The 144179-nt window shown below is 35.3% G+C and overlaps 8 protein-coding genes, 1 long non-coding RNA gene, 1 other non-coding gene and 1 pseudogene across 15 annotated transcripts; 8 read left to right on the top strand and 3 right to left on the bottom strand.

The window, feature by feature from the left end:
- Positions 1–26013: 26013 nt before the first annotated feature.
- On the top strand, positions 26014–28861 carry LOC113701536 (loganic acid O-methyltransferase-like). The gene is made up of 3 exons (XM_027222247.2): positions 26014–26240; positions 26340–27008; positions 28298–28861. The coding sequence occupies exons 1-3, from the start codon at positions 26172–26174 to the stop codon at positions 28643–28645; spliced, it is 1086 nt and encodes a 361-aa protein (XP_027078048.1). The 5' UTR covers positions 26014–26171; the 3' UTR covers positions 28646–28861.
- Positions 28862–33615: 4754 nt separating this feature from the next.
- On the top strand, positions 33616–36965 carry LOC113700660 (loganic acid O-methyltransferase-like; annotated as a pseudogene).
- A 7472-nt stretch (positions 36966–44437) lies between these two features.
- On the bottom strand, positions 44438–46605 carry LOC113700659 (uncharacterized). Its single transcript, XM_027221123.1, has 2 exons — positions 46239–46605; positions 44438–45135 (listed from the first exon to the last, which is right to left on the bottom strand). Exons 1-2 carry the CDS (start codon positions 46603–46605, stop codon positions 44438–44440), a joined length of 1065 nt encoding a protein of 354 aa, XP_027076924.1.
- A 1147-nt stretch (positions 46606–47752) lies between these two features.
- On the top strand, positions 47753–68209 carry LOC113701942 (uncharacterized). Its single transcript, XM_027222856.2, has 10 exons — positions 47753–47853; positions 47941–48155; positions 56554–56662; positions 56836–57193; positions 57412–57481; positions 57619–57686; positions 58078–58193; positions 58274–58380; positions 66705–66841; positions 67835–68209. Exons 1-10 carry the CDS (start codon positions 47773–47775, stop codon positions 68071–68073), a joined length of 1500 nt encoding a protein of 499 aa, XP_027078657.1. The 5' UTR covers positions 47753–47772; the 3' UTR covers positions 68074–68209.
- A 2090-nt stretch (positions 68210–70299) lies between these two features.
- Positions 70300–72873, top strand: LOC113701940 (pentatricopeptide repeat-containing protein At2g17210-like). Its single transcript, XM_027222854.2, has one exon. It carries the CDS (start codon positions 70315–70317, stop codon positions 72616–72618), a length of 2304 nt encoding a protein of 767 aa, XP_027078655.1. The 5' UTR covers positions 70300–70314; the 3' UTR covers positions 72619–72873.
- Positions 72874–79989: 7116 nt separating this feature from the next.
- LOC113697973 (uncharacterized) lies at positions 79990–86968 on the top strand. 3 transcript variants are annotated; one of them, XM_072060505.1, is made up of 11 exons: positions 79990–80236; positions 80329–80531; positions 81428–81536; positions 81707–81772; positions 81896–82064; positions 82281–82350; positions 82488–82555; positions 82954–83069; positions 83150–83256; positions 84924–85060; positions 86055–86968. In XM_072060505.1, exons 1-11 carry the CDS (start codon positions 80156–80158, stop codon positions 86291–86293), a joined length of 1365 nt encoding a protein of 454 aa, XP_071916606.1. In that variant the 5' UTR covers positions 79990–80155; the 3' UTR covers positions 86294–86968. The 3 variants fall into 3 exon arrangements, with proteins under 3 accessions (XP_071916606.1, XP_027073414.1, XP_027073413.1); XM_027217613.2 differs by having other exon boundaries at positions 79991–80236; positions 80336–80531; positions 81707–82064; XM_027217612.2 differs by having other exon boundaries at positions 79991–80236; positions 81707–82064.
- Positions 86969–87389: 421 nt separating this feature from the next.
- Positions 87390–91154, top strand: LOC113701068 (pentatricopeptide repeat-containing protein At2g17210). Of its 3 annotated transcripts, none has more exons than XM_027221543.2 (2): positions 87390–87679; positions 88415–91154. In XM_027221543.2, exon 2 carries the CDS (start codon positions 88587–88589, stop codon positions 90897–90899), a length of 2313 nt encoding a protein of 770 aa, XP_027077344.1. In that variant the 5' UTR covers positions 87390–87679; positions 88415–88586; the 3' UTR covers positions 90900–91154. The 3 variants fall into 3 exon arrangements, with proteins under 3 accessions (XP_027077344.1, XP_027077341.1, XP_027077340.1); XM_027221540.2 differs by having other exon boundaries at positions 88361–91154; XM_027221539.2 differs by having other exon boundaries at positions 88356–91154.
- A 7867-nt stretch (positions 91155–99021) lies between these two features.
- LOC140011275 (uncharacterized) lies at positions 99022–103134 on the bottom strand. The gene has a single exon (XM_072060051.1). The coding sequence runs from the start codon at positions 103132–103134 to the stop codon at positions 99022–99024; it is 4113 nt and encodes a 1370-aa protein (XP_071916152.1).
- A 31384-nt stretch (positions 103135–134518) lies between these two features.
- Positions 134519–136849, top strand: LOC113698511 (NAC domain-containing protein 104). Of its 2 annotated transcripts, none has more exons than XM_072058580.1 (3): positions 134519–134906; positions 135065–135278; positions 136571–136849. In XM_072058580.1, the coding sequence occupies exons 1-3, from the start codon at positions 134893–134895 to the stop codon at positions 136739–136741; spliced, it is 399 nt and encodes a 132-aa protein (XP_071914681.1). In that variant the 5' UTR covers positions 134519–134892; the 3' UTR covers positions 136742–136849. The 2 variants fall into 2 exon arrangements, with proteins under 2 accessions (XP_071914681.1, XP_027074157.1); XM_027218356.2 differs by having other exon boundaries at positions 134528–134906; positions 135025–135278.
- Positions 136850–138143: 1294 nt separating this feature from the next.
- LOC140011478 (uncharacterized) lies at positions 138144–139188 on the top strand. Its single transcript, XR_011818653.1, has 2 exons — positions 138144–138839; positions 139033–139188. It is a non-coding gene; the product is annotated as an uncharacterized lncRNA (long non-coding RNA).
- A 2274-nt stretch (positions 139189–141462) lies between these two features.
- On the bottom strand, positions 141463–141569 carry LOC140012361 (small nucleolar RNA R71). The gene has a single exon (XR_011819543.1). It is a non-coding gene; the product is annotated as a small nucleolar RNA R71 (small nucleolar RNA).
- Between the last annotated feature and the right edge of the window lie 2610 nt (positions 141570–144179).

Below are 144179 nucleotides of genomic sequence, written 5' to 3'. Positions count from 1 at the left end.
TCCAATTATCATCCCAAATTCTAGTTCCTTTCCTATTGTCAATTTTCCTCCTAATTCCTTCTTGCATTTCCTTTCTAACCCCTGATAAACTCTGCCAGATCCAAGATGCATTCTGAGGCACCTTGCAATTGAAAATTGATTGCTTGGGGTAGTACTTCTCTTTTAAAACTTTACTGACTAACAAGTTTGGTTGCGTGATCAGCTTCCAAACTTGTTTAGCCAGTAGAGCTTTGTTAAACAACTGCAAATCCTTAAAACCCATCCCCCCTTGCTTCTCTTCTCTGTCATCTTCTTCCAACTTATCCAGTGTATCTTTTTCTTCCCATCAGTGTCACCCCACTAGTAGTCTGCCATTTTCGAGCTCATTTCTCTGCACAACTTTGAGTGTAATCTGAAGCATGACATTGTGTAGGTAGGCATGGCCATAGCAACAACTTTGAGCATGATCTCTTTCCCTGCCTGGCTTAGTAATTTATTTTTCCATCCTTGCAATTTCTTATCTATAGAGTTCCTTATAAATCCAAATACCTGGCTTTTGGATTTTGTTATAATCATGGGAAGTCCAAGGTATTTGCCTTGCTTTACATGTTTAATTGGCCCCAACTCCTGACAGACTTCACTCCTCACAGCTGGCATTGTATTTTTACTAAAGAATACTGATGACTTTTCCATGTTGATAAGCTGCCCTGTTGCCTCTTCATACACTTTGAGTATCTTGGTCAGTTTCTCAGCTTCTTGTTTGTTAGCATTACAGAACACCAAGGAGTCATCAGCAAAGAACAAATGGGTAATGGCAGGCGCCTTTCTGCTGATTTTAACTCCAATTAACTCCTTTCCCAACTTAGCTTTCTGAAGTAAATTTGATGGCCCTTCTGAACATAACAAAAACAAGTAGGGAGATAGTGGATCTCCTTGCCTGATACCTCTTGAAGGGGTAACAAACTCCTTGTGTTCTCCATTAATGTTGAATGAATAAGTAACTGAACTGATGCATGAAATGATCCAGCTTATCCAAGTGGAGCAGAATCCCATTTTCTCCATTATTGCCTTTAAGAATCTCCATCCCACCCTGTCGTAGGCCTTTGACATATCCAGTTTCACAGCCATAGATCCCACTCTACCATGCCTTTTATTTTTGAGAAAATGCATCAACTCATGAGACAGTATGACATTATCTAAGATTTGCCTACCTGGAACGAATGCATATTGACTTTTGCCGATACACCTACTAAGAAAAGGCTTTAGCCTGTTAACAAGGATTTTTGCTAGAGCTTTATAGACCACTTGGCAAAGACTAATAGGCCTATACTGACTAATCCCTGTGGGACATTCAACTTTTGGGATCAAAGAGATAACAGTATGATTTATGACTTTAAGAATGACACCATGATGGAAGAAACCTTGGATTGCATTTACCAGGTCCTTCTTAATAAGACTCCAGAATTTTTGAAAAAAGAGGGGAGGCATACCATCACTCCCAGGAGCCTTATGAGGATCCATAGAGAAGAATGCATTCTTTATTTCATTTTCATCCACTTTTTTAGTCAATTCCTTGTTCATTTGTTCAGTTATAGTAGCAGGAATCCCATCTAAGATCTCCTCAAGCTCCCCAGCTGCTGTGGATTTAAACAACTCATCATAGTAATTAGCTACTTCTTTACCCAACTCATCTTTATTTGCTGTCCATTCACCACACGCCTTTCTCAGTTTCTGCATTCTATTTCTTTTTCTCCTTCCCTTAACTGTTGCATGGAAAAACTGAGTATTTTTATCCCCCTCCTTCAGCCACCTCAGTCTAGATTTCTGGTTCCAGTAAGCTTCTTCCTCATTATATGCCACTTTCAATTATCTTTTCATTTCCTGTACTTGCTGTTTTTTATTCTCAGCTGATGATGCCTTGATGTCCTCAATCTGGTTTTTGCACCATTTAATCTTTTCAAGAGAATTTCCTTTCTTACAGCTGCTCCACTTTAATAACTCAATTTTGCAATTTTTGATCTTTTCCTTCACCTTAAACCATTTTGTTCCATCACAGGGAATATTCCATGCCTTCTGGACCACTTCCTCTATCTCATCTTGTTGGAGCCACCTTTTATCAAACTAGAATCTTTTTTTCCTTTTCTTCCTTTCCTTTTGAGTTTCCAGTATCAACATGGTATGATCTAAAGCATGGGATTCGATGTGTGTGCAGTAGGCTTCATCATAACATTGTGACCATTCTACAGTGCATAAACCCCTATCTATTCTTTCTTTAACTTCCCCACTCCCATACCAGTTGTTGCTCCATGTCCATGGCTTCCCTTCATAACCCACATCTAACAGCTGGTTATCATTAATTAATTTCCTAAAATCATGAAAGCTTCTATTATCCCTCATCCTACCACCCATTTTTCTTCATTTGAGGTAATATCATTGAAGTCTCCCATGATAATCCATTTTGCCCCCCAACCTGCTTTCCTTCTGTTTATTACTTCCCACTGCCCCCTTCTTATATGACTATCACAACTGGCATAAATTCCAATGAACCACCAGCTTTCCTTCTTCTCCTCATCTTCCACTTTTGCCTCAATAGTGAAAGCAGTTTCTAGTACTTCAGAGATCTTCACATCATTGTTCCAGAAAAGGGCCATACTGCCAGTTTTGTTCATAGCTTCAACTATAAAGCTGTTTTCAAAATTCAAAATGTTTTATACTTGGAAATGCCATTTGAGTCGAAAGTACAAGGAAAACATGTTTCGAGCAATCATTAGTTTATTTCTCAAGGGTACAAGTTCGGCTAGATTCTAACGTATAACCCTCGATAACCAAAGTAGTAAAAGTTCTAGATGGTTCAAGTGATATTCATTTATCAATTTTACCTAAGTCGCAAGTGTATTTCTCTAGTTCTCGAGCGTAAATTTGGGCAGCATGCCCTTTGTATTTTTCTATTTCCAGTCATTTATGGCTTCATTATTTCCCTCAAACAAAACCAAGTTTATACACAACACAAATTCATTTCAATAGCCGTTCCATAGACTCAAGACAATACAAGGACAAAAATCAAACTAATAACAAGTGCGGAAATGAAATTTAACAAAAGATAGATTTGATGGGTTTTTGCGGAATGGACACATCCGAGACTACACTTATCGGATTGGGTTACAACTTCCACCGTTTCGAAGCTAAGACGAAGGCCTACAACTTTCATGAAGATCACTTAGTCAAATTTTCAGTGTAATCCAGTCAAATTCCCAATTTACAGAACCAACTTCCAACTAACCGGCTAGTTAACCGTACTACATTTAAATTGTCATATTTCAGGCTACCAAGTACGTTTAAGGCGTTCTTAGAGGTGTTGAAAATTAAGACAGAGTACAAAAACTTTGATATTTTGGCCAATGGCTAAAACAGCACGGATCATAGTGATTAGACACAGTCAACTAGATGAACTGTCTAAAACAGATCACTGGAAACATCCTAGGGCAGCGAGGGTATTTTAGTCTTTTCATAGGCTACGTTACTTAGATTGAGCTGAAATTTTGTAGACATTTATAAAATATCATTCTCTACAACTTTCATGTTTTATGCTAAGCCTAAATCGGCCTCTAACATCACGAACTAGAACCGGACAGAACTGAAGTCAAATTTTCCAGAAATATGAAATTTTTCATTTTCAAAGGAAACTTTCTTCATTTCTTGCTTTAATCACTACCACAATCACTTATATAAACTTGGATACAACATATATCATCCATATAGTAAGTATAGGCAGAAATCATCAAACCCTAACTTACATATATCACCTTAAAAATCATCACAACAACTTGTATCACAACCAATCTAACCAAAACATGAATTATATAACATCTTAATCAAAAATAAAAGAACCAAAGTTATGGGTTAGACCTTATACCTCAACAAAAGAAGCTTGCAAGAGTAATACTTCACCTCCTCTTGAAATTTTTGGTTCCCTTAGCTTCCCAAGTTCACAACTCAAACTTTAATCGGTTTAGAATTTTAGTTCCTCACTTGGATGGTGCAAATCAAGATGAAATGGTGAAACTCTTGCTCTCTCTTTCCCCCTCTCTTGTCTCGGCCAACTAGCAGAAAAATGCAGTGAAAATGAAGGCAACAAAATGATAAGAAGGTTGGACTTGGCTTGGTCAAGGAGCCATAGGGGTGTGACACTTGTCACCACCAAATCCAACAAAAATTTCTTTTTCTTTCCTTGCATTTTTAGTCCTAAATTTCGGTCAAAACCAGCTGGAAATAAGGAGATATTTTGCTCAAATATTAATGAACTTATATGGTAAGAAAGTGGTGGTCAAGCGGTGTGTTCAATCGGTAGTGCACGGTACACGTCGGTTCGCACCGTTTTTCCTTAAATCACACGTACTAGGGTTTTTACTTCCTATTCACTAACTTTTTATCATTTCTTCTAATCACATATTATTTCTCACCCAAAGTCACTCTTAAACACCAAATTTGATCCTCGCTCCGTACCGGATAATTACACGACGGAAAAAAGTGAAAAACCTAACTCGCTCCAACTTGAAAACGAAAAGTGAAACCCTTTACTTTCATGTTCATTTGCACTTATTGTGAGGTGATTGGGTGGTAGGGTTATTATAAAATCATAATTTTCAATTAAAAGTACATTTTCGAGAAAACGTGAGGGGTTTTACAATTCCAGTGATTAAAATTAGGGTTTCGGTTGAAATATGAGAAATTTGAGAAAATGGTCAGTTACAAATGAAACTAGGGTTTTGATTAGACTTTATTTCTAGAATTTAGGGTTTCTAGTCTGTAAAACAAAACAATAAAATAAAGAAACCGTAATATTCTCTTTGAGGCTAAACAACAATAGTATCCTAAAAGTTGGGGTATCACAATCTCCCCTACTTAAAAGAATTTCGTCCTCGGAATTCATCCATGCGCTCCTAAATAACGTAGGGTATTTTCTTGTATATCCATTTCTAGCTCTCAGGTCTCACTATAGCCAAAACTTAGTTAAACAATAGAAATCACGAATCGTACCTTCTACTATCTCCGATGGTTCAGGTAATGCCTGTTAGTCCAAGGCGTACACTCTAACTGGCACTCTTGGCTTAGTCCCTCCTACATTTGCTTGTTCAGGGTTTAGGTGTGACCTACGGGGACAAGTTGCAAGCTGGTGCTCGGCACTATCACACCATAAATATTTTCCTGCCTTTCGCCAACAATCATTCTCCGTATGATTGGCCTTCCCACAGTACCCACAAGATACTCGAGTTTAACCTCCTTGTGAGGCACCTCTTACTTGCTCCCGGCCACGCAAGGCTCCTCCTGGAGTAATTTTCTTAGATGTCCCTGAAATTTTCTCACCATCATCTTCTCGATCCATCTTAGAGGGTGGCATGTCTAAATCACCTTGTCCTTGCCCTTGACTTCCACCAGGCGCACCTCTCCTTTTTGCATGAAAAGCTCTCACTTGTGCCCTAGCAATTTCTATTCGTTGGGCCTTCTCCAAGACCTCTGTAAATGTATTAATTTGGGCCGCTGCTAAGGCCTCTTGTATCTCCACATTGAGCCCTTGCACAAACCTCCGAACTCTTCTTTGCTCCGTAACTATCAGTTCAGGAGCAAATTTGGACAATTTCGTAAATTGGGTTTCATACTCAGCTATACTCAAAGTTCCCTGTCGAAACTTAATAAAATCATCTTCTCTTTTCTCTTGAACAATAGGTGGGAGGTATTTTTCGTTAAACTCTCGCACGAAATTCACCTACGTCCATGCGGTCCCCTCTCTCTCCCACTTAGCTTGAACCACATTCCACCAAGCCCTGACCGGACCTTCAAATTGAAAAACGGCAAAGTGCACTTGTCTATCCTCCGTATAGTTCAAAGCGGCAAAGATATTGATCATGGCCTCTAGCCATCTCTCGGCTCCCTCCGGGTCTGGTCCTCCCAAGAACTTAGGTGGAGAGAACTTCTGGAATCTCTCAAGAGCCCGATCTTGCCCCATATCGGGGTCCCTAGGTTGATTTACAGGGGTTTGACCCTGTTGTTCCACTAGACGGGCCAAAATGTTAATCATTTGTTGGATTGCGGTTGCCACTTGATCTCCCCCTACAGCCTGGGTTTAACCAACTATAAACATGTAAACAAGGTAAGGTATGGCTCATATAGCACATTTCAAAAGGATAAACAGAGGCAATAAAATGCATAATAAACAGGTTCTTTATATACATAGCAAACAAGTCACATAACCTATAGAACATTAACCCTAGGTATTGCTCAGGCACTACACTTAATCAAAACTCGAAACACGGGAATAATAAGGATCCCAAATCTCATGAATATCTTCAATATATTTCAAGTCCAGACTATTCGCATTCCCCGTGGCTTTGCTTTCGCCATTCAAACTTATCCTAATATTACGCGAGATCTCAACTTATCGTAAAGATATCACTCTTTGGTACTCGGGGACAAGAATCCGAAAATATGATAATTCACCACACAAGCTGGCCAGGCTCAAGAGCAAATCACCCGTATTAGAGATTCCTACCCAACATACATATCTAAGGTCCCTAATAATAGACAATCATTCCACACTTAACAAGTCAATCCCCACAGTCCGATAACCCTCTCCCGGCACGGGCTCAATAGGAGCTCTGATACCACCTGTGACGGCCACACCTCCTCCTAGGGCGAACCAAAGGGTTCGGTGGACCGCCTGCCCAACTCTCGTCATGACTCACTCACTCGCATCAATTAAAATAAGGTTCAATTTCAATAATAAATGAAATAACGGTCCCCAAGTTTGGAACATATGAATACATTCATTTCTATCCCAATCATCCATACAGTCCCAAATACATCAAAAGAGTTAAATTCTCAGTACATTCAATCCTAATCGAGTGACTAGTGCGAGTACAATTACAAAATTCAAAATAACTAGACTACGCTAGTCTGTACACGTCTCACGCCTCGCTCGTACCCCTGTAAGGAAAATAAATGGCGTGGTATAAGCTAAAAATCCAGTGAGATTTCGAATAGTAAATTGACCATTATTTATAAGTACAAGTTTTTGATATAACAAAGTAACGAGTATGAAGAGTTCATAAAAGTGAGCAATAACACATCAAATAGCAATCTCAAAATGAGCGACTGTAAAAGTTTTTCAGAATAAACAATAATCCAATAAGCAAGAATCAATCCAAAGCATAAGGATACGGAAGGCTTTCAAGAGCCAACTTCCATTCATCATCAGGAGCTTGATCACGTAATAGTTGACACTCCGTCAACTTTCAAGTAAAGGAACCAATCCAATAGAGCACCACTTACGCTACTCTCCGTCCACCATTCAAACCCTCTATTGGGCCCAAAATCCTCAAGCAACACGAGTGATAATACTCGAGTATACCGATTAGTCGAGAAGATATCACTCCACTCGACAATCAAGAGACCCAGGGTTTGTTACCCAATCAACCAAACCCCTACCGGCTCGACTCGAGTAATTTGCCACGGGATTTCTGAAATTTCAGGAAGTGCGCACAATATGAACAAGTATATCAATTCAATTTCAACAATAAACAAGTATATATCAAATAAGGGCAAGTGCGATAAAGTATACTCTTACCCGATCAAACCAATCATATATCATTTAATCATATTGATCAAGTATTGGAAACAAGTGTCCAGTTCAATCAAGTATTTGGAAGCACTCACCAAAATGAAGTGCCCCTAGTAATCACGTCTGGGTTATACTCCGGGTTCGGAGTTCAAATCTGCGATAAAACTTTGTTTCAGAACTTTAAAAATTGACTAAGATTCGAAACTTAGACGTTTCGTTCAATAAGAATCAAGAAATGGAAATTCACTTGGAGAATATTCGTTAAACACTCACTCGCTTTTCAAACTGTATAACTTTGTAACATTTATATTTGAAAATACCATTTGAATCAAAAGTACAAGGAAAACATGCTCCGAGCAATCATTATTTTATTTCTCAAGGGTACAAGTTCGGCTAGATTCTAACGTATAACCCTCGATAACCAAAGTAGTAAAAGTTCTAGATGGTTCAAGTGATATTCATTTATCAATTTTACCCAAGTCGCAAGTGTATTTCTCTAGTCCTCGAGCGTAAATTTGGGTAGCATGCCCTTTGTATTTTCCTATTTCCAGCCATTTATGGCTTCATTATTTCCCTCAAACAAACCCAAGTTTATACACAACACAAATTCATTTCAATAGCCGTTCCATAGACTCAAGACAATACAAGGACAAAAATCAAACTAATAACAAGTGCGGAAATGAAATTTAACAAAAGATAGATTTGACGGATTTTTACGGAATGGACACATCCGAGACTACACTTATCGGATTGGACTGCAACTTATACCGTTTCGAAACTAAGTCGAAGGCCTACAACTTTCATGAAGATCACTTAGTCAAATTTCCAGTGTAACCCAGTCAAATTCCCAATTCACAGAACCAACTTCCAACTAACCGGCTAGTTAACCGTACTACATTTAAATGGTCATATCTCAGGCTACTAAAATCCGTTTAAGGCGTTCTTAGAGGCGTTGAAAAGTAAGACAGAATACTAAAACTTTGATGTTTTGGCCAATGGCTAAAACAGCACGGATCATAGTGATTAGACACAGTCAACTAGATGAACTGTCTAAAACAGATCACTGGAAACATCCTAGGACAGCGAGGATATTTTGATCTTTTCACAGGCTACGTTGCTCCGATTGAGTTGAAAATTTGTAGGCATTTATAAAATATCATTCTCTACAACTTTCATGTTTTATGCTAAGCTTAAATCGGCCTCTAACATCACGAACTAGAATCGGACAGAACTGAAGTCAAATTTTCCAGAAATCTGAAATTTTTCATTTTCAAAGGAAACTTTCTTCATTTCTTGCTTCAATCACTACCACAATTACTTATATAAACTTGGATACAACATATATCATCCATATAGCAAATATAGGCAGAAATCATCAAACCCTAACTTACATATATTACCTTAAAAATCATCACAACAACTTGTGTCACAACTAATCTAACCAAAACATGAATTATATAACATCTTAATCAAAAATAAAAGAACCAAAGTTATGGGTTAGACCTTATACCTCAACAAAAGAAGTTTGCAAGAGTAATACTTCACCTCCTCTTGGAATTTTTGGTTCCCTTAGCTTCCCAAATTCACAACTCAAACTTTAATCGGTTTAGAATTTTGGTTCCTCACTTGGATGGTGCAAATCAAGATGAAATGGTGAAACTCTTGCTCTCTCTTTCCCCCTCTCTTGTCTCGGCCAACTAGCAGAAAAATGCAGTGAAAATGAAGCCAACAAAATGATAAGAAGGTTGGACTTGGCTTGGTCAAGGAGCCATAGGGGTGTGACACTTGTCACCACCAAATCCAACAAAAATTTCTTTTTCTTTCCTTGCATTTTTAGCCCTAAATTTCGGTCAAAATTAGCTGAAAATAAGGAGATATTTTGCTCAAATATTAATGAGCTTATATGGTAAGAAAGTGGTGGTCAAGCGGTGTGTCCAATCGGTAGTGCACGGTACACGTCGGTTCACACCGTTTTTTCTTAAATCACACGTACTAGGGTTTTTATTTCCTATTCACTAACTTTTTATCATTTTTTCTAATCACATATTATTTCTCACCCAAAGTCACTCTTAAACACCAAATTTGATCCTCGCTCCATACCGGATAATTACACGACGGAAAAACGTGAAAAATCTAACTCGCTCCAACTTGAAAATGAAAAGTGAAACCCTTTACTTTCATGTTCATTTGCACTTATTGTGAGGTGATTGGGTGGTAGGGTTATTATAAAATCATAATTTTCAATTAAAAGTACATTTTCGAGAAAACGTGAGGGGTTTTACAATTCCAGTGATTAAAATTAGGGTTTCGGTTGAAATATGAGAAATTTGAGAAAATGGTCAGTCACAAATGAAACTAGGGTTTTGATTAGACTTTATTTCTAGAATTTAGGGTTTCTAGTCTGTAAAACAAAACAATAAAATAAAGAAACCGTAATATTCTCTTTGAGACTAAACAACAATAGTATATCCATTCTACCTTCTACTATCTCCGATGGTTCAGGCAATGCCTGTTGGTCCAAGGCGTACACTCTAGCTGGCACTCTTGGCTTATTCCCTCCTACATTTGCTTGTTCAGGATTTAGGTGTGACCTACGGGGACAAGTTACAAGCTGGTGCTCGGCACTACCACACCATAAATATTTTCCTGCCTTTCGCCAACAATCATTCTCCGTATAATTGGCCTTCCCACAGTACCCACAAGATACTCGAGTTTAACCTTCTTGTGAGGCACCTCTTACTTGCTCCCGGCCACGCGAGGCTCCTCCTGGAGTAATTTCCTTAGATGTCCCTGAAATTTTCTCACCACCATCTCCTCGACCCATCTTAGAGGGAGACATGTCTAAATCACCTTGTTCTTGCCCTTGACTTCCACCAGGCACACCTATCCTTTTTGCATGAAAAGCTCTCACTTGTGCCCTAACAATTTCTATTCGTTGGGCCTTCTCCAAGACCTCTGTAAATGTATTAATTTGGGCCACCGCTAAGGCCTCTTGTATCTCCACATTGAGCCCTTGCACAAACCTCCGAACTCTTCTTTGCTCTGTAGCTAGCAGTTCAGGAGCAAATTTAGACAAATTCGTAAATTGGGTTTCATACTCAACTATACTCAAAGTTCCCTGCCGAACCTTAATAAAATCATCTTCTCTTTTCTACTCCCACTGCATAGTCACTCGCGTCACATATTATTTCGAATGGGAGACTCCAGTCTGGGGGTTGAATGACAGGCGGTGATGTCAATGACCCATTCAATTTATCAAAGGCTACTTTGCACTCATTGGTGAAGTCAAATGTTATGTCCTTTTGCAACAATTTGAATAAGGGGGCTCCAATCTTTGAAAAGTTTTTGATGAATCTCCCATAGAACCCTGCATGACCTAAAAAGGAACGCACTTTTCGTACACTCACGGAGTAAGGTAGAGCAGAAATAAGGTCGACTTTTGCTTTATCTACTTCTATTTCCCTAACCGAAACTACATATCCTAAAACAATATCATACTCCCCCACGAAGTGACATTTTTTTCAATTAAGAACTAAATTTGTCTCTATGCACCGTTTCAAAATTAAAACTAAATTATTAAGGCATTTCTCAAAACTATCCCCATATACACTAAAATCATCCATAAACATCTCAATAATCTTTTCTACATATTCGAAAAAGATACTTACCATGCACCTTTGAAAAGTCATCGGAGCATTGCAGAGGCCGAAAGACATCCTCTAGTAGGTAAATGTACCAAATGGGTAGGTGAATGTAGTTTTCTTCTGATCCTCCGATGCTATCGCGATCTAGAAGTACCCTGAAAAATTATCAAGAAAATAATAATAATTACGACCAGCCAATCTTTCTATCATCTGATCAACAAACGGAAGAGGGAAGTGATCCTCTTTCGTCACGGCATTCAGTCACTGGTAGTCGATGCACTGGCGCCATCCTGTGGGTTTCCTTACTGGGACCATCTCGTCCTCCTGATTCTCTTTAACAGTCACTTTCGCCTTTTTCTGAACTACTTGAACGGGATTTACACACGGGCTGTCTGAGATGGCGAAGATGATTCCTACTTCCAGGAGTTTGAGTATCTCCTTCTTTACTACCTCCATCATCAGTGGGTTTAATTTTCGTTGCACCTGTCTTACCGGCTTTGCATTTTTCTCAAGCCGTATCCAGTGCATGCATAAGGACGAACTGATTCCTTTAATGTCTGTTATGCTCCATCCAATTGCCTCATTATAATCTCGAAGAAAATGAATCAGGTTATCTTCTTACTTCGGTGACAGGTGTGCAGAAATGATGACCGATAGTGTTTCCTTGTCCCCAAGAAATGCATACTTCAAGTGTTTTGGGAGAGGTTTAAGCTCCAACTCAGGTGCCTACACAATAGAAGGCAACAATTTCGTCTGAGTTTCTAGTGCAAAGAGGGAAGTAAACTCATACCTCGGAGAAATTGGCGGGAGTGAATACAGAGTTTCAACCGCAACGTACAACTCATCACTTATTTCTGCATCAAGAGTTACTCCCAACTCAAGATGTTTGATCAAAGCCACTTCCACTGCATCTTTCCCATCCAATTCAAATGTTTCCTGTACAAGAAACTCAATAACACTTAAAGCAAAAACAGAGTTAGCCTCCTCCGGGTATTTCATCGCATCAAAAATATTAAAATTTACAATTTCACCATCAAACTCTATTGGTAAAATACCCTCATTCACATCTATTTTTGTCCTAGCAGTGTTTAAAAATGACCTACCTAGCAACATAAGTGACGGATTTAATGACCTTTCATCCCCTATATCTAGAATATAAAAATTTGATCAAAACATCTTTAACTCACCCCTCTGCATAAACATTGGTACGGTCCGTCAGTTGGACTATAATACTTGTGCCTTTTAATGGCTCAAGATTTACAGAGACATAAATAGTTTTGGGTATAACATTAATTGACGCTCCTAAATCCAACATCGCTTTTCTAATTGGGGTATCCCCTATTTTACATGTAATGGTGAACATACCTGAGTCTCCACACTTGGGAGAGAGTTTCATTTGAAATATAGCCAACACATTTTCTCCCACCGTCACTCTTTTTTCACCCCTTAGTTTTCTTTTGTGGGTGCACAAATTTTTTAAAAATTTGGCGTGCTTCGATATCTACTTGATTGCATCTAACAAGGGGATATTGATCTCCACTTTTCTGAACACATCCAAAAGTTCTTTTTCCTTCTCTACCTTCTTTGTCTTTTCCAACCTGTAAGGAAAAAGAGATAAGTTAGATTTAATAGGGGGTGAAGGAGTGAATGTTACCTTAGGGTCTTCGCGAATGCGTCCTTCCTTTTCAATCTCTTTTTCTATCTCCTCCTCACTTTTGCTTTTCGGATATTTCACTTTAGGTCCCTTCACTTCCTAACCACTCCTCAATGTCATGGCACTTACATTCTTGAGATTTGTCTCGGGTTGCGAAGACAATTTTTCATAAACGTGGGATTCCACGCGATTAATGACAGTTGCCATTTGACTCATTCGAGTCTCCATGTCTTTCATGCCTGCTCTGGTATCCTGCTGGAACTGAGTAGTGTTCGTGACCAAGGATCCAGTCTCTTACTGGAGTTGAGCAGTAATCGTAACCAAGAATCTAGTTTCTTGTTGGAGTTGAGTGGTAGTCGTGACCAGACTCTTGACAATATCCTCCAAAGAGCTTCCTGAATTGGAGGATGAAGGTTGAGACTTTGGTTGCCATGGTTGCTGAAACCCTGGTGGACGATTAGAGAATGAATTTTGTGGCCTGTTCCCATAGCTGAAATTGGGATGGTCTCTCCAACCGGGGTTATACGTGTTGGAGTATGGGCCATACTGCCTACGGGGCGCTGGCACGTCTCCGGTCATATTTACCTGTTCCGCCCCAACCTCTTGCAAAAGGGGACATGTGTCAGTACAGTGGTCCATACTTGTACAGATTCCACAAACCTTCGCTCGCTGCGTATTCTCCATGGTTAATTGCCTAACAACAGATGTCAGCTCTGACAATTGCTGCTGAATAGATGACGTCTCTACCTCGTTGACCCTACAGGTAGGGTTGCTCTCACAGAAGCCAAATTGCTGAAAGTTTTCTGTCATGGCTTCAATAAGCTCCCACGCTTCCTTCGATGTCTTGTTTGCCAGTGCTCCTCTACTCACAGCGTTAATGATACTTCTGTCAGTTAACTGGAGCCCTTTATAGAAGTACTGGATTAATAGTTGTTCACTAATTTGATGCTGCGGACATCTAGTACACAATTTATTGAACCTTTCCCAATAGTCATACAAGGACTTCTCGGGATACTATTTAATGATGCATATCTCCTTCCTCAGACTCATAGCTCGGGATGCAGGGAAGAATTTTTTCTAAAAATTTCTTTTCAACTGTACCCATGTGGTAATACTACCTACGGGTAGGTAGTATAGCCAATCTTTAACTACATCCTTGAGAGAGAAGAAAAGCTCTTAATTTAATTTGCTCTTCAGTGTCCCCAGGAGGTTTCATGTTAGAGCTAACCATTTCGAACTCCTTGACGTGTTTGTGGAGTTCTTCACCAGAGAAACCATGGAATGAGGGTAAGAAGTGAATCAACCCCGACTTCAACTCGAAGGCGATATTCTCAGCCAAAGTTGGGAATGTAATGCACAAGGGCTGGTGAGTCAATTCCGGGGCAGTCAACTCCCATAGTGTTTGGTTGTTTGCCATGCTATAATCGTCCTCTACTGACTCGTTAGTAATAGATGATTGCTCTTCTTTTCGTCTCCTGGTCTTTTGTCTTTACCTATGCGCTGCCTTCTCAATCTCAGGGTCGTATATCAATTCATTTGTGCGAGAAGAACGAGGCATAAACTAACAAAAATACTAAAAAAAACTGAATTAAAAAAGAAATAAATAATTCGAACGCCAGTTCCCCGACAACGGCGCCAAAAAATTACAGGTGTCGAACCTGTGCAATAATAGTAAATAAAAACCTAACTACTACCAAAAGTAGTCAATAATTAATTTTAGATACTGGAGTAGGGATTCTAGGTATGCAATGGGTTACTTGATTTACCCTATTCCCGAAGAGTTTGCTGAATTTAATATACTCGAATTAATTATTTGACTAAAATTCACTAACTAATAGACAGTGGCAAGTAGGATCGTCTCCTCAGGGAATGGGGAGAAATTTATTTCCTTTCGAGTCAGGATAAATAGGGGCTTTGAGATTATATGCTAATGAATTAAATAAATCAAATATAGAAATTAATTAATTAAAAGAAATAATTAGGAAAACTCTAACCAAAGGTACACTTCAAAAATGGTTCATACACTGATCATCGATTCACAGATAATTTCATATTTATTAATAGATTGGTTATAGTTGTCTTGCACGCGATAAACAACCAACATTTCCTTAATTTCTCGATAGTTAAAGTACTACCGTTAACTATTTCTCTAACCCGAAAATAGTTTTAGTTACGGCCGTAGGATTTAATTTCTAGATTGTATTAATAATTAGAAAAATCCAATTCTAACCAACAAACACGCTATGAGAGTTTGTTTAAATTAGATTGTATGATTCTCTGACATAAATCCAATTACGCCAGTTATTACTGAGATGGAATCGAACATTACGGATTCAATTACCCCTAATTAACAAAATAGCCTATATAAATAATTAATTATTACGCACTAATCAATCATACACAAGAGTTATAACAATTAATAGTAGGAAACATATAAATACCAATAAATGAAAAAAAATAATCAAAAGCGATTTAGATCTCACTGTAATTGGCGAACCAAATCGTCAGTTGCCCCCTTGACTAGAATTAGGGATTTAGTTCTCCATAATTAGAGAGCGGCCCATGCGAATATATGTGACAGGAGCCATCAATTCTTGTTTCTCGAATCATTCATGTAAAACCCACGATTTTTGGACACCTATTTTTGTTATTTTATTTTATTTTTTCAATTAATTAAAAAGATAAAATTACTAGATAAAATAAAATAAAATAAAATAACTATAGGATAGGATAAGGGTTTCTAATAAACTAAAACTCTTATCGAAACCGCCAACTAGTAGCTAGAGCTAGGTTTAGGATTTTAGTGAAACCCTAGATAGAAAAATAACACCACTCTCACCGTTCTTTCGTCTGCCTCCCTAGAGCAAGAGTCGTCGGAGAGTAGAGAAGAAGAAGCAAACGCCATCAATCGATCAGATAACTAGGCATCTGAACCTGTAAGTCCCGAGTTCACGCAAAACTTTTCTTTTAAATTTTAATAGTTGCATTAATTGCCCTAAGGATTTTACAGATATATATTGTTGCTGTATATGTGTAAATAAATACGTTTTTAGGAAGATTCATATCCGGATTAATAGAAATAGGGTGTTAGATTTTAATCTTGGGATTATAGGATGATTGAATCTGTGAAAAAAAAAAAAGGGAAAAAAATGGAGAAGCCGCTGCTCTGTTTTGGCCAAAAAAAAAAAAAAGAAGAAGGGTGAGGGCCGCCATCTCTGGCGGCAGAGAAAGAATTTGCAAAGGTTGGTCTTTCGGCCAACCTAAGGCCAAAAAAAAAAAAAGAGAGATGATGATGATGTCGCCAGCAAGTGCTGGTGACAACGAACAAGATTATGGTTGGCCTTTTCGGCCAACCAATTGAGGAATTGTTCGCCAGAGAGTCTGGCGACCATGGTCAGACATGGTTGGCCAAACCATGGGTCCCACTCGAGGAAAAATAATTAAAAATAATAATAATAAAAAGGAAAATAAAAATAAATAAAAAGGGAGGCAATTTAAATTTGGACCAAACTATAATATAAAATTTAGGAGATGTTTAATAAATAAATTTTAAATACAACTAGTCCATTTTTATGATTTATTGTGGGTATTAAAATTTAGGACTCAATCTAAAATAGTCGTTAGAATTGAAGGGTTAGTTATTTGAAATCTTATTTAATTGATCAAGTCTAAAGTACCTAAATAGAAAATTAAAACATCTTAATTTAGCCGTATGAGGTTAATTTAGACTATGTAAGATAAATTCTAAGTTGTTAAACGAGACGCTTAAAATAATAACAATAATAATAATAATAATAATAATAATAATAATAATAATAATAATAATAACGATAACACCAACGGTAATAATAATAATAATAATAATGGTAATAATAATAACAATATAGATATAGATAAAATAAATTAGAGATATAAATGAAAATTAAATTAAAAGATAAATAAAAATGGAATAAACTAAGACGATAATTATAATAATAATAAATCAATATTTATATAAATAATATAACACCTACACATACACAACAAAAGTGAAAGTAAAGCAAAAGATAATAGTAACTAATATACAAATATATATATATATAAATGGTAATAAAATAAAGTAGCGATGACAAGGACGATAATAATGAAAATGAATAATTATAAATTATAAATATGTATATTAAGATAATAGTCAAGATAATAAACATGATTAGGAATAATTATTTTCTTTTAAATTATAAAACTTTACAAAAAGGGTGAACTTTCCAAATTAAGAAAATTTCTAAAAATAGAAACTTTCAAATTATGAAACTTTCCAAAAATGGAAATCGTCCAATTTAGGGGAAATGCTGTAAGGGTTCATACAGTGATCTAGACATGAATCTTCGACTTACTCAGAATTTGTATATCATGTATCTATAGGAAATATCAACTAATTAGGAAACCTATACATTTGATAGGTACGGTACCAGTTTAAAAGATCTAACGTAGTTCCACTCGAGCAACCAAACGAAGGTAGGTGGTACTTACCCTTCTGAGATTTCAAAGGTGCAAAAATGAAATTTTTGTTTTCAATCTTATTTTGTTGTATTGACTCGAAAAATATTTGATTAAATGCTTTACTTGGATATTTATGAAAGTTATATTTTTATTAGACAAAAATGGACCATGTGACTTATTTGAAATGTTTTGATATGTTATTATATACCAAATGAGTTGAATCTTTTATGAAATCAAAGATTTATGTATGTGATGTGTGAAATGAATTTTTGACAAGTAAAGTTCAAAATAGTCATGGAATAGACGGTAGAGGCTATAGTCCTATCTAATCGTCATGGTAACTTGGTATAAAGTCCGGCCGATTGGCAAGGTCATGGTAGTCTGGTATAGAGTCCGGCCGATTGACAAAGTCATGATAGCCTGGTATAAAGTCCGGCCAATTGGCAAGGTCATGGTAGCCTGGTATAAAGTCCGGCCGATTGACCCATGTATGAAATGAGACCAATCGGTAGTCATGAAACCTATTGGTCGTCCACCTAGAAGGGGCTTAATCTCAAGGTTGAGTACTCAGTAGCCGGTCATCACCTGTACTTGTTATGAGCTGATACGAAATGATTTATGAACTGATCTGAAATAAGACTTGTGAACTGATTTATGAATTTATTTATGAATGGATATGAAGAGACTTGTGAATTAAGATGAGATGATTTATGGCTTTATGATTTTTCGTGTACATGTGTCAATAAGATACTTTTAAATTGCTTGCCACCCATTACTACTGATTGTTTTATAAATGACGTTACTTTCAAGATTATGGATGTGATCGATGCGCAAATGATTTGATTGGTATCTATATATGTATCTATAAAGTTACGAGTATATGGTCCAACAGAGGTGTAGATATTACCTATTGAGCGATTTGTCGCTCAACCCACTTTTTACCATCTTTGCAGATTCTGAAGAGTACGAATTGATTTACGTAGAAGACTCTGAGGACGACTTTTATTAGTTTTTAAGTGAACTAGCTACTTCTAGTTGTTAATTTTATCAACCCTGTTTCCGCTGTTTCGATCAGAGAATAAATGTACGAATTTATTGGATATTTGTAGACTATCTTTTATATGATATTTGTACCGCACTTTATGTAGTTATATTATTTAATACTTTTAAAGTTTAGTATAGTTAAATGATGCCTTGTATTCTTGAGCGGGATTTGAGAATACGGCCGATGCCATGTGACGGGCACGTGCGGGTTCGGGGCGTGATATTTTTAGTGGTATCAGAGCTTAGGTTATATGGTCCGAAAGTATGTGAAATGATTTTTGAGGTATTAGGGGTTTTGAGAATTGAAATGAGATGAAAAGGAAAAGATGATTAAAGGAAATAAGAGATTCATGTGATTTTTAATGTTATCAAAGTTTAGGTTATGCGATCTAGATGTATGTTGAATGATATTTGTAATATTAGTGATTTTAGAAAATGGGAATGAGGTTGGATAGAAGATTGTGAAATAAGAGATTTTTATAATATTTAGTAATAACAAAGCATGAGGTACGATTTACTCTTTAGATGAAGTATACCCTAGGAAATGATCAATTGTGACTAAATAAATAGGTTTGAAAATTTGCATGTATGAATAGTTGAAATGGTACGATTGGTGTTTATGATGTCCTTTTATTGGATGTAATTTTGGTAGTACACTATACGTTTAAGATGTCGGACGTGTAGGAAATATTATGTGTATTTGAAGTATTGTCTGTTGTAAATTGAAAGGAGATGGAAAAATAGATCAAAAGAAGTAAGAGATTGCTGTGATTTTTTTGTAGTATCAAAGCTCAAGTTGTGATAATTGGAAGTAGGTGTAAAGCTACTGAAGATATTTGTGATTTTGAGAATTGGAATGAAATGGATAAGGGATTAAAAGAAAATAAGTGACTCCATAACATTTAATGGTATTAGAATTTTAGATTACGAATTTACTGGAATGACCTCAGGTATTGAGATGATGATTACTTTTAGTAAGTAAGTGGTGACTATATGTATATGTTAAGTTGAAAAGGTAACCAAGCTCACCTGTCAGATATGATTGATACTTACAAAAAAAAAAGGGGTATTTATGGTGTTCTTTTTGTCAGTTTTGATTTCTATAGTACATTTCTAAGTTTATCATTTAAGATGTCAGATTTATAGATAATCTAATGTCTAGTTGAAGTCTAGTATAGAGACAACTGAAAATGTTGAGGAAATTAGAGTGCACAACGAAAGTATGAATGATCAACAATATGATGTCATCGAACGCAAGCAATACACGTTGGATCTTGGAATTTTGTTGACTTATTTTGAGGTTTATAATAATTAGATCTAATGCTCAAGATATTTATTAAATTAGTGGATATTATTAGTTCTGGAATTATTACGTCATGATCAGGCAATACATATTTCATAAATTTCTTACAATATATAATTTTACATACTTTTTACTTAAAAGTGAATAAACGGTGAAACCAAAATTTTAATTGCACAAATAGTTTTTAATCAGAATTTTTTTAATATGTACCTTACCTCACAGTTGCTTGGTAAATATAGTTTCTAAATATATATATGTATATAACTATAAAAAAAAAAGAATAAATACATTGAATAATTATATCCTACAATCTTGTGCAAAATATTTTTTTTTATACTCATCCAATCTCAAAAAAAGAGCTTTAGATAAAAGTATTCTACAAAAAAAAATATTTTCTCTTATCGTATAGAAAAATCTAACAATAATTCTTGATAAATTCTCTTTGTACTCTAAATTCTAATGCTGTAAGAAGTATAGTTAGTTGGCTTATGTATTTCAAACACTAGTATGTTTCTAAACTTTACTGAGTTTGAAATTTTACACATAGATAAATACTTTACCAAAGTTATGATAAAGTTGTTATATTCCAATATGAAAATTTGGTGATAATTTTTTGAAAAAATTTTCTATATTTTTGTATGATCAAGAAGTTTGTGAAATGATATTTGAGATATTAATGTTTTCGGAAATTGAATTGAGCTAGGTTAGAAAAAAAATGATAATAAGTAAGATTCCCATGACATTTAGTGGTATAATAACTCAGGTTATAGGATCTGAAATTAGGTGTGATGCTATTTTAGATTTGAGATTTGAGAGAAATAAGAGATTTCCGTTACCAATTACAAACACATTGGGTAGGAACTCATATATTGAGATAATGATTACTTTTTGTGATAGTAGATAAGTATGTTGTGATAGAATGTGTGACAAAAGAAGAAATGGTACTATTAGTGTTTATGGCATCCTTCTTATAGGTTGATCTCTATGGAGTATTCTAAACCGATATTTAGAACGCCGGATTTGTGAGAGAGATTATGTTCATTTGAGTTATAAAAATATGAACATGGAAGGTATTAAGAAAAATAAGAGTGTGCAGCAGAAGTCTGATAGAATTAAATGGGAAAATCTAATTTGGACATTGGAAATTTTGTCAACTTATCTTGATGTTTATGTCTTTTAGATTTCGAGGATGAAACCTTTAAAAGGGGAGAGAATGTGATATCTAGTTTAAAAATGAATTGCGAAAGTAGTGTCGGACCGGGATCCTAGATTCACGTCTAGATTTTGGTCGCCCTACCAACAGATTATAGGGATTGATACCTAAGATCAAATACCGCCTTCCACCCCCAAATGAATGGATAGTTAGAAAGAATTGTACAGACATTGGAGGACATGCTAAGAGCTTGTGTTCTAGACTTCTCGGATAGTTGGGATAGGATGGTGAAACTAATGGAGTTTTTGTACACTAATAACTATCATACCAGGATAGGTATGGCACCATTTGAAAAGCTGTATGGGCGAAAGGGTAGATCTCACTTATATTGGGACGAAGTAGGTGAGAAACTGATCACTGGCCTCGATTTGGTGGAAGGAACTTTAGAGAAAATTAAAATTATTCAAGGAAAATTAAAAGTAACTCAGGATCGAAACAAGAGTTGGACGGATTCAAAGAGGAGGCCTTTAGCATTTCAACAGGAAGAAAAGGGTATATTTGAAAGTATCCCCCACCAAGGGAGTGATGAGATATGGAAGGAGTGGTAAGTTAAGTTCAAGACATATAGGACCTTACGAAATACTAGAGAGAGTGGAACCTTTAGCATGTCGACTGACCTTTTCACTTGTGCTATCGAGGATACATAATGTTTTTCATGTCTCTTAACAGAAGAAGTATGTATCTGACCCAAACCATATTTTGGAGGACAACCCATCGAGGTGAGGGAGAACTTATCAGTGGAGGAAGTTCCTTTGAGAATCGTGGATCATAAGAATCAAGTCCTAAGGAAAACAACTATACCCTACGTGAAAGTGCAATGGACGAACCATACACCACGAGAGGTAATGTAGGAGTTAGAAGAAGACATGCGGAATAGACATCGCTATCTTTTTATCAAGGTACGTAAGTTTCGAGAACGAAACTCTTTGTAAGGAGGGTAGAATGTAAAACCCACGATTTTTGGGCACCTATTTTTGTTATTTTATTTTATTTTTTCAATTAATTAAAAAGATAAAATTACTAGATAAAATAAAATAAAATAACTATAGGATGGGATAAGGGTTCCTAATAAACTAAAACTTTTATCCAAACCACCTACTAGTAGCTAGAGCTAGGTTTAGAATTTTAGTGAAACCCTAGACAGAAAAATAACACCACTCTCACCCTTCTTTCGTCTGCCTCCCTAGAGCAAGAGTCGTCGGAGAGTAGAGAAGGAGAAGCAGGCGACGCTGTCAATCGATCAGATAACTAGGTATCTGAACTTGTAAGTCCTGAGTTCACGCAAAACTTTTCTTTTAAGTTTTAATAGTTGCATTAATTGCCCTAGGAATTTTACAGATATGTATTGTTGCTGCATATGTGTAGATAAATACGTTTTTAGGAAGATTCATATCCGGATTAATAGATAGGGTGTTAGATTTTAATTTTGGGATTATAGGATGATTGAATCTGTGGAAAAAAAAAGGAAAAAAAATGGAGAAGAGTAGTGGCGGCTACCGCTGCTCTATTTTGGCTAGGCGTTGCTTCTGCAACGCCACACACCAAAAAAAAAAAAAAAAAGAAGGGTGGGGGCCGCCATCTCTAGCGGCAGAGAAAGAATTTGCAAATGTTGGTCTTTTGGCCAACCTAAGGCCAAAAAAAAAAAAAGAGATGATGATAATGATGTCGCCAGCAAGTGCTGGCGACAATGAACAAGATTATGGTTGGCCTTTTCGGTCAACCAATTGAGGAATTGGGTCGCCAGAGAGTCTGGCGACCATGGTCAGACATGGTTGGCCAAACCACGGGTCCTACTCGAGGAAAAATAAAAAATAATAATAATAATAAGGAAAATAATAATAAATAAAAAGGGAGGCAATTTAAATTTGGACCAAACTATAGTATAAAATTTAGTAGATGTTTAAGAAATAAATTTTAAATATAACTAGTCCATTTTTATGGTTTATTGTGGGTATTAAAATTTAGGACCCAATCTAAAGTAGTCGTTAGAATTGAAGGGTTAATTATTTGAAATCTTATTTAATTGATCAAGTCTAAAGTACCTAAATAGAAATTTAAAACATCTTAATTTAGCCATATGAGGTTAATTTAGACTATGTAAAATAAATTCTAAGTTGTTAAACGAGACGCTTAAAATAATAACAATAATAATAATAATAATACTAACGATAACACCAACGGTAATAATAATAATAATAATAATAATAATAATAATAATGGTAATAATAGTAACAATATAGATATAGATAAAATAAATTAGAGATATAAATGAAAATTAAATTAAAAGATAAATAAAAATGGAATAAACTAAGACGATAATTATAATAATAATAAATCAATATTTATATAAATAATATAACACCTACACATACACAACAAAAGTGAAAGTAAAGCAAAAGATAATAGTAACTAATATACAAATATATATATATATGGTAATAAAATAAAGTAGCGACGACAAGGACGATAATAATGATAATGAATAATTATAAATTATAAATATGTATAATAAGATAATAGTCAAGATAATAACCATAATTAGGAATAATTATTTTCTTTTAAATTATAAAACTTTACAAAAAGGGTGAACTTTCCAAATTAAGAAAATTTCTAAAAATAGAAACTTTTCAAATTAGGAAACTTTCCAAAAATGGAAATCGTCCAATTTAGGGGAAATGCTGTTAGGGTTCATACAGTGGTCTAGACATGAATTTTCGACTTACTCAGAGTTTGTATATCATGTATCTATAGGAAATATCAACTAATTAGGAAACCTATACATTTGATAGGTACGGTACCAATTTAAAAGATCTAACGTAGTTCTACTCGAGCAACCAAACGAAGATAGCTGGTACTTACCCTTCTGAGATTTCAAAGGTGCAAAAATGAAATTTTTGTTTTCAATCTTATTTTGTTGTGTTGACTCGAAATATATTTGATTAAATGCTTTACTTGGATATTTATGAAAGTTATATTTTTACTAGACAAAAATGGACCATGTGACTTATTTGAAATGTTTTGAAATGTTATTATATACCAAACGAGTTGAATCTTTTATGAAATCAAAGATTTATGTATGTGATGTGTGAAATGAATTTTTGACAAGTAAAGTTCAAAACAGTCATGGAATAGACGGTAGGGGCTATAGTCCTGTCTAATCGTCATGGTAACCTGGTATAAAGTCCGGCCGATTGGCAAGGTCATGGTAGTCTGGCATAGAGTCCTGCCGATTGACAAAGCCATGGTAGTCTGGTATAAATTCCAACCGATTGGCAAGGTCATGGTAACCTGGTATAAAGTCCGGCCAATTGATCCATGTATGAAATGAGACCAATCGGTAGTCATGAAACTTATTGGTCACCTACTTAGAAGGAGTTTAATCTCTAGGTTGAGTACTCAGTAGCCAGTCATCACCTGTACTTGTTATGAGTTGATACGAAATGATTTATGAACTGATCTGAAATGAAACTTGTGAACTAATTTATGAATTTATTTATGAATGGATATGAAGAGACTTGTGAATTGAGACGAGATGATTTATGGCTTTATGATTTTTCATGTACATGTATTAATAAGATACTTTTAAATTGCTTGCCACCCATTACTACTGATTGTTTTATAAACGACGTTACTTTCAAGATTATGGATGTGATCGATGCACAAATGATTTGATTGGTATCTATATATGTATCTATAAAGTTACAAGTATATGGTCCAACAGAGGGGTAGATATTACCTACTGAACGATTTGTCGCTCAACCCACTTTTTACCATCTTTGCAGATTCTGAAGAGTACGAATTAATTTACGTAGAAGACTCTGAGGATGACTTTTATTAGTTTTTAAGTGAACTAACTGCTTCTAGTTGTTAATTTTATCTACCCTGTTTCCGCTGTTTCGATCAGAGAATAAATGTATGAATTTATTGAATATTTGTAGACTACCTTTTATATGATATTTGTACCACAATTTATGTAGTTATATTATTTAATATTTTTAAAGTTTAGTATAGTTAAATGATGCCTTGTATTCTTGAGCGAGATTTGAGAATACGACGGATGCCACGTGACAGACTCGTGCGAGCTTGGGGCGTGACAAGTCAACCCAGGAAAGGAAAGAACAAGGAATTTCGTGCTCTCAATTTGTTCCCCAAAGCAAGCGTACGAGAGAGTCTGGCTTTTCCTTCAATTTTTGTCAACCAAAAATAAAAATCAAGAACCAATAGTCAACAATGGCAGCTCAATTGTTGCTTTTCTCCTAATTGGTTTGCAAAAACATACGAGAGAACCTTAGTCAACAATGGCGGCTGAATTGTTGCTTTTCTCCTAATTGGTTTGCAAAAACATACGAGAGAACCTTTCTCTTGTTCATTCAATTCGGTCAACCCAAGACAGGAAAAGCAATTCAAAAAGTCAACAATGAAGGAACCTTCTTCTAGAAACCAGAATGTCTTATTTCAACTGCCAATGAACGTTGCGGAGCGGGTTTGTGAACAAGTGGCGAGTGTTTTTACCTTAAGCAAAGCCTCTAGATGTTTGGAAGAAGTCTAACTAAGATAAGTATCAACTAGATGTCAATGCTTCCATTTCATTGGGCCTTTCTCTGTTTTTTCCTCAATTGTCTTTCAAAGCAAAAACCAAAAAACGAATCATGTCCAAGGCCAAAACCTACTCATAGTACAAAATCCCCTTTTTCGTTGGTAGCCGCCGAAAATGAAGGAATTGATTTCCTTGTTATCGGCCGGTCCCACCAGAGAGGAAAACAAAACGGTTCCCCCAAGTCTAGTTTTTACTCCTTTTCAAAAATTGGTATTTAAATACCAACACTCCCTAAATAAAAGGAAACCTATTACAATTTAATTTCTTCAATTTTTTTAAGCGAATCCACTGCTTGAAGTACCCCATGTGTGACGAACCACGGAGATCCGGCTCTGAGGGCTGGAGTTAGACGTGGGCACGCCTACTCATCAGGAAGTCCTTCTAAATGTGATTTTAAGCATTTTTCAGCATCAATCCCTGTAATTAATACCAAACACCACATCTGAGTAAAATCCATCCAATTAGTGCAATATTTAGTCAAACAATTACGTAATATTATCCAAAATATGCCACTAAAATGCACCCTATCACGTGTAAAGGGCTAAAAGACAACACTTAATCCTAAGCTTCTGCCTAGTATAAATTAAACCATCCAGGCAGAGATATCAAGACATGGTAAGAGAAGAGATATAGATAGAAAAAAATGCCTCAAGTATATGCCATGAATGGAGGAAATGGACCTCAAAGCTATGCCCAAAACTCATCCTATCAGGTTGCTAGTTTAAATTGCAATTACCTCATTATAAATGTCTAAGGTCTATAAGACTTACGTAAAGATTTTATTTATTTTCTTTTTTTTTTTTTGCGGCAGAGAGGAGCAGTAGACGCTGCAAAAGAACTTATCAAAGAAGAGATTGACAAAGAACTTGATGTCAAGCAACTTTCTTCAACCTCTGTGCATCCATTTCGAATAGCAGATTTTGGCTGTTCTACAGGACCAAATACATTTGTGGCCATGAAAGCGATAAGAGAAGCCCTGGAGGAAAAACTCAGAAAAGAGGGACTAGCATCTGAAGTCCCTGAGTTTCAAGTCTTTTTTAATGACCATATATCTAATGATTTCAACACACTTTTTGCTTCACTTCCACCAGAGAGACACTACCTTGCAGCTGGAGTGCCTGGTGATTTCCACAAGGTTTTGCTCCCAAAGGCATCCCTTCATTTTGCTCACTCGTCTTGCACGCTTAACTGGCTTTCAGATGTGCCAAATGAGGTTACAGACAACACGTCCCCTGCATGGAACAAAGGAAAGATTCACCACGGAGGGGCCAAAAAGGAACTTCTTGAGGTTTATGCATCTCAATTTGCCAAGGACCTGGAGTCATTTCTGAATGCAAGGGCACACGAGCTCGTCGATGGAGGGTTGATGGCCCTTGTTATTCCTACTGTCCCTGATGCCATCCGTGAATCTCAGACAACTATCGTCCCAGAGAAAGGATATGAAGTTCTAGGATCTTGTCTCATGGACTTGGCTAAGAAGGTTAGATTTCATTAGTTTCAGATCTTCAACTAAGAACTCTATGCGAATGCATCTCAATGCAGGGATGCAACATAGAATTTTGATTTTCTTTGTCACTTGAATAACATTAAATTTGAATTATGATCTAATATATCCTAAATAGTTTTAGATAGTTAAATTATTCATTTTTGAACTCAAATGACATTTGGAATTCTTTTTAACACTTCTATGAGCCTGCGGGGCAGGAGTTTTGTTGGATCGGATCTTTGCAGGGAGGGGCAGCCACCCCTCAAGAATTTTAAAAAATTCATTTGCCCTCTTATGAATTTTAAAAAGTTTATTTGTATTATAATTTTGCCTTAAGAAATTGCCCTTCTCCCCAAGCTTGAGAATTGAGAATCTGGTATTCTGTGGAAATATTTTTGACATTTTATATTTGCCCCGCAAAAAATTTCAGAACTTTTACTTGCAAATAGGGCTATGAATGAAGCTAATTGAGCCAAGCACTCAAGTTGTCAAACTTGTCTATCTATTCTAAAGAGTTTAAAATTGTATTTAAATTTAATTTATTTATTTATTGCACTGAATTTAGATGAGCTTTTATCAAGTCAAATTCGATTAAATTTTTCACATATAAATTTCATATACCATGTTAAGTCAGCCAAGCTCGATTTCAGATTTGAAATTTTATTGGATACAAAATATTGTTCATGTTTGGTTTGATTAATTGGAGACCTAAGCGCAAATTAGCTTTTACCAGTTCAACCTCAATTCGAGTGTAACGTAGTTTCGCTCATTTTACATTCCTATTTGCAAGTATAAAATATTATTTTGATATTATGTGCTTACCCTCTAAACTTATGTACTTATTTCGCTGAAAAAAAGGTGCAAAGTATTGGATGGAAGTGAGCTTCATATGTCAAAGTTACTACTTGTAACAACCATGGACAGAACAGAAAAGCAATGGTAGAGAATGAATGGAATACCTCCTTGGTCATGAATAAGCTATTAACTATGTTCCATAATTTCTGAAACATGTCTTCAGCTTAAAAATAGCAGTTGCAAATCCACGAGTAGGAATTTTACAGTTTCTCTAATTTCTATATACTATATGAGTTTTGGTCAAAGTTTATCTTCAAATTTCGACTGCAGGTTAAAAAATAGCAGTTGCAAATCCATGAGTAGGAATTTTACAGTTTCTCTAATTTCTATATACTATATGAGTTTTGGTCAAAGTTTATCTTCAAATTTCGACTGCAGGTTTTGGCTAAAAAAAAAGTAGTTTAATTACTAAGATGCACTTATTGCAGGGACTGGTTGATGAATTGAAAGTGGATACGTTCAACATACCACTATATTACACATCTCTTAATGAGATAAAGACCCTGATGAAGGCAAATGAACATCTAAATGTTCAGAGAATGGAGAAATTAAGCATTCCAGGAAAGCATGAGTTTTTGTCCAACCCTTGTGGAATTGCTTTGCACCACAGAGCTGTATTAGAGGGACTTCTAGAGAAACAATTTGGAAGTGATATCATGGATGAATTGTTTGAACTGTTTACGCAGAAACTCGCAGAGTCTTCCTCTCTCTTTAACCCTGAGAATCAGGATGTGGTTCTTATTTTTGTCCTCCTGAAGCGAAAAATGAGAACATGAAACAAATTTAGTGGACCTTATGGATTGTGCTGGTGTTGTTAGTTTCCGAAGGGCAACCCAAGAAATGGCTTTGAAACAGCTGCTCCTGACTGTGGAACATTAGCTTGCATAATCCAGCATATATATCTAGAAGCTATCCATTGTAATGGATGAATACAAAAGAACTTATAATGGATGATTAACAAAGAATAAAATCTCACGTATCTTATTGTCCAACTATAAGCTTGGTTGACGACATCATGTTAGAATATATATTTTGTGTGGCCTAAATAACCACATATGATATTTCTAATGATTTGATTAAATATTTTCTCACTAATTTAAGTGACAAATTTGTATGTGAAAAATTCGATAAAAGCTCACGTGAACTCAAAACAATGAATAAAGAAGCCAAATTTAAACACAATTTTAAATTATTTAGAATTTACAGACAAGTTTGAAGACTCGAGTGCTTGATTTAATTAGGCTCATTTACTTCGATGTTTGGAAATAGAAGGTTTGAAGTTTTTGTGGGGCAAAAGTAAAATGTCAAAAATATTTCAACAGAATACCAAATTCTCAAGCTTGGGAAGAGGGGCAAGTAGCTGATATCAGAATAATTTCTTAAGGCCAAATTCATAATACAAATTAACTTTTTAGAATTCACAAGAATGCGAGTGAAATTTTTAAAATTCTTGAAATGTCATTTGAATTCATGTACTGCAATACTATTCTACTCATGAGGGTTTTGTTTTGGTACCGACTTTTACTTAATGAGCCCAGATTGAAAAAGGTAAAGGATTAACTGATGTCTTCTTTTATGTAAGGCCAAGGTAGTGGAGAAAAAATTGCGAATTTCCTTTTTAGCGACTAATGAATGATTCACCATTTTGACGTTTCATAATTTTCCTTGTGCTGCAAAGTTTTTCCTTTTACCGGAATTCGTTAATTGAATGGAAAATTGCATGAGAAAGACTAGACATGGGAAAGATCAAAGACGATGGAGCGAAACAATGATCAACAAGACAAGGAGTTACCCCCAAAAGCAAAAAAATGCAATAGGAACATTGGAAGGGGGAGGCCAGAGTGGGGCTGCTGGATCACTTGGGGATTAGTCCACCGCCAGAGTTAGTTTGTCTTTACTTAACTCGGCCCAAATAATGCATTTTAGGCATTGGGCATTTGGGGAATTTTTTTTTTTTTTTTTTTTTAAAGAAAGTTTGAACTTTGATTTTGCTTTGCTTTGCTGTCTATCCTTTTTTCTTGCCTCCTTATTGTTCTTTAGTAATTTTGAAGAAGGATTTCATTTGACTTCTCTTTGGAATAAATATAAAATAGTAGTAGTATCTATGACTTTTTGTTTCCTATACCTTTACTCCTTCCAACCAATGATGCATATGTCCTAACAATAAAAAAAAAAAAAAAAAGGAATTGCATGTATGTACTATAGGGCATATTAGGTATGCTAGAATCTGAAATTTACCTACCAATAAGATTATATTCTTTGTTGATTGATGACAACTAAATAAGAGAACATGGAAGAGGAAAATTCTTGCTAGGAAGAAATCAATGGAATTAAATAATTCATAAAAGGAAGGAGTTAAATCCATACCCTCCAATCCTAGATACACATCCTAAACACTAATAAGACATTGGGGCCCTTATAGTATATAAAGAGTTAATTAACAACTTTTCTTTTGTGAAATATCAATAAATTGCCTTCATAATACTATTCTTTGAATTATTTATCATTGTCATCAAGAAAATACTGATAGATAATGTGCTTTTATGATAAGAAACAATTCAAGAATTAATAGTTAGAAGGCATGGTACGATTTATTAGTAAAAACTCACTGGGTTCACACCAAGCTCTCCTCCACGAATTTTTTTGAAGATTAAATGCATGTAACGTTCTAGTGAATAACAACGTAGATTCTTTTTTTTTTTTTTTTGTTTCAAAGACAGATTAAAAAATGATAATTACACCTTACATGGAGATTTGAAATTAGAAGGGGTATCATGTAGTCGTAATAATTTTCAACTTAGTTACGCATGCAAATAACAAGTTAATTTCACACATGTTAACACATTGTTAATTCAAGTAAGGGTAATGTATTTAAAATTTTCTATTTTTAGTATTCTCATACCATATGAAAAAATGCTTTGTTTGCAGATATTTAAAATGCTAGTTGGATGGTACAATTTAGTGAAATTCTTATCTAAGTTCAATTTTAGGTCTAATTCCAAGGTACTAACGTCCTTGTTCCATCTACATTTGGTCTATAATTATGCCTTCAGCACAGAAGGGACAATTGTCAGTATAATGTATGAAAATTTTTAGAATAAGTTTGTTTTTTGTGAATTATTTTTGTATAACACATAAAGTCAATATTATTTCACAAGCCCAATATATTGCATGAAAGGGCGAAAAACCCCAGCAGGTACTAAACTATTCCGCTCGTACGCTCGTACACTTTTGGCCGCTCAAGTTTTTTTTTTTTTTAATATAATCACTAAACTCTTAAATCAGTATACTTTTGGTCATTTTATTAAATATTGCTCTTAGTATCAATAGAATGAGTTCCATGTGCATTCACCGTGCCAAATCAAAAGCAATTTCATCCAATGATTGGAGAACAAATTTTATTGACCACTAATCCATTCAACTTGCACTTTTTGGCCACTAAAGGATTTTTCCTTTTCAATCGCCAATTTAACTTAGCAAAGTGGCATACTAGTTGCAATTTCATCACTTTTCTCTTAAGATATTTGTTTTTCACCTCATTTTAGATTTCTTATCTTGAGTTTTTTCCTAATTTCAGGATGCTCCCCTTAAGTTCTAAACATTACACCTACCTCCTATATTTTCATTGTTTAAGTAACATTGTAGGTCCAAAAGTCTAGGCTTTTTTTTTTTTCAAAAATCCTACAATGCCCTTCAGTTATAATTCACACTAAAAATAAAAAGAAAAAAAAAAGGTTCATAGTCTCTATCTCATTCATCCTCACATGCTATCAGTAGTGCCTTTCCATCAAAATCCAAATCACTGCTAAATAAACACTTATATTTATTCTAATATTTCTCTTTTACCTAAAAGTTTATGATGCATACCATTGTATCAAACTATTAACGCTACATCATATACCCGAAAGCTTACCTCCAATCTCATATCAATATCAAATTTTACTTAATACACAACAATATTCATGAATATCATTAAATTTCAATTCCATGGCTACCACTTTTTTATAATACAAAATAATTTAAGCCATCACTACTAATATCAAAATATATATACTCCAATGGCATAGAGTTCAAAATCAATCAAATTCTCTATAGGAATAACATCAATAATTGCAAATCAAAAATAGAAAAACAATATAGTTATAAATATATCATGAACACTTTTTTTCATAACTACCATAACAGTATAACCTATATTTAGTTCGTATTCCGATTCCTAATTCAACCTTGTCTATCTATTCTAAAGAGTTTAAAATTGTATTTAAATTTAATTAATTTAGTTATTGCGATGAATTTAGATGAGCTTTTACCCAGTCGAACTTGATTGAATTTTTCACATATAAATTTCATATACCATGTTAAGTCAGCCAAGCTCGATTTCAGATTTGAAATTTTATTGGATACAAAATGTTGTTCATGTTTGGTTTAATTAATTGGTGAACTAAGCACAAATTAGCATTTACTAATTCAACCTCATTTAGAGTATAGCATAGTCTCGTTCATTTTTCATTCCTATTTGCAAATATAAAATATTATTTTGATATTAAGTCCTTACCCTCTAACTTATGTTACTTATTTCGCTGAAAAAAACCGTACAAAGTAATGGATGGGCTTCATATGTCAAGTTTACTACTTGTAACAGACATGGACAGAATAGAAAATCATATCAGAAAATTAATACAACATTTCTTCTTATTAATTTCTTTTTCCAACATTTCCTCTGATTAATATCAAAATCAACCAAATCTGCAGGCATAATATACCAATGGCAGAGAATGAATGGAATGCCTCCTTGGTCATGAACAAGCTATTAACTATGTTCCATAATTTCTGAAACATGTCTTCAGCTTAAAAATAGCAGTTGCAAATCCACAAGTAGGAATTTTTTATTTTACAGTTCCTCTAATTTTCATATACCGTATAAGAATGAGTTTTGGTCAAAGTGTTTCTTCCAATTTTGACTGCAGGTTTTGGTTTTAAAAAAAAATTACTTTAAATACTAAGATGCACCTATTGCAGGGACTGGTCGATGAATTGAAAGTGGATATGTTCAACACGCCACTATATTTCCCATCTCCTAATGAGATAGAGACCCAGATGAGGACAAATGAACATCTAAAATCTTTAGAGAATGGAGATAATAAGCATTCCAGGAAAGAATGGTGATATTTTACATGCACAAATTGTATAATTTAAATTAAATTCAATTTATGCACAAAATGATCCATAACATATGTTTGAGAGATATTTTACCATGTGTGTATCTCTTTTTTTCCCATATTTATTAATAGAAATGCCTGTGGTGTAAAGGGCTAAAAGACAACACTTGAGCCTGAGCCTCTGCCTAGTATAAATTAGACCATCTAGACAGAGATATCAAGACAAGAGAATATACATATATGGCATCAAATCCTCGATCTCGCTACACGCAATCCATGCAAGTTCCATTTTTGGCTGAGACATCCACATTGCCAACAATAATAGGATTCTTTCTATTTTATAATTGCTACAGCTAAAAAATTGTGTGGCTCATAATGACGATAAGGCAGCCTTTCTTTCTTCTTCTTCTTCTTCTTTTTTTTTTTTTTGGTCAATCGTCACTTTATCTACAGTATCCTATACTATCCTAATGTAAAGGAGAGACCCAATTGAATTTAGGGCAGACCAGTGGAAATTGAATCATCACCGCACCAAACGAGTACACACCTGTCTGAATTTTTTAATAAGCCACTTAATGTGATAATTGATGAGAGGTAAGATTTGAACCCTTGCCTTCCACCCCACCAAACCTTTAATAGCTTAGTGGTGGCCACTAGCCCAAAGGGGCTGCTGGTTGATAAGGCAGCCTTTCGTCTGCCTTCCTTTTATCTATCTAAATTGTTTCTCATTCTAACTTGGAGAATAAAAAATTGGGAGCATTTTTATTCTTATGAAAAATCTCCTAGCAGCCGGGGGATAGAAAAAATGCCTCAAGTATATGCCATGAATGGAGGAAATGGACCTCAAAGCTATAACCAAAACTCATCCTTTCAGGTTGCTAGTTTAAACTGCAGTTACCTCATTATAAATGTCTAAGGTAAGATTTTTTTTTTCTGTGGCAGAGAGGAGCAGTAGAGGTTGCAAAAGAACTTATCAAAGAAGAGATTGACAAAGAACTTGATGTCAAGCAACTTTCTTCAACCTCTGTGCATCCATTTCGCATAGCAGATTTTGGCTGCTCTACAGGACCAAATACATTTGTGGCCATGAAAGTGATAAGAGAAGCCCTGGAGGAAAAACTCAGAAAAGAGGGACTAAGTCCCTGAGTTTCAAGTCTTTTTTAATGACCATATATCTAATGATTTCAACACACTTTTTGCTTCACTTCCACCAGAGAGACACTACCTTGCGGCTGGAGTGCCTGGTGATTTCCACAAGGTTTTGCTCCCAAAGGCATCCCTTCATTTTGCTCACTCGTCTTGCACGCTTCACTGGCTTTCAGATGTGCCAAATGAGGTTACAGACAACACGTCCCCTGCATGGAACAAAGGCAAGATTCACTACGGAGGGGCCAAAAAGGAAGTTCTTGAGGTTTATGCATCTCAATTTGCCAAGGACTTGGAGTCATTTCTGAATGCAAGGGCACACGAGCTCGTCGATGGAGGACTGATGGCCCTTGTTATTCCTGCTGTCCTTGATGCCATCCGTGAATCTCAGACAACTATAGTCACAGAGAAAGAATTGGAAGTTCTAGGATATTGCCTCATGGACTTGGCTAAGAAGGTTAGATTTCATTAGTTTCAGATCTTCTTCAACTAAGAACTCTATGCGAATACATCTCAATGCAGGGATGCAACATAGAATTTTGATTTTCTTTGTCACTTGAATAATATTAAATTTGAATTATGATCTAATATATCCTAGATAGTTTTAGATAGTTAAATTATTCATTTTTGAATTCAAATGACATTTGGAATTCTTTTTTAACACTTCTATGAACCTGCGGGACAGGGGTTTTGTTGGATCGGATCTTTGCAGGGAGGGGCAGCCACCCCCTCAAGAATTTCAAAATTTTCATTTGCCCTCTTATGAATTTTAAAAGGTGTATTTGTATTATAATTAGCCTTAAGAAATTACCCTTCTCCCCAAGCATGAGAATTGAGAATCTGGTATTCTGTGGAAATATTTTTGACATTTTTTATTTGCCCCACAAAAAATTTCAAAACTTTTACTTGCAAATTAATAGGGTTATGAATGAAGCTAATTGAGCCAAGCACTCAAGTTGTCAAACTTGTCTATCTATTCTAAAGAGTTTAAAATTGTATTTAAATTTAATTCATTTATTTATTACGCTGAATTTAGATGAGCTTTTATCAAGTCAAACTCAATTAAATTTTTCACATATAAATTTCATATGCTATGTTAAGTCAACCAAGCTCGATTTCAAATTTGAAATTTTATTGGATACAAAATATTGTTTGTGTTTGGTTTGATTAATTGGTGAACTAAGCGCAGATTAGCTTTTACTATTTCAACATCAATTCAAGTATAATATATAGTTTCGTTCGTTTTTCATTCCTATTTGCAAATATAAGACATTATTTTGATATTAAGTCCTTTCCCTCTAAACTTATGTACTTATTTCGCTCAAATAAAAAGGTACAAAGTATTGGATGGAAGTGAGCTTCATACGTTCCATAAGATGGACAGAATAGAAATCATACCGGATAATTAATGCTGGCCCAAAAGCGTCACAACAAGGCACCAATCTCTTTTTCCAACATTTCTTCTGATTAATAAAAATATCCAGGATGAAACAAAATGGATACAGGAAATCAACCAAATCAGGTATAATATACCAATGGCAGAGAATGAATGGAATACCTCCTTGGTCACGAGTAAGCTATTAACTATGTTCCATAATTTCTGAAACATGTCTTCAGCTTAAAAATAGCAGTTGCAAATCCATGAGTAGGAATTTTTTATTTTACAATTTCTTTTTTTTTTTTTTTCCATATACTGTATAAGAATGAGTTTTGATTAAAGTTTATCTTCGAATTTCGACTATAGGTTTTGGCTAACAAAAAAAAAGTACTTTAAATACTAAGATGCACCTATTGCAATAGGGATTGGTCGATGAATTGAAAGTGGATATGTTCAACTTGCCACTATATCTCCCATCTCCTAATGAGATAAAGACCCTGATGAAGGCAAATGAACATCTAAATGTTCAGAGACTGGAGATATTAAGCATTCCAGGAAAGCATGTGGTTTTCTCCAACCCTAGTGGAATTGCTTTGTACCTCAGAGCTGCATTAGAGGGACTTCTAGAGAAACAATTTGGAAGTGATATCATGGATGAATTGTTTGAACTGTTTACGCAGAAACTTGCAGAGTCTTCCTCTCTCTTTAACCCTGAGAATCAGGATATGGTTGTTATTTTTGTCCTTCTCAAGCGAAATATGAGAACATGAAACAAATTTAGTGGACCTTCTAGTTCTACCTCTGTGATGGTAGTTGTCTGAGATTCACGGACAGCATCAGGGGTAGAAGGGCCATCAACCCTCCATCGATCAGCTCATGTAAATGACTCCACGTCCTTGGCAAATTGAGACGCATAAGCCTCAAAAAACTTCCATCTTGGCACCTCTATGGTGATTCTTTCCTTTGTTCCATGCGGGGGACATGATGTCTGCAACCTTTTTTGGCACGTCTGAAAGGGAGTGAAGCGCGCAAGACAAGTAAGCAAAATGAAGGGATGCCTTTGGGAGCAAAACCTTGTGGAAATCACCAGGCGCTCCAGCTGCAAGGTAGTGTCTCTCTTGTGGAAGTGAAGCAAAAAGTGTGTTGAAATCATTAGATATATGGTCATTAAAAAAGACTTGAAACTCAGGGACTTCAGATGTTAATGTTAGTCCCTCTGTTCTGAGTTTTTCCTGGAGGGCTTCTGTTATGACTTTCACGGCCGCAAAAGTCCTTGAGTTTTGGGGTATGTGAAGGCAGGAGGGAGGGATTGTGAAGCAAGACGTTCGGGATTTAAAATCTCTCACTTATGCTATAAAAAACAAAAAAAAAGGTTCTTCCCAAAATTCACGCCCTTAAGGGCATAAATCTCAAGACGTGGACTTTCTTATGAGTTTGAGATAACGCCTTCTAAAATGGATACGTGAAGGCACTTTGTGTTTTACCCTTATTAAATACGCCCATAATAATAATGAAGTAGGAGATGTCATTATTGCTTAAGAGTTTATGGTTTTAACTTTTCGGTAATGATTGTCGATCAGGGGAGGGGTGGAAGAAAATATTAAGGTGTGATTCAAGTTTATGGTTTTTACTTTTCGGTAATGATTGCTGATCAGGGGAGGGCTGGAAGAAAATATTAAGGTGTAATTCTGTTTAACTTTGAAAAAGTCACGCCTAGGTGGCTATTGGAAAAAAATTATATTGAGACATTAGGAATTAAAAATCTTTGATTCAATTTTCCTTTCCCCCGCACTTCTTAAATCACATCTTTACTCCTACTTATAAAAAAAATTTTTAAAAAAATTATTTGACATACACAAAAATATTTGATAATCCATAAAAAATTATGAAAAATTCTGAAGTGACAAAGAGTCACCACAACTCATAAATGAGTGGTTCATGTAATGCCATGTATAGGTTTTAACCTAATATTATAGGGTTCATTAGGAACAAATTTGTGTCGGTATATTTGTTACAAGTGATAGTAAGTTTCTTATAAAACAAGTAAGTGTTATAATTTGTGCAAGTTATTTTTTATGTAACAAATCTTACTAAATTTTTAGCAAAACTTACCACTTTTTCTTCAAAATTTACCACTTTTATACAAAACATACTATTTTTTCAAGAAAAATTTATGATTTCATTGACAAATTTTACCACTTTTTTTTTAGTAAAACTTCATGCATAATTAATAAATTCAACTAACTTTGAAGCAAAATTTACCATTTTTTAATACAAAATTTACTACTATTTTTAGGTAAAACTCATGACTTTATTAACAAATCTTACTATTTTTTTATGCAAAATGTAGACACCAAAATTAGGGGTAGCAATTCGGGTCCAAATCAGGTTGGCGGGTCGGGTTCGGGTCAACCCGTCAGAAAATCTGTTGACCCGAACCCGACCCGCCAACCCGTGACGGGTCAGGTACGCTGACCCGAACCCGAAAATTTCGGGTTGGCGGGGTCGACCCGAAATGACCCGAAAATTAATTTTAATTTATTAATTTATCACTGTAATTTCTAATAAAATCGATTTCTCACAAAACTAATTACATAATCAAGTAATAAAAATTTAAATAAAGAATTCCAAACCAAATCTAAAATAAATTAAACACCATAAAAGTGTTTTATCCCAAACAAAATATAAAATAAATTAAAATAGTATAAAAGTAAAAAATAATATAATATATTATTTGTCCAAATATAATAATTTCAACTTCACACAAATTAAATAAATTCATTTAGGATTAAGTAATTAATGCCTTTGAAAAAAAGAATAACTTAGTTTAGTTAGATAGAATTATTTTTATGTTTATTAAATTATTTTTTAATTCGTAAACGGGTCATATCGGGTCATCACGGGTTGACCCGAAATCGATCTGTTTTCTTTTCGGGTTCATCGGGTCCAACCCGATTCTGACCCGAATTCCCGAAACTTCAACCCAAACCCATTAATTTCGTGTTAGGTTCGTGTCGTGTTTTCAGGTCGTGTCAAAAATTGCCACCCTTAACCAAAATTTAGATAATTCATTTATATATATATATATATATATATATATATATATATATATATATTTTTTTTTAGGCCTAATCTGGATATTTAGATATAGTTTTTTTTAGGCCTAATCTGGATCATCTATAGCAAGTGGGAGTGTTGAGAGATCGAGTTGAATATTTGTTATGCGGTCTAGACAATCGAATGAAATTTTTTATTCTTTCAATGCCAATTCTTATATGCAATCTGGAGGCCTAGACAAGCTACGAGTATGTTGTTTATGGACTACCAATTTCATTGCAGATTACTTAAAATAAAGTGATGTGATAAATTTGTCCTAATTAAATGACCAACTATTCAAATTGCCCACATCTCTCCTCTTTCTTTCTCCTCTAAACTCACCAGTAACTCTCCTCGTCCTCCTTTTCTAAACTATACCACCAAGTTAGTATCCATCCCATCCTCCACATCAAACTTCCTAATATGATCTCTCTCCATCTTTCTTACTCAAATCAACCTCTTCAAACTCCTGAGCTCACAATCTCATTATCACCTCCCTCTCTTGAGTGTCTTCTCTTTGAATTTTCCTCGTTACTCAAGTTCTTAAATTACAACCCGTTTCAAATTTACCAACCCTTATTACTACTAGCCAATCTCCCAGCATTTTTTAATTCAAGAGACCCAAATCTCATCATTTCCTATCCTTCTAATTTCTATAATTGTCCATGTTATTGGGTGTATTTATTTTCTTTGCTGCATATTGAAAGCCATAGTGTGTGAGTGGTTCTATATATGATAAGATTATGTTATGGGTTTTGCTATTTAAAAATATATTATAGATTTATGAGGCTTCAATTTTTTGCTTGGGTTGCTCCTATGTTTCTAGCCTTGATACAAAGCTTTGATTTTGCTCTAGTTTTATGTAATCTAGTCTTGACTTTTTCTTCTTCTATTTTGGTGATTCAATGCAAGGAATTTTAGTGTAGTGGTAATGGCGGAAGGTGTAAGATTGTTCATGATTGAAATAAATATGAACAAAAAAAGAAAAAATAAATTAAAGAAACGGGTATTCTAGGTAATACACTATTCAAGTGGTTATTGTTGTCCTTTCAATAAAAAATTACCTGTCACATTAATTTAGTTGAAGCAATGTGCCGAAAATTCATAGTATAAGATAGTAAATTGCTATAATTAATATTGTAAGGGGCAAGTTGCTAATTGAACATAGTTTGAGGTGCATTTTCCATTTAACCCTTCTTTTTCCTTGTAATTGCTTTTGCTTTGTTATTTTTGCTAATGATCACATAACTTTTGCCTTTTACTTCGTTGAATTTTAGGGTTAATTATAGTTTTCCTCTCTGAACTTGAGCCATTGTAATACTTTGCCTCCCTAAACTTTATATATATATATATATATATATATATATATATATATATATATATATATATATATATATACTTTACCCCTTCATTGATTACTCAAACATTAATGATGAATTCTTCATCCAAAATTTTAACAAAATGACATTAATGCCCTTACACAATAGTTCTAGAATAATATTATATTTTTAATTGGAATATGAAACATCTTATTAGGAAAAAAACACAAAGTCACAAGATTTAAAAAATTAAAAAATAAAGATACCGAAGAATTGAAAAATTGTATTATGGAGAAAAAAGAATTTAAAAAGTCTTAAAACATCTGCATAAGTTTTCCATCGCTTATCTTTTTTCCTCTAAATTGTAGATGGATTGATTTTAATAATTTTTATTTAGCTTGCACCTTTCACAAGATTTTTACGAGTCAATAAGATGCTATTCAGTAATTTTATACCGCATTCATACCTTGTTTTGTATTTTGTTTGAGTTGTAAAAAAACTCAAAATTTTCTAAATATGTTTTTCAGTACATATTTATTTTTAATCATGTTTTTATCTTATAAAAAACACATTAAAAAGTGCTACAATAAAAAATATAAGCGAATAACTTTTATCTCAAACGCACTAATTAATTTTATTTCATTTCAAATAAGCACTACTATTGGATTTGAAACAAATACATTGAATTGCTTATACATTTTTTTGTGAATTATCTAATTCATTTTAGGATTAAAAGTTTGAAATGCATAGAGTAATTGTCTTTAGATGCATTTAGCAACTATTAAAGAAATATGTATTTATTATGTTACAATTATTATGTGTGTTTAAGAATTAGTCAGGGATATTTTGGTCATGAAAAATTTAACTTCATTTTCACCCCATCCAAAAGTTGACCAAAAGGTGTAAAGTGCATATATTTGGAGTTTATGGGAGCAAAGTGTTACAAGGTCCCAAGTTCAAGGGGGCAAAGTGTAATTAACCCTAAATTTTATCTAAAATCTGATATTTTAAGGGCTAACTAGAATTTTACCCATGCCTTAGCACGGTCTTTTTTTTATTTATTGTGAATTTATACAAATATCAATAATTTAAATGGAAAAATTGACAATAGTTCTACATGTTCATTCATATTAATTTTAAAAAATTAATGTATTTTAAATATTCAATTATTTACTAAATTTTAAAAATTTGTTTACATACTTTCACTATAATATGATAGTATACATTAAATAATGTACCCCATATCCAAAACTTGGTAGATATTCTTATTTAAAAATATTCTTTTAAATAATTTAAATTTTTATAATGACCATAAATTTAGAATTATATATTCATACTTAATTAAGTAGAAAATGATCCATTAATCCATTTTTCTTCATCAATAAATATTCAATTTTTAATAATATTGATAAATCTATCAGTGTAACAGTTAATTCTCTTTTTTACACTAAATTAATTCAAAAATAAGAAGAGATGATGGACAATTTGAATACTAATTAATGATATGGTAGTGAAAGGAAATAATTCATGAGATATGTAAGATTTCAATAAGATTTTAATAATTGTGATTTGAAAAGGTATTATTATACTTCTATGTAATAATTTGGTAGAAAGCAGATATCATTAAGATAAGATTAGTTAATTTTTAAAGTTATTTTAAAATTAAAGATAATTTTTAAACATATAATATAATTATTGTAATTATTTGATAGAAAGCAGATATTGTTAAGATAAGATTAGTTATTTTTAAAATTATTTTAAAATTAGAGATAATTTTTAAACACATAATATAATCCAAATAGGATTCAAAATGGAAAAAATTCAAGTGATCCATAACCCGTTAATTCTCTTCAATTAAGCATACCACATAGGAGTGAGAAACACTATAATTAAAATAGTTACTTTCATATATATATATATATATATATATATATATATATATACTAGTATAAAAACCTGTGCTAAACACAGTAAATTACATTTTTAAAAAAATTACAATCTATGGAGGAATTTAAAAAGAGTAAAAAATTATAATCAAGGGCACATGAAAGTATATTTAAAAAAATGAAACTTTGTAACAATAGTTCAATATATGATAAAAATATCTCTATTATTTATAAACTATCACTTTGATGAAGATTGGATCCTGAAAAAAAAGTAGAAATCTTTATCATAAATTGAGCGACATAAGGGTCCAATTAAATATAATTGAATATTTAATTTGTTAAGTAAATGAAATACTTACAAACATTTTGCCTTTGATTTGATAATCTTCTACGAAGGTGTGAACATTCTTCACACCAATCAACTATGAGTACAAACGCCAGTATTGGGGGTTTAATTAATTCTATTAAATTTTGTGGAGTTCGTACTATAAATGAGAATGTACCATTTTTTCATGAATTAATATGTTGGTCGAACAATGTACCTCCATTTTTCTGACAATTAAAAGCATACATAATTCAAAATTATCTTTTGTTTTAGAAAATTTGTAAATAATATTGTATAATATATATATATAAATAATATATACCTTTTTTTTTAAATCTCTAAGATAAGAAGCATCACAGCTAAACATGAATCGTGCATGCCTGTCTTGAAGAGTGGGGTATAGGTTACCACTGGAATCTCTAATTTGTATGTTAACATTGTATCTGTTAAGAAAAAATTGTGATGTACGATACAAAAAATTATATTAAAATTAAAAATATATGAAAATAATAGGGGGGAGAGTTGGGTTGGGTTGGGTGGTACGGGGGGAGGAAGTGTAAGTGAGAGGTCTCGAGTTCGAGTCCTCCTACTTACACTAAAAAAATAATAATAATAATTACCTGACAATAGTGTTGACTGCGTCATTAAAATGGATACATACCATTTTTGCAAAAGGAGATTGGCATGGTTGTCCACAATTTTTTCATAATTCATGGAACATATTGTCTATGTTGATGCTCTGAATGTAAGCAAGTATCCGAAAATATTTAACCTAAAACCATCCAAAGAATGTATAGATTACAATTATTAATTGGAAACTACATGTAGATACTTGTTCATTACTTAATTAATTGAGAGGAATTGTATTGTAGGTGTAACTACATATTCGCATATCCGTATTCTCTTAGCATTTGATATCAACAATGCCTGGAACATTGTAAAATTGCATGACTGCAACCACGTCACTAATTTCTGAGCACATTTATCATTCTCAAACCTGCAAATTTTTCAAATACATATTCGTAAGGGTATGAAATATTATTAATAATTTAATATTTTGGTATTTGTAAAACTTACCGACTATGTAGGTATTGAGCAAAATCCAAGTAGTGATTGACATGAAATTTGCTTGCTCGAATAGTATAAAGTGACAGTCCTGCACAATGTGCTATATTTATTGATAAACTATAAAAATTAAATTAAATAAAGTGAAAAGAAATTGAATTACCTTTATAATTTCTCACACAAATACCACAGGCTAGTAAAACATTATTTTTTGTAACAGTTTGATGCAAGCGTTCACCATCATCAGTTGCAAATTTATCACATAAAGTCAACTGAACTACAGTCAAGCTTCATTTAGAGAATTTTGGTAAGTATAAATCAAAATTTGTAGAATATAAAATGTTTTGAAGATATTGAATAACTAACCTTTTGTCAAGTAAAAGAATGTCACACCTAGTTTTATCATTGATAGATGTTTGATAGCGTGAACCTACAGATACAACTAAACCAATTATATCTGCAAAAGATCAAAAAGTATAAGTAATACTAGTTCAAATATACAACTTAAATAGAAGTATGGTTAATTATGAATGAAATACCTATCAATTGCAAATCATTGTCCATGTACTGTTCTGTATCTCTTAGTTTGACTAGATTAAACTTGAAACGGAATATGGTTCCACAATCATCTAAAATATTCACTATCTTCGTATCGTTTCCAAATGATAATTGATACTGATGTGGTGCAAGCCGATATTTAAGATCTGCCGAAATTACATGGATATTTTGAAACTAGTATACCTTGTCTTCATGAAGATGATCTGCGAAAATGTTTATCATATCACTACCTCTTATAACTCCCTGCATGACAAGTTTCTGATAGTTTTCAAGAGATTAGTAAATATTCAATGTTCAATATAATAAATAACATACGCTCTTAATTATTACTTGATCATCTACAAAAAGCATCTTGATACATCCCGAACGTTGGAGCACTCCAGATATGGTCATATCTATTAATCGAAACAATCTAACCTTTACATTCCAACTGTATCCATAAGGGTCCAAATAGAGTAAAGGTGTATATCGGATATCTGTAAATTATTATGATATAGCATGAAGTTAATTATTTAAACACTATAGTTGAGATAGTAAGTAACACAAATTGAAAGAAGTACAAAAAAATTGTCAAATTGTGTATAGTACATATACTTTATATATATATTTTTTAAACAAAGTGATGTCCACAATTTATCAAAGGGAGTCAAAAATCTCATGATACACAATATTTTTTGTGTAATCCCATGGATCATTATCTCTATTAACAATTAGTATTTTCAATCCAACTGGTGAAGTAGCACAAGAAAGAGCAACATAAAGTTGACCATGTGAAAACACAGGTTTAGGAAGGTAAACGCCAACATTTTTCAATGTTTGGCCTTGACTTTTGTTGATAGTCATTGCAAATGCCACTTTCATAGGAAATTGTCTCCTTTTAATTGGAAAAGGAGTCCGTGAGCTTTGTGACATTAAAGAGATCCGAGGTATGAGCACTAAATCTCCAATATTAGATCTTGTTATGACTTCTGTCTTAAGAACTTTATCCCCCATTCTGGTGACAACAAGTCGTGTTCCATTGCAATGACCTTCTGATTGATTGAGATTTCTGAAAAGAATTATAGGAGTTCCTTCTTTAAGTTCCAAAAAATGATTTGAAAGTTCAGGAAAATTCAAAGAGTGCAACATTTTAGGAGGATTCATATTTTCAACATTGTCACTTTCAGTATTGCAAAAAGTATCAACACTCATGTAAGCACGTGATTGATCAGGAAGCATTGATAGCATCTTATTATTCAATTTGTGAACATCACCCATTTTTGGAGCCAAAATAGCATGTTCCTTGAGGTAAGTACTATTTTTGTATGAATTTCTCAAATTTAGATAGACAGAATCTATTAACCGCATCAAAAATTAACTTTCATTTTTTATGAGAAATTGCGATGGCATCCGAATCCAATTTGATTCCCCGAATTCAGTAAGTGAAATTGTTGAAACCTTTCCTTCACCAACAGATAGCAACCAATTTGAAGAATCTGTCAATTGCTGACGCGTATTTTCAGAAAGATGCAAATTCATTACATGCATATTTATTTTAAGATGCAGTACTCTACAGTGATCCAAAATCGTTGATTCTTTTATTGTAACCGATACTATTGCTGCTCTCCTACCTTTAGAAACAATCGGTAATGTTTGTCGAAAATTACCACCCAAAACAACTAATTTTCCTCCGAAAATACGATCCTCAGAATCATTTTCACTAAACTTTAAGATATCCTTTAAAGTTCTATCCACCGCTTCAAATCCATGCCGATGTGTCATTGGAGTTTCGTCCCAAATTATCAAAGATGTCTCTCTAATTAATTTGGCTAAGTCATAATTTTTATTGATTGAACAACTTGATGACTCATTCAAATTAATAGGAATTTGCGATCCAATTCGAGCAATCAATGTTCTCCATAAATAAGTTTTACCCGTCTCATCACTTCCATACACAAAAAATAGTCCTCCACAATTATGTGTGTATTTTTTTTTAGTGTAAGTTGGAGGACTCGAACCCGAGACCTCTTACTTACACTCCTTCCCCCCCGTACCACCCAACCCAACCCTACCCCCTTATGTGTGTATGATTCCATAATAAGATCATGTGCTTTCAATTGATCCTCATTCAAATTAGCATATAAATTATCAAATAATTGCTGTTCTGATGTAAAATCGTAATCAAGCTCTTCTCTTATAAGTCTATTCATAGAAAATTGAGCATTTTCAAAGGACGACAATGGCATCAATGGAAAATCTCGCAAAGAGCGACCATTTTTATTCAAAATGTGTTCAAATTCAACTAATCCCAAAATTTGTAACTCATCATCATCAATGCATAGGGTTTCCCATATCCCTTCTGATCTGATATTGCAAATCATTTGTTATACTTTTCCAGTGGCGCTGCCATATATCAAAAGGGTTAGTTACCTTAGAATGTATAAGTAGTGTACAATACATGTTTCATAATTTTTTGCAAATGCCCATGTAGATGCTTCAGCTAAAGCTTCATTCCACTCATTATCATCATTTAGAAGACCAAGTACTGCATATGCAGCTTTGAATGTTGGATGTACAGTTCCATTAATAGTTTTCAAATGTTCATAACTTCGTGCACCACGAATTTTATGCAGCAACGTTCTCAAATAGTATCGCTCACCAGAGTGAGCATGTGCATATGGTAGCCTTCCAATACACCTACCTTGCAATCTGAACTCCCATTGTTGTCTATTTTGCTTCCAAGTCCACTTACTCGGAAACTCCACAAAAGTCAAGTTTCTAACTGAAACATTACTCTGATTTATTTCAAACCATTTCGTCAGCATTGTGTCATGTATGTGATCATAATCAAGAATGTCATAAAGATGATTATTATCATTAAATATCACAAATTGATGATCAGGAAGATGATACTTGTGAGGGTTCTAAAATTTTTACTATTTTTGAAATAATGATGAAAATATTGATATTATATGATTTAGTCAAATTTTTGGCATTCTCATCTATTAAAATGTCATTTTACAACTTAGTTTAAATTATTATTATTATTGCCCGATTATCGTTTGGCTAGCATTAAGTATGAAACTTTGGAGTGGTGACGTAGAATTTAGTCTTAAGATTAAGTCTAGAGCATGTAGAGACTTTAAAGAAATAGAAAAATGATAGGATGTTGGTTGAGAGACATCTAGTTAAGGATAAAATGTTGCATGAGGGCGCGACAAATAAGCGAGTAGGTGAGGTGGTTCACCTACTACACTTTAAAGGAAGAAACTAGACTTGAGAGCTCATTTTCTTTCTTCCTCCTTAAGCCATCCGAAATTAGAGAGAGAGAGAGAGAGAGAGAGAGAATTAGGAGCTCTCCATTTTCTCCTCCATCTTGCTCTTGAAAATCACTTGAAAAGCCATCACCGAAAAATGAACTACTACTAAGGCTAATTCTAATGACATGAAGAACTGGCAAGAGACTAATGCAAATGGACCACAATAACCTGAACATTTCAACCTATATCGAAATAACCAATGGAGACAGTGGGTTTGTTTGGATAGGAATTTATTTGGATGATTTATTTGAAATAATTACTATAGCACTTTTTATGATGTAATATATGTGAGATAAAAAAATGATTGGAAGATAAAAAGGTGATTGAAATTTGTGAAACAAATTATTTTATTTCAAAACATTTCAATCCAAATAGACCCACTCTCTTACTATTCATTCACGCAACTCTCGCTTTTCAATTGTTAGATAGATAGATAGATAGATAGATGTTAGACATATAGATTAGGCCTTTAGGCCACCTCTTCAAACAGTAAAGTCCAGAACGGTAATTTGGGCCAACCCAATAACTCAACACTTTTCGCGGTTCAATTGTCATCACTCGGCCCACTCAATTATGTTCTTCCATTTCCCTCGTCTCCATAATTTCTTCAGAACGGCGACGTACGTATAGGCCATCGCTTCCGCCTCCGCATCCGTACCGTATTCTTTAGTCATGGATTTTGAAAATTATTACGAAATTTCCCTCGTCGCGGACTTCATTAACGCCCATAACTTCTCCAGAGTCGCCTTACAGGTTTATTAACAATAAAAATGGTAAAAAAACTAATGAATAATTCCTAAAATTATTAATTGAGATTTTATCTATTTATTTTATTTGTAGTTTCCAGATGAGCTCCTGAAAGATTCAAGGAAAGTCGTGAGTGCTCTCCGGCAAGAGCTCCACCGTCTTCTTAAGAATTCCGACGAGTCACGTGCAACCGCTAAGTTGTACGTGATGGCCAACACCACCTACGGCGGCTGCTGCGTGGACGAGGTCGGAGCTGCTCATGTGAAAGCTGATTGCGTTATTCATTACGGCCACAGTTGCCTCAGCCCGTGAGTTTGTTGATTATGTGTTTAATAGTAACTATGTTTGTAATTTTGATTAAGGAGCTGTTTAGTGTTAATTAATTTAGTTTAGTTTGAGGAAATGGTCGGAAGGGTACAACCTTTAGTGTATGAGGTACTAATTAATTTGAAGATAGTGGATACGTTTGGACTGGCCAAATTTACATAATTTACCTCAGATTTTTTACTTGCATGATTTAGTTTATTGGAACATAAGGGACTCATTTATTGTGAAATGACATGCATTTATGATTACAAAAAGCTGGCAGAAAGGAGTAAGTGGCGGGTGGTGCTATTTTGATGGACAATTTGGTCATTCGAGGCTGAAGTACTTTTTTTTTTGCCTAGTCAAACGAGACCCATTCGAAGCTGAAATACTTCATTCCCCCAAATTGCTTACCTGGTCAATGCGAGTGGGGCCTTCACTTTGAAAATTAGTTAGGATTTCGATTTGAAATCCTGATGTACGCACAGAACATAGAACAAATAATAAAGCAACGCGGTGGTAGTAGTAAACAAGCATGCGCATGTTTTCTTCTTTGTGCCTCCGTTTGCATGATGAAAATACAGGTTTGAAGGTATACCTACCGAGTGCTTACAGGAGGTTACAGCTATATAAGTAGGTGAAAAATAACTCAAACGCAAGGATTATGGGAATCAAACGATATCAAATGTTCATAATAGTCAGGCACAACATAGCCCTTTCTCCAAAGATAGCATAAACCGACGCTACTAAAAAAAGGTTTTTTGTTAACTTAGCAGCTAAAAAAAGATTAATATAAATTCACCCATAATTGAATTAACGCTGGCGTGTATTTCTATAGGTATTGAACATATGATTGGCCATTGCATCTCTCATACCGATCCATTGGTTAATCACTTCGGGAGGGGAATGTAGTGGCTGTATCTCCGGATAGGGAGGAATTGCACCATTTGTGTCTAGATCTCCTATATCGGGATTGGCGAAGTAATAGTCATCCGGTTGTTGATCTCTAATGAAATTGTGCACATCACAGTAGGCAATAACAACGTTTATCTGAGTAGTCATCATGTAGTGGGGTATGGCGCCCCGCAAGATAGCAAATCTCCTTTTAAGAACACCAAATGTTCGCTCAATGACATTGCGGAGCATAAAATGTCTGTAATTAAAAAGTTCCTTGGCCGTGGCAAATCTCCCCATTCTACGACCACTAACATCCGCTTGGCGTCCTCTATAGGGTGGTAAGAAACCGGGTAAGTTTCGGTATGCGGAATCAACCAAGTAGTATTTGCCTATTCCAAACGTATTATCAAAAATGATAGCCATTAGTAATGTGAAATTATGCTAAATAGAGTGAAGAAATGGTTTAACTCGCATACCTGGGGGGGGCATTGGGAAATGATTTGGGCCCGTTAGAGGCCCATCTAAAACACGAGCATCATGGGCACTTCCCTCCCAACCTGCATACACGTATACGAATCTCATATCATGATCACATACAGCCAACACATTTTGTGATTGCACTCCGTGTCTATTTGTGTATGCCACCTGCTGTCCACTCGGAACAGAAGCGGGTATATGTGTCCCGTCAATGGCCCCAACTGCGTCCTTTACAAAAAAACAAAAAAGTTAAGGTGGAAATTTTGACGAATTTAATGAATTAAGGCAATTACCCACAAAATTAGGTGTATTATTAGTTTTTTCCCACAAACTAAATTTGCTTAAAAAAAATTAGGTAAACAGGTTAATTAATGAGCAAACAAGATGACGAACTATGATTACAATATTATTAAAATATATTACTTAATGAGCGAAATTTTTCATCTTGTTGATTAGTGGGGGTTTTAATTAAACAGATGTATGCAACAATAAATTAAAACCCTCAATATACCTTATCATCGGGTTTAATTAAAACCCCCGTATATTAATTAATTAAAAAATTGTAATGATGAAATCACTACAATGAAACCCCCATTAATTGCACCACTAAAAGCAACTGATGAAATTGTTCATTAATCACTTCAGGACCAGGTGCATACTTCATCAATTTTGAGGCCTGCGATGTTTCTTTTATACATCTTTGCTTCATTGGTGCAAGCTTTTGTATTTGCCTATTTCATGATGTCACAAAAGCCCATTACTATCCCTTTCCTCTAATGGACTTCCAAAAATCCACAGTCCGCTTCTAAACCAACAAGGGGTTTTGCAAATAATGGCCACGGACCGGGTTTACAGCTCTACAAATGGATCTACCACCCTTTTTTCGATGTTGCTCTACAAATCCTATTATTATCAATTACTATACAAACTAATATAAATATGAATTAAGGTTTCACATATATATATATATATATAGAATAATTGTGATGTTAATTGGTACGTTAGTAGAAAATCATTCAAATTATAGAGGTGTTTCTTGGATTTTTAATTTCATCCTAAAATAATCTTTCTTTGATTTTTTTTTCTTTAACAAGTTCATATAACAATTCCATTAATACCAATTTTCTTATTTTACTTGATGTTATATGGATAAGTTTAATATAAGTCAACTCATAGATATAAGATATAAGTAATACGCATACACGCAATTAGTGAATTAGTCTAGCATTTTTAATTAGCTAAAGACTTAAAGTGCCACTAATGCCTTTAAACAACAATAGCACGAGTCAGCAAACAAAGACTCAGGTGTAATTTAGGCTACACAGATATATTCCACCTCAAACCAACCAATTAGAAGTTTACAAGATGAATCAGTTATAGGATTAGTTGCAGCCTCACATATACCTCAAACCATGGATAAAATCTGGGATCATTCATAATTTTTGGATGGATTTCATCCTGCCGCCTTGGAGTGATGATGAATTGCACAAATGTACATAGACCTTTGATAACTTCATGAATATTTCGATGCACTGTCTCAAGCGAGTGGTTGAATCGGTCCGCAATCATGCGCATCCGCATATTATGACTCATCATAACTAAAGTCATCGCCAGTGCCTTCTCTATTGTCACCCTTTTTTGATGATGCTGGGGAACAAATCCACAGTCGGCCAATATATTACACAATCTCATAAATGAATCAACGGTTAATCTTGTTGCGTTCATAATTCGGGTGTGGTGCCCTGACATCACCTCTTCAACCCATTGTCTGCCAGTTAAAGCTGATGTCCTGCATGGAACCTTCCGGATAGGACCTCCGAATGGTTCTGCATCTGGACCGAACAATAGGGCCGCACCGGCGGCAAATAGAATATCGTCTTCATCTGAGGACGAACTGGATGCACCTCCATACATGTTGAAGTTATGCACGTAAAAGGGAGTACTATATAAAATGAGGGAAAAGTAAAAGTAGGTTATTTGCTGTGGGAAGCAATTCTCTATCAATTTTGAATTTGATGGCCATCCGCAATTGGTATATATTGCCAGTGCATGCTTATAAAAGCATTCGGTGGTAAGAATTGAGGCCATAATTATTTGAAGCTGTGTCAGTTCGCCTGTCCAACTAGGACATCCTTGAAGATGTGTAGTCTGCAAAAATGCATGTGAGAAAGCAAAACTCATGTGGAAGTATCTGGGTACGTGAAGTCCCTTCATATCAGCCCGTACATAAAAATCTTATATGAGATCACAAATAGTAGGAAAATTTCTTGTAGGAATTTCAACACCAATGATACCTCCTAGACAGAGTACTTGACCAATTTCTTAATATAATACCAAATTTGGATTTTTGCGAGGACAGCAAGCTGCTCACCCTATATAATACCAAAGCCCTCTCTTTTTGTATGTTTGAGGAGGAGAAACGTAGAGATGAAGGTTTTTATATGCAGTTTTGATTTTCATTTTGCCTTAATGACATATTTCATTGAAGTAAATGATACAGTGAACGTGCATTTTTTTTTTACCATATTGAGTTTGTTGTGTTTAGGCTAACGGATCCCAAATCCTGAATGATCTCATGTTTTACCCTGATCAAACTTAGTTTTGATATTGCGCAGCCACCTGGGTTTAGATATTAATACTTGTAGGAATTATAATATGTGATAACCACATCAGAAGCATATTAACTGCTGGCATATTAATACTTGTAGGAATTATAATGTGATAACCACATCAGAAGCATATTATGAGGTCCTCAAAATTTTTTGGCAGAAATGAGGAAAGCAAGAATGATAATTCTAAGTGCCTGGGCACACTAATTGATGTAAATGTAGCACTCACAATAGCCAAGCACCATGTTGCACCACTAATACAAATATAACAATAGAAATTCAGCCCACTTGACCACAATCCGCAAGTAATTCATTCAAAGTACATTGGAAATTAAAGCAGCAATTAATCAACTAATCTTTTTTGAAACTGCCAACTAATCATTTTTTAAACTGCCAACTAATCTTCATCTGGCCCCTTCTCATCATCTGGCCCCCTCTCATCGGGAACCTGTAGTTTGTTAATCCAGTACTCCTGAAGATCACGTGACATAGTCAGAAAAGTTTTACGCCATTTGTCATCTTGGAGTTGTAAAAGAGCCGTGACTCTCCTTCCTTTGGACAGGCCTTCGAACGACTCGATAACCTGAGTTGCCATTGTGACATCATATTTCTCAAAGTCTTTAGCGCGGCGCTCCTTAATTTGCAGTTTCGTTGAGGCTAGGTTGTTGAGGGAGTTGGCACACTCAACGAATGGATTATCAGAACTTTTGCTCGACTTGCTCTGGCGAGATCCATAACCCGAGTTTGTAGCCCCTACGCTGGCCGAGCCTCTCTTTCTTCCAACGGTAGGAGCTGTATCGTAGCATGTGATATCTGGGTCACCGGTGAGCATTTCATCGCCAAAATGTGAACTTGATTGCCCTCCCAAATGAGTAGCCGGCATTTGTCGAGGCACACGCGAAGATGGAGATGCAAAGGAGGAAGTTGCTTGGCTTCCAGTTGCGGTTTCTCCTTCAAAGACCTCGGATAGTATCGTATATTTGTCAACGCACTGGAAGTATCTGAACTGGTTATAGTCTTTATTCTCCTGTCCAATAATGAAAATTATCCTTTAAGTCTCAAATACAAATCATGTAATAAAGTCAAGACACACCTATTTGTTAGCACACGAGTACTTGTTCATCATATTCTACCATAGTAGCCAAGAACTAATCGAGTCTTAAAATTAATTCATCAATTGCCAGTAAGGTAACAAGTCACAACTCAGCCCGGCAGTTACGAATTAAGCATCAAAGGAATGAAATTTGTAAACATGAAATTCTGTTGCCAAAATTTTAACTTGATTTGGATGGTAGATTACCATTTGCAGATTCCTCCACTGAAATTCATCGGCCATAAAGCATCTCCTATTCTCGTCCCACCCAATTCCAGTTTCGGCCGAGAGTCGCAAACCTTTTAATTTGGCAAATGAACGCCAAATCCTCTTCAAACGCGTGTACTTCGAATGGTAGACAGTCCACATATACTGCTTACCCCAACTGGAATTAAGATGGACAGTTAGTTTCATCCAGTTTGCCTCGGTGGACATGTTTGGATTCCACTCCCCACTTTTTTTCCACTCGACATATGTCATACAGAAGTGCATCTCCATGTTTTCATCCCAATAAGCTTTTGCAGTGGTATATCAGTAGAAGTGTATATCAGTTTGTAGTACTGGCAAACGAATATGAAACTGTCAAACATTTACAGATTTTAGATAAATATATCTTTGTGACTCAAAACTTAGCTACTAAGTTCTAATTACAATGCAGCAGTGGCAAACTTAAGGCTGACTCAATATGTGGAAGAACTCCAATAAGTATTGTCCTCATTTCTAGAAATACTTATTTGTTTGAACCCAAGATGTACCTCTAACATTTTGTGATTAGCAGGTGCTAGCATAAAAATTGAATGGAGTAAATAGGCACACATTCAATAATTGATTAGCCAAATTCAACAAATACACCGAAGAATATTAATTAACTGGATGTATGAAGGTGGCTAAACAGGGCAGCAGCATGAAAATCCATAGCGCAAGTCTTGTTTTTGGGCAGTGTATTATATTTTAGGATGGCCTTACCTTGAAGTAGTTAACTAAGGACTCGATGTAGTTGTTTGAGGCTGTGAATGAGTGGACGGAAGTAGCCTCGGATGCACGGGCGGGGGTTGTTGGACCGGACAATGATAGCCTGCGCTTGTTGGACATTTACTCCACGTAAGGGTGTGTTAATAGGATGCAACTCATGAGTAAAATCCACTTGAATGAAGTAGTTTAAAAAACGCTTTGGTTCCAAGTTTTCTTCTATTCTCAATCTTCGTTATTGGATGGGAGAGGGAGATGAACGACCGTCTGGGGAACTTGCCTATGGTCTTTATCTGTAAAAATAGCCAGCATTCACTTTTTCATTCTCTACCCAGTTCTTCAAAAAGCAACGCTAAAATAGCATTACAACATAGACTTATAATAAGTTTTGAGGACTTAGACATGTATATCAGTTAATGGACTTAGACTTGTACATCTTTTTCAAACAAGAGCAGGCATGTGTTTATACTTCACCGGAGAGGGAAATAACAGTTTGAATCCTATTTCAGCATACTTAGATATTTTTAAACTTCAACATGTAAACAAGTTATGCCTACTTCATCATATTTCTAAACCTCAGAAATTCGGTTATATTTTTGAAATAGCAGCTATACTTCAGCAACATACAAATTCCGTTTATGGACTTTCGATGCAAAACAGACCTAAAAAAATAGAAGATCTCCGACAGTCAAGATTACTCTACCAATCAGTCCAATTAAGTTTCAGCAGGCATTTATTAACTTTCAGGCCAGTCCTAATCATGCCTTAACACGATTTAAAATAAAACAGCGAATTTCATCCTAACTCACAAATATCGTGTCTACAGGTGCCTATACACTGCAATTACGCCCAACTCTGAAGTATATTACGCCGGCAGCAACATTATTGCAATTTCAGAATGCGTAAAATTTATGATTCAATCGTTCCTATTCGAATTAGGGCTGACTCATAAATTGGGGAAATGTGTGAAAAACTTATATAAAAAAAAGAACCGCACCTGACCTGGTTCTCAATTGTTTCAAATGACAACTTTCAATTTCCTTCTCACAAGCTCCAGTTAGAAAGCTCAAGCTCTTTACCCTTGATAACCCGGAAAGTAAAGCTGGTATTCAGCTGCGCACTTGCAAGTTAATTACCTCAGATCTGGATCTCTATTTGTGCGTCGACTGGTGCCAAGCGCGGCACTGTAATTGACGTCAACTGGGGAAAAAAAGCACAGAGCGGATGTCGTTTTGGATGAAACCTTTTTCTTGGCAAAAAGGGTATAGAAATTGCAGAGAGGTGGCTGGAGTTTATCTCTGAACCAAAAACGGAAGCTCCTACAATCCTCAATGCTCTCTGGACTGTTCTCTTTTTCCACTACCCCTTTCTTACAACGGATACATTTTGCATAATGTACGGAGGTAGTAAAGGTGTTGGGGAGAAGTGAATAAAACATGGTGGGTCCTTGCACCACGTGAACCCTGACTCCAAGGCCCCTTTTGTCTGTTAGTTTGGTGGTATAACTTAGCATCCCCTTGTGGAAAACATTTGCAAAAAATTACGTGTCCAAAGATTTCAAATTAAAATTTGCACACTAAATTAAGCAAAACAAATTATGCAGTCCAAACGTATCCAGTGTATTAAGGGTTATTGTTATTTGTTATTGCTGCTTTTGAAAGTTTTGGAAATTTGGCCTTTTCGGTTTTGGAGTTGGTTGCTATATGAACTAGTAGAATTTGGTAAAAGTGTACTCTCTGTATTTTTTTTTTCTTTTGGTTTTTTGAAGTTGTAGGGAGTCAATTGGTCCTAGCTTCCATGGTGAAACGCTCTTATTGCTTCTTTCTCATGTATTATGTTGTTGAATGTGAAGAAACAGGCCTCAACCAGTGCTGAAATGGAAGTCGGGGAGTATCTTGCTGTGTCAATTTTTCTGTTAACGTGCATTTGAACAATAAATGTTACACATTATGTCTTGTAGTATTTACCTCCTTTTTTTCGTTGGTCCCAATTACTCTCAGGCTTAAAAATGGAGCAATCACATTTGCAAATGTGTTGGAAACTTGCTTTTTGATGAACCCTTGAGGCCTCATTTCCATTTTTTTTTTTGCAATTTATGTACCTATAGATTTATTTCAAGTACAGAATATCCCAAGTGGTTCCTAATTCTTTGAGGCTGCTATGTACTTGATTCAAGGAAACAAGTATCAACGATGATGCATACATACTGTCATGTATAAGTTTGAACATGTTTTGGTATCAAGTTTTCTGGTTTTAAATTGCCTTGTTGAGTTTGCAAGTAGAAAATTTGGTGGGAAACAAAATTTTTCTTCCATTTGTTTCTAATTTTTGGGTTTCTATAATATGTTTTGGCAGGACAACCACAATTCCAGCTTTTTGTGTTTTCGGCAAGGCTCCTCTTAAGGCATCTAATTGTGCTGAAAGTTTATACAATTATGGCGTAAAAAGTGGCAAGCCTGTTCTGGTAAGTTGGAAAGTACTGCATATACTATCATGTGGTTGTTTTTGCCTTTTTTTACACAAATTTTTGTTTGCAATTTTCTCACTCCAGGGCTCTAGGTGATAGTTTTATTTTGGCTTGTAACACATATTGTCTAAGTTACATAATTGCTGACTTGAATATCGCTGATATTGCAGGTTCTTTTTGGGTTAGAATATGCTCATGGAATGCCGGATATAAAAGAGGCACTAAATGTTGAAGCAACGAGGTTTCATGACTCCAACTCAGGATTTCAGATACATTTTGCTAATGTTACGAATTCAGTTATAACTCCATCCACATCTATGAAATTGGAAAATCGACATTTAATGTTGAATGGCGAGCAGGATAACAATGAAGATTCTTCTCAGAAGGCTGATACAAAATTTAGACTAGGTGGTTTGGGTTGGAGTTTACCTGAGGGACACAGGATGGAGGATTATTTGCTGTTCTGGATTGGTTTAGACAACTCGGCTTTCACAAACTTCATATTAACATTTAATAGTTGTGAAATAGGTAAGTGCAGGGGTGCAATTTTTGGCATTGCCGTTCTCTTCTGTGTTGCTCGTTGTCTTAGTTTTGTTATAAGCATGAAGCTCGCCAATTCAAATTGGTTTGACATTGTCAATTGATTTTCCTTGTTTTGTTCTTTTCAGCTACCCGCTTTTGCTTTCTCATGCTCTTTCACTTGGCTATGCAATAATGTTTGTTGATTTCTCACCTGTTGTTTCTAGTCAGATATGATGCAATTGAAGGTTGCTTGAAGACTGATGTATCTCAGCAGGCAAAAATTCTTAAGCGCAGGTATTATACTTGTCAAGCACATAATGATGCTAATTTATTTCAGCAAATTAGTAACTTTTATATATAAGATGTGATATGCATTGACGTATTAAAATCATTCTTTTGTCCCATGTGCAACCAACTGCATGAATAATTAGGTATTATCTAGTTGAAAAAGCGAAGGATGCAAACATGGTTGGGATCTTGGTTGGAACTCTTGGAGTTGGTAAGTTCTTGTGCAACAGTTTTATTAATATGCACTTGCCCTCTTCCATCATGGATCAATGCTTTTCTGACTTTTGCCGTAGTTAGACTTTTTTGTTCTAAATATGTAGAATTATAATTCATATGCAATAGTGTTATCTGCTCTGAGTAAAGACCACAAATGTTGCTCCTTAATTCATATTGAAAGCCAATTTGGTCTTATGCATTTGCAAATCAATTGAAATCTTCTGAAAATTTATTGAACATTTGCTGAGCTTATGGTTAGATAATAAATATTGTCTTCAGGCTTGATAGAATGTATTGCCAATGCACATCATTTTGTTTGACCTTTTTAGTTTGTCGTCATGTTTAAGATACAGACTGAAGTTTTTCTGGTAAAATTATTGATGCAGCTGGTTATCTAGATATGATTCATCAAATGACAGAACTCGTGACTAGAGCTGGGAAAAAGGCATATACCTTTCTTATGGGAAAGCCAAATCCTGCAAAATTAGCTAATTTTCCTGAGGTAAACATTGTTTCTGTGGACAGATTTTCTTTACAACTTTTAACTTTTGAGAATTTTTCAAATCTCTGGTGCATATGCAGTGTGATGTTTTCATCTATGTATCCTGCGCTCAAACGGCTCTTTTGGATAGCAAGGAGTTTTTAGCTCCTATAATCACTCCTTTTGAAGCTTTGATAGCTTTCAACAGGTAAATACCATTTTAACTATGAGTGTAAAGTTTTTTATGTGGTTGAAATTTGTGGATGCTCTTTAATTTCCTGATTGTACCTAAAGCACATCTAAGTGGATATCTTATATAAATTGCATGGCATTATCAATTTCGTTTGATGACTATTCACTAATGGGTGGTTTTGCATTTCATGGAAATAATGCAGGTTGCAGAAATGGATTTTGTCTTTATACTTTTTTTTATTACATTTTCTTTTCCTGAGCAATTAGGAATTGTGCTGCATGTTAGAGGTTCAACAACTTTGCTGGAATAAATTCATGCAGGGATCAATAGTGATTATAGGCTTCATTTTAATTCCTTTAGTGGTATACTGTTATAATCAGTAGTTGTGACAGCCCCACCTCATCCTAAGGCGAACCAAAGGGTTCGACGGATTGCCTGCCCAACTCTCGCCGGGACTCAGTCGTTCACTACAGTTCTCAAATAAATTACAAGATAAATCTCAAATATACATCAAATGTGCCACAATTTAGATCTTAGGCCGGGTTCATCATTTTTAGTGATCTCTAACACATCATATAAAGTTCCGTAGAATCAGATTTCTAATGCGCCCAAATCATTTCTACCCTAGGCTTTCATCCCTTTTCGTACTCGGGTACAAGAATCCAAAATAAGATAATTCACCACTCAAGTTGGCCAGTCCCAAGAGTAAATCATCTACATTTGTAATTCCTACCTGACATACGTATCTATGGTTCTCAGATACCATGAGGAAGATTTAAGGCCTATACATTTATGGTTTATAGCTTACGCTCAAGCGAGCACTTAGTCCTTCAAACTTATTCACCACTTGGCCCAAACTCACTCCGCGCAGAGACCACGCGAAGCAGGCTCTGATACCAACTTGAAAGAATCGCGTAGCTCTAAAATTTTGGGCAGCATACCCTCTGTATTTACTTATTTTCCAACCATTTATGGATTCATTATTTTCCTCAATCAATTCCAAAACCACACACAAAATAATCTCATTTCAATAGCCGTTCAATAGGCTCCAAGTGGTACAAGTACAAGTTCAAGCGAGGACAATGTCCGGAAATGAAGTTGATGTCCTAAAACCAAAAGACAGTTTTGACGTCATTTAGCGGAACGGACACAACTGGAGCTACACTTATCGGATTGAGGTGCAATTTAAACTGTTTCGAAGCTAAGACAAAGGGCTACAACTTTGATGAAGACCACTCAGTCCAGTTTGCAATGTATCTAGGTCAACTTTACCAAAACAACTCCAGATTTTTCAGTTTGAAGTTTACTATGAAATGCAACCAGCAGTCCTGATTCATTCAATCATATCTCAGCACATACAACTTCAATTCAAGTGATTTCAAAGCCATCTGAAAGTTAAGATACCAGACTATAAATGTTAAGAAGACATTGACAACCAAATCAGTAGTATTCCCAGTCAAACTAACCAATTACCAAAACTGATTATCAGTTTCGGACAGAAACATGGTAGCAGTGGTATTTCAGTCTTTTTACAAGCTACATTGCTCCGATTGGGCTGAAATTTTCCAGACAACTATAAAACATTATTCTCTACAACTTTCATGTTTTAACCTAAGGCTAATTCGGTCTCTAACTAGGTCCAACAGTACCGGGCAGAACAGGAAAAAATTGAAACCCTAATCTGGAATTTTCCGCACAAAGTGGAAATTTTTCGCAATTCGTTACAATTTACGCACTATAGTTTCATTCTAGACTATTCCAAGTTATCATCCATGGCCACGCACCATCAAACATATAAAAACAGAAAAAATTAAGATTAAATATAAAATTCACCAAACTCAACTAAAAGTCATGAAATACCACCTAAATCCATCTCTTTAACTCATACAAGCCACAAATTTAACATTATCAAGAACAAAAGAGAGGTTCCTTAGCTACTCACCTTGTAACTCAAGAGAAGAAGCAACTAAACACCTTGGTCTTCCAAACCACTTCACAACCAACCTTAATACCACTAAACTAAGAGGTTTTATGGTAGAAATCCAAGTTTAATCGGTTAGATTTGAAGATTGAACAAGATTGGAGGTAAGAAAGTTGGGAGTTTTCTCTTCTTTTCTCTTGAGGTTGGCCGGCCAAGAAGCTTCAAAATAAGGATAATTTTGGGTCAATTTTTGCTTAAATTGGTAAAGTAAGAAATTGGTCAAAGTCCAAAGGTTAACCACTAAGTGACACTTGTCATTTTCATTATTGCATGGCTATCCTTTTGTCCCTCCCACACCAATTCATCTAGTAACCTCTAGTTATCTCTTACCATTAAGGAAAACAAGAATAATGGAATGGGGTGAACTAAAAGGTCAATGAGGTACCAACAGTATAAATAGTAGAATTCATGAGGAAGCACTTTGGAGGCATACATTCACATCAAATACGAGAAAAGAATGAACATCACAATGTAAAGGATACAGGTGGCTCTCAGGAGCCAAATCCCCGTTGCTATACTTGATCCAGCCTCGTTGACCCTCCGTCAACGTTCAAATACAGGAACCAATCCAGTAGAATACTGTTTTAACGCCAAAACCCCATTCACCAAACATACCCCTTACCGGACCCGAACGCCAAACAGGAACAGGAATGGTAATACTCGAGTATACTGGAAATTCAGAGTTTCCAATACCCATAGATTCCCCAGGAGCAGGTATCCATGGATTGTAAATTTTCACGACCAAGCCCTTGCTGGCTCAATTCAATTAACTCCCCATGAATTTGAGCTCAGGTTTAACAGGAAGGTCGTTGGATACACTTTCGAACGACATCATAACAAGTGCAAGTAACAAATTCAAGTACATAACAAGTACAAGTAATATATTCCAGTTCGTTCAGTACAGGCAAGAGAACGAGTGTGATAAAGTACATCCTCGTCTTATACAGGATAAACAGTCAGGAAAGACATTCAAATAGCAAATTGCAAATACAGAAAACCAATTTAGCATTGATTCAGGGGAGTAGTGCACTCACCAGTGAAACAAGGATACGTCAAAAGTTTCAATCAAAGTAGGGCTCTAATCACCAAGAAACCCTAGAATAACCAGAGTAAGCAATTATGGATCCCACAGTTATAAATCCAGTAAATGGAATGCATAAATAAGGCTCGACTACATGTCGTATGCCTTTTCAGATTAACTACTAGTACGAAAGAGGAAGCTTTTCGTTAGTTGCTAATGACCCCCCCTCACTTCCATAGGATTTTTTTTGCTTGTATCTGACTGACTGTTACTGTGTGAATTGTTTGATATAGTCGAGTTATATACATATTTGCTTTTGAATTGATTCGGACGTATTATATATATCTGACTTACTGATCTCGCTAGTTTGTATCTTGTATTCGCGCCTCGAGTCTAGATTAGTTAATCCAATGGAAGGAACACGTAGTGGACGAGGCCGGGACCGTGGACGTAGGCAACCCTTGGATGAAGGGGAAAATCGGGAACCAATGCCTGAACCCAACCTTGAACCTGGACTGGACCCTAACATTTAGGTAGTTACCGCTATCCAACGTATGACCGACCTTTTGGCTCACGTAGGGGAACAGCAAGGCCAAAATTCTATTACTCAGCCGGAAAATCCTGGTAATCATATCGAGGGTGAGGATAAATCTCTTGAACGATTTCAAAAGTTCTCGCCACCGAAATTCCTTGGAGGACGAGACCCTGATGTGGCCGAGGGGTGGCTAGAAAAGATGATTGATATCTTTGCCGCGTTACACTACACTGAGGAGCGACATGTGACTTGCCGTCTTCTAACTGGAGGAAGCGGCCCGATCTTGGTGGAATATCATAAGACTGAAATGGGAAAGAGAACAAACCCCAAGGACATGGGTGAATTTCATGAGAGAGTTCAACACGAAGTATTTTCCACCTCTGATCCAGGAAAAGAAAGAAGATGAATTCATTAGGTTTCGGCAGGGAACTCAAACTGTCGCCGAATATGAGAGCCAGTTCACCAGGTTGTCTAAATTCGCTCCCGAACTAATTATGACTGAGCAAAGGAGGATAAGACGTTTTGTCCAGGGATTAAATATTGAGATTCAGAAAGACCTGGCTGTAGCCCAACTCAGTACCTTTAGTGATGCTGTGGAAAAAGTTCAACGAGTTGAAAATGCGAGGTTACAAGTCAAGAACTTCCAAACCAAGAAAAGGGGATTTCCTGGAAGTAGTTCAGAGCAAGGGGATAAGGGTACGTTTCCTAAGATTGGAAGGGGCAACGGGAGAGTACAACTACTAGGGATGTCAAGTGGTGCCTCACGAAGAGGCTCGGTCTCCGCTTCTCATGGTCCCTGCGGGTACTGTGGGAAGCCGAATCACACAGAAGAGGTCTGTTGGAAGAAAGGAAGAAAATGTCTGCGTTGTGGGAGCGCAGATCATCAAATCGCAAACTGCCCAGGCCGATCTCGAGAAGGGAGTAGGAACCAACAACCAACCACGACCAACCCTGACCAGTCGAAGGGGGAGAAGAATGGACCAAAGGTGTCGGCTCGGACATATGCCCTAGAGCAACATCAAGTCCCTGATTCGTTTGAAGACGTGGAAGGTAAGATTCTGGTATTCCACTGTTTGACCACTAGAATGGTGTATAAGAATTACACTTTGGGAAGGAAGAAGAAATTATACCAAAGAATTCAATGATCTGGCCAGTGAAGGGGAAACAGGTTGGTTAGCTAAGTATGATGCTCAATTTAACCGTGAGAAGGAAGCAGTAAAATTTTGTATTCCAAAGAAGGCGATGATAAGAAATTTCGAGGACGAAATTCTTTTAAGGAGGAGAGAGTGTGAGAACCCGTAAATTTTTCAATTTTCTAGGCTTTATTTTATTTAATTGCACGCCTTTTATACCTTTTCTTTATTAGAAAATTTTTTCAGATAATTGGTATGAGCAAATAGGGTTTTTAAAATAATTTTTCTAGTATAAATTAGTTCATGAGGTTTTAAGAATGTATATCGAATGTGGGACCCACTAGTGCAGTAAATTCGATGAAATTTGGCCGATTGGGTTACGTTTTGTATACCGGGATTAATTTAGTAGGTGTTAAGAGATAACTAGAGGTTACTAGATGAATTGGTGTGAGAGGGACAAATTGGTGTGATAGCCATGCATTAATGAAAGTGACAAGTGTCACTTAGTGGTTAACCTTTGGATTTTGACCAATTTCTTACTTTACCAATTTAACCAAAAATTGACCCAAAATTATCCTTATTTTGAAGCTTCTTGGCCGGCCAACCTCAAGAGAAAAGAAGAGAAAACTCCCAACTTTCTTACATCCAATCTTGTTCAATCTTCAAATCTAACCGATTAAACTTGGATTTCCACCATAAAACCTCTTAGTTTAGTGGTATTAAGGTTGGTTGTGAAGTGGTTTGGAAGACCAAGGTGCTTAGTTGCTTCTTCTCTTGAGTTACAAGGTGAGTAGCTAAGGAACCTCTCTTTTGTTCTTGATAATGCTAAATTTGTGGTTTGTATGAGTTAAAGAGATGGATTTAGGTGATATTTCATGACTTTTAGTTGAGTTTGGTGAATTTTATATTTAATCTTGATTTTTTCTGTTTTTATATGTTTGATGGTGTGTGGCCATGGACGATGGCTTAGGATAGTCTAGAATGAATCTATAGTGCGTAAATTGTAGCGAATTGCGGAAAATTTTCACTTTGTGCGGAAAATTCCAGATTAGGGTTTCAATTTTTTCCTGTTCTGCCCAGTACTGTTGGGCCTAGTTAGAAGCCGAATTAGTCTTAGGTTAAAACATGAAAGTTGTAGAGAATGATGTTTTATAGTTGCCTGCAAAATTTCAGCCCAATCGGAGCAACGTAGCCTGTGAAAAGACTGAAATACCCCTGCTGTCCTGTTTCTGTCCGAAACTGATAATCAGCTTTGGTAATTGGTTAGTTTGACTGGGAATACTACTGATTTGGTTGTCGATGTCTTCTTAACATTTATAGCCTGGTATCTTAGCTTTCAGATGGCTTTGGAATCACTTGAATTGGAGTTGTATGTACTGAGATATGATTGAATGAATCAGGACTGTTGGTTGCATTTCATAATAAACTTCGAACTGGAAAATTTGAAATTGTTTTGGTAAATTTGACCTAGATACATTGCAAACTGGACTAACTGGACTAAGTGATCTTCATCAAAGTTGTAGCCCTTTGTCTTAGTTTCGAAACGGTTTAAATTGCACCTCAATCCGATAAGTGTAGCTCCAGTTGTGTCCGTTTCGCTAAATGACGTCAAAACTGTCTTTTGGTTTTAGGGCATCAACTTTATTTCCGGACATTGTCCTAGCTTGAATTTGTACTTGTACCACTTGGAGCTTATTGAATGGCTATTGAAATGAGATTATTTTGTGTGTGGTTTTGGGATTGATTGAGGAAAACAATGAAGCCATAAATGGCTGGAAAATAGGTAAATACAGAGGGTATGCTGCCCAAAATTTTAGAGCTACGCGATTCTTTCAAGTTGGTATCAGAGCCTGCTTCGCGTGGCCTCTGCGCGGAGTGAGCTTGGGCCAAGTGGTGAATAAGTTTGAAGGACTAAGTGCTCGCTTGAGCGTAAGCTATGAACCATAAATGTATAGGCCTTAAATCTTCCTCATGGTATCTGAGAACCATAGATACGTATGTCAGGTAGGAATTACAAATGTAGATGATTTACTTTTGGAACTGGCCAGCTCGAGTGGTGAATTATCTTATTTTGGATTCTTGCGCCCGAGTACGAAAATGGATGAAAGCCTAGGATAGAAATGATTTGGGCGCATTAGAAATCTGATTCTACGGAACTTTATATGATGTGTTAGGGATCACTAAGAATGATGAACCCGGCCTAAGATCTAAATTGTGACACATTTGATGTATATTTGAGATTTATCTTATAATTTATTTGAGAACTGTAGTGAATGACTGAGTCCTGGCGAGAGTTGGGCAGGCGGTTCGCCGAACCCTTTGGTTCGCCTTAGGGTGAGGTGGGGCTGTCACAGTAGTACTATGCAATTTGATGTCCAAGAGGTATGCAAGGTAGCTAAATAAATGAAGGGGAGTCATTTTTCGAAAACTATGTGTGATATTACTCCTCTATCATAATAATTATAGTGTCTAACCTCGTCTGAGGTTCGGAAATTAGTTATTAGGAAAATTTTGAACTAGCTTTAAGTTTTACATTGATTTCTGGTTGCACAAAGTGTCCATGTTGTGTAAAAGATTTGGTAAAGTTCTTTTTGTAGTGATAAAGTACCTGGTAATGTCCTGATAAAAGTGTTTATATTAAAAAGATTTTTGGCTAATGGTAACTCTACCTGAAGCTCAAACTTGGAGCTTTTCAAAAAGTGCCTTGCTTTTACTTAGAAGCAATTGGACTCCCTTAGACCTACTTAGAAGTTCAGATGTGTTTGGTTCACATGCATTGAAGATTTTATGGTTCTGATGCTGCTTTTGTTATCCATGCTTACCTTGCTACATTTCATCAGCCTAGTTTTGGTTCTAATGCTGCTTTTATTACCCACATTATTCATGAATCTTCAAGTTTCTAATGTTATTGTCATGGATATTGTTGAGCTTTGCAATTATCTGTTTTCAGATATTGAGTTTGGGGCTATAAGATCATCAAGTCATTTCTCTGTTACAATATATGCTGAAAGGCAATATTGAATTGAATTAGCTTTGTCATAGGAGCAGAAAACCTGAAAAATAACTAGTAGTACTTTGTAAGAGGAATACACGTAAACCTGTTGCTGAAATGTGGTTGTATTTTTCAGATCCTTGATTGGTTGATCTATAACCTGGTTGATCTATAACCTCTTTGCAAGCTAGAGTTCCCTTGTGTTTCTATTTTAGTCCTTGTCTCTTGCCATCCACTTTGTCTTTTTTTTTTTTCCTCTTCTCAAGTTTAGATTATTCAGTGTCTGAACTGTGAATATTGTATCGTCTCATCTTAATTCTGTCCTCATTTGTCTGCAGACATTGTTAAGATTATATGTTGATTCACATTCAGTCGTCATGGTTTTGATACGCTGCTATATGATTCGAAGTTTATTTAAGTTTTGAATAAAGTAAATTTATCCAGACCTCAGGGCAGGAGATAGTAATAGATCATTCGGCTGAGGTCTGGAAGTCCTCCTTTACACTCTAAATAGTCTTGCTGTAAGTAAATAAAATCCCTTTTTGGTATTGGATTTGGTGATTATTCCAGCCTAGACTCTACCAATTCGACGGGCTTGGGAATTGATAATGATAATATTATCCTTTGAACTTGTTGTAAATACTAGATGATCAACTCTTGTTAAACCACTATTGCAGGGGCAGTCAGTGGACCGGAGCTTACTCAATGGAATTTCAGGATGTGGTTGCTTCCCAGCCTGCAGAAGTAGAAGATGAGGCAGGATCACGTTTTTCTTTCTTTCAGGGTGGATATGTTGAAGATTTTAAATTGCAAGGTATCTTCTGTTATCTTGAGGTCTCAAAAAAAACTCCTTTAAAAACATTGGAACCAGGTATTTGTTTTAGGCTATAGAGTTCTTCCAAATTCATACTTAACAATGACAAGTGAGGCAATTTCTTGTTCAGCTGACCTTATGTGCACCATTATATAGAATTTACGCAACTTCATTAGCTCTGAACTCACTGAATATTCTACTGGCACCAATGAGAGGAATTAGCCCTCTTGTGAAGCTAGACAACCAAATGAGAATTTGATTTACTTTCATTGCAATTCCAATTTAGAGAATCGGAGTCTCTCTTTCTTGCATAGTTCCATGATATAATATTGCGCCGATGAACCCGGTTTTATTTCCATTCTAGGGTGATGTTCAAGACATCTTTTGAGGCTCGTTTAATTAACAATAAAAACAAGGTACTTGTGTTATGCATGGATGCTTGATGGGAGATGACACAGAATTAAGGCTTGTGTTATCATATGGGTCACATAAGCCAATTGGTGAACTACCTAAAGTCTTTAAGGCTATGCTTCTATTTCCATGCTTGTGTGTTGATAGTTATTGATGATGTACTTGAGTAATCATCAATGTGCTTGCGATGTTCTGTGTGTATATATATGTGTACACACACAAACATATATAATTCTCTTTGTCGTCATGTTTGCTTTTTTGTTTCCTGTTCAGCATTGTTTTTTAAATCTCATCATTCATGATGGGTTATTTTCTAAAGTATACGATTTGGATCGAATTAGTCTATTAGCCCTCTTTGTGTGACTGTTCATAACTTAAAGTCATGTAATGGTTCATAATATGATAAGTCGTTCCTATAAAGTTGAGCTGATATGTTTATTCTGGAAACCAGATTTTTTTTTCCTCATTTGATCAGTCAATGGACAAATGTAGCTTTATTCTGGTGACTGTTAATTTGAAATGTCTCGCTTCTTTCTTGGCTGTGCTCATTTAATGGTCCCTTTGAATTTTTGGTCCTATCAGAGGGGAAGGAGGAAAAGGATGCAGTTCTCTCCCTGGTAAATGTCACAGAGAAGGCTTTGCTGCTCCAAAACAAGGACTCTGAGCTGTTGTCAAGAAGAGATGCTAAATCTGGAGCTGAGTTTTTTGCAGCTCGATCATATCAAGGTCTTGAAATCCATAGCAGTGACTCTTTTCCAGAGCTGTTTTTAATCGGTAGAGCAGGGAAGACATCTGGATATGAGGATGAACAAAGCAAATGACACGATATGTGATTTTATTCTACTGCTCTGAAAATAAGCAAAGAGAAAGGAAGAGAGTATCCAACTGATGGTGCACTAAGCTAGATCGTTTGGGGAAACATTTGCAATAGAAAGCCAGCGCAGAAATACAGCGAAATCTGTGTAATGTTTGGACAGTAGACATAAAGCAGAATTCCCAGTAGTTCTTCCATTGAAACCAATTGGGGGTATTTTGGCAGAACGCAGTAGTTGTGCAGCAGCTTTGGCACCCATAGAAGTGTTTGTGGCTAAATTTGGGAATCTCCGGCTATTATTGCTACTGTGGTGCTGGCATTTTTGCCTTGCATTGGCATGGTTAATTTTAATCTAGCCTTGGGAAGAGCTTCTTGCAGCTATTACCCATTTCGTGGTATACTTTCATCCCTATTCGGTTAAACAGAAGGGGTTGACTTTCCTAAGTTCCACCAGTTGGGGTCGTCTCTGCATTTTTGTCCTCTTTGAACTGGATCAGATTCCATTTATGTCTTGTATTAGTCAGGCATATTCATAGGATAGGAGAGAGCATATTTGTAAGCTGTTGTAATGTTTCATTGGCATAACTTAGAACCTGTTATTACATTCCTTCCCTTATAATGTGAGTTCTTGTAAATATGGCCAGCAGCAATTGAATGGTTACGTGTTGTTGATTGATTTACGTTTCTTTATGCTTGCATTCAGCTTGATTATTTTTGTTGAGTAGGGATATTTGCACAATTTTATTTACTTGCATTATAAATATATTTTTGAACTACTTTTTTTATTTCACATATATTATATAAAAAAATTGTTATAAGATTTTTTCAAAAAACAAAAAAATTCCAAATGATCTATAATCTAAACACATTTGTTGTTGTTAATCCGGCGGGCAACGTTTAAAAAAAAAAAAAAATCTCACGTCATATGTGAAGGAAACTATTTATCAGACAACATTTATGATTTCTCTTTTCATCCATAATCTTATATAAGGAATTAGCCAGATTACCTAGTACTTACTAATCATAAACACAACTTATTTTATCAAAATTGACAGACCACTTCATAGTAAAAAAACTTGATTTTGAGTATTTGAAAAGAAAAGAAATTCCCCAATATCACCAAGTGCTTCAAATTTTCCACATGAATTTCTTATCCAGAAAGCCTATTTTAATAGGAAACCTTCAACCACAGTACCGTCACCAAAAAAAAAAAAAAATAGTAGTCATCGTAATTTCAAAGCGGCGTTACTGGCCGCTTCTTATAACAGCCACTGCCGGCGCTCTTTCTTCTGAGTTACGACCATTTCCCAGGAAGAGGCCTCCGTCGCCGGTAAAACCCCTCTAGTAAAATTTCATTGTTTTCTTTGTTTCCTTCTCAAGTTCACATGGTTTGTTTGTTTGGTCCGAGAAAAACAACTCTTTTTTCTTGTAAAGTAGAGAACTGAAATGAATGATAGCTGCTGGATAACTATCTCTATTGGGTTTTTTTCTTTCTCTCTGGTAACAGAAGCAGAGTAGTATGAAACTGGGTTCTCTTTGTAATTGTTTATGCCAAAATTCTCATTGGGTTTATTCTTTATTTTTTTTGTATTTTGTTTCATTGGATTTTTTTTTGGTATTGTATATTGGTAGTGGAATTTAGGAAGTGATATACTACAGAAATTGTTCTTTAGATTAAGGGGGTTGTTTTTTCCAATGTGATTAGTTCTGTATTTACCTGAATTTGGATAAATATTCAAAGGTCATGCCATTAGTGGGCTTGATTTGTAGGAAATGTGCACAAAACCGGAAGGAAATATCAAAAACAGAAAGGAAATTGTTTTGTGATCTCGTTTGGAATTTTTATGATTTTTGTTTACCTTAATGGATTTCTTCTTAGTTTCATGTATTTTACAAGCAATTTATGAATTTTTTTTATATCTGCTGGGCTTTTTAAGATGTTGACAACTTGTAGGGCCCTTCTTGTTATATGCTGTTAACTTTTTTTTTTTTTTTTTTTTTCTGAATCTGGATTTAGTGTAGCCATTTCTGGAAGCTGTAACATTTGCAAATAAAGGATGCCAGATTGCGTTTCAGGAGGTCACCAAGAATGCACATATCGGTTGCTTCATTGTGGAAAGCGAGGACTTATGAGGTCCAATGCTACCATAGATTTGTGATGTTTTGCTATTGGCTGGAAGGAGTAGAGTTACCTAACTATTGAATCTTTTAGCTATTGAGCCTGCAGCCCTTATAATGCAAGTGATTCATGGCTGTGCGCATTTCATCAGTTTCAAGACTCCCCAGCTGTTTTTCAAAGATCAAGAACTTAGCAGCTACTGGGAGATGGCAAGAGGTTCTTTCCTGTCACCGTGAATTGAGGGAGGCAGGAGTTCAATTGACTGATCCTTCTGTCTTCCCTCCCATTCTCAAAGCATGTTCTGCGATATCTTTTGATTATGGCAAGTCCTTTCATGCATCTTTGCTTAAACAGGGACTTGATTCATTCACTTCCTTGGGCAATTCTATTATTGATTTTTACGTGAAATCTGGAACCCTGGGTTGTGCAAATGATGTTTTTGATTGCATGAGGAACAGAGATTCAGTTTCTTGGAACATAATCATTCATGGACACCTTGATCAATGTGCTTTTGAGCAGGGGTTAGGCTTGTTTTTCCAGGCCAAAATTACAGGATTCAAACCTAACATATCCACTTTGGTGCTTGTGATTTGTGCATGTCGTGAACGCCAGTTATTTGATGATGGGCAAATACTTCATGGGTATATTGTTCGTAGCGGGTTTTGGGCCATCTCTTCAGTTCAGAACTCCCTTTTATGTATGTATGCAGACATCAGGATGGAGCTTGCTCGGAAGCTCTTCAATGAAATGCATCATAGAGATGTAATCTCTTGGAGCGTAATAATTGGCTGGTATGTGCAAAATGGTGAAGCCAGAGTTGCTTTAGAGTTCTTCCGGCAAATGGTATCTGAGTTTCACATTGAAGTGGATGGGCCTATAACTGTAACTATACTCAAAGCATGCACCAATTTACAGAACATTGAAATGGGAAATTTGGTCCATGGCTTTGCGATTTCGAGAGGCCTGAAATGTGATGTGTTTGTAGGTAACTCGTTGGTTGATTTCTATTCCAAGTGTGATGATGTTGAATCTGCTTTTAAAGCCTTCAGCGAGATGAGTCAAAAGAATGTGGTATCATGGAATGCTCTACTATCTGGATATGTTCAAAGTGAGAAGCATTCTGAAGCCCTGTTGTTATTTGATTCAATGAGAAGGGCAGGAGTTGAAGCTGATGAAGTAACCCTTGTCAATCTGCTTCAAGTATGCAAATATCTTATGTTACCATATCAATGCAAGTTGATTCATTCCAAAGTACTTAGACAAGGTTATGAATCAAATGAGTTGGTCAAAAATTCTTTAATTGATACATATGCAAAATGCAATTGCATTAGTCTTGCATGGAAGCAGTTTAGTCAGATGAAGCACCGAGATGCGGTCACTTGGAGCACAATGATTGCAGCATTCACTTACTGGGACATGCCTGGTGAAGCAATTGCTCTTTTCCGAGAGATGAAGCTGATTGAAGAAAATCTTAACACAGTTACCATGTTGAATCTTATTGAAGCCTGCTCTCTTTTTGCAGATCTGAACATATCAAAGTCTGCTCATGGTATTGCTATTCGACATGGCTTAGCTTTTGAGGTTGCAGTTGGAACTGCTGTTTTGGATATGTATTCCAAATGTGGGGCGATACAGGCTTCAAGAAAAGCTTTTGAATACATGCCCCAAAAAAACATTGTGTCATGGGGTGCTATGATTGCAGCATATGGTATGAATGGCCTTCCTCGTGATGCTTTAGCTTTACATGCCAAAATGGAATCTCAGGGTCTCAAGCCCAACTTAGTAACAAGCCTTTCTCTGTTATCTGCATGTAGCCATGGGGGATTGGTTGATGAGGGCTTGTCTGTCTTTGAGAATGTGATACAAGAATATGGTGTTGAAATTGGGGTGGAACATTATTCGTGTCTTGTGGACTTGTTGGCTCGATCTGGAAAGTTTGATAGTGCAATGGATTTTATCAACAAAATACCTTGTACAGTAAAGCCTAGCGCTAGTGCATGGAGTGCAATCTTGAGCGGTTGTAGGAACTCTGGTAATAGGGAGGTTGGGGCTGGTGCTTTAGCTCATATTCTTGAATTGGAGCCATCTAGTAGTGATGGATATTTGCTGGCATCTAACATGTATGCGTCTGGTGGTTTATGGTATGATGCTGCCAATATGAGATTGTTGGGCAAGAAAAGTGGGGCCAAGGTACTCGCTGGGTACAGTTTGCTTCATGTGAACAATAGGGCATACAGGTTTGTTGCAGGAGATAAACATGATCCGTTATCTAATGAGTTATGCATTTTTATTGAACAATTACATTCGTGGATGAAGATTGAGAATACAGATCATGATAATATATTGGGAACAAAAAGGAAGGAAGTTAAATCCCGTTCTTCCAGTTTTCGCCTACAACAACAGCTAGAACAGTTTATGGATGCTGGTACCTGATTTCTAAGGGTAGATTCATTCTTTTTTGTATCTAACTGCATGATGTAGCATTGCAACCCTGGAATCCATCTACCGGTTCTTTTTTACAGAGGCATTTTGTAAGCATCATTTATTTGTAGCTAGTTTTAGTTGATAGGACAATGTAATAGCAATAAGATTTTGTGCATTGATACTTGAGGACAGATGACACTAAACAGTGGTGGCCTTATCCTGCCAAATAGTTTAAACAAGCATTAGGAGAGTTGTTAATGTTGATCTCATGTTTATGTTGTATGCTTACTGTTGAAGAGTGTAGTTATTGGTGATTGAACTTTTTCAGTTGTCTATAACATGTGAAAACTATGATATTCAATACTTGCTCCTTAGAAGAATGAAGCTACTTTCACATTGTTTTCTGTCTTCCCCTCCAAACAATCTTCCTTAAAAATATACCCTTCCATGCTGGTAGATGCTGGAAATATCAGAAACCAATGCCTTTTGGTAGTTTGCTTTTCCTCATGGATTATCTTCTACTTGAATATGTGGAATTATTTAGTAAAAGGGTAAAATGAAAAAGAATATGTGAAATTATTTAGATGCCTTGTAGTGATTGCCCATCCATGTGGCTTATCAAATCATCTATCGAGCGGTGAAAATGATGTATCGATCGATTCTTTAGGATTTTATGACAGTTGCTGATATATTGCGCCCTTGAAGTTGACTAATTGTGTGACAGTATTGTGTACTCGATGGTGAACCTTTGTTTTCTTCAGTTTGTATTACAGAACAAATGGAATTTGATATTTTACTGAAAATTTAGCTTGAATTGGATGCCTGATGTTGTCATATCTCAATTGCCCTTTTACACTGCGGTTCTTTTGTTATAGCCTAGTGGTCTTTCAGGTGCTTTTGGCAATTATATCTGAAAAGAGGGTAGGGGATCAATTTAAACAGGTCTTTAAAGATATGGTGTGTTCTCTGTAACTTGCAATCTTCATGGAACAATATAGGAGTTTCGAGATATGTAGTCTCTTTTACCTTTATTAGTCTAAAAGGAAAACTGTTATTTGTAGTTTGTATTTGAATATATATTCTTTGAACTTGGGGTTGCATATCTGTGCTTGCTGTCCAAATAATATCAGCTGATTTTGTGCTGAGTTAAGCTGGTTACTTTATTTCAGGTGATTTTCTTCCGGGGAAGCTATTTAGTTATTAAGATAGTTTCGTTTGTTTATGAGGAACAGAAAAAATGGGAAGAAATATGTTGCTTATGTCATACTTCTGGTGATTTTGCTTGTATCAAAATTCTGTGTTCTCTTATTTTTCACCAGTTAACTCTGGACAAATAAGTAGATATTTTTACACAGCTGCAAGGGATTTAAGGAAAGCATTTTTTTGGGTAAAAAGGCGTTGTCTAGGACCTCCGATGAATGATGCCGGCAATACAATTCATTTTCCTATATTTGAGGCTGATGTCTCACCAACTGCGATACTGTCTAGGATTCCTTGGTATAATTCTGTTCGAATGTATCGCTGTTTGTTTCGATGAAAATCCAAACAAGCTGATTCTATCTTAACATATGTATCCACTACAAATGGCTGAAATAATCTTGCGACATCAAGCAAAAAAGATCTGTCAGATTGTCGCATCTGGAATTTATACGCATAATACTCTTGGCAAGAAACTATTGTTTGCTTTTTGGTCTTCTTTTGTTTTAATGCTGCACAGAAAAATGAAGCAGTAAAATCTCAATATTTGCATATTGAAGTATAAAATATAGAATAAAATTTGCAAATACAAATTAAAAGAATTGTATAAGAATTAACCTTTATCCTCTGCCATAAAAAGTTGGTATGCATTTTCACAAGTATGAAAACTCATATTTTCACCAATACTTGTGGCATGACCAGCAACGTCATCAACACCTTTTATAAATCTCTGTATTCCTTCATGCCATCTTGTCTCTCCATTTGCAAATATAAGCGGATATTGCAAAGTATCAAAACAGCCAAAATAGTGCTTCATAATTTGCACATTGCCTGACTTTGGATAAACTTATATATGACGAGATGTGTCTCCAATATTATTATCATTCTCAAACCAAACTACAGCTACCTGCAATACTGTAGGTGCATTGAATACTCTTTGATCCACAGCTGGATCTGACCTTAAAAATATTTTATACTCATCGACATTCGGAACATCTGCTAAGCGGCGAAATAATGCAGAATATGGATTGCAATCTAGTATTCTCTGAATCTGCTCTATAATAGTCTTCTTAAATTTAGGAGAAATGGCCATACGGTTGCTTGTTTCATGATCTGTATCAAAGAAATATAGTTGAACATTCGAAGGAGGCTGGCCATGTGAAGGACTCAATGGATTCATAAAATGGTACATCTGACCTTGAACTCTGAATGTATAAATTTCTCTATTTCTTCTGCTGAGTTCTTTGTCGTAATGCACTCCAAGAGATGTAAATGCAAACATGTTGTTATAACTTCTAACACATTGACGAAATTCACATGCCTCTTCATTATTACTTCTGTATAATTTGACTAATTCTGAAGGCATTTCAGTAGCTGCCGATTGAACTTCATTAGCACAACAACCAAATCTAAGGGGTTCTAAATAGAACGCTTTGCACCGCAGTATACACAATCATTAACTTTGGATAAAATATTTGGTTCAGTAGGTATTTGGTCTATTATGTGGGATTTATTTTGTTGCCTACGACGATGACCTATTGATGTTAAAAGAAGATATAATTAATTAAAAAAAAATTCTAAACAGGTACATAATAGATGAGTAGCATTGCAGAAGGACTAATACCAATAGGAAGTGAGATGGTATGTGAGAAAGTTTCTGCTGTAGTTGTTGGTGCGGTATAAGCTATAGATTATGCAAATTTTAAATGAAATGTAGAGGAAGGAAAAAGACATTATAAGGATAAGTAATATATAGGACTGTTTAATCACAAAAAACTGTATAATGATTGAATGTCATCCTTTTAGAAATACTACCAACAATTCTTGATTCCATGTTTAGCACATCATGCATTTTAGTTGGCGGCCTCATATTAGCTATATAGTCTGCAAATATGAAAACAAAATATCGAGACTTATAGAAAAGATTTATAGATATAGATAATTAATCGTAAAAAGAAAATAACTATTTTATATATACATATATATATATATATATATTCATATTATGGTATATAAGATATAGGACATTACCTGATTCAGTATTAGGCAAGGCTTTGCTATTCGATAGGACATTTAAAACAGATGAAGAAGCTGATACAAGAAGGCATTTAAATAAGACTAAAATTGTATTCATGATTAATATTATATATATATATATATATATATATATATATATATATATATATATATATAAGCAAGAAAATGCACAAATGGCATGCAAAGCAGCACCTTGGTCAACGTTTTGATGAGTTTCTAAAACAGAAGCAGTAGTATCCAGAATAAATGCGTTCGACTGGACTATAGACTCAGCAATGATCGCGTTCAATTCCATGTCCTCAATGAGGTTTGAAGGTGACGATAAAGCAGCTAATTTAGATTTAAGGCGTGTTTCGCGTTTTTTAGCTGCAATTTCAGCTTTTTTGGTCTCAGATAATGCTGCATATATTTCTCTTGCGCGACGATTTTTGTGTAATCGACAATCATCATCAGAGAAGGACTTTCTTTTGCGACCCATGAATGCTAAAAATGGGCAAAAATAAGACAAGCAAAGCATGCAAATACCATCAACCGCAAAATATGTTTAATTTTTCAAAAATGTATTCAAATAAAGTGATTACATTCATAGCACATAAAAATCAAAAGCATAAAAATGAGCAACATATGCATACTATGTGAGCGGTTAAGTTAAAAAAAGGACTATGGTAAAAACATGTAACACTGTAACTGGCTAAAAAAAGAATAAAAGAAAGTGCATTACTTGTGCAAAGCAGCAAGCCTAATAAGAGCAAAAGCAGCAACACAATACACAACCTAAAAAAAAGGGGATTGTAGTGTTAACAACCCGCAAAACATATGTAAATATAAGGCACAGGTAACTGTCTGACATTAAGGGCACATCACATGGTAAATTTTGATAGCATCATCAACGACAAAAATCTCAACAAAATTGTGCAATCCTAAAACACTTAATTACAACACCTATTTTCCATTGGACGAGCAAATAAAAAATATAGAGCAAAAAGTGTAAACATGGGCATACGAAAAAGCATAAACATAGGCATAGAGAATGTAAGACATGAAAGAGAAAGGACAGAGGAACATGAAACAGAAAGGGTAGAGGAAAAGGAAAAAATGACAGTGGCAAATCATGAATAAAAGAAGGAAAAATGCAAAGGAATAACCGTAATACATGTACAACGAAAATGCAATTGACCTCAACAACAAACTTCTGGAAAGAAAAGAAAGTTGCAGGAGGAAGAAACACGGTAAAACAGAAAGCAATACGAATGCAAAGGTCGAAGGCAGAAAAGAACGCAAAAGGAATTCGGTATCTAGTAAAAAATATGAAAAAAGGACACAAAAAAGCAATAATATCATGATTAACGAGGAGGAAAATGTATGGATGGTCATATCTGTCATGAGTCTAGGAATGACAAAAGCAAATCAAAAGTACAGAAGAGTAGGTACTTTAGAAACAAGCAGTGCTTGAAAGGGCATTCAACATTTAATGTTAGTGCTTGGGAAAAAACAACAGTAGCAGGAAACAAAAAAAAGGCAGAATAAAAAGGGGAATTTTCCATTAAATGACAGCAAACGTTGGCGGAAACATGGTACAAAAAACCGCCCATTCATATGGTCCACATAGGATAACAATGAGCAAACAAAAATGAGGGTAAAAAACCAATAAAATTACAAAGGAACCAAGCAACTAAATCATACATGCTAAACTAAAGAAACAATGAATGACATAATAGAAAAATAAGAGATACCCAAGCCTCAAGTAATAGTCATAAATGTGTACGTGAGCCATGTCTGTGGATCAGTAGATGCAAGAAAGACACAAATAAAAGAGGAACAAAGAACATAGAAATTACAAAAAAACCATGTGCCGAGTAAAAGTAAAAGAGGAATAAAAAAATGGCATAGCCGAAAAATGAATGACTACTAAGACTAATCCTAATCACTTGAACAACCGAGAAGGCAAGAGACCAACGTAAATGGACCACAATAACCTCAACATTTCAAGGAATACTGACATAACCGACGAAGACACTCTTTTACTGTTCATTCACCCAACTCTCCCTTTTCAATTGTTATATATACGATCCGTTTGGATTCTTGTTTTAGGGCCTGTTTTTTAAAAACTGTTTTTCACGATCCAAATGCTACAGTAAATGTGTATTTCAAAAACAACTCCAAAAACACCAATATCCAAACAATATATCAAAAACAACTCCAAATACATATTTAATATGTTTATTTCAACTTATATATTTCAATTATGTATAGGATATATATATATTATATTAATTTAAATATATTTATTTATACATATTATAAATATTTTACTTTATATAAAATATATTTTTATATATTTATATAAATATTATATATTATATAAATTATATATATTATAAATATGTTATTATACGTTTATATAAATGTTATATATTATATATATTTAATATATACATAATATATATTATATATATTGAACATTTATATAAATGTACATTTAAACATAATATATATATTTATGTATATTTATAATATACATTTATATTATGTATTATATATAATATAATACATTTATACATTTATATTAATATACATAATATTAATTACACATTTATACATAATATTAATAAATGTATACATTTATATTTATTACATTAATACATTTATACATAGTATTAATATATATTTATAATATATTAATTTATACATTTATATAATATTCATTTATAATTTATACACATTTATAATAATATACATTTATATATTTATAAATATATTTATATTATGTATTATATATAATATAATACACTTATAATAAATTTATATATTTATTTATAAATATAATATATAATAAATAAATATAATACACTTATTTATTTATATATAATATATAAATTTATTTATATATAATATATAAATTTATTTATATATAATATATAAATTTATTTATATATAATATATAAATTTATTTATATATAATATATAAATTTATTTATAAATATAATACACTTATTTATTTATACATAATATATAAATATATTTATTTATAAATATTTATAATTGTATTATAAATGCATAAATGTATATAAATATAAAAACATAAAAATTATAAATTATAAATTATAATATACATTTATATAATATTCATTTATAATTTATACACATTTATAATAATATACATTTATACATTTACAAATATATTTATATTATGTATTATATATAATATAATACACTTATAATACATTTATATATTTATTTATAAATATAATATATAATAAATAAATAAATATAATACACTTATTTATTTATATATAATATATAAATTTATTTATAAATATAATACACTTACTTATTTAGAATAATATATAAATATATTTATTCATAAATATATAAATATATTTATTTATAAATATTTATAATTGTATTATAAATGCCTAAATGTATATAAATATAAAAACATAAAAATTATAAATTATAAATTATAATATACATTTATATAATATTCATTTATAATTTATATATTTATAGTAATATACATTTAAACATTTATAAATATATTTATATTATGTATTATATATAATATAATACATTTATATATAAATATATGAATATATTTATTTATAAAAGTATAAATATATTTATTTATAAATTTTTAAATATATTTATTTATAAATATTAATAAATGTATTATAAATGCATAAATGTATATAAATATAAAAATATAAAATTTATAATTTATACATTTATATAATATTCATTTATAATTTATACATTTATAAATATATTTATATTATGTATTATATATAATATAATACATTTATATATTTTTATATAAATTTATTTATTTATAAATATTTATAAATGTATAATTATATATTGTTATAAAAATATAAAAATTATAAATTATAAAAATACTCGAAAATATGTTTTAAAAATACATCTAAAAATAATCCATAAAACATCTACAGTAAAAGTTTTTTATATAATTTTTGAAAAATAACCCAAAAAATAACTAATCCAAACGGACTTGTATTTGAAAAATGAAATGCTATAGTGCTGTTTTTGAAAAACAACCCCAAAAACACCTAATCCAAACGGACCCTATAGATTGTAGATATAGATATAGATAGATAGATGTTAGACATATAGATTAGACCACCTCTTGAAACATTAAAGTCCAGAACGGTAATTTGGGCCAACCCAATAACACAACACGTTTCCCGTCATCAATCGGCCCACTCAATTATGCTCTTCCATTCCCCTCGTCTCCATATAGGCCATCGCCTCCGCCTCCGCCTCCGCCTGCGCCTCCGCACCTTTTTCTTCAGTCATGGATTTTGAAAATTATTACGAAATTACCCGCGTCGCCGGCTTCATTCACGCCCATAACTTCTCCAGAGTCGCCTTACAGGTTTATTAACAATAAAAAGTGTAAAAAAAACTAATGAATAATTCATAAAATTATTAATTGAGATTTTATGTATTTATTTATTTTATTTGTAGTTTCCAGATGAGCTCCTGAAAGATTCAAGGAAAGTTGTGAGTGCTCTCCGGCATCTTCTTCAGAATTCCGACGAGTCACATGGAACCGCTAAGTTGTACGTGATGGCCGACACCACCTACGGCAGCTGCTGCGTGGACGAGGTCGGAGCTGCTCATGTTAAAGCTGACTGCGTTATTCATTACGGTCACACTTGCCTCAGCCCGTGAGTTTGTTGTTTATGTGTTTAATAGTAACTATGTTTGTAATTTTGATTAAGGAGCTGTTTAGTGTTAATTAATTTGGTTTAGTTTGTGGAAATGGTCGGAAGGGTACAACCTTTAGTGCATGAGGTACTACTTAATTTGAAGATAGTGTATTAAGGGTTGTTGTTACTTGTTATTGCTATTTTCGAAAGTTTTGGAATTTTGGCTTTTTCGGTTTTGGAGTTGGTTGCTATATGAACTAGTAGAATTTGGCAAAATATTGAGCTGAAAGTGTACACTCTGTTTTTTTTTTCTTTTGCTTTTTTTGAAGTTGTGGGGAGTCAATTGGTCCTAGCTTCCGTAGTGAAACGCTCTTATTGCTTCTTTCGCATGTATTATTTTGTTGAATGTGAAGAAACAGGCCTCAACCAGTGCTGAAATGGAAGTCGGGGAGTATCTTGTTGTGCCAGTTTCTCTTTTAACGTGCATTTGAACAGTAAATGTTACACATTATGTCTTGTAGTATTTACCTCCTTTTTTTCCTTGGTCCCAAATTACACTCAGGCTTAAAAATGGAGCAATCACTTCTGCAAATGTGTTGGAAACTTGCTTTTTGATGAACCCTTGAGGCCTCATTTCCTTTTTTTTTTTGCAATTTATGTACCTATAGATTTATTTCAAGCACAGAATACCCAAGTGGTTCCTGATTCTTTGAGGTTGCTATGTACTTAATCAAGGGAATAAGTATCAAGGATGATGCATACATACTGTCATGTATAAGTTGAACATGTTTTGGTATCAAGTTTTCTGGTTTTAAATTGCCTTGTTTAGTTTGCAAGTAGAAAATTTGGTGGGAAACAAATTTTTTTTTTCCATTTGTTTCTAATTTTTGGGTTTCTATAATATGTTTTGGCAGGACAACCACAATTCCAGCTTTTTGTGTTTTCGGCAAGGCTCCACTTAAGGCATCTAATTGTGCTGAAAGTTTATACAATTATACTGTAAAAGGTGGCAAGCCTATTCTGGTAAGTTGGCAAGTACTGCATATACTATCATGTGGTTGTTTTTGCCTTTTTTACACAGTTTTGTTTGCAATTTTCTCACTCCAGGGCTTTAGGTGATAGTTTTATTTTGGCTTGTAACACGTATTGTCTAAGTTACATACTTGCTGACTTGAATTTCGCTGATATTGCAGGTTCTTTTTGGGCTAGAATATGCTCATGCGATGCCGGATATAAAAGAGGCACTAAATGTTGAAGCAGTGAGGTTTCATGACTCCAACTCAGGATTTCAGATACATTTTGCTAATGTTACTAATTCAGTTATAACTCCATCCACATCTATGAAATTGGAAAATCGACATTTAATGTTGAATGGCGACCAGGATAACAATGAAGATTCTTCTCAGAAGACTGATACAAAATTTAGACTAGGTGGTTTGGGTTGGAGTTTACCTGAGGGACACAGGATGGAGGATTATTTGCTGTTCTGGATTGGTTTAGACAACTCGGCTTTCACAAACTTCATATTAACGTTTAATAGTTGTGAAATAGGTAAGTGCAGGGGTGCAATTTTTGGCATTGCTGTTCTCTTCTGTGTTGCTTGTTGTCTTAGTTTTGTTATATGCATGAAGCTCGCCAATTCAATTGGTTTGACATTGTCAATTGATTTTCCTTGTTTTGTTCTTTTCAGCTACTGCTTTTGCTTTCTCATGCTCTTTCACTTGGCTATGCACTAATGTTTGTTGATTTCTTACCTGTTGTTTCTAGTCAGATATGATGCAATTGAAGGTTGCTTGAAGACTGATGTATCTCAGCAGGCAAAAATTCTCAAGCGCAGGTAATATACTTGTCAAGCACATAATGATGCTAATTTATTTCAGCAAATTAGTAAGTTTTATACATAAGACGTGATATGCATTGATGTATTAAAATCAATCTTTTGTCCCATGTGCAACCAACTGCATGATTAATTAGGTATTATCTAGTTGAAAAAGCGAAGGATGCAAACATGGTTGGGATCTTGGTCGGAACTCTTGGAGTTGGTAAGTTCTTGTGCAACAGTTTTATTAATATGCACTTGCCCTCTTCCATCACGGATCAGTGCCTTGCTGACTTTTGCTGTAGTTAGACATTTTTGTTCTAAATATGTAGAATTATAATTCATACGCAATAGTGTCATCTGCTCTGAGTAAGGACCACAAATGTTGCTCCTCAATTTATATTGAAAGCCAATTTGGTCGTATGCATTTGTAAATCAATTGAAATCTTCTGAAAATTAGTAGTTTATTGAACATTTGCTGAGCTTATGGTTAGATAACAAATATTCTCCTCAGGCTTGATAGAATGTATTGCCAATGCACATCATTTTGTCTGAATTTTTTAGTTTGTCATCATGTTTAAGCTACAGACTGAAGTTTTTCTGGTAAAATTATTGATGCAGCTGGTTATCTGGATATGATTCATCAAATGACAGAATTAGTGACTAGAGCTGGGAAAAAGGCATATACCTTTCTTATGGGAAAGCCAAATCCTGCAAAATTAGCTAATTTTCCTGAGGTAAACATGGTTTCCGTGGACAGATTTTCTTTACAACTTTTAACTTTTGAGAATTTTTTAAGTCTCTGGTGCATATGCAGTGTGATGTTTTCATCTATGTATCCTGTGCTCAAACGGCTCTCTTGGATAGCAAGGAGTTTTTAGCTCCTATAATCACTCCTTTTGAAGCTTTGATAGCTTTCAACAGGTAAATACCATTTTAACTATGAGTGTAAAGTTTTTTATGTGGTTGAAATTTGTGGATGCTCTATAATTTCGTGATTGTACCTAAAGCACATCCAAGTGGGTATCTTATATAAATTGCATGGCATTATCAATTTCATTTGATGACTGTTCACTAATGGGTGGTTTTGCATTTCATGGAAATAATTCAAGTTGCAGAAATGGTATTTTGTCTTTATCCTCTTTTTTTTTACATGTTATTTTCCTGAGCAATTAGGAATTGTGCTGCATGTTTGAGGTTCAACAACTTTGCTGGAATAAATTCATGCAGGGATCAATAGTGATTATAGGCTTCATTTTAATTCCTTTAGCGGTATACTGTTATAATCAGTAGTACTATGCAATTTGATGTCCAAGAGGTATGCAAGGTAGCTAAATAAATGAAGGGAAGTCATTTTTTGAAAACTGCGTGTGATATTACTCCTCTGTCGTAATAATTATAGTGTCTAACCTCGTCTGAGGTTCGGAAATTAGTTATCTGCAAAATTTTGAACTAGCTTCGAGTTTTACATTGATTTCTGGTTGCACATAGTGTCCCTGTTGTGTAAAAGATTTGGTAAAGTTCTTTTTGTAGTGATAAAGTACCTGGTAATGTCCTGATAAAAGTGTTTATATTAAAAAGATTTTTGGCTAAAGGTAACTCTACCTGAAGCTCAAACTTGGGAGCTTTTCAAAAAATGCCTTACTTTTACTTAGAAGCAATTGGACTCCGTTAAACCCACTTAGAAGTTCAGATGTGTTTGGTTCACATGCATTGAAGATTTTATGGTTCTAATACTGCTTTTGTCATCCATGCTTACCTTGCTACATTTCATCAGCCTAGTTTTGGTTCTAATGCTGCTTTTATTACCCACGTTATTCACGAATCTTCAAGTTTCTAATGTTATTCTCATGGATATTGTTGAACTTTGCAATTATCTATTTTCAGATATTGAGTTTGGTCTATATGATCATCAAGTTTCATTTCTCTATTACAATGTATGCTCAAAGGCAATATTGAATTGAATTAGGTTTGTCATAGGAGCAGAAAACCTGATAATAACTAATAGTACTTTGTAAGAGGAATAAACGTAAACCTCTTTATGAAATGTGGCTGTATTTTTCAGATCCTTGATTGGTTGATCTATAACCTCTTTGTAAGCTAGAGTTCCCTTGTGTTTCTATTTTAGTCCTTTTGTCTCTTGCCATCCACTTTGTCTTTTTTTTTTCCCTCTTCTCAAGTTTAGATTATTCAGTGTCTGAACTGTGAATATTGTATCGTCTCATCTTAATTCTGTCCTCATTTGTCTGCAGACATTGTTAAGATTATATGTTGATTCACATTCAGTTGTCATGGTTTTGATACGCTGCTATATGATTCGAAGTTTATTTAAGTTTTGAATAAAGTAAATTTATCCAGACCTCAGGGCAGGAGATAGTAATAGATCATTCGGCTGAGGTCTGGAAGTCCTCCTTTACACTCTAAATAGTCTTGCTGTAAGTAAATAAAATCCCTTTTTGGTATTGGATTTGGTGATTATTCCAGCCTAGACTCTACCAATTCGACGGGCTTGGGAATTGATAATGATAATATTATCCTTTGAACTTGTTGTAAATACTAGATGATCAATTCTTGTTAAACCACTATTGCAGGGGCAGTCAGTGGACCGGAGCTTACTCAATGGAATTTCAGGATGTGGTTGCTTCCCAGCCTGCAGAAGTAGAAGATGAGGCAGAATCACGTTTTTCTTTCTTTCAGGGTGGATATGTTGAAGATTTTAAATTGCAAGGTATCTTCTGTTATCTTGAGGTCTCAAAAAAAACTCCTTTAAAAACATTGGAACCAGGTATTTGTTTTAGGCTATAGAGTTCTTCCAAATTCATACTTAACAATGACAAGTGAGGCAATTTCTTGTTCAGCTGACCTTATGTGCACCATTATATAGAATTTACGCAACTTCATTAGCTCTGAGCTCACTGAATATTCTACTGGCACCAATGAGAGGAATTAGCCCTCTTGTGAAGCTAGACAACCAAATGAGAATTTGATTTACTTTCATTGCAATTCCAATTTAGAGAATCGGAGTCTCTCTTTCTTGCATAGTTCCATGATATAATATTGCGCCAATGAACCCGGTTTTATTTCCATTCTAGGGTGATGTTCAAGACATCTTTTGAGGCTCGTTTAATTAACAATAAAAACAAGGTACTTGTGTTATGCATGGATGCTTGATGGGAGATGACACAGAATTAAGGCTTGTGTTATCATATGGGTCACATAAGCCAATTGGTGAACTACCTAAAGTCTTTAAGGCTATGCTTCTATTTCCATGCTTGTGTGTTGATAGTTATTGATGATGTACTTGAGTAATCATCAATGTGCTTGCGATGTTCTGTGTGTATATATATGTGTACACACACAAACATATATAATTCTCTTTGTCGTCATGTTTGCTTTTTTGTTTCCTGTTCAGCATTGTTTTTTAAATCTCATCATTCATGATGGGTTATTTTCTAAAGTATACGATTTGGATCGAATTAGTCTATTAGCCCTCTTTGTGTGACTGTTCATAACTTAAAGTCATGTAATGGTTCATAATATGATAAGTCGTTCCTATAAAGTTGAGCTGATATGTTTATTCTGGAAACCAGATTTTTTTTTTCCTCATTTGATCAGTCAATGGACAAATGTAGCTTTATTCTGGTGACTGTTAATTTGAAATGTCTCGCTTCTTTCTTGGCTGTGCTCATTTAATGGTCCCTTTGAATTTTTGGTCCTATCAGAGGGGAAGGAGGATAAGGATGCAGTTCTTTCCCTGGTAAATGTCACAGAGAAGGCTTTGCTGCTCCAAAACAAGGACTCTGAGCTGTTGTCAAGAAGAGATGCTAAATCTGGAGCTGAGTTTTTTGCAGCTCGATCATATCAAGGTCTTGAAATCCATAGCAGTGACTCTTTTCCAGAGCCATTTTTAATCGGTAGAACAGGGAAGGCATCTGGATATGAGGATGAACAAAGCAAATGACACGATATGTGATTTTATTCTACTGCTCTGAAAATAAGCAAAGAGAAAGGAAGAGAGTGTCCAGCTGATGGTGCACTAAGCTAGATCGTTTGGGGAAACATTTGCAATAGAAAGCCAGCACAGAAATACAGCGAAATCTGTGTAATGTTGGGACAGTAGACATAAAGCAGAATTCCCATTAGGTCTTTCACTGAAACCAATTGGGGATATTTTGGCAGAACGCAGTAGCTGTGCAGCAGCTTTGGCACACATAGAAGTGTTTGTGGCTAAATTTGGGAACCTCTGGCCATTATTGCTACTGTGGTGCTCCATTTTTGCCTTGCAGTGGCATGGTTAATTTTAATCTAGCCTTGGGTAGAGCTTCTTGCAGCTATTACCCATTTCGTGGTATAATTCCATCCCTATTCGGTTAAACAGAAGGGGTTGACTTTCCTGAGTTCCACCAGTTGGGTCGTCTCTGCATTGTTGTCCTCTTTGAACCGGATCAGATTCCATTTATGTCTTGTATTAGTCAGGCATATTCATAGGATAGGAGAGAGCATATTTTTAAGTTGTTGTAGCGTTTCATTGGCATAACTTAGAAACTTGTTCTTACATTCCTTCCCTTATAACGTAAGTTCTTGTAAATATGGCTAGTAGCAATGAAATAGTTACGTATTGTTGATTTTTTTTGAAGTTACGTATTGTTGATTGATATAGGTTTCTTTATGCTTGCATTGAGCTTGGTTATTTTTGTTGAGTAGGGATATTTGCATAAATTTATTTATTTACATTATAAATATATTTTTAAATAATTTTTTTATTTTACATATATCATACGAAAAAATTGCTATAGTATTATTTTTTAAAAAATAATTTCAAATAATTTATTATCCAAACACCTCCGTTGCTGTTAGGCCGGCAGCAAGCAACATTAAAAAAAAAAAAAAAAAAAAATTCTCACATTTGTAAGCAAGGGAAGGAAATTGCGTATCAAATAATATTTGTGCATTTTTTTTCATCCATAATCTAAGCTAAGGAATTAGCCAGACTACCTAGTACTAAACATAGACACAACTTATTTTTATCAAAATTGACAGACCACTTCATAGTAAAAAACTTGATTTTGAGTATTTGAAAAGAAAAGAAATTCCCCAATGTCACCAAGTGCTTCAAAATTTTCCTCATGAATTTCTTATCCAGAAAGCCCATTTCAATAGAAAACCTTCAACCTCAGTACCGTCACCCAAAATAATAACAATAACAATAACAATAATAATAACAATAACAAAAGTAATCATCGTAATTTCAAAGTGGGATTACTAGCCGCTTCTTATAACAGCCACTGCCGGCGCTCTTTCTTCTGAGTTACTGCGACCCTTTCCCAGGAAGAGGCCTCCGTCGCCGGTAAAACCCCTCTAGCAAAATTTCATTGTTTTCTTTGTTTCCTTCTCAACTTCATATGGTTTGTTTGTGTGGTCCGAGAAAAACGACTTTTTTTTTCTTGTAAAGTAGAGAACTGAAGTGAATGATAGCTGCTGGATAACTATCTCTATTGGGTTTTTTTCCTTCTCTCTGGTAACAGAAGCAGAGTAGTGTGAAACTGGGTTCTCTTTGTAATTGTTTATGCCAAAATTTTCATTGGGTTTATTCTTTTTCTTTGTATTTTGTTTCATTGGATTTTTTTTTTCGGTATTGTATATTGGTAGTGGAATTTGGGAAGTTATATACTGCAAAAATTGTCCTTTAGATTAAGGGGGTTGTTTTTTTCAATGTGATTAGTTCTGTATTTGTAGGAAATGTCCAAAGGTCATGCCTTAGTGGGCTTGGTTTGTAGGAAATGTACACAAAACAGGGGGGAAAGAGCAAAAACAGAAAGGAAATTGTCTTGTGATTTCGTTTGGATTTTTATGATTTTTGTTTTCCTTAATGGATTTCTTCTAAGTTTCATGTATTTCACAAGCAATTTATGAATTTTTTTTAATATCTGCTGGGCTTTTTATGGTGTTGACAACTTGTAGGGCCCTTGTTATATGCTGTTAACTATCTTCTTATTTTTTTTTGTGTCTGAATCTGGATTTAGTGTAGCCATTTCTGGAAGCTGTAACATTTGCAAATAAAGGATGCCAAATTGCGTTTCAGGAGGTCACCAAGAATGCACATATCGGTTGTTTCATTGTGGAAAGCAAGGACTTATGAGGTCCAATGCTACCGTAGATTTGTGATGTTTTGCTATTGGCTGGAAGGAGTAGAGTTACTTTTCTATTGAATCTTTTAGCTATTGAGCCTGCAGCCCTTATAATGCAAGTGATTCATGGCTGTGCGCTTGCCAAGCATTTCATCAGTTTCAAGACTCCCCAGCTGTTTTTCAAAGATCAAGAACTTAGCAGCTACTGGGAGATGGCAAGAGGTTCTTTCCTGTCACTGTGAATTGAGGGAGGCGGGAGTTCAATTGACTGATCCTTCTGTCTTCCCTCCCATTCTCAAAGCATGTTCTGCCATATCTTTTGATTATGGCAAGTCCATTCATGCATCTTTGCTTAAACAGGGACTTGATTCATTCACTTCCTTGGGCAATTCTATTATTGACTTTTACGTGAAATCTGGAACCCTGGGTTGTGCAAATGATGTTTTTGATTGCATGAGGAACAGAGATTCAGTTTCTTGGAACATAATCATTCATGGACACCTTGATCAATGTGCTTTTGAGCAGGGGTTAGGCTTGTTTTTCCAGGCCAAAATTACAGGATTCAAACCTAACATATCCACTTTGGTGCTTGTGATTTGTGCATGTCGTGAGCGCCAGTTGTTTGATGATGGGCAAATACTTCATGGGTATATTATTCGTAGTGGGTTTTTGGCCATCTCTTCAGTTCAAAACTCCCTTTTATGTATGTATGCAGACATCAGGATGGAGTTTGCTCGGAAGCTCTTCAATGAAATGCATCATAGAGATGTAATCTCTTGGAGCGTAATAATTGGCTGGTATGTGCAAAACAGTGAAGCCAGAGTTGCTTTAGAGTTGTTCCGGCAAATGGTATCTGAGTTTCACATTGAAGTGGATGGGCCTATAACTGTAACTATACTCAAAGCATGCACCAATTTACAGAACATTGAAATGGGAAATTTGGTCCACGGCTTTGCGATTTCGAGAGGCCTGAAATGTGACTTGTTTGTAGGAAACTCGTTGGTTGATTTCTATTCCAAGTGTGATGATGTTGAATCTGCTTTTAAAGCCTTCAGCGAGATGAGTCAAAAGAATGTGGTATCATGGAATTCTCTACTATCTGGATATGTTCAAAGTGAGAAGCATTCTGAAGCCCTGTTGTTATTTGATTCAATGAGAAGGGCAGGAGTTGAAGCTGATGAAGTAACCCTTGTCAATCTGCTTCAAGTATGCAAATATCTTATGTTACCATATCAATGCAAGTTGATTCATTCCAAAGTACTTAGACAAGGTTATGAATCAAATGAGTTGGTCAAAAATTCTTTAATTGATACATATGCAAAATGCAATTGCATTAGTCTTGCATGGAAGCAGTTTAGTCAGATGAAGCACCGAGATGCGGTCACTTGGAGCACAATGATTGCAGCATTCACTTACTGGGACATGCCTGGTGAAGCAATTGCTCTTTTCCGAGAGATGAAGCTGATTGAAGAAAATCTTAACACAGTTACCATGTTGAATCTTATTGAAGCCTGCTCTCTTTTTGCAGATCTGAACATATCAAAGTCTGCTCATGGTATTGCTATTCGACATGGCTTAGCTTTTGAGGTTGCAGTTGGAACTGCTGTTTTGGATATGTATTCCAAATGTGGGGCGATACAGGCTTCAAGAAAAGCTTTTGAATACATGCCCCAAAAAAACATTGTGTCATGGGGTGCTATGATTGCAGCATATGGTATGAATGGCCTTCCTCGTGATGCTTTAGCTTTACATGCCAAAATGGAATCTCAGGGTCTCAAGCCCAACTTAGTAACAAGCCTTTCTCTGTTATCTGCATGTAGCCATGGGGGATTGGTTGATGAGGGCTTGTCTGTCTTTGAGAATGTGATACAAGAATATGGTGTTGAAATTGGGGTGGAACATTATTCGTGTCTTGTGGACTTGTTGGCTCGATCTGGAAAGTTTGATAGTGCAATGGATTTTATCAACAAAATACCTTGTACAGTAAAGCCTAGCGCTAGTGCATGGAGTGCAATCTTGAGCGGTTGTAGGAACTCTGGTAATAGGGAGGTTGGGGCTGGTGCTTTAGCTCATATTCTTGAATTGGAGCCATCTAGTAGTGATGGATATTTGCTGGCATCTAACATGTATGCGTCTGGTGGTTTATGGTATGATGCTGCCAATATGAGATTGTTGGGCAAGAAAAGTGGGGCCAAGGTACTCGCTGGGTACAGTTTGCTTCATGTGAACAATAGGGCATACAGGTTTGTTGCAGGAGATAAACATGATCCGTTATCTAATGAGTTATGCATTTTTATTGAACAATTACATTCGTGGATGAAGATTGAGAATACAGATCATGATAATATATTGGGAACAAAAAGGAAGGAAGTTAAATCCCGTTCTTCCAGTTTTCGCCTACAACAACAGCTAGAACAGTTTATGGATGCTGGTACCTGATTTCTAAGGGTAGATTCATTCTTTTTTGTATCTAACTGCATGATGTAGCATTGCAACCCTGGAATCCATCTACCGGTTCTTTTTTACAGAGGCATTTTGTAAGCATCATTTATCTGTAGCTAGTTTTAGTTGATAGGACAATGTAATAGCAATAAGATTTTGTGCATTGATACTTGAGGACAGATGACACTAAACAGTGGTGGCCTTATCCTGCCAAATAGTTTAAACAAGCATTAGGAGAGTTGTTAATGTTGATCTCATGTTTATGTTGTATGCTTACTGTTGAAGAGTGTAGTTATTGGTGATTGAACTTTTTCAGTTGTCTATAACATGTGAAAACTATGATATTCAATACTTGCTCCTTAGAAGAATGAAGCTACTTTCACATTGTTTTCTGTCTTCCCCTCCAAACAATCTTCCTTAAAATATACCCTTCCGTGCTGGTAGATGGTGGAAATATCAGAAACCAATGCCTTTTGGTAGTTTGCTTTTCCTCATGGATTATCTTCTACTTGAATATGTGGAATTATTTAGTAAAAGGGTAAAATAAAAAAGAATATGTGAAATTATTTAGATGCCTTGTAGTGATTGCCCATCCATGTGGCTTATCAAATCATCTATCGAGCGGTGAAAATGATGTATCGATCGATTCTTTAGGATTTTATGACAGTTGCTGATATATTGTGCCCCTGAAGTTGACTAACTGTGCTACACTATTGTGTACTCGACGGTGAACCTGTTGTTTTCTTCATTTTGTATTACAGAACAAATGGAATTTGATATTTTGCTGAAAATTTAGCTTGAATTGGATGCCTGATGTTGTCATTTAATATCTCAATTGCCCTTTTACGCTGCGGTTCTTTTGTTATAGCCCAGTGGTCTTTCAGGTGCTTTTGTCAATTATATCCGAAAAGAGGGTAGGGGATCAATTTAAACAGGTCTTCAAAGATATGGTGTTCTCTGTAACTTGCAATCTTCATGGGGCAATATAGGAGTTTTGAGATATGTAGTCTCTTTTACCTTTATTGGTTTAAAAGGAAAACTGTTATTTGTGGTTTGTATTTGAATGTATATTCTTAGAACTTGGGGTTGCATATTATCAGATGATTTTGTGCTGAGTTAAGCTGGTTACATTATTTCAGGTGATTTTCTTCAGGGGAAGCTATTTAGTTATTGAGATAGTTTCGTTTGTTTATGAGGAACAGAAAAAATGGGAAGAAATATATTGCTTATGTCATACTTCGGGTGATTTTGCTTGTGTCAAAATTCTGTGTTATCTTATTTTTCACTAGTTAACTCTGGACAAATAAGTAGATATTTTTATACAGCAGCAAGGGATTTAAGGAAAGCATTTTTTTTGGGTAAAAAGGCATTGTCAACTAAGAAAGCTACTGCTGCTTCTATACTGTTCTACCAACGTTAAACAATGGCTACAACGCTATATAGCTATATTGTAATGATCTAAGTAAAGAACCAGAACCAGAAAAGAAGAAGGAAAGAGAAGGGAAAGAAAGGAATAAGAGAAAGGATCAGAAAGAAATTAGGGAGAATTGTACTGGTTGAATTGATGGGAGAAATGAGAAATTGCAACAAATCACCAATTGCCTATTCCCGTACATGCCTGAGTTGGGTAAGTAACTGCTCCTAAACTAAATTTACCAGTTGCAGCAACTAACAGAATTTGCCCAACTGCCATTGTATTAACCGCCTCGTAACTATCTTCTCATTGCCAACCCTCTTTGTCCAATTCACCCTTATTCAGTCATTGCATATACCTTCTTCCGTACATTTCCAAAGCTAAGTTTACGTCTATAATCATATGTGTGTATGCATTTATGTTTTTGAATGGGGAGAAAGAGCAACAGGGATATTTAGTTTTCGACGCGATATGTAGTTCACAGTTTTGTTAACCATGTATGTGTAGTTTTCAGATGGCCTTTTCCTTTCTCTTTTCTTCCCTTCCTTGTCTCATTTTTTTACGCTTGGTGTCGCTCAGACTTTCAATCTTGATATACAAGACAATAATGAGTCAGACGCAGGAAATAGTGAAAACAGAGAGTTTCCTTATCCAATCCTCTTCGATGCGATGCAAGTTTAGACTTTCTTTGATATTCTAGGCCTTTTCTAGCCCAATCCTAGGCTCGGTGACCATACCTGAAACCTTGTATCCTTGGAATATGGTAATTACTTGACCTGTAAGACTGATTCAACGTGTTGATTACCTTCTGATTGATATGAATGTAGACACCAAATTCTTGTTAATTTCAACTCAATTACTGTTCATTTGTAAACACCATTTCTCTTTTATTTCAAAAAATGGGGCGCGACAATGAATATGTGATTGATTTAGTTATCTTGAATTATTTGCTTAAAGTTTTCGCTGCATTTTCTTATGATCCCCACAGTTGGAGTTAGCCTCGTATGTTCACTTGCTATCATGGCAGGATGTGAGCCCTTTGAGACCAAGGCTTGATGTACCTATTACTTGCTATTAGACGATCAATGTGAGCCCTTTAAGGGACACAGGCGCATGTAGTTTTTACTTGCTTTATCAGAGTAAATGTTAGCCCTTTAACTCGGAACATGGGTTCAATGTATGTTGTAACTAGTGTTTGTGTTCTTTATTTACTTATTTTCTTTCCTTGGACACGAATATCCTCATGGCATGCTTTCTAGTTTACATGTTTTTTGTGTTTTGTGAGTGTTGCCAGTTATATAAGTTTGCTTTAATAACACATCGTATAGTATGTTCAGTTCGAGTGTTATGCAAACGAAGGTTAGAGTTTATTGATTATTAAACGAGCACAAGGGATTGTTTGAACTCAATTGGTTAACATTGTAAGAGTATTTGGTTCTTTAAAGTTTAAAAAGGCTAAACTTTTTTTTTTTTTTTGAAGAATAAAGGACTGAACTAATTTGAAGAAAATTTAAGAGTGATAGTTAGGAGACTTATAAGAATGGAAGGGTTTTGTTTTGGGTGGGGGGGGGGAGGGCAAATAAAAAAAATCTGGCCTTGTTGCCTCCATATGCACGATAGAGATAACAAGAAAATAAAGGCTAAAGATTGGGATGTTAAGAACAATGAGTAGGAAAAAAGGGTAAACATCCACCTACCTGCGGTGCAAGGATCTAAGGGAGTTTAAGAGAGTAGAAAGGTTTTGAGGATGAGAATGAGGGTTTTGAGGCGTGGGGATGTGGATGTACTTGAGTGGAAGACTAAGCCACAGGATGACAACAAAGGGCTTTTGAGGTTTGAGCGGCGGCTAGAGAATCAGAGGTTTGAGGATCTAATTTTTTGTAGCATATATATGCATAGGATAGATGGATATTGTTGGTTTTTTGGGGCATAAACTAAGAAATAACACCTTAATGTTGCAAAAAAAAACTTATAAGAGACTTGTATTAAAGGTAGAAAATAAGTTTGTGTTTTACATTCATCAACTCACTATTTATAGTGATTACATGAAACAAACTAGCAAAATATCCAACTAACAAGTATCCTAAAAATCTCAACAAAATATAATCTTCTACTACTAGCAAATCTTAGCTAATATATTTGTTAACAAACCAACATGATCTTTGGTTAACAAATATCCTTATTTTCTAATAACTAAATTAGTTTGATATCAAACCCAATCTGATAAAATCTGTAGGAAAAGTTGGCATATCTCAACACTCCTCCTTACCACTTTTGCTGCAGATTTTCAATTGCCTTCTCAAATCTTTGAACCTTGTTTTGGACAAGGCTTTCATAAAAATGTCTGCAATCTGGCCATCAGTCTTGCAATGTTTCTTGAGCCAAACTTCAAAATCAATACCAAATTTTCCGATGTATTCAACTTCTTTGCAACTTGAAAGTGGAACTCCCATACGTAATAGATGAACCTGAAGAAGAAATTCACAATACAAAAAATGATTGCTATGAGAGACATAAAACAATCCTTCAAATTTTTGTATGGCCTTTTATCAGCTATGTCACCACCATCATCCTTGGGTAGCATTTCATGAATTTTCACGATGTAACCTCCTTCAATTGCCTCATCAGTGATCTCATCCTGAATTTTAGCAACATCTGAATTTTTTGGTTCACCATACTGCATCTTAGAATTGTCAATTTCTGACAAATTCAAAGCAAAATTTTTGCCTCTCATTTTCACTGAGAAAAGCTCATTTCCAACTGGATCATGTATAACACAGGTCCTATTTTTGAAGATGACAGAATAATTCTTCTCTAATAACTGTCCAACACTTAATAGATTTTGATTAATTTTAGGTACATACAAAACATTAGAAATAATTTTGGTACCTGAACCATAATTAATAGCAACATTACTTTTGCCTTTCACCTCAATATAATCTCCATTTCCAATTCTGACTTTGGAGATTTGCGATTTATCAAGTTTCCTAAATATAGATTCATCATATGCCATGTGATGAGTGCAACCACTGTCTATTAGTCAAGTTTTAGTATTGGAATTATTGCTTGCAAAACATGTGGCCATGAAAAGTTGCTCCTCATCTTGTTCATCAACCATCTGAGCGTGATGTTTTCTTTTTCCTTTATTTTTGCAAACTCTCTCCATATGTCCCATTTGCTTAAAAACCCTACATTGAATGTTAGGTCTAAACCAACAATATATTGAAAGATGTGAGGTTTTCTTACAGTGTGAACACGGAGGATTTTTGCCATTTTTCTTCTCATCTTGACTATTTTTCTCTTGGTCATTTCTACCACCTTGTCGAATTTGATCCTCATTTATTGCTCGAAAAGCACCTTCAATGACTCATTTAGTTCTTATGGCTCGTCTTTGTTCTTATGCCTCTAAAGCATTGATCAATTCTGACAAGGTCATCCGAGAGAGATCTCTTGAATTTTCAAAAGAGAAAATTTTGGCTTCAAACCTTTCTGATAAACTCACCAAGACTTTCTCCACAACTCTGCTATCTGGAAGTTGTTCTCCAATCAATCTGATTTTGTTCACAATATTTAAGAGTCTGTCAGAATACTCTTTAATGTTTTCTTTGTCTTTCATCCTAAGGAGTTCAAATTCTCTCCTAAGGTTCAAAACTTGCATCTATCTTGTTCTGTTATTGCCTTGAAAAGCCACTTTGAGAGCATCCCAAGCTTCTTTTGCAGTTTCACAAGTGATAATTTTTGTGAATACTGCATCGGAAACTGCTGAATGAATGCAAGTCATGGCTTTTGATCTCCTTTTGACTGCATCTCTATGGGCTCTCATCTCTGCAATAGTTGGATCTTCCGGCAATTCAGGATCAGGATCTGCCTCTACCACATCCCAAAGATCATTAGCATCCAAATAGGACTTCATTTTGACGGCCCAGATTTGGTAATTTTCACTAGTGAAACTTGGAGGATTTGACAAGAAATTGTTTCCTGGCATTTTGATGTTGAGGGCTTAAGTGTAAAAAAGGAATTTTCACCAAATTCACTCACTCTCAAAGAAACAGTCCCTTAAGATTTAGGCTTTGATACCACTTTGTTGGTTTTTTGGGGTATAAACTAAGAAACAACACTTTAGTGTTGTAAAAAAAAAAAAAAAAAACTTATAAGAAACTTGTATTGATGGTAGAAAATGAGCTTGTGTTCTATATTCATCAACTCATTATTTATAGTGGTTACATGAAACAAACTAGCAAAATATCCAACTAACAATTATTCTAAAAATCTCAACAAAATATAATCTTCTACTACTAGCAAATCTTAGCTAATATATTTGTTAACAAACCAACATAATCTTTGGTTAACAAATATCCTTATTTTCTAATAACTAAATTATTTTGATATCAAACCCAATCTGATAAAATCTGTAGGAAAAGTTGGCATATCTCAACAGACACACACACACACACACATATATATGCATGTATGTGTGTGTATCAAATGCATATGTTTACTAATATATTAGATCTATTCACAGGCAAATTCGAGTTCCACTTGATTACTAAACAAATTTAATCTTATAGTTAAACTTGATTTGTTTACTGTGCGATCAATTTTTTTTTTCCAACTGTAGTGAGTTGTACATGAATATATTTGTGATACAGAGCATTGGGTACCTCAATTGATTTTTTAAAGTGGAGAGAAAGTCTTTGATGTTTTGACAAATTGAGGGGTAGGTCTATATATTTACCAATAGAATGAGAACCAATACAAGAACATTATAAAACAAAGATAATATTCATTATAAGATGAAGTATAATGTGAAATAAGAAATGAACTTACTTAAACTTGGAGGTAAATGACCCTGGAGACTATATATATATATATATATATATATATATATATTCATTAGCCAAAAGATCATTTTATTCAGGAATGCATTCATGCATTCGAAGTTGAAGATTTGCCTGAATTTTTAGGTTGGCAGAATGATAATCTATATTCTCGGATTTTCTGAATAGCTCGGCCTTATGATCTACATCCACATTAAAAATACAAATCACCTTGTCGCCTTCTTTCTAAATCTCTATCCTAAACTAGTGTTTCAAAATTTGAACTATTATTCGACCGAACTTAGGAGTTAGAGATTAAGAGTTTCAACTAGTTGCTCAGTAGGTGTGGGCAACAATTTGATTAACTAAATTGAATACTATAACTTGAGCTATTTGGCTAATAATGGTTCGAGCTATTTGACATTATGACCTACATGCAAATTAAATACACAAACTGCCTTTCGACCTTTCTTTCTCTCTCATCCCTAACTTAAACCAATGTTTGAAATTTAAAGCCGTGATTAGCCTGATCTTAGCAGTCAGGGATCAAGAGTTTTAACTGGTTGCCTCATGAATGGTAAGCAACAATTTGATTAACTAAATGAATTAAAGAATCCAATAAATCAAACGATTTGGCTAACAATAGTTAGAGCTATTTGGCATTATGATCTCCAATGTTACCTTTCTTTCTCTCTTGTCCCTACCTGAAACTAGAGGTGTCAAAATGAGTGACTTGGGCAGGTTTCGGTTGGATAAAATGGGTAATGGGTATAAGTGAATCAACCCATTTATATTCATTTAATTAGATGGGTATAAATGAGTAAGTCAAAAAATGAATTGGGTAACCCAATTACCCATTTATAACCTATTTATTTTAACTTTTTGTAAACTCATTTAAATTTATTTTTGCAAACTAAGTTATTAATTTATACCACTCTTTGCACCCATCATTAGTTTTAAATATTTACTTATAATGTTCAATAAGCCTAATTATCAATTTTTTTCCTATCCGTACTCTATGTCGTAAAATTATATACTATTTAGTAATTGAATAATAAAAATATAAAAATTTGAATTAAGTACTATAAAAATTAACATAAAACCTTAATCCAAAAATTTTGACCCTAATATTTTTTTCATGTGTAAATTTAAAATTTCATTTTGAAAAGGTAGGAAAATAGACTAAAATTTATCATGGATTGGTAATACTAAAAAATGAGTAAGTTAACAAACTAAGAGAAAATAAAATGATAAAATAAAACCAACAAATAATAATAATGAAACAAAAGTAGTTAACATTATAATAAAATGAAAAATCTGAAGAAAAAAAAAGGGTGGGGGAAGAGAGGAGATTTGGGGGAAAATAATTCTAAATGGGTTAATTGGGTTTGATGGGTTACCCAATAATACACATTTAATAAATGGGTATTAACCCATTTATACCCATATGCAAAAATTTAAGATACTCATCCTCATCTATTCATTGATATATTTGGTTGACTAAAGTTTAATTAATTAAATGGGTAAATTTAATTAAATGGGTTGATTTGCTACCTATACTTGAAACAAATGTTTCAAAATTTGAACCATGATTTGACCGAAGTTAGGAGTTAGATTCCAAGAGTTTCAACCTGTTGGCTTGCTATGGGTGAGCAACAATTTGATTAACTAAATGAATTAAATTGGATTTGGTAAATCGAACTATTTGGTTCACAATGCATGGTTTGAGCTATTCGGCATGTGACCTATACCCACATTAAATATACAAACTACCATGTCACATTTCTTTTTTTTTTTTTTTTTTTCGAAACGTTAGAAGATTTCCATTCCTTGAAACAAGAAGTTACATGTACGAGCAAAGGCTCGAAGGAAACTGTACAAATAGCGCTCATCTAGCACTGATGAGATTCCACTCCTCATCCACTAAAATGCCATAGGCATGAGAACTTAATTCTCTACTGCGTTTACTACTTTCTTCCTTTGCTAAACTAAACAAGCACATGCGAAACAACTTTTGCATGCTCAGGATGTCATCTATCAAGGTAGCTAGTCTACTGCTAGAAGGGTTCTTGTGCTTTATCTGCCTCATAAGGTCCTGGCTTTGAAACTGGATCGTGATTCTGCTCCACTGATGCTCAAGAGCCTTGCACATGACCAGCTGGATAGCCACTGCTTCATCTGTGACTTTGTCTCCCTTACTTCGCTCTTTAAGTGCCCATTCCGCAAGTCTAGTGTTTGGGTGCTTTATCGCAGTCACTCCAATCCCCAGTGAGACCTGGCCATGCTGACTTGTTGTAGCCACGTCTAGACAGATGGTCCCTTCTTTATCCTGTCCCTTATAGTGCTCTTCCTGAGTGAAAGATGTTTCTCTTGTGCTCTGGCTAGTTCTGCCTTTCATAATTTCCTCTTGCTCCAGCCACTCTTTATGAGCTTTTTCAACTGTTCGAGCAGGAGAGCAGCTGGTCTTGTTTTCAAATTCCTTCTGGTTTCTTTCTTTCCACGCTTGCCATAAAATATTCGCAGTCAGGCCAATATGCTCCATCCCCCTTGGCCTATTCCTTGCATCAGTGATTCTGATCCACCACCTTCTGAAGTCCCCTGTTTGGTCTATAGCACCATCCCATTGTAATGGTGCTGCCTTCCATATCTGCTGCGTGTGTTGACAGTTTAGCATTAAGTGCTCCACTGTTTCCTGGTCATCCCCACATAGTCTGCACACTGGGTCACCCAATCTTGTTTTCCTGAATATTGCTGCTCTTACTGGCAGTGCTCCTGTTATACATTTCCAGATGAAGATTTTCACTTTATGCTTGATGTTAAGCTTCCACAAGGTGTTCCACATTTGTCTAAGTTGCTGACCTCCCTCCGAGATGCTTGGTCCAGCTGCCTCTGGTGTTATCATCTTGGCATTGGCCCTCTCTTTCATTTGACATTTGTATCCTGAGCTGACAGTATAGATCCCTCCTGCGTTGTGTTGCCAATAAAAGTTGTCCTCCCTCCCCATCAGACTTATGGGAATATTCAGGATCTTCTCAGCATCGCTTTGCATGAAATACTTTAAGATGGTGTTCTTCTTCCATCTATGATGGCTTATTAGCTCATGCACCATCTTCAAGTCGCAGCTTTGAGGACCAAGAGGGGTTGGCCTGCCTGAGCTAGTGCCTGGAATCCACCTGTGGCCCAAAATGCTTGTGCTTCTGCCATTACCAATTCGTCTAATCACCCCTTTCTCAATTAGGCTTCTTGCTCCTAACAGTCCTTGCCATATCCAGGAAGCATTCTTGTGGGGCTTGCATGTTAGGATAGAATCCTTTGGGAAGTATCTTGCTCGCAGCACTTTACTGATGAGAAGGTTTGGTTTGGTGAGTATTCTCCAAATCTGCTTGCCCAATAATGCTTTATTGTAAGCTTCAATGTCCTTGAATCCCAGACCCCCTGCATTCCTACTCATTGACATTCTCTTCCAAGATACCCAATGCAATTTATTCTTTCCATTTGCTTCACCCCACCAGTAGTTTGCCATCAGTGAACTTATATCTTTGCACAGCTTTCTTGGCAGCTTGAACACTGACATGGCGTAAGTTGGCATTGCCATTGAGACTGCCTTAAGCATTACTTCCTTGCCCGCTGTGCTCAGCAACTTGTTCCTCCAGTCTTGAATCTTTGTCTTGATGTTTTCCTTTATGAACCCGAAGATTTGCTCTTTTGTCCTAGAGATCACCATAGGCAGTCCTAGATACTTGCCTTGTTTCATCTCTGTCATTCCTCCCAGTGAGCTACACACAGCTTGTCTTTGTTCCATGGGCATATTTTTACTAAAGAAAACAGAAGACTTTTCCAGGTTGATCAACTGCCCTGAGGCCTCCTCATACTTTTTGAGAATCGTCATGATTTCATTGGCCTGCTGTACATTTGCCTTACAAAAAATGAGGGAATCGTCTGCGAAGAAAAGGTGTGTGAGGATTGGTCCTTGTCTGCTAATCCTCAACCCTTTTATATCATTTCTCTCTTCCGCTTTCTTCAACAAATTTGAGAAACCTTCTGAACAAATTAAGAACAAGTAAGGGGACAGTGGGTCTCCTTGTCTTATTCCCCTTTCTGGTGCTACAAATCCTTTGGTTTCCCCATTACAGTTGAAGGAATATGTTACAGTCTTCAAGCAGCTAGTTATCCAAGTAATCCATTGTGCACAAAAACCCATCTTTTGCATCATTGCCTGTAAGAAGTGCCACTCTACTCTATCATAAGCTTTGGCCATGTCTAACTTGATTGCCATGTAACCTTCTTTCCCTTGTCTTTTGTTTTTGAGATAATGCATATACTCATGAGCTAAGATTACATTGTCTAAAATTTGTCTGTCTGGAATGAAAGCAGATTGCGTGTTACTTATGCACTTGTCCAGAACAAGCTTCAATCTGTTGGCCAAAATTTTGGAAATGGTCTTGTATATGACACTACACAGGCTAATGGGTCTAAAATTTTTCACATTTGTTGGGTTCTGGATTTTAGGAATAAGAGAAATGACAGTATGGTTTATGGATTTTAACATGAAACCTGAGCTGAAAAAAGACTGAATTGCTGGTATCAAGTCTCCTTTGATAGTACTCCAAAAACGTTGGAAGAATAACGGGGTCATGCCATCTTGGCCAGGAGCTTTATCAGACTGCATAGAGAAAAGAGCTACTTTGATTTCATCTTCATCAACTTGCTTAGTTAAATTGGTGTTCATATCCTGAGTTATAGAGTGGGGGATACCCTCTAGCATCTCAGTCATATCACTCCTCTCTCCACTAGTAAACAACCCTCTGAAGAAGTCAGAGATTTCAGCAATTACTTCCTCTTCATTCGTTGTCCAAGAGCCATCATCCCTTTGCAGTTTCCTAATCATATTTCTGGTTCTTCTCCCTTTGACGTGTGCATGAAAGTACCTTGTATTTTTATCCCCATCTCTTAACCATTCAATCCTTGCCTTTTGACACCAGAATTGTTCTTCTTTTTTGTATGCCTCTTTTAGTTGCTTCTTGATCTCGGCAGAAACTTCTTTTTTGTTTACAGGATTAGAACCTCTCACAGCCTCCAATTCTTTCCCTAGCTCCTCAATCTGTCTTTTAGAATTTGCATGGAAGGTGTTTCTCCACTTCAGAAGTTCTATTCTACAGTTCCTGATTTTCTTAGTAATCCTGAACATACGTGATCCCGGCTCTTCAAACTGCCAAGCTTTCTCCACAACCTGTTGACACTCTTCCCTTTGTATCCAACGTTTATCAAAGTAAAACCTCTTTTTCCTTTTCACCTTGTGTGGCTCAGTGTCTAAGAGGAGCATACTATGGTCAGAAGCATAAGTGTCCAGGTGTTGACAACTTGTCTTATCAAAAATCTGGACCCATTCATAACTAGCAAGGCCTCTATCTAACCTCTGTCTGATTTCTCCCTCATCCTCCCAATGGTTACTCCAAGTCCAAGGGTGTCCCTCATAGCCTAAATCTGTCAACTTATTCTGATCAATAAAAACCTTGAAATCTTTTAGGCTTCTCTCCTCCCTGATAGTTCCACCCCATTTCTCATCATTCGACACTATGTCGTTGAAATCTCCTGCAATCAAGAATCTGTCACCCCACAGCCTACTTCTATCTCTTAAGACTCTCCATTGTTCCTTTCTAATCTGAGCATCACAGCTCGCATAAATCCCTACAAACCACCAGTCACAGTGATGCTCATAATCCTCAATTCTGACCTCTATAGTAAAAGCAGTCTGATTAACTTCAAGGACCTTAGTATCCTCTTTCCACATCACAGCCATACCTCCTGACTTGTGCATAGCTTCCACTACCACACAATTATCAAACCTTAACCCTCTAGCGATCCTATCAACTACCAGTCTTCTGTTCTTGGTCTCACTCAAAAAGATCAAGTTTGGAGAGAGGAGGTTATTCACCTCCCTCAGATGGGGAACTGTCAAGGGGCTCCCCACACCTTGACAGTTCCACACCAAAGCCCTCATTTCCTTTTGGGGGCCCCATTAGGGAAGGACCCCACCTCCACCTCTGTCATAGCTGTGTATCCCACAATCTGGAATGGCTTAGTACGTTTGCCTGTTGTCTCTTGCTGATGCACATCCTCCATATCCTCATCAAACAACTGAATTTTTCTTTTCCCTCGTCCTTCAAAGATAGCATCCTGACCATTCCTCTCTTTCAGAGCCCTTCTTGTTTGCATAGGGAATTTCAGCTTCTTATAAGATCTTTTGGCTTGCTTTTTAATAGCCTCTTGAATCTTGGTAGTATCTTGGGGCTCTCCCTGCCTTTCTACCTCTTGAACTGGAACCTCTTGAAGTATGTTCTCCTGTTCCAGCCATCTTGTGCATTGCTCCCTGTCCTCCTCCATGTCCTCCACCTCCACTAGAGTCAGGTTCTCCTCTACATTTTCCTGTGTTAGTAGAGGACTATCAAGTTTTTCCTTGCTCGAGGGTTTGAGAGCTTCACTACTTACTAGTTCCCTTCCACTGGTTTCCACAATAATCGAGGGATCCCTACAATTATTCAGGACCTCCCTTTCACCCTCCTGCTCTTTCGGAGGGTCCTGATTTCTTCTAGATCCTAAACCTGATGTCCTAAGAGCCTCCAGAAGCACCTCTCCTGATTGGGTCCTACCCTTCTCTCTCTCCACCATTTCTCCCTTCTGGAACTTCCAATATCTTTTATCCTTCTCAGTATCATCCCTCCTTACTCTTTCCTTAGAAGGGCTTCTATTAATTCCAGCACGCATCCATGGTCCGTATTGGTTCTCTAGAAGATCTCCTGAGATAGTTATGTGTTCTTTACAAGTACGTTCCCCATGTCCAACTATTCCACACTTATAACAGAAATTCGGGCACCTTTCGTATTTAAAAACAACCCATCTGAGTGACCCTGCTAACTGCACCAAAGTTCCTCTTAGCAGGGGTTTTGACAGATCAACACGAACTAGTGCTTTCAAATGCCTACCTTCTTTTCCCCCTCCCTGAGGGATAACTACGTCTTTAACATCCTTAAACACTGCTCCTATTTTTCGTCCCACCTCTTTGGAAAGCCAGTGCACAGGAAGGTTCCAGATCTGGACCCACAAGGGAGCAGTAACAAAAGCACCGTAATCGTCTTCTATCCCTTCAGACCATCTGTTCAACACTAAGATTTGATTATCCATTAACCAAGGACCTCCTGTCACTATTCTTTCTTTTTCTTCATGGTTTGGGATATTAAATTGAAACAAGTTCGGTCCCAATTCCATGACTGTCAGATTCTTGGGGTAGCTCCATGCTGCAGTCACAAAATTCTTTACTCCCGTGAAATTTGCTATTTTCTCCCCCATTATTCTTCCTATCAGGCTTCCTTTACAGTCCTTCACTCCACTGCTCAGGTCCTCCAACTCCAGTTTAGCTCCAGAGATCTCATTACCCTCCAGAGAGAACCTTTGTAAAAGCTCAGTCAAGTCTCCCTCCATAGATAATTCCTGAGATGCTAGGGGTATTCTTACTCTGAACTCAGAAAGTTACGCCTATTCAACTACCAGCCAAGTTTTAGAAGAAAAGAAAAACACAGAGAGTAGCTATGTAGAAAGAAAACAAAAAAACAGAGGACAACAAGCACGTCTATACAGAAACTAACCAAAAGGGGACCAATCAGTCTTAAGACAAAGAAAAAAACCAGACAAACGTTAAACACTGAAAAAATAAAAGCACGTGTACAGGCATTACCTCAAAAACGAGAACAAGGGAAAGGAGATAATCAAGATATACCTTGCCTACAGCTAATCATAAAGAGTTGGACTTAAAATGCCTTGTGTTTCCCCTGGAGAGACATCCTTAAAGTTTCCTGGGTACGATGGTTGGTACCGCAATAATCTATCCTTTTTTGCAAAACCAGATTGGTAGTGATGATGGCTGGGAAATTGTGTGAAGAAAGTGCGGGATAGTATGAAATTTTGAAAAGTTTTGAAAGTTTTCTGGAACTCCCACCAGAGGGAGGTGGGCTCTTACCCCAAGAGAGAGCTTCCTCTACACTAGCGAGAGGATTCACCATGTCACATTTCTTTCTCTCTCGAATTTTGTCCCTACCCTAAGCCAATGTTTCAAAATTTGAATTGTGATACGAATAAAGTTAGGGATCAGGGGGTCAAGATTTCAACTGGTTGGCTGTCAGGAACTTAAGATAGAAGTTGTCGTTTTATGCATTAGCATGTGCGTTTCAGTAATAGAGCAAAATAGGAGCTACGACCTAAAACGATGTCGTTGGAATAATTCTGGTAGTTGGTTAGGATTAGTTATTCTGTTAAGTTCACGAGTGATTAGTTTCCTACTGATTAGCTGCTATTATAAATAGAAGGTGTAACAGAAAGGGGCCATTAGACTTAATATGACTTTTATTACTTTCTCTCTCTTATTGGTCTAATTCTCTCTTCCTCTCATTTCTCTTTCCTTTCCCATTCTTTTCCCCAAATCCTCTTTCGTAGTCACCTTCCTCCTCTGTATCTCACGAAGCTCAAACCCAGGAGCCTGACATCTGGTATCAGAGCAGCCGATCCTTGGCTGTATTTGATACGGAAATGGCGGAGAATACTCGCTACCGCACCCTGGAAGATTAGATCAAGAAGCAAGATAGCCATTTGCAGGAGTTGGTGGAATCGATGGCTACTGTACAAGTCTCTTGTCAACAGAGGTTTCAGGAGGAACTTGAGCAGAAAAGCTAACGATTGGAAGCGCTAGTGGAAAACTTAGATCAGAAGTTTAGCTCGATTGAACAAAAGTTTAACAACTTGCTGAATGTGATGCTGAAGGAAAAAGGCTGCTCCGAGCTGGAATCGCGACCTTCAGAGCCGCTGCTGCCGACTCCACCTACGCATATGAAGCTTGGACATCAGAATGGAGTGCACGCCTCTCATCTGGAGCTCAAAAGTAAGCAATTCAACCTTGTCTTGCCAAAATTGGAATTACCTATGTTTGCTGCGGGTAACCCTAGGGAGTGGCTTAGGAAATGCCAGAAATATTTTCAGAACTACCAGATTCCTGATAGTCAGAAGGTGGAAATGGTAGAGATGTTTTTGGAGGGGAAAGCCGACAACTGGTTTCAAGGGGTGAAACTCGAGCGGCCTAACCTTTCCTGGTCAGAATTTAGTGACCTTAGTGAGAGATTTGCCTGTAAGACTTCACGAGATGTGGTGGAGGAATTTAATAAGCTACAACAAACAGGTAAAGTAGAGGAATATGAAGAAAATTTGGAGGAGCTAAAAACTCTTATGTTACTTAGAAATCCTAGGCTGGATGAGCCTTACTTTGTTTCCAGTTTCATCAGTGGCTTGAAGGAGGAAATCAAGCCAATGGTGAAGATGTTCAAGCCAAAAAACCTATCAAAGGCTTTCGAGGTAGCTGAACTACAAGAATATTCCTTAGAGTTGCAATCAAGACAACCACGAAACACTAATAAAACTGCGTTGGAGTCCAGATTTGGAATGTTTAAGACCCAACGGAACAATCAGAAGCCAGCCAACTCCTACCGCATTCCTTCCATTACTCCAAACTCCAATAGGCAGGAGAATGTGGCTAGGGAGTTTAATAAAATTTCTACAGAAGAAATACAATATAGACACAAACATGGCCTGTGCTACAGGTGTGGTGACAAGTTTGGGGCAGGTAATCGTTGTAAGCAGGGGAACTTGAACTGCATTGATCTAGATGAAGGAAATGACACAGATTTTGAGGATGCTGAAGGGGAACAAGATGAAAGTACTGGTCGAGTAGGGGAGCTGGCCGAAGTTTCACTGAATGCCTTAAATGGAGCCATGAGCAGGAAATCTATCATTCTGTTAGGTAATATGGGAGGACTACCTATAAAGATATTGGTAGATACTGGAGCTTCAAACAGTTTCATTCACTTTGGGCTGGTTAAATCCTTATACTTACCACACCAAGAGGTTACCCCTTTTACAGTAACCTTAGCTGATGGTACGGATATTACTAGTGGTGCAATCTGCCCGAGGGTAAGTTGGCTAATACAAGACTATCAGTTTCAGTTTGACCTGAAGGTAATGGATTTAGGGAATTGGGATATTATACTGGGGGTGGATTGGATGTACCAATTCAGTCCCATTACTTTTGATTTCCATAGTCTCAGCATTGCGCTCAGTAGTAGTGGAAGTTTGCTACATCTGCGGGGAGTTATGAACCAACCTGTGATGGAACTTGTATGTTGGAAGGACCTCAAATCCTTCATACAAGAGAAGCAATGGAATTGTGCCTCCCTACAGGCCGAGTCACAGGATTTCCAGCCAAAGGATATTCCGAAACAAGTAGAAAGGATATTACAACAGTATTCGCAAGTATTTGCTGCTCCGCAGGGTCTACCCCCATGAAGAGAGTTGGATCACCAAATCACTCTCAAACCTGGAGCAAAACCCTTCAAACTTAAGCCTTACCGGTACCCTCACGCACACAAAACCGAAATCGAGAGGCAAGTGGCTGAGATGCTCTCTAGTGGTATTGTTACTCACAGTAGCAGTCCCTTCGCATCACCTGTTTTGCTAGTCAAAAAGAAGGACAACTCCTGAAGGCTATGTATGGATTATCGGAAGCTAAACGAACTGACTGTTAAAGACAGATTTCCCATACCAAACATAGATGAACTTTTGAACGAGTTGCATGGGACAAAGTACATGTCTAAGCTGGATCTTCGAGTTGGTTACCACCAACTAAGAGTTAAGGCAATGGATACACACAAAACTGCCTTTCAGACGTGGTCACTTCGAGTTCTTGGTTATGCCGTTTGGGTTGACGAATGCTCCGGCTACCTTCCATGCTTTGATGAATCGAATTTTTCAGCCATATATGAGGAAATTTGTGTTAGTATTTTTTGACGATATCCTGGTCTATAGCTCCACCCTTGAGTCGCATATGCTACATCTCCAAATCGTCCTGGGGGTCTTGGCAGACAACCAACTATTCTGCAAAAGATCTAAATGCTCATTTGCCCAAACTTTGGTGGAGTATTTGGGGCATGTGATATCGGAAAGAGGCGTGAGCATGGACAGGTCTAAGGTCGACTGCATATTTTCTTGGCCTGCATCCCGAATAGTGAAAGAACTAAGGGGATTTCTAGGTTTAACAGGGTATTACAGACGGTTCATTAAGGGGTATGGGGTAATCAGTAAACCGTTGACGCAACTTTTAAAGAAGGACGGGTTCGCATGGAGTTCTGAAGCTCAGTTAGCTTTTGAAGACTTAAAGAGGGCCATGACGACTACCCCCGTATTGAGCATGCCTAACTTTGACATCCCATTCGTCATTGAGATGGATGCATGTGGCGTGGGTATTGGTGTTGTTTTGATGCAACAAGGACATCCCATGGCTTTCCTTAGCAAGGCTCTAGCAAACCAGAATTTGGGACTGTCGGTGTATGAAAAGGAGCTGTTCGCGTTGGTGATGGTAGTCACTAAATGGAAACATTACCTGGTAGGCCATCACTTCGTCGTCTGGACCGATCACCAGGCCCTCAAATACCTACTTGAACAACGGCTCACACATCCTTTACAGCACAAATGGCTGACCAAGTTGTTAGGTTTCGACTACGAGATCCAATACAAGAAAGGCATTGACAATGGAGTGGCGGACACATTGTCTAGACGACGGATAGTTGAGCACAGTGAGGGATGTCCGACCAAGTTGGGTACCCTGACTGCCATCTCGTCAGCGCAGCCAGCTTGGATGCAAGAACTAATAGATAGTTACTGGGGTGATGCTACGGCACAGGAACTTATTCCCCAGCTACTGCTGGATCCTACTTCTAACTCCGATTATCAATTGGACAATGGGTTGCTGAAGTTCAAAGGCAAATTATATGTGGGACTTCTAAGGGGATCAGAGGCAACATTATCAAAGCATTGCATGACTCTGCAGTTGGGGGCCATTCCAGTCAAAGAGGGTGTCTACAAAGGGTGCAAGCACTGTTTCACTGGCCCGGAATCAAAAAGAAGGTCATACAGTTTGTGAGATCTTGTGACGTGTGTCAACGGAATAAGCACGAAAATGTTCCTTACCCCGGGCTGTTACAGCCACTTCCAGTTCCTCAGCAGGCATGGTCCCAAATAACCATGGATTTCATCGAGCAATTGCCTTTATCTCACGGGTTTGATACTATCTTCGTGGTAGTAGATCGCTTTACTAAGTTCAGCCATTTTATGCGACTCTCGCACCCCTACTCAGCTCAGCAGATAGCTATGGCTTTCCTTGATAATGTGTATAAACTCCATGGTCTACCTGAGGTGATAATTTCGGATAGAGACAGGGTGTTTCTCAGTAGGTTCTGGCAGGAAATGTTTAAGATGTTGGGTACTAAACTCCATTACAGCTCTTCCTATCACCCACAGTCCGACGGGCAGAGCGAGAGAGTTAACCAATGCCTGGAAACGTACATAAGATGCATGTGTAGTGAGCACCCAACACAATGGAGTGTGTGGTTATCTACGGTGGAGCACTGGTATAACACCAACTTCCATACCAGCTTACAGCTATCCCCTTTTGAGGCATTATACGAGTACAAGCCGACCCCTATTCCCTTGGGACCATTTCATGACACTATAATACCAGCTGCAGCTGATATGGTACAGGAAAGGCTACAGATCACGTCCCAAATCAAAGAAAACTTAGCTAAGGCTCAGAATCGAATGAAGCACTACGCTGATCAACACAGGACAGAGAGAACTTTGCAGGTAGGGGAATGGGTTTACCTTAAGTTGCAACCTTATAGGCAGCAAACTGTAGCTATCAGGAGGAGTCTAAAGCTGTCGGCCAAGTATTATGGGCCTTTTCAAATTATTGAGAAGGTGGGGGCTGTAGCCTATAAGTTACGGTTGACGCCGGGAGCTAGAGTTCATCCAGTGTTTCACGTTTCACTTCTTAAAAAGAAAATTGGTGACGGTCAGTCCATTGAAGCAGTCTTGCCCGAGTTGGACTCCTCTGACCAGTGCTTGTTGCAACCGGAGCAAGTGCTTAGACGCAAGATTATCATGAGGAATTCTCAACCTGTTATACAATATCTGGTCAAGTGGAACCAGTTGCCAGACTCTGAGGCTTCCTGGGAGGATAAAAGTTTCGTTGACAAAATGTTTCTAGACTTTAAAGCTTGAGGACAAGCTTTCTTTATGAGGAGGGGATTGTCAGGAACTTAAGATAGAAGTTGTCGTTTTATGCATTAGCATGTGCGTTTCAGTAATAGAGCAAAATTAGGAGCTGCGACCTGAAACGATGCCGTTGGAATAATTCTGGTAGTTGGTTAGGATTAGTTATTCTGTTAAGTTCACGAGTGATTAGTTTCCTACTAATTAGCTGCTATTATAAATAGAAGGTGTAACAGAAAGGGGCCATCAGACTTAATATGACTTTTATTACTTTCTCTCTCTTGTTGGTCTAATTCTCTCTTCCCCTCATTTCTCATTCCTTTCCCATTCTTTTCCCCAAATCCTCTTTTGTAGTCACCTTCCTCCTCTGTATCTCACGAAGCTCAAACCCAGGAGCCTGACATTGGCTCGCTGTAGGTGAGCAACAATGTAGTTAATTGATTGAATTAAATTTAATTCAATAAATTGAATTCAATGGATTCAATTTCAATTTGATTTCTAGTAAAACCAAGTTCATAATTTGATAATTCAATTCAAATTTAGATTTCATATCTTCGATTTCTATGATAACCCAAAACTGATTGTATATTATTGTATATAATTTATTCTTATGACTAAAGTTTTACATGATTGTTTGAGTTAACTTTTTTTAATCTATAGTTATATCCGTCTTTTATGATGCATACATACATGTTTATATGCACATACATATATGTGCATATAGACACACACCTTAATGATTGACTATTGATTATTGACTATGTTACGGCTCAGTTCAACACATTGATATATTTGGCTGACTGAAGTTCATAATTCAATTTCAATAAGATTCTAAGTTATTAACATGTTTCTCCTTTTCTTTAGAACTATTTTCTCCTTATTCTTTCTAGAATTCATCCTGTAAAAATCTTCTTCAGCATTCCCATAGGAGAGAGACCAGACAATTCTGATCTTTCCTCAAGGGAGGGAGCCTCTCTCTAGTTTTTAGCTTTTCTTATTTTAAATAAATTCTCTCTTAGGATTTTCTTGTGAGAAATTCTTCACTCCTAGGATCTTCTAGTGTGAGTTTTTCCTCTGTTAATTTATTCAAGTGAGAGTTTTATTCTCTCTTAAATTTTGCCTTTGTAAGAGTTTTATTTGTTGTTTCATTTTTTTAGTGAAATCTTAGATTTTGTACATCTGGTTTCTCAATCTATAATTTCTCTCTTAATTATTATCATATCTAAAATTTTCTTTACACTTGAATTAATTTTTAATCAAATCTGACTATTAGAAGGCATGCACAGATCTAATAATTTAAAATAATTCATCTAGATTGAAGATATATTGAAGTATTAATGTTATCTTCATTCGTATTAATTGTTCATATTTGTTGCATCTATTGACTTTTAGATTTGCATGTATCAAAGTCAGATTTGATTTGATGTATTTTCTGCTAGAAGTGCAGATTTATTGAATGAAATTATCCTTTCTATAAGTTCCTTGATTTCATTTTTCAATTAACGACAAATCAATATTTGAATTTGCTTGATATGGACATGAATAAAATCAATTAAGTGATTAACCGAATTGTCATTCAATTTTAATTCAATTCAATTTGGTTGCTTTTATTTCAATTTCAAGCTAAAACCAATCCACATGTAAAAGTCGATTTTAATTGATTTGATTTAACTAATTATCCAATAAATTGATCATTCTCACCCCTATGGCTTGATGAGCAAAAATTGAAAAATTAGATGATGTTATGATAAGGAGGTAAAGAGATCTATATATATATATATATATATATATAAGATTTCTCAATTTTTTATTTTTTTACTAAGTTTAAGTTTACATAACTTATTTGATTTTCATGGCAGAACAAGTTTTATAGATACAAAACAAATGCAAACTTGAAAGAGAAAGAATACCATAAAATTGCATAGAAAAATACATATAAAAGGAAAAAAAAACCTTTTGTATTTTTTAACTTCAAATGAAAATTTGAGCTTAAAACTAAATTCAAAAAATGTCTTTGACAAAATATAGAAATTAAAATTTGAAAAAAATTTACGAGAGTACTTTTAGTTGTCCAAAAGGTCAAAAAATGCTGTAAAAGATTTGAGTATCGAATTAGTAAGCAAAATTTAAGGAAAACTTTAAAAAAAAAGTGCATAAAAAAGAAAAAGAAAAAGAAAAAGTAGTTGTTTTCATTTTCCTCAATTTTTTTATGAATATTTTGTTTGCTTTGTAATCCATATTGCTAGACATATAAGAAAAGTCCAATGTTAAGTAAGTAAAATTTATTACAAAGACAAAATGATATAGCATCATCTAATATATTTTATTTCAAAGTTTACTATCAAAATTCAAGGGGGGCAAGAGTGGAGGAAATACAAAAACAAACTAAATTTTTCATAGGCTATTCTATGGCTTCAAAAAAATTGAGGGCCCTAACATATACGTAGCTCCGTCACTGTTCCCCTCCATCGTCCAATAACCCTCTTCCCTCCCCTCCTCCCAAGTTTTGAAAAATCCTTTTTGACCCTTGAATAGTTTTAAGAATTTTCATTTAAAATCATAATTTTTCCCCCTCCCACACCCCCCCCCCCAACTTAGCATTTAAAAAATAAAATTCCATTTCCATCCCCCAATCTAATTTTTGCTTCATGAGAATAGCTATTAAATACTTTTAGATTACTGTTAGTTAGTTCATATACATAATTTAACTTCAAAATGCATGCTTTTTTAGCATTTTATGTATTATCTCTAAAAAGGTCTCTTCATGAACATTTATAACTAATAGGGTATATCGTTCGTGCATTGTGAGCGTAAACATTAGTAGTATATATTTATTTCTTGAAATTTGGTACTAATACAAAGAGTAGTTATTTTTTTCTATTTCATTTTTTCTGGTACGTAAGAAATAAGAAGGTAGAGACATGAATAGTTATATGAATTGGATATATTAATGTGTATCTTGATCCAATATTGGGAACATAGCTTTCTTTTTATGGTTTGTCGACTTGCCGTTTATTATTACTCTATTAAAAATCATCTTGAGATCATAAAAAACTTCTTCATAGATTTAAAATATTTTAAATTGACTTGGGATTAAATATCAAGACCAAATCATTAAGTGATATAATAAAAAATCTAAGATATATTTTTATAATTTTCAAACTTACACTCATAAAGTAAAATTTTGCTATTTTTGTAACTTTGCCCCTTCCCCCCTCCCCAAAATCGTGTCACAAACTCGAGAGAGAGAGAGAGAGAGAGAGAGAGAGAGAGATTTTGACTTCCAAAAACCGTGAATTTTATCCCGAATCAGATTTCACTTTAAAGATGAGTAGAACAAAGAATTTGACATTTTAAAAGCAAACAATATCATATTATTTTGTTAGGTAATAGCGTTTTAACCAGTATTGATATGCAAGCCACTTAAAGGATTATGGGATTGTTGTCAGTAGTTGTAGATTTTTAAAAAAATGGATTAATCAGAATTAGCAAAAACTACTTTTGACTATACTCTAGATCTTAACTTTTTTACCAATTAAAAAATATAATATACAAAATTAAAAGCAAAAGAGAAATTAAAAAAGAAAAGCTAACTTTTCAAAATTAGAATCTAAAATTAGGTGAAATAATATAATTAGAACACCAAGAATAAACTGATCAAATTCAGGTTGGAATTGATAAATTCAAACCTAGAATAATTCTTCCGAATCTAGGTCCGTTTACCAATTGAGTCTTGTTTTAATATGTAAAACTGGATCCGGTTTCAATTTAATATATCCAATCCATAAAATCAATTCTCTTTTTTTTTTTTTTTTTGTGTGTGTAAGTGAGAGGGTTGAGATCTCTCACCTACATTCCCTTTCCCTGTACAATCCAACCTATCTCTCCCCACTGAAAAATTAATTCAATATAATAAAGTTATAATAAGTTTAATATTCAATTGTACACATATTTTATTAATAAAATAGTAACAAATCAATAAGAAAAATTTCGAGAATTACTTGATTCATTGGACACATCTTTTCTTTTTTCAAGAGAAAACATGTCGATTAACAACGAAAGTATATTGAATATATGTTATTTATTACATATATTTATATAAATTAGATCCAGGTCAAAAATGGGTTTGAATATGTAATTCCATATCCGATTCAATTAGAATGTATATAATTTGGACCTGCGTCGTTTGGATTAACAGCCGGAGAAGGATGTTTTTATCTAGAGGAATGGAATGGATACAAGATATATTGACAACCTACGAACACCTTTTAAACCTATTCTTGTCCCAAAACAACATTTTATTATGGTATTGGTTCTTCAATTTGGGAAGGAAAAGGGGATAAAGCAAGATAATCGAGGTTGATATGTAGGCAAAAATTTGTTGATTGGCTTTGCAAACAAGGGGTGGAGTAAGTTGTGGTGGTGGTCTTTTGATGTGAAGGGAGGAAGGGGCAAGAAGGAAGAGGGGCTATAGAATAATTCTTACTTTATAAGAATTATTATCATTATCTACAATTCCACTAGTATATGTATAATTAACGGGTCAAATAGGGTCGAGCTGATGTGATTTATATCTATGCCATCAATTTTGATAATAAAAAGTTCTTCTTAAAAAAAGAATTAGATTGGATGACCCAAATTAGCCCTAGCTGATATGGCCAAGATCTGGGGTATCAGTTGGACCTGCAATTATCAAGGCTTTGGTCCATTTTTGTCCCATGCATTGTGTCGATCGACCGGAATTTCATTTTCCATTCTCTTAATTCTGATATCAATAAGAAATATTTTCATGCCAAAATTGCCCTTGTGTTATCCTACTATTTTCTAAAAGTAAACATACATTGCTAAAAGCCTGAAAATGAAGACAGAGAGTATGAAAACATACTATTTAAGAGTGTCTTTATGTTGCTTCATGACAAAAAAAAAAAAAAAAAAAAAATTATTTCATTCACTGTAAGGTGTTTCACTTATTTGAGAATTTTATAAATTTAAGGATTCTGAACTCTCTAAATTTTATTGTATAGATCAATGCCTTGAATATTGAAAATACAGAGAATATTTAAAATTATGTTTACAAAATCATTTGGGATGTTTTTGAAAACCTAAAAGTATCAAGACACAAAATGTTATTTTTTCTAATTATAACAAATTTTTTTGCATTTCTTTTCTAGACCAATGATTTCAAAAATTGCAAAAGGTCTTTCAACCTTATTATTAAGGATTTATCTTGGTTCGTTATGAAAATTAAAAGTTCTCAAGAAAAGGGTAATTTTGGACTAAAAACGTTCTATCTCTTCCAAAGTGTTTTTAAATCATATCTTTTGAAATGAGTTGATAAAGTTACAAAAGTTAAAAATACAAGAAGTAGGTGAGATTTCTCAAAAGTTAGGGGTATCAAATGATATTGTTGGAAACCTCAATGGAGGTTTCTGAAATTAAGAAACAACATTACAACTAATAATGGATTTCGACTGCAGGGCAAACTTTCACAGCCAGACAAGTCATTTTACATTTGTTATCTCTTTTTCATTTAGATCTTCTTCAATCTCCCAACAATTAGGCCCGATGACCAAAACAGACAACGCCGGGCCTTCGTCTCCATGCGTCCATGAGCAAACATGATAAGAAGGAGATAAGCCATCAAAAACCCCACCGGTGAAAACAACTTACCCTTGAGTGGTCTTAGTCCAAGAACAGTTACCCAGAATACAAGTGATACTCCACCCTCGCGGCCACTTGAATACAAGCTAAATGCCTGCCACCAACTTCACGTGCCAATGTTTTATGTACTTTTCCTTAAAAAAAAAATTTTTGGAGGAAATATGCCAAATTTGAAGAACAAAGATAAAAAATTAAAATAACATTCAAATGAAATTGAAAATTAAAGGAGGTTGAGTTTTACAATCTAAAATGTGACTAAAATGTGAATATAAAACGAGAAAATGGCCTCACTCCTTGTTGTCCTTTTTTTTTTTTCTCTCTATTTTCTATCTGATAAATTTACGTACGTCCTCATTTTGTAGAAAAGAAGTATCGCAATATTTACTTGCATTGGTTAGCAATGCTGGTAAGGAGAATAAGGGGGCAAAGTGGGGTAACAATATAATTTTTTGAGGGGGTTCACTAACATAATCAATCCGCTTGCACACTAATTTGTCTATTGGCAAACAATTTCAATCTTGTTTTCATGTTTATTTGTTTATTAGGGTAAAAAAAAGTTTCATTTTTTTATTCTGTGATCAAAATTTTTCAAATTCAAATGAGTTGAACATGAATAATAGCATTGCTATTGCTAATTCTCTATTCTGGAAACGAATGTATTTTGCTCATAATTTTGAGGGAAAAGGAAGCATAAATCCCTAGGTACAAAACGTATTGAAGCAAAAAGATAAGTGAAAGACAGAAATGTTTGTTTAGATAGATTTAAAAAAATTTGTTGACGAAGAAGTGTTAAAAATACAACACTTCATCTAAGTTGATTAAAAGCGTTGTGATTTTTTCTTTTTTTTAAAAAAAAAAAATTTTTTAAATTTTTTTTAAAATTATACAAAATGGTTACTGGGTTTTTGCTTAGGTGAAAGCATTGTGGAGATCTTTTTATTAAATTTAGGACAACAGGTATTTTTTTCATATATGATGGAGTAATTTTGGAAATTACTACCATTTAACAGTCAAAATGTTAAGTTTGACTAACACAAGTACTAAAATGGCACCCAAAAAAAAAAAAAAATTAGAGACTATAGTGCAAAGCATCCCAAAGTTTTGGGGCTTACTGCTTTTGAGCCTGAAAAAATTTGAGTAGATCATCATAGTTGTCCAAATTATCCATAGATCAAGACAAAGCACAATAAATGTTAAATGTTTTTTGAGTATCAAACTTGGATTATTTATAAGATTCCCCCCATGAATATATTGTCTTTTTCTCACTTTGTTCCCTTATTAGTTAAATTCACCAATATAACAAAAAATGCCCTATAATAAATCGTTGAAATTTGAAGAAAGTAGCTCTCAGCATTACAAATTGATTATAGAAGCTTTGGAAGCCAAATCCATCATGTTTTTGCCATTTTTGAGTATTACTAATAGGAAAAAGTGTATATTTTTATATAAACCAAAAATCTAGCCATTAAATGAAAATTAAACCTATATGCACAATCAAAAAGAGAGATTAATAGTTATTAAGCAGTTTTTAGAAATTTAGTAATATTTCACATTTTAATTATTAAATAAGACTTTGTTATTTTGCAATTTATGGCATGAAATGTGCAAGATATGTCCCTCTATATAAAAAAAAGTGTCATTAAAAGATAAAATTTAACTAGACTCATACCCATAAAGATATTATTTTGCTCACTATCATGTCAACGATATAAATATTTTTAGACATTGTTTTTCTTGGGTGTTATAAAACATTGGAGTTACATAATGGTCTTGGGACAAAACTACAAATTGAGAAAAAGATAATTTTATAGGGTAAAATATAAAACCTGTAATACCTTGAGGGCATTTACTATAATTAACCATCAGGTATGAATGTCTTTTTATGTGTGTCCCGCAGGGAGTGGACCCCGCAGACTATTCACCACCCTCAGCAACTTGCTGGCAGCAAGGTTCCAGGGACCTGAGGCTCCATCTTCAGCAACCTCAACCACCAGGCCAAGCCCCTGAGGGCGACATTGCCGGAATATAACGCTTGAGTTGAGTAATGGAGTAACGGTGGAGTAAAAACTATAATTTGGCCTAAAAACTTTTCAATTTTTTACAATTAATTCCCTAATGGTTTGATTTCTTAAGTATAATTGTTTACCTTCTTTAATTGTCAATCATGCTTCATTTAAATGCATTTAATTAGTAAATTTTATGGATTTTATGTATATTCATATTTCTTTATAGTAATAAAGTGAATTTGCTATATGTTTACATTTTTCTTTTAAATTGTTAATTAAATTGGTGACTTAACTTTTTTGTCGGTTTTGGAGTATAAATAGGGAAAATTTTACCTCATTTAACCACTACTTCAAAGGAGGTACCTTCTATTATTATTTTAAATTCCTTTATGTGCTCCTATGCATTTTTATGTATAATTGAATGTTTTGAATGTTTTTTTTTCATTTACTCATTTTATCCAATTAGGTTTTCATTCATTTTATTTAATTTTTTATGCTTATTTGAGAGGCATTTAAATGCCAAATTGTAATAAATAGGTGTCCAAGAAATGTATTTAGTTAGACCATGTAATAGATAGATTTTATTTTTATCAAAAATATAATTAGTTAGATAAATATAATAGATAGGTTTATTATTTTCACAATTCCTTTCTAGATTGTAGTTAGGACTCCCAATGTAATAATTAGTTTTTATTTGCTTGCATGCTTGTATGCTTATGTGTTTTATTCGTTTTCTCTAAGATTTTCCATTTAAATATTATGTCTATGTACTACGTGCTCTATGTGTTTATGTGTTTATTGACTTTAATTATGTTTTATATGCTTTATTTATTTATAATGAATGCATGACATCACCACACTAGTCCAACGCTAGTTGTGACTTTTCTTCTCAATTTCTCACTAGTGCAACGCTAGTGAGGACTTTTAGAAATGGACTAACTCAACACTAGACTCTTTAGATCATTGATACGTTAGATTCATACTTTGGTGTGACATTTATTGCATCTCATGCATTTTTTTCCTATTTTAGAATTTTTTATCATTTGCATGATATTTTCCCTACTATCATCCCCTTACCCTTTATATGTTTGGACCATATCATTTAAAATTGTATTTCATTTTAGAAATAGGCTAGTTCATTTGCTTGCTTAGATTAAAAGAGTCACTCTTCGAATGTGGAAAATGAACGACTATGGTTTTTTAACCTTAACACGCTATTACCCCTCTATAAGAAGGAAAATTGAGTGACGAATTTTAGCATCCCATACCCGTTATGTTACATTCCTCTCTTCTAAGTCATGTATGTTTATCTATATATTATATTTTCTTTTTTTTTTGTGTCTCATCTTTTGCATTTTTCATGACCTATTCAAAGAATTATTCTTGGACTTCACAATTAATGTGATTGGTACCAATTAAACTTTGAAGAGACATTTCAGTCCTTCTAATATCCCTTAGGTTTAGACATGCATCCATATAGAAACATAAAAAATGTGATAAGTTTTATAGGTTAGATTAGGAGAATTTTTTACTAAATCTCACAACTAACTTTGGTTAGGTTGAAAAGGTGTTTTAAATCAAATCTTTGTTTTCTCTTCCTTCAAACGTGACTCCCGAACTCTTTTCTCTCATTTTCAAAGATCTGGAGTCGTCTAACTTTGAAGAGACATTTCAATCCTTTTGATATCCCTTAGGTCTAGAATTGCATCCATATAAAAACATAAAAATGTGATAACTTTTATAGGTTAGATTAGGAGAATTTTTGACTAAATCTCGCAACTAACTTTGGTTAAGTTGAAAGGGTGCTTTAAATCAAATCTTTGTCTTCTCTTTCTTCAAACGTGACTCCCGAACTCTTTCTCTCGTTTTCAAATATCTGGAGTCGTCTAAAAAGGTTTTATTGGTTTTTTTATTTAAAATACATTTTAGATGATTTGATACACCTAAACTCGATACCAAGTGGCGCCTCTTATTTTTCTTTAAAAAAAACCCTTTTTAAGACTAAATTTTGAGCCTAAACCGTCACACTTTATATGTCCCATTTTAGGCCATTTTTCTTTATTTTCTAAAAATAAAATCAAAAACACGTTTTTCTAACACCTTTCCCTTTTTATTTTTAAAAAATGGGGCGCGACACAAAACATATGAAGTTTTTAAGTAATATTTACCATTCTTTTAGTATACTCCTATATAGCTTCTTACCCAATTAATAAGGAATCCAAGTCTTCATTTCTACAACTTGAGTATTCTTAGGCGAAGATCCATGTTTCCATAAAACTAGGTATTGTTTTGTATTCTCATTTCATATCATTGGACAAAAGCGTCACACATTCTATATACGTTCTCCATCCCACATTGATAATCTTGTTTTCCTTTTTCATTCGTCCCAAACTATAATCTACTTTTCAATTGAAAATATATACTTAACTTATAACTTCTCTAAAATATTCTTATTTAATGTACTTTGTTATCAGTGAATATAATCTATGTCATTCATTAATTGCTTAGATTCATATCTTGAATGGTGCAACTTTCATAGTATTGTTATTGTAATTAATGTAAAAGTATAGCAATTAGTTATAGTCCTAATATCAATATAAGGGTATTTTAGAAAAATACTAGACTAGATTTACTCTTCCAACAAAATTAATTAATTTTACTTAAACTATGTTAAAATGAAAAACCAAAACTATCAAAGTGGGAATGAGGGAGTACATATACTTCTTTGAAAATTACTTTGATGCTATTTTTGAGAGCTCCGAGGTATTGGATTCAAATTTTCCTGTTCCTTTCATACATCTTAAATCCCATCCCTCTCCTATTAAAAAAAAATCCTATGATGTCAATTTACATAGAGGCGTGCCCATTTCCAGGTATTGTAAACACCTGTTATTTTTGCAGGATATCCCTTGACTACATTTATTGTTAACTTCATGTACTGCAATACTACTACTCATGAGGGCTTTGTTTTGGTAACTACTTTTACTTAATGAGCCCAAGTTGAAAAAGTTCCTTGTGTCTTGTTGAAAAATTGGATAAACCAAGTAGGTCCTTATCTAAGGCAATGTTTTTAGAACCAGACCAGCCAGTGAACCGGGGAAGGGACCGGTTCGCAGCCCGACCGGCCGGTTCACTATTTTTTTTTTTTAAATAAACATCTTTCTTTCCGGAAACAGTTCATTGCCTACGGCTACAAGCTTAAACTTTGAAGGTTGATGTCCAAGAACATGGTACAGGCTATTGTCAGGCCCAACTCGGTAATGATGCAATTCAAATTTGAGATGGGTCTAAATAAGACTTCAGAGGAATATGGAACCTTCTTGAAGTAATACTAAAAAATATCCAGCCCGATATCCTCTATCACACGAATCTAAAATTTGTGTTTTCAAATTTGATATCTAGCCAGATACCAAATTTGTGTTTTCATTTCGGCCATTTGGCTTTCTCACTCGGTCCATATTCATTGGAAAGAAAAAAAGAAAAGAAAAAAAATTCTCCATATTCACATTTTTTGTCCATTAGAAAATTGTTATTAGCGCCTAATTATTTATCAATGTTCCCTTTTTTAATACATATCTACCAGTTAGTTAGGTAACAATATCCTTATTCAATCTTGCTACCTACGATATTGTTTTGAGATTGTAATTGAAATTAAATTTTTTAAGTATTTTGTTTATTCACACAAATAAAAAAAATCAAGGAGTTATGATGTAAAGTACGAATGTGTACAATGTAATTATAAATATTTTTTAAAATAGTAATTATTTATCAATTTTTTTCCTAAATACTTGTCTACAATGTCAAATGAGCAAGAATATCCCTACTCAATCTTTCTATCTGTTATTGCATTTCAACCACTATTTTATTGTGAGATTGTAACTAAAATTAAAAGTCTGAGTATTTTTATTTATTTTCACAAATTAAAAAATCAAGGGGATTACATTAATAATCAAGGGGAGTACATTAACAAACATTGATATACCAACAATGTATTTATGATGTAAAGCATAAGTGTTTCTAATGTAATTAAAAATTTTTATAATAATAACTTATCTAAACAATTCAATTTAGTTACCAAATTAGACCTTGTTTGGATTGTCATTTTTTAAATTTTTTATTTTTTCACTAATCTATTTATGGATTATTTTTATTCTACACACATTAAACCGTTGTTGTACATTTTTCTACAAAAATTAAAAAAAATAATTTGAAAAAGCTATTTTATTAAAGGATTTTTCTAACGGTTGCCCTAACACATTTAATATTCACCTAATTTATTTTATATATATATATATATATATATACATATTCTAACAATTATTACTATCTTTGCATTTATATATTTTTTATATACAAAAAAATAAGTTTGATGTGTCTTAGGTTGGTATTTTTAGTTTTTCACTTAATAAATTAAGTAGATATCTACACAAAACAATTGTCCGCTGGCTATGGTTCAATGGTAAAGGGCTCCTTGTGACAAACGCAAGGTCTAGTGTTCGATTCTTGGTGGCTGCAAATTGGAAATTAATTTTGAAAAGTTTCAAAAACTGCCGGTTCATGGTCCGTGCGTTTTTTCACGGTTTGTCCGGGTGTTCGATTGTTGGTGGCTCCAAATTGGAAATTATTTTTGAAAAGTTTCAAAAACTGTCGATTCACAGTCCGTGCGGCTTTTCACGGTTCGTCCGCGTCATCCTGTTTCTAGCGGTTTTTCATTACTCTCCGACTTTAGCTCTAGACCGGACCGTGGCCTGTTCAGTTTGCTGTCCAACCGGTTGAACCGGCCGGTCCAGTCCGATTCTGAAAACATTGATCTAAGGCCACAATTGTGGACAAAAAATTGCGAATTTCCTTTTTAGCGACTAATGAATGATTCACCACCATTTTGACGTTTCATAATTTTCCTTGCGCTGCAAAGTTTTTCCTTTTACCGGAATTCATTAATTGGATGGAAAATTGCATGAGAAAGACTAGGCATGGAAAAAATCAAAGACGATGGAGTGAAACCATGATCAACAAGACATGGAATAGCCCAGAAAAGGAAAAAAAATGCAATAGGAACATAGGAAGGGGGAGGCTAGATTGGGGCAGCTGGATCACTTGGGAAGTTAGAATGCTCAACCGACGCAGGGCTTAGATCAGTCGTCCTTGAATAGTGTAATATTTTTTGAACAATTTGTAATTTTATATAAATTTTGTGTACATCCTTTGGTTGTCAAAATCGCGATCCGGATAACCAAAATCGATCCGAATCGCATTCAAGTTCACAAATTGCATTAATCGCTTGTAGGATCGGTAGGATTGTATAGAATCGTACGATCCTACATCGATCCTACAAAATTTTGCTAATATGTGAAATTCGAGACTTCATTTTGCAAGTAAATGAAAACATTTGGGGTAAGCTTGTAATTTATCAAAGAATTGCAGCCTTTAATTGCAATGTTTTAACAATTTTTGCTCAAAAAGTCAAAAAAAGCACCGATTCTTCTCATCTTTTCCTTTCCTTAGTCGGTCAGCCTTTGACTCCTTTCCTTTGTCGTTTCTTTTACTCTTTTCTTCATTCTTTAGCGGTTCAGCCTGCACTTTTCTTTTCTTTTCTTCTCCACCGCTGCCCAAAACCCTAGAATTTATCCATCAAACTGCTGCAACTCCTATGCCTACCAACAAGACGAAATCGCTGCGGCTTTTACCAAGTACCAACAAGTTACAGCTTCAAGGCTTCAAGCTAGATTTCGTAAGGCTTCAAGACGAAATCTCCTCTACTGCCGCCGGATTTTGGCACCTTCAAGACGAAATCTCCTCTGTTGCCCCCGGATTCCAGCCAACTGAATTACTCTAGAATTTAGATCTTAAGTCACTTTCACGCATTGCAAATTATTTTTTGTTTTAGATGGACCCCCAAGACCAAGACCAAGACCAAGACCAAGATTATTCACCGCCTTATAGTATTCCTTTTGCTTGGCTAAGCATTTCTCTACTCAAATCCTCCATAGTTGTTACTCCACACCACATGCCTGCAAATTGATGATCGTCGGCAGTTTTCTTTCATCTTTTCTTTTGAACCCATGAATGAATGATTATGAGGCCCCCATGCCACGTATTTCAGGCCCCCTATTGTGTTGATTGGTTGCTTCCTTAATTTTAGCACATTAGAATTAAATTACAGAGAATTAATAAAATGTAAGTCTGAAAATTAAATGGCTGGCAAGCCAATATGAACTGGAATTGTTTGGTTGTTTCAAACTTGACTTGAGATGCATACAAGTGATGTATAGTGGTCAATGATACTCAACTATATATTAGGCTTCATTTGTTGCCCTTTTTACAATGTTAGTTTATTATTGCAAGCCATATGGATCCTCGTCTATCTCTATAGTAGCTAGTTTTGCTATGATCATCTATTCTACATTCTACTACTGGCGGCCAGTACAAAAACACAACTTTTCGGCTGAAAGGTTGTAAAGAAAACATTAGTGGATCAAGTAAAGGTTCCTTGTCTGATTGTTAAAACTCAAAACAGGAAATGGACAACATGGTAAAAAATAATTATGAGTTATCTATTTATTTGAAATCTTTTAGGATGTACAAAATGGTATATGAATTTCAAATTCATTAATTTAGTAAATTTAGGAGCTTTTGGTGGGATCTTACGATTCTACTATCCGATTCGATCCTACGATCTGATTCTGTAAAACTAAAATCGATCCTACGTAGGATCCCGATTTTACAAACCTTGAAAGTAATAATTGTGACACTTCATGTAAGTTTCACATGTAATAATTGCGTCTCTTTTATTAAATTTTATAAGTAATTCACGTGAATTTATACCTTATTAAAAAAATGTTACATTATTCCAAACAATTGTTACTGATAGCATCAGGCCTCGTATCCGCTCATAACTCCAAACATCCACCGACAGCAAAAGTTACCAAGAAAGTTCAGCCTTGGACCTCCACAAACAAACTACGGTTGGAGCTAATAATCGTAATTAGTGTTTTCAAAGGCATTTTCTGAACCAAGCGTGGGGGCGAGCCCTAGCACAGAGCGAGCCTCAAATGGCCCGAAACGATTGAATAGGGCGCATTTGTTGTTGAGCATTTGTCCAATAGCATGGCTTACAAGGAGGTAGTTTGTCTTAACTTAACTCGGCCCAAGTAATGCATTTTAGGCATTGGATATTTGGGGTATTTTTTATTTTTCTCTTTTATTTTAAGAAAGTTTGAACTTTGATTTTGCTTTGCTTTCTTGCCATCCTTTTTTCTTACCTCCTTTTTGTTCTTTAGAAATTTTAAAGAAGGATTTCATTTGACTTCTTTTTGGAAAGGGAATTTCGCCAATTTGGTCCCTAAACATTTTCACTTAAATCAATTTCGTCATTCATTAAAAATTTTAACCCATTTAGTCCCTGAACTAGTTTTTTACTTTCAATGTAGGACTTTTTACTACATTTTACTCAATTCGCGTGGACCAAAGAGGTATAATTGTCACACTGGCTTAATCTCCTGCAATTATCCACCAAAACGAATTAGACATCATTACAAAAAGGGGCGAGCATCTGGTTTGAAGAGAGTAGGGCTCATTTTTAGTTGCCCAATTGTATCTGCAAAGGAGCACATGTAAAATGCATGAAGGGAAAAAGTATTTCAATGGAGCATCAAGTTCGTGCAGCTTCCAACAGTCAAATCATAAGGATGAGGAAAGTGAAAATTTATCAGGGGTGAAGAGAGAGAAGGTAGGTCAGTACAATGGATCTGAGAGCGTGTTTTGTGATTGTAATGAACCATGTCGAATAGCTCCTTCGTGGACATTGTCAAATCCAGGAAGAAGATTCCACGGCTGCAAGAATTATGGGGTATTTTTTCTATTTTGTTAATATATTTCTGGGGAATTAATTTTTTAAATTTGGCAGTATAATCGGATATGGGTATTTTGTAGTAATTTGTGCTTTAGATTAACTTGCAATAATAGGTAATCTAATTGGGGTATTGATATTGATTATAGTCACCGAAAGCTTGCAAGTACTTTTTGTGGTATGATCCACCAATGCCGGAGATGACAAAAAATACAATGGCACAACTTTTGAAGGAACTAAGGAAAGCTGAACAAGAGAACCAGTTCATGAAGATTGAACTTGCAAGGTTGAAAGAAGAGAAGAAGATGATGAAGGCTGAAATTCGAAAGTTAAGAGATAAGAGCAAGTTGCTAGTTTTTGTTGCTGTTTGTTGTGGTTGCTTGTTAATTGCCGTGCTTGTTGGCAGCGAGAAAAGAGGACATGCTAAAAAAGACTGGGGGCTCCAAATGTTAGTTTAGATGAATTAGGGAAACGTATGTAGTTGCTGTTAGCCTTTTGTTCACGAAGTTGTAAGGTGGATATGGTTGGCCTTAATTTTGTCTGACTATGATTTGGTTGTAAGGCTGTGTAAGCATTTGATGAAGCATTTTTCTAAGTAATATATGCAATGGATGGGCAAATTTTGTATATGGACATGTTGATAGGCCTTCCTAAATGAGATTAAAAATTAGATTTAGCCCATCGTAATTTGTTTTGTTGGAAGCTGTCTTCTGTTGATGAAACGCAGAATTAGCAAATTTTGTTGGAACCTGTAGTTGATCCGCAGTTTTATTCGCTTTCTCAAGTGTCCTTATCTGATGTAGGCTAGTGAGGGAATTGCAGAACCTCACTCCAAATCTATTTGTTCCCATTCTAGATAAGGCTGATCAAACTAAATGGCTAGCTAGTTCCTGCAGAACATCTCACATTGGAAGTGGAGGCGCTTTAGTTGGCTAGCCGAGTTTGTGCTTTGTAATGCTACAAGGAATCTAGGAACACCTACTTTTTGAATATGCTGTTTTTGGGTTTGTATGGAGCAGAGTCCAAGCTATGTGCTCTGTTTTTAGGGCATTGAGCTTAGCTGGATTTGCTGATTATGTTTTCATTATTCATAGTACGGAATATATAGATATGCTTAGTGAGCTATTGATGTAACTGAGCTGACTGCTCCATGTATAAGCTTTACAACCTGATTAATAAAACTTGCAAAATTAATAAAAACTACTATTTTGCTCCGATTCTCAAAAATTTTTTTGCAGTGACCTCTTAGGATCTTCAATTCTCCTTGTACACTGAAAGCAGAGGAAGACACAAGCGTGTCAGCCAAACAAGAATTTCTAGGTTATCCCTTCAATTAATTACTTGAGCAAAATGCATCAAAATTATCATTACTCCAAGAAATTTTACATCAAATGGTGTCTTGAAAAATTCGGCAAGATTTCGCCTTAAAATTTGATACTCTCTAAACACAACCAACCCATGTAACACCTGATGAATATGCAACCAACAAAAGATATTAGGAATTTCATATAACCAGTGAATGCCAATTGTCCAAAAGAGATCAATGCAGAAGCTCATGTCTAGGCTATGAGATACATGGCAAGGTAACATCGGCAGACTTTTACAAAACAAAACAATCACATGAATATTTTCTAGGCTCTTTCCCCCACAAGATCAGTACGCTATAATTACAATTGTAAAATCTATATTAGGGAGACTTCATGCCCTAAACATGTGCAACAAAAAATTAAGCAGTCAGGGGGGGTTCACATCTATTAATCATCCCTCCAGTATTGCTATGTCAGCTTCATCATCATCTTCATCTAACACCCTATGTGCCTGCATAAATCACATACATGCATTAGGGAATAAAGTAGACAATGAATTTCCAATTTTGCTTAACATATAAATTATATCAAAGGTGAGCCCCATATATAAATTATCATCTTTTACTTGAATTTCCTCAACAGTTGCTGCACCTAAATCAGTGTTGCTATTAACATCTCGTATATGAAATTCATAGACACCATACACATCAATTTCTCCATATTTTTTACCAATGCAAGCCACGTCTATTGCATCATCCTCACTATCTATTTGCCGAAGCTTTAGGACATATTTTTCACAGGGGATTCCATATATCATCTTTGAATCCTCTCGACAGCCCACAAAAGTGCAAAAGTCACGCAGAATTGACTTACTAACTCTCTCTGGAATAACTCCTTCAAATGTTTCCACGCTACCCCCTACGTATGCTTGTTTTGGCTCTTTAACATAGACGCCACCATAATGTACTTTCAAAGTAAAATAGTCCACATCTTGACCTGTTTTTTTATTAAAAAAAATAGAAATCTTTTATTATTTCTCAGATGCAGAACTTTGGCCCCAGTTATGTCTGACTTTTCATCAACATGAAAGCAATGCATAGTATACTTTAAAGGCACAGGGACCACATCACAGTTCACAAACAAACAAATTTACTTTAATCGAGACCAAATTTCACCACCTAAATCAAAAGCATACATATTCAATTTCAAAATTACCAACATTTCAACATCACAAATCTCAAGAAAACAAAGTAAAATTTTGAAAATACCATACCCAAACTAAATGCTTTATCTTACCCATGTGGAATCTATAAGCACTTTAACAAAAAAGTTTAACATCCCCTAACCTGTTCATGCCTCGCCACTGAAGTACAATACTGCAAATTAAACCCCCCTCCCTCGAGTCCTTTCATTATACATTATATCACCATTCCAACATACTAGTGGGTAGTGGCACTCAACTCAAGCACCTCATGCATACGGTTGATAAAGGTTAGGTTTGAAGCTAGCCGACTTACCTGATCTTGTTGATGACTCCACTTGATCGTTGCAATCCTTGACAGAATCGCCATCGTCCATTGCCTGAGCTCGTGGCGTAGACATTTCGATTCTGCCCTCCATCGTCTGTTCACCTAAGCCCGATGACTCCACTTGATCGTTGCCATCCTTTACAGAATCGCCATCGTCCATTGCCTGAGCTCGTGGCGTAGACATTTCGATTCTGGCCTCCAGCCTCTGGTCACCGCTCGCCCTAGTTGTTCTCCCAATTTTCCCCATTTGAGTTCTATTTCCGACGATAATCACATGGGTGGGATAATGATGTCTAATCCGTTTCGGTGGATAATTGCAGGAGATTAAGCCAGTGTGACAATTATACCCCTTTGGTCCACGCGAATTGAGTAAAATGTAGTAAAAAGTCCTACACTGAAAGTAAAAAACTAGTTCAGGGACTAAATTGGTTAAAATTTTTAATGAAGGACGAAATTGATTTGAGTGAAAATGTTTAGGGACCAAATTGGCGAAATTTCCTTTTGGAAATTGTTTGGAATAAATATAAAATAGTAGTATCCGTGACTTTGTTTCCTATACCTTTACTCCTTCCAACCAATGATGCATATGTCCTAATAATAATAATAAAAAAAAGGAATTGCATATATATATATATATATATATGTACTATAGGGCATATTAGGTATGCTAGAATCTGAAATTTACCTACCAATAAGATTATATTCTTTGTTGATTGATGACTACTAAATAAGAGAACATAGAAGAGGAAAATTCTTGCCAGGAAGAAATCAATGGAATTAAATAATTCAAAAAATGAAGGGGTTAAATCCATACCCTCCAATCCTAGGTACACATCCTAAACACTAATAAGACATTGGGGCCCTTATAGTATATAAAAAGTTAATTAACAACTTTTCTTTTGTGAAATATCAATAAATTGCCTTCATAATACTATTCTTTGAATTATTTATCATTGTCATCAACAAAATACTGATAGATAATGTGCTTTTATGATAAGAAATAATTGAAGAATTAATAGTTAGAAGCCATTTCCTTTTTATTACTTCCTTCTACAATCGCTAGGCATATCATATAGGCTAAATCATTGTACAGTCAAAAATAGAGATGAATTAATTTTTTTTTTAGGTCTATTGCCAAGGTACTAACTTCCTTGTTCCACCGAAAATTGGTCTATAATTATGCCTTCAGCACAGAAGGGACGATTGTCAGTATAATGTATGAAAATTTTTAGAAAAATTTCAAAATAAGTTTGTCTTTTGTGAATTATTTTTGTATAACACATAAAGTCAATATTATTTCACAAGCCCAATATATTGCATGAGAGGGCAAAAAACCCCAGCAGGTACTAAACTATTTCGCTCGTACAATTTTGGCCGCTCAAGTATTTTTTTTTTAATATAATCACTAAACTCTTAAATCACTATACTTTTGGTCATTTTATTAAATATTGCTCTTAGTATCAATAGAATGAGTTCCATGTGCATTCATTCACTATGCCAAATCAAAAGCAATTTCATCCAACGATAGGAGAACAAATTTTATTGACCACTGATCCATTCAACTTGCACTTTTTGGCCACTAAAGGATTTTTCCTTTTCAATCACCAATTTAACTTAGCAAAGTGGCATACTAGTTGCAATTTCATCACTTTTCTCTTAAGATATTTGTTTTTCACCTGATTTTAGATCTTTATCTTGAAAAGTCAAATTTTAAATTTTTTCCATCTAGATATTTAGATTTTTCAATATATAGTACAAAAAATAAATAAAATTTAGAATTTGTAACAGCTGGTTTAATAGATTATGAGTCATAAGTTTTGACAAAATATCTAAATTATTTAGTGAAGTTCTTGTGAATTAATTTTAGAAACCTAAGACTAAATAAAAAATAATAATAGGTCTAAATGACAAATTTTGAATGAAAGATTGCGAACATACTATTTCGATGAGTTGGGTGACTGACTTGAAACAAAAAATAGTTGAATGGTTAAAATATATTATCTATATAGTTCAATGGTTGTTTAAGATTTTAAAGTTATCATCAAATTTGGACGAAATGACTATTAATATACACATTTGTGAGCTGAGTGGCTATTTTAAATCTAAAAATGATTGAGTGACTACAGGTGTACAACCATCAGCCTTAGACTGGGAACCCTTGCCTCCCATCAATTTGTCACAATTGTGGTTTTTTAAAAAAATCCACGTACCCGTCTGTTTCGGTGGTGGTTCTGTTCCCATCAGTCCTCCATAGGTTCAGTTGAGTCTCTCCATAATTTGATTAGGATAAAGTAGAAGTAGGGGTAAGGATGACGATTGAAAAAAAAAAAAAAAAAAGATTACAGGTGTACGTGTGGATTAGCTCAGCGGCTGCTAGGATTTTTTCCCCCTTGCATGAAAAGATGAAAACCGATGTGATTTACGTGATCCTTACTTCACATATTGAGCATTTTAAAAGTTGGACAAATCCAGACCATCGACCTTCCCAGATAGCGGCTCAGCCCCGTCTTTACCAACTTTTCGTGCAGATAAACCGCGTGTCCATGCACGTATACGAACACCAATTGGAAAGCGAAACTCGCCATCATTGATTTGAGATTTTAGGGGATGGTTTTATCTGAAAGTGAAAATTGGACCTATTAGTAGGCTTGATTAAGCCACCACTAATTAACATAAGTCACTCCATGGAATTGAATTCAAATTTTAAATTGCATATTTTTCTTCCCGAAAGACAAGTTTCGATGGCCTACATTGACACTAGCAAATTGACTTTTGCAATTGCACTTTAAATTCCAAAGACACCCCGGGGATCTAGAACAAATTAATGTGGCTGGCTCTTTTTTTTGTCGATAAAGAACAAATTTTTTTTAAAAAAAAAAAAAATCTAAACTTCCATAATGTTTTTTGGAATAGAAAATTTTTGATCCTTACTACATGACCTTCATATGGATAACAGCAGGGCAAGTTATCACTCTCAACACTTCCTGATGTGTCTTAAAAATTTTTTTTCTGTAACAATAACCTTTGTATAATTTAAACTATTCTATTTTATAGAGAGAAGGAGCCTAAAGAAGTTAGCAGGTTTACGAATCCGACTAGATCAAAGTAATGCTCTGGCACCTCCTTGAAATTTTTTTAACTATAGGTAGGGTTCGAACCCCCCCTCCAAAATTTACAGCGCAAAGAGAGATTTAATCCCTTTTTTGTGACCATTGAGCCAAAACTCGACTGTTTTGACGTGTCTTAATAAATTATTTGGCTTTGTGTAACGTCAGAAAAAGTTGGTGGCATTCATTGCATTTGCTGTCACTCAGCGAGAGATCATCATCTTCCTTTCTGGTTTCTTTTGGGGCACTATCTTTATCTTTTGTGCATTAGGGAACTGTGGAAATGATACAATATGATGCAGTGGGACGAGAAAGCTGATTTCAGTTTCAATTTGTTTGATTAAAGATGCATGGCAAATTAAATTTGTTGGAGAAATTAAAACAGTTGCCTAAGAGTGACAAAATCCAATGATTTTTCCCTTTTTTTTGGGCTAATTTGTTCAACACAATGAAAAGAAGCTCCACGAAAGGCTATTGTAGACCATGAAATGATGCCACATTTCTTGTCACACGATTTCATTTTAAATTGATTGCTTGGGAGACAAAACTTTACGTGTCCCTTATGTTGGAACTTTTACACATCTACCTGAAGTTTCACGGTCCTTTAGTTAACAACTAAAAGCAAAAAAAAAAAAAAAGTGCCTTCTTTACGTGTTTAATTCGTACAATCTTTTGATAAAAGTAAAGGGTATTTGGTCGAATTAAAGGTAACCGTCCAATTAAGTTGAATTGAGTCAAATGTTTGCGTGTCTAACTTGAATTATAATCATAATGAGAAACATGACAGTTTAACTTGAACTCAGCTCGATTTTAAGATTTCGGACTAAGTCCATAATTGTATGTTAGATGTTGAATCATTTCAAATCCGTTTTAAACTCGTCAATTTTGAGTGAACATGTATGTGAATGTTCAAAAGGGAAACTTAATATTCAAAATTACCGAATTCTCTCCCACCATCTATTTCAGTTGAAGCGAAAAAAAAAAAAACAAAAACAAAGATGTGGGGGACTATATTGCAGGAAGTTTTAAAAAATTTAGAGGAAAAAAACAATTAAAGCTGACATATTTTATTAATTAGGAACCAAAAAAAAAAGGAAATCAAAAAATGGAAAGAGAGTATTCGTTTCAACGAGGTTAAAAAGTTTTATTATAGAATTGAAACCTCGTCATTTTTGCTTCTACACTAATCAAGTGTATTAAAGTGCTTCTAAGGTCGAGCCTAGGGCTGTAAACGAGTCGAGCCGAGTCGAGTTTTGAGCTAATCGAGTCGAGCTTTAACTAAATTTTATCAAGCTCGAGCTCGACGAGCCGGCAATTTTCAAGCTCGAGCTCGAAAAAAATAAAAAATAATTATTTTTTTTTAAAAAATAAATAAAATAATATTTTTTTCTTAATAAATAATAAAATATTAAGGATATATACCTAATTTTACTATGAAAATAAAAAATAAAAAAATATATATAATATACGTAATTTCATTATTAAATAAAAATAAATAATATATATATACTCAAACTCGCGAGCCTAACGAGCTTAATATTCTGAACTCGAGTTTGACTCAAGCCGGCTCGATCTCGATTAATATCGAGTTCGACTCGAGCGGCTCGCGAGCGGCTCGATTCGTTTGCAGTCCTAATTGAGACTTTAAAAATTAGTGGTTTTGATTTTTAAATCTCCTACTTTCTTTTCATTTCTTAAATCCCATCCCTTGCGTACTAAATATTTTTTTCAAAAAAGATACTAATGTGCTGTATAAATTCATTCTTTCTTGATCAATTTCATGTTGCTTTTTGATGCTTGTCTAATTTTAGTAACTTTCTTCTAGTATGTGGTAACTTTCCAAATCAGCACACAAGTGTTTGCACACGTAAACTTGATATCAAGATTGACTGTCATTATTATGTCCCTACATTTTCTAGTTTCTACTTTATCATCATTCTTGGCCACTTAAGCATCCTATATGATTTTGGTTTTAGGAAAAAAAAAAAAGAATACTTTTCCTTATACTTCTCGGTTTTCCTAATTCCAAATTGCTGTAATTCTTAAAAGGTCAAAATATAACTATTACTCGACCACTGACTTTTGATCCAGTGGTTAGAGAGAGTCTCGTAGAAATTTTCTCATGCACAAGGTCTGAAGCTTGAAAAAAAAAAATCTAAAATTCAGTTGGACTTCCCCATGTCCTATAATGTAAAAATAAAAGTAGGCGTAAAATATTGTCATTAGACAAAAAAAAAAAAATCATATAACTTTCTCTTTCGTCACTTTGATCCCTTGTAAAATTTTGTAGATAACATGTATCAAACTGTTCAAAATTCGAATAAGGAGAGCAAATTTATAATTGTTTAGACGACTGCCACTAACAACAACAAATTCTAGAAAGTTGGATTTTTTGGAAATAGTGCAAAACATTTGAGACAAGGCAGTAGTCTATTTGTCCAACTGTTTATGCGTACATGGAGCCCCAGCAAAAAAAAAAAAAAAAAAAAAAGATTAAAAGCCCAAGAAAAGTATACTGAAAATCTTCGAACATAATATTTAGGGTAAAATACAAAAAAACTCTTTGTGGTAAACCTAATGTACAGAAAAATTTTCCGTAGTTTCAAAATATATAACACGATACCCCGTACTTTGAACTAAATTGTAAAGATGACAGTATCCGTTAAACTTAACGGAAATGATTGGAGGGTTGAATGAAGACTATAAATGTCCTTAATCAGTCGTTGGAATTGATATTCATAAATTAGCAGTAACTGTATCAATAATTGAAGAATTAGGGGTTCTGAATTTAAATTTCCTTTTCCCCCTTCAAATCTATATTTGGTCCACCACGGCAGCCTTTCAACCCAACTAATTATCAACTCTACTTTCTTAAATTATACTCCTATCTCTCCTATAAATACACAAGAATGAGAAGATCCAATTATTTGACCTTGTCTTTCAAAACAAAGTTCTAATTAGAAGAAAATTGTCATCACATAGAAATCTTAATACTGCTTACTTCTACCATGCGAGATAGCAGAATAATCCTTCCTCCTGGTTTTCATTTCCATCCAACCGATGAAGAACTTATTGGTTACTTCCTCCACCGAAAGGTCACCAATTTACCATGCAATCCTAGCATCATCCCTGAGCTGGATCTTTGTTCAACTGATCCATGGGAGCTCAATGGTAGGAAATCTCAAATTTTTTTTTTTCTCTAGCTAAAATTCTAGTAGTTTCATGCAGAACTTTGTTTATGATTTTATCTATTAAAGTTGATTAATCGTCTTGTTTGTGGGATTAAAAGAGAAAGCTTTGATGAGCCAAAATCAATGGTATTTCTTCAGCCAAGTGATCCAAGGGCGAGCTACTGAAAAAGGGCACTGGGAAGAACTAGACATGGATGAAGATATAGTCACAGGTGCTGGCAAAAAATTGGGAATCAAGAAATATTGGGTGTTCTGCATTGATCAAGTTCAGAAAAGGATCCAGACTAATTGGGTGATGGAGGAATATCATTTGTTCAAAAGGCATGTCAAAAAAGGGAGGGATGGACAGAAAGTAAGCAAGTTCAATTATGTTTCATATGTCCTCTCCTTTCTCTCTCAAATTTTAGGATGTTTGTTGTCTGAGTTTCTTCAGAAAAATCCACTGTACTTTTGCTATAAAAAGGTCATTGACAATATTTACTAAAAGTGGTGTATCTAAGATATTCTCCATCCAATTATTAAATCAAAGGCATCAAAATATTGGTAGGCTTCTTGCCAAAAGAATTCTAAAAAAATCAACATATCGATAGGAGTTTCTCCAAACCAGCACGATTAGGAGAATTTATATATCTTTTAGATTAATGTGATCTGTAGATGATGATTCTATTATCTTCAGGAAAATTAGATGTGGTATCAACCTTAAAAGGCGTTTTTTCTAATTTTTTTTTTCCCAAGCAAGGGAATTTAAGAAATGGAGAGGGACAAAAGGGGTTTAGAATCCAGGAATTGATCTAAATTCTGAGACTTCAACCTTAAAAAATGCATTCTTATGTATTAAGCAAAAATATTAGGCACCCCAAAGCTTAAACTATTATTTTTGTAACTTTGCTCAGTGCCTAAGTTAGTAGGGACAATGAATAAACGGTATAGGCTTGTTCTTGTTTCCTGTAGATTTCTCAAAAGGTGATTATGGAAAGAGATTACAGGAAAAACCTACTTAGTTGAGTCTGATTTTTTTTGGGCCCGTCTTGGTTGAAAGTTATGTAATATTGTTAGAATAAATCTTATATACACTGACAGTGTATACACTATCACCGTTTGATTTATGACATGTACGCAAAAGTTGAATTTCAAACTTAAATTTTGCATAGTTATCACTCATCCAATCCTGACAGTGTATACAGTGTCAGTGTAAGAAAATTAATCCATACTGTTAATGAAATTTTTTTTAAGTATAAGTGAAAGTATTTGAATTCGGAACCTCTTATTTGCACTTTCTCTCCTCTAACCACCCAACACATCACCTCCCTTATTGCTAATGGGATTTTATGTGACGTTTAATCTGCAAACAACAATTCGAGATGAAGCAAGGAGCCTGCACTAGTACCATTGAGAATTGAATACAATTTGAAATCAATTGTACATCATCATTATTGAAAAACACAAAAAAGAATAATGAGTTTGATTTCTTCCTCCTTGGACTCCCGCTAGACTTTCGACCTAGGCAGCACAATTGAAGGTCTAGCTAGGTTATGAATTTCTTCCTATGTTGTTTTCTGATCTTTTGACTTTGTATTGAAAATAGAATTAATTCCTTAAGCTTATAACTTGCTTCAGTTACCACTTTCCACCATTTCTGTTTAGGATCTCGGTGAATGGGTGCTCTGTCGAGTTCACCATGCAAACGCAGATTCTCAAGGTATTTACAGTGTCCAAGCAGGCAATGATGAAGAAGTTGAGCTCTCACTTTTGGACGAGGTATTTCTCTCAATGGAGGATAATGATGATGCAATAAGCTTTCCCAAACTGCAGTAGATATAGAATTTATGAGGCGACTAGTAAATCATATACATATATATACATATACGTGTAAATATGTATGTATGTATTTGTGTGTGTATATACCTTTCTTTTCTTTCCTCATCCTGGACTACTTTCCTTAAAAAACAGTTTCTATCATGCAATTCTACAAACCAAACAACATCTACAGGAAGAAATTAAGACATAAGCAGACAAATGTTTACCTTTGGAGCAGACTCAGCCACATTCAAACCATAGTCTATAAAGTATTGAAAATTTTTCCAACAAAGAATTGCCTCCCATAGTTAGCTTCGCATTCAGTTCTTGACCTGCTAGACTTGATTTACCATGAATGACAATTACACGATTTTCAAGTAAGTCATCTGTCAAGAAACATGGACTGTGCCTAATTGAATATTGCCTATCTGCCCGTACCACAAAGTTCAAGCTAGTTTCATATCATTTGACCAAGCTAGTTTCGAAATTAGTTGGCCATGCTAAAATCCAAAGCGATAAAAATTCTAAAATCAAAATGAGTGGCATCTAAACAAGAAAGTTGAAGAAACTTCTCAATTTTGCAGCTCAAAACTCGAACGCCTCAAGAATACTTGACCCAATATCCAGTGCTTTATCTCAAGAATACTCGACCTCAAATGTCTCAAGTCATTAACTCGAAAAAATCTTGAACAGGTCAACATGATGCCCAATTCTTTTTTATCCCAATTCCTTGCTCTTTTTTGCTACAAGGGAAACAAAATCAGACAATTCAAATTCCAGACCTAAACTCTATATATACGGATTAATTTTCTATGCACTGTTAATATAAAAAAAATCTTTAAACAGGTGGTTACAAATTTTTTTTTTCAATATTACATCTGTATGAATAAGCCTGGCTGTGGTGACGTGCTTACCAAGCGTAAGGGAGGAGGCCTTCACCGCTTGAGCCGCATGCGGGGGTGAATTTGTCGCTTTGCTTCTTCATTTCCTTGAAGTGTTTCGCCAATCCAAACCGGACTTGCAAGACTAGACTTGCAATAGACGATGAAGGCTAGACTTGCAGGAGTGCTATCTTTTTTATCCATTTGGATTTTGGATTCTTTATCTACCAACTAGATAAGAGAACAACTCAAGTTCTCCATTGATACCAAGTGTTAAGGTCTCATTTGAGGAAACAAATTTCATTTCTTTATTTTGGACATTAAAGAGAGGGAAATGTCTATTTCAGCCTTGGTATCCAAATTCAAAGGCTTAATAGTTCCTTACTATTTAGGGGTTAATTGGTAACAATGATTTAATTATTTTCATTTGTTCCTTTTGTTTGGTTTTTAATTAGTCAGAAAGGTCAATTGAAACCTTTTATGAAAACTAGCTCTTTAAATAGTTGCTAACTATTTAGGGCTGTTTTTGGTACATTTCAAATTATTTCTTTTATAATTTCCTGGTCAAATGCAAATAGTTGTGGACTATTTACGGACTCCTTTGATCACATGGGTTATTTTTGAATTATTGATTGGAATTAAAATATTGTTGTGTCATGCCAGTTAGAACTGGTTGCTCTGTCATGTAAGTTAGTCAACACCACCTAATGGTCTTATTAGTCAATGAAGTGAAGTTCCTTTCCCTTTCTTTCCGTCAGATAGGTAGCTAGAACTTTCTTCTCCTTTCTAATTGTCCTTCCTGCAAAATCTTCACTTTTCTACCATTTCTTCCAACAACTAATTGTCTTTATTTTTTATTGCAGCCTAGAAAATCCTCGACATGCACGTGAAGTTTTCTTTTGCCCGAAAATTCAGCTCAGTTAAATTTTTCTTCCCCCAAAATCTATCATCCTACAAAATCTTCAGTTTTCTACCAATCCTCCAACAACTAATTGTACTTTCTTTCGATTGCCACCGAAAAAATCCTCCACATGCATCTGAAGTTTTCTTTTATCCCGGAAATCGGCTCATTGAAATTTCTTTTCCCCCAAAATCTGCTCACTTTAGGGATTTAGGGATGACTGTTGTACCGAGTTATCATCTATGGTGCAGCTTCCAAAACCTACTATTGCCAGCCTTTATATACTTCTGTTTCCGAGTTTTGCCAGCATTCAGCCGAGCAAAGAAAAACATAGGTACGCTTCTATATTCTCTCCTCCTATTTTGAACTGCAATTTTTTTTTTTAATGTTCCTACCTTCTGTTTATATTGTCTTCCGTTAATTAAAGACTGTTATGTGTTTGATGTTATGCATAAAAGAATATAATTATGATGATAATTCTTCGGATTAACTTATCTTTGCTTTTTCTTCTGTTTTTTAATTTCAAGGGTTGCCCGACTTTTAAGAGGTACCCTACTGTGAAGGCTGAAGTTGGGTGAAAGAGTCCAAATATCTGCGGATCCCCAAGAATGTAGTGGATGGAATACAAGCAGCATAACGCAACAGATGCATTAGCAAGGTTAGCTGTGTATTTCCTAGCAAAATGGGAGTTAATGAACATTGACCTGTTGGCTCTAGAAGTGAAGTGTGATTATTTAAAATTTAAAACATATGTGTGGATGATCAACATTTGACCAACCATGTCGATATGTAGCGTCGTGTACTCGGTGATAGGGTATCATTTGTTAGTAATTTTATTATTAATTTCCCCTTTTATCCCTGCCCAATATTGCGTTAATTGTTGATATCTACTTATATTTGGTATCTGGATTTAATTTCAGGAATGAAGCAGAAAACTACCAAAAAGGAGGGACTTTATGGAGAAAATGGAGACTTCTAAGGACTTCAATCCTTGGGCCCTTGAATTGGTGGGGGACCACAAAGCTAGTGAAAGATATTCAGTCATTTGGGCTCTTCAAAGAAAGCAACGTAGAGAGACTTGGAACAAGAAGTAATTTGAAGGCTTTGTCCACATGTGTGGGGACCACCTAGATAGCTTTTAGTGATCTTTCTTTTGGTTCTTTAAAAGGGGACAACGTACAGAAGCAAAGCACGGCTTTAGTTTTACCTTTTTAGTTTAGTTCTAGTTTTCTTTCTTTTGATTTGCCTCTGATACACGCCAGGTGTTCGACAATATTCCCCAACGGGAAAAACATCTTTTATTCCTTGCTTTCTAGTAAAAAAACCGCAATGCCTTTGCAACCCACTAATTCGTGTGGTGATTTAACTATGCGGCGTGGCTAAGTCTTTCGTCTAGTCAAGGGTCAACTCGACGGCGCAGTCCCGAAAAATCTGTGAGATTTAATTAGTTTTCACGCGTTCCTTAATTTATTAATATTTGCACGTTATCTGCTTGAATTTTCATGAGATTATTTTATTAATTGGATGTCAAGGGTCTGATGTTCAATGTGATTTATTAATCTCGTGCCAATTTAGTCAATTAAATCCGTAATTGTTTGATTGATTAATATTAGTGGCAACTGGTGTGTTTACACATTAGCGGAACGTGCAATCTAATTTAAATAACCCTCGTAGCGTGTTATTGATTAGGGTTAGGTTTTTCTAGTTATTAATACAATTGAAAAATTAATTCATGCGGTCGTACCTAGGAATATTTTCTGGTTAGGGGTGATCAATGGTCGTACCTTGATTATCAATAATTTAAGAAAAAATTGGTTGTTAGAATTCATCGGCGGCTTTAACTAGTCTATTAAGAAATTAAGAGAACCTCCCTTGCATCAATGATCGGATAAATGGACTGCGTCTGAATAGTTGCATCCTTGGCTAGAATTTATTTATTCTTGATTTAATTCCTGCTATATTTGTGCTAGTTAATTATTCATTTTTAGTTAAATTGTTTAAGTGTTGTTAATTTCATTCTGGTGAAATTTTCCCTTACCAATTGAAATTTAAAGGAGGCAAATATCCCCAATCCCTGAGGAGATGACCCTACTTGCCACTGTCTACTATTCACTAATTTTTGCCAACTAATTAATTCTGGTATATCGGATTCAGCAAACTCTTCGGGAACAGGGTGAATCAAGTAACCCATTGCATACCTAGAGTTCCTGCTCCAGTACCTAGGATTAATTATTGACTGCTTTTAGTGGTATTTAGGTTTTTATTATTATTATTGCACAGGTTCGACGCCCTGTTAATTTTTGGCGTCGTTGCCGGGGACTGGCGTTATTATTTGTTTCTTTTTAAATTCATTTTTTTGTTCTAATTTTCTGATTTTTTTTTTCTAGTGTATACCTCGGTTTTCTCGTACAGGTGATTTGATTTTTGACCCTGAAATATAGAAGACCGTGCGTAGAACGAGAAAGAAAACCAAACAGCTCAGAGAGGAGTACTCCAGTGCGGCATCTCAGAGACCTAAGCCAGAAGTTGAACCAACAGATTCGTTTGGTGACACTTCAAGTGGCTCTGACCAGGAGGAAGGAACCATGGCTAATGCACGAACATTAAGGGAGTTGGCTGCTCCTAACTTAAATCAACAGCCTTTGTGCATTACTTTCCCAAATTTAAATGATAGCACTCCATTTGAATTAAAATCTGGCCTGATTCATCTTTTACCTTCTTTACATGGTTTACCAGGTGAGGAGCCGTATAAGCATCTGTAGGAGTTTGATGTTGTGTGTAATAGTATGAAACCTCCGGGAATCACAAAAGAGCAAATAAAAATGCGGGCATTCCCTTTCTCATTGAAAGACTCTGCAAAGGACTGGCTGCACTACCTGCCACCAGGTAGCATTACCACGTGGGACTCGTTGAAGAAAAAATTTCTAGATAAATATTTTCCTGCGTCTACGGCTGCGAGTCTGAGGAAAGAAATTTGCGGGATCAAGCAGCACCCAGAGGAGTCGCTTTATGAGTACTGGGAGCGATTCAAGAAATTGTGCAACAAGTGCCCCCAGCACCAGATAAGTGAACAGTTGCTCATACAATATTTTTATGAGGGACTCCTTTTCAGAGATAGGAGCATAATCGATACTGCAAGTGGGGGGCACTGGTGAACAAAACCCCTCGGGAAGCAAGGGAGTTAATAGAGGGGATGACAGAGAATTCACAACAATTCGGTACGAGGGAGGATGTCCCAATACGCAAGGTGAATGAGATAGAGACATCTTCTATCCAGCAGCAGCTAACTGAGTTGACCTCGTTTGTTAGGCAACTGGCTGTAAGAAATGCATCTCAGGCCAAGGTATGCGGGATTTGCACTAGTATGGGTCATTCTACAGACATGTGCCCAATGATCCAGGAAAAAAGTGCAGAGCAAGTGAATATGGTTGGTCACGCGCCCGCGCCAAGAAGGCCTTATGACCCGTACTCGAATACGTACAATCCCGGCTGGAAGGACCACCCGAATTTCAGTTATGGAGGAAATAGGCAGCCCAACTTTACATCAAACAGACAATCTAATTTCGTGCCAAATAAGCAACCAGGGTACCAGCAGCCGTACCAACCCCGACCACCTCCGCCCCCTAGCTCTGGTCCATCTTTGGAAGAGATGATGAAGCAACTAATGGCAACCATTACGTAAAATCAGCAAAAGACAGACTCCGAAATGCAGGACATAAGAAATCAAATGAGTCAAATGACCACAACAATTAACCGTTTGGAGTCCCAAACCCAGAGTAAATTGCCGTCTCAACTTGAATTAAATCCGAAGAACGTGAGCGCAATGACCCTAAGGAGCGGGAAGAAAATTCAGGGGCCTGAACCTGTGATCCCTAAGGATAAGGATGAGGAAAAAATTGAAAATGAGCTTGAGAGGGAGGACAGCAATGGTGCAGATCCAAAGGTACTTCCAAACCCGGTGATTACAGTTAGAACTAACCCGCCTCCTTTTTCTAGTAGGTTGAAAAAATCGAAGAAGTAGGATAAGGAGAAGAAGATCTTGGAGGTGTTTTGCATAGTTGAGATAAATATCCCCCTCTTAGACGCAATCAAACAAGTACCAAAATATGCCAAGTTCCTAAGGGACTTGTGTGTCAACCGAAGGCGGTTGAGGGGAGATGAAAGGGTTATTGTTGGGGAAAATATGTCTGCGGTCCTGCAGAGAAAGCTTCCACCAAAGTGCGGGGACCCAGGTATGTTTACTATTCCCTGTAGGATAAGCAACACCGTGATTAGAAGGGCCATATTGGATCTGGGAGCATCAATTAATGTCATACCTAAATCTATCTATGCTTCTTTAAAACTAGATCCATTAAAAGAAATTGGAATAATCATTCAATTAGCTGACCGAACTAATGCATATCCTAATGAGTTGGTTGAAGATGTGTTGGTAAAAGTTAATGATTTGGTGTTTCCGGTTGATTTTTATGTACTTGATATGGATGATGATCACTCCCCGGATCCCTCACCTTTGTTATTGGGTAGACCCTTTATGAGTACAGCAAAAACAAAAATTGATGTTAATAAGGGTACCTTATCCATGGAATTTGATGGAAAAATTGTGCATTTTAATATCTTTGATACTATGAAATATCCATCAAACTCCAACTTTAGTTCAGTTTTCTCTGTGAGTGCTATTGACCCTGCAGTGCAGGAAGTGTTTGAAACTATTGGAGGTGGCTTTAACCAAGCATCTCGAGTTGGAGACAACTCCTGAGGTGGAGTGGAGCGAGTATCTAAAATACACAATAGGTGCATTACACTCATTACCGACCACCACAAAAAGGTATGAAATCTTGCCTATTTTTATTCTCGAATCTCACCAGAGGGTATTTCCATCTGTGGTGCAGGCACCTGAATTGGAGTTGAAACCCCCGCTGAAACATTTAAAATATGCATATTTTGGCGACAACGAAACACTCCCGGTGATTATCTCAGCTGCACAATCAGACACTCAGGAGGAGAAGTTAATTCGGGTTCTAAGAAAGTATAAAGAGACGATAGGTTAGACCATCGCAGACATCAAGGGGATCAGCCCCTCCATCTGTATGCACCGGATTACACTTGAAGAGGATGCCAAAGCTGTACGGCAGGCTCAAAGGAGGCTCAACCCCCTCATGATGAAAGTGGTGAAGAAAGAAATTTTGAAATTGCTAGATGTGGGGATTATTTTTGCAATATCAGATAGCTCCTGGGTGAGCCCAATCCAGGTAGTCCCAAAGAAGGCATGAGTGACGGTAGAGGCCAACCAAACGGGTGAACTCGTGCCAGTGCGGAAACCCACTGGATGGAGGCAATGTATTAACTACCGTAAGCTGAACGCCATCACCAAAAAGGACCATTTCCCTCTTCCTTTCATTGACCAAATGGTTGAACGTTTGGCTTGTAGGGTTTACTATTGCTTTTTGGATGAATTTTCAGGATATTTTCAGATAGCAATTGCACCAGAGGATCAAGAGAAGACAACCTTCACATGCCCGTTCGGGACCTTCGTGTACAGACGGATGCCATTCGGGTTGTGCAATACACCAGCAACATTCCAGAGGTGTATGGTAAGTATTTTTTCTGAATATGTGGAGAAAATTATTGAAGTTTTCATGGACGATTTCAGTGTGTATGGTGATAGTTTTGATAC

Source organism: Coffea arabica, chromosome 7e (assembly GCF_036785885.1).
Source record: "Coffea arabica cultivar ET-39 chromosome 7e, Coffea Arabica ET-39 HiFi, whole genome shotgun sequence".
Lineage (NCBI taxonomy): Eukaryota > Viridiplantae > Streptophyta > Magnoliopsida > Gentianales > Rubiaceae > Coffea > Coffea arabica.
Note: the sequence above shows the minus strand (reverse complement) of the source record. Positions and strands in the feature narration are given on the sequence as shown.

Coding starts and splice junctions, on each gene's coding strand:
- LOC113701536 (XM_027222247.2), top strand. CDS start 26,172: ATGCCTCAAGTATATGCCATGAATGGAGGAAATGGACCTCAAAGCTAT. Junction 26,241..26,339: donor CCCAAAACTCATCCTATCAG/GTTGCTAGTTTA, acceptor TTTTTGCGGCAG/AGAGGAGCAGTAGACGCTGC. Junction 27,009..28,297: donor TCATGGACTTGGCTAAGAAG/GTTAGATTTCAT, acceptor CACTTATTGCAG/GGACTGGTTGATGAATTGAA.
- LOC113700659 (XM_027221123.1), bottom strand. CDS start 46,605: ATGCTGACGAAATGGTTTGAAATAAATCAGAGTAATGTTTCAGTTAGA. Junction 45,136..46,238: donor TGCAAAAAATTATGAAACAT/GTATTGTACACT, acceptor TGCGGTTAATAG/ATTCTGTCTATCTAAATTTG.
- LOC113701942 (XM_027222856.2), top strand. CDS start 47,773: ATGGATTTTGAAAATTATTACGAAATTTCCCTCGTCGCGGACTTCATT. Junction 56,663..56,835: donor AAAGTGGCAAGCCTGTTCTG/GTAAGTTGGAAA, acceptor CTGATATTGCAG/GTTCTTTTTGGGTTAGAATA. Junction 58,381..66,704: donor GCTTTGATAGCTTTCAACAG/GTAAATACCATT, acceptor CCACTATTGCAG/GGGCAGTCAGTGGACCGGAG.
- LOC113701940 (XM_027222854.2), top strand. CDS start 70,315: ATGGCTGTGCGCATTTCATCAGTTTCAAGACTCCCCAGCTGTTTTTCA.
- LOC113697973 (XM_027217612.2), top strand. CDS start 80,156: ATGGATTTTGAAAATTATTACGAAATTACCCGCGTCGCCGGCTTCATT. Junction 82,065..82,280: donor GTTTAATAGTTGTGAAATAG/GTAAGTGCAGGG, acceptor TGTTGTTTCTAG/TCAGATATGATGCAATTGAA. Junction 83,070..83,149: donor AATTAGCTAATTTTCCTGAG/GTAAACATGGTT, acceptor GTGCATATGCAG/TGTGATGTTTTCATCTATGT.
- LOC113701068 (XM_027221543.2), top strand. CDS start 88,587: ATGGCTGTGCGCTTGCCAAGCATTTCATCAGTTTCAAGACTCCCCAGC.
- LOC140011275 (XM_072060051.1), bottom strand. CDS start 103,134: ATGAGGGCTTTGGTGTGGAACTGTCAAGGTGTGGGGAGCCCCTTGACA.
- LOC113698511 (XM_027218356.2), top strand. CDS start 134,744: ATGCGAGATAGCAGAATAATCCTTCCTCCTGGTTTTCATTTCCATCCA. Junction 134,907..135,024: donor TGATCCATGGGAGCTCAATG/GTAGGAAATCTC, acceptor TGGGATTAAAAG/AGAAAGCTTTGATGAGCCAA. Junction 135,279..136,570: donor AAGGGAGGGATGGACAGAAA/GTAAGCAAGTTC, acceptor ATTTCTGTTTAG/GATCTCGGTGAATGGGTGCT.